The sequence below is a fragment of the Rhododendron vialii genome, chromosome 7a, assembly GCF_030253575.1.
Source record: "Rhododendron vialii isolate Sample 1 chromosome 7a, ASM3025357v1".
Lineage (NCBI taxonomy): Eukaryota > Viridiplantae > Streptophyta > Magnoliopsida > Ericales > Ericaceae > Rhododendron > Rhododendron vialii.
In genome coordinates this window covers 38,763,131-38,905,116 of record NC_080563.1, presented here as the reverse complement: position 1 = coordinate 38,905,116, position 141,986 = coordinate 38,763,131, and the positions used below count along the sequence as shown (strand labels likewise).

Below are 141,986 nucleotides of genomic sequence, written 5' to 3'. Positions count from 1 at the left end.
AAGGGGCACAAAATGTTAAAGAAAACAGAAAATTCTCATATGAATGCATATTATGCATTTCACAGGAAAGAGTATTAAAACTAACGATTGCGAGGACGAGCGTAGAGCCATTCTTGCAAGCGCGAGCGAAAGGTCCTACTGAAAGATTACGTGACTAATAAGAACTGACCACACCCATAAACTCACCATCAGATTCGAGCCCCGCCATTGTTTCCGGTGGGAGGCAAACCTCCAAATCCATGCTTCCGCCGCCTTCATGCCCTGGATACGACGTCACTTTCCCGTCGAACTTATTTGCGTACCCACTCCGAACCGCCACCGCTCTCCCCATCCCAAACTCATTCCCGTACATCTCAAACCGCGGCGAGCTCCCCATCATCAAACTAAACGGGTCGAAAAACTGCGCAAACTGGTATATAAATGGGTCCTTAACCCAATTACCCACCCACTCCCTTACTGCCGCGTCGCAATGGCCCGTCACCGCCTCGTGCAACCGCCACGCTGCCCACCCGAACCCGTGCCCGAGCAGTTCCCCTGCCGAGGCTTTTCCCCTAACTATTTGAATTGAATTCCCGAAGTACTCGGTCGGCAACGGCGGGTCCATCCGGGCTCGGTTATTCGCAACCATTCTGCAGCTTGTTTCTTGGTCGTGCGGGAGGCGGCGGGCGCGCGTAACGCACCTCCAAACGAGTGCGGATACGGCCTGGAACGAGGAAATCTCGTTGGTTTTGGACTCGGAATTGGCCTTGGATTTGAGTTTGGCTATGGATACTGATGACAGGTGGAAGATTCTCTCTTTAAGCGGGGGTGGTTTGAATCTGCTTATGAACTGATCGTGGTGAGAGAAAGGGAGGTTGAGAACAGGGCCATACCCCTCGGGAAACCAGCGGGTAAGAACTGGGGGCCGGGGAATCTCGGGATTCTCTTCTCGTGCACGGAAGGCGTGGGACAGCATTTCAAAGAAATGCCAGTAAGATGTTCCGTCAACCACCATGTGGTTTATCGAGCAACCGATGAAAACCCCATCGGTTAACTCCGTGACTTGAATTGACAGCAGCGACATCGAATGTCCATCGTGATTAACCGCCCTGTCGTGGTCAAAGAAGGACTGAACAACCATGGGAACATCAACGGGCGAAAGTATGTCAGAAACAGTTAAGTCAGCAGTTGCGTAGATAAATTTTGCTCCGGGACTATTGTTACAATCAATGTAAATAGAGTAAGAAGGCGGATTTTCTTGTTTCAGGGTTGCGAGTCGACCGGAGAGGGGGTAGAAATGAACGAGGGTGCGGGAGAGGGAGTCCTTGAGCCTGTTTAGGAGAGATTCGACTGGGTTTTCTTGATGATTTGTTGTTGTTTGGGGCTTAATGAACAGGAGACCCTTTTGGATGTAATGCACAGAGAGCATGGCTATGTCCCATGAGGCCAAGTGGATTGGAGGCTTCACCTCTTCTGCTGGATATTGTGGTTTGATGAAGCACTCCGAGATGGTTTGAACAATTGGAGGGTTCATGGTTAGCGGGATATTGTGGTTTTATGAAGCTCTTAGTTGAAAATCAGTTGTGTTTTAATATGGAAGCTAGCTTATGTAGTTATGTAGGAGATCGAAAATTTGAAGGTACCCAACAATAATTCATGTGAACAAATTGTCCTGGTAGGTTACGATAAAAAAAAAAAAAAAATGTGGGCTCCTTTTCTTAGTCACCATTCATCAACTACTGCTACGATAAAGAAAAATTGTGGGCTCCTTTTTTTACGATAAAAAATTGTCTTGGTAATACTGACAGCTGTGGATATTTTATACTAGTTGAGAACATTCTGAGTACATACCTAGACTTTGTGGTAATTCGTTCTTAGAAGGTCCTAGTTCTGAGAATGTTCTTAATTTTGAAAACGTTTTCAACTCTGACAATATTCCCAGCACATATCTGGACTTTATAGTAATTGAAAAGAGTGTTGCACCTTAATAAGAATTAAGGAACAATTTTCTGTATCTGATCTGGCTCCTTTTCTTAGTCACCATTCATCAACTACTGCTACCTAATGGCTAATGCTTAATTAATTTATAAATAAGTCGATACTTTGGTTCGTAAGCACATCTTTTACTATATTTGAACGAATCTCACAATGGCAACGCTTTTACTTCTTGATCAGATTGTGGTCCTGTTTCGCGTGTGTTTCCTTATTTCATCTATCCCTCCAATGCTGACTTAGTCTATGCTTTTACTCCTTGATCAATTGGGCTGTCAACATGGCAGGAAAGGACAAAAAACACAATTTTCTAATGTGTTAAACAACCTTCAAAAGTGTATCGAAATTATAATTTTATAAACTATGCGATTAAGCTTTCAACCAAGGGTTAAGATGTGCTCTACGTCAACTTTTACTATTCTTGGCTCTTTTTCATAGTCACCAACTATTGTTGGAAAAAATACAATATGATCGATGAATTCCAGAGTACACATTTCATTAACAATAAATTCGAATTACAGATTACAAGTTACATAGACAGAATACCAAATGGACTGAAATACATAAACTGAATCGACCCCTGAATTAGTCTCCTTAAAATAGATTTACCGCCGTATCGTTGAGAGTGAAAAGTTGACCGGTGTCTGTCTCCGAGGATAGAATAGCTAGACTACGGCTAGCGGAAAACTACTAGAAAGCCGTCTTGGGGCAAACTTAATGAACATCTGCCTCTCTCTCACAAAAGAATAATATCGGACTGGACAGTGTATATTTCGTAGAACTTATGATGAGATGAAGAATGAGATGCCCAATATATACACCTCAGGTGACCCTTGATTTGCTGCGAGAAATTGATTTCGTGGCCTTGAATACACAACCATGAATAGGGGGCAGTTACGATTGGGGATGGTGCAGGATGTTGTGGCGACGGTGACGATCGGTTGTGATGGTGTCGGCGTTCATCTTTCTTGGCGGTCTCTTGACCACCGGATTGTCTTCTTCAAGTAGTACAAACCAGGATAATTGGACTATTGCTAGTAAATTTGTCCTCCTTTACAATAACGATGAACAAATGTTGATAATTTTCCTTCAGCAATATCCATATAGGCCATCCATAAACTCACCATCAGATTCAAGCGCCGCCATTGTTTCTGGCGGGAGGTTAACCTCCAAATCCATGCTTTCCCCGCCTTCATACCCAGGGTAAAACATCACTTTCCCGTCGAACATATTCCCGTACCCGCTCCGAATCGCTACGGCTTTTCCCATTCCAAACTCATTCTCGTACATCCTAAACCGCGGGGAGCCCGCCAATAGTAACCCATACGGGTTATGCCCACACGTGTATAAAGCTGGATCCTCCATCCACTTCTCCACCCACTGTTGCACCGCCTTACCGGTGTGGGCCTCCACCGCCTCGTGCAATCGCCACGCCGCCCACCCCAATCCGTGATCAAGCAGTTCGCCAACGGAGGCTTTTCCCGTCAATCTGCTCACCAAATTCCCGAAGTACTCATTCGGCAATGGCGGGTCCATTCTGCTTCGGCTACTTGCAGTCATGGTGCAAGTGGTTTCTGGATCGTGTGCAAGACGGCGGGCCCGGACCACGCACCTCCAGACAAGCGCGGATACAGATTGGAACGAGGAAATCTTGGTTGATTTTCTTTCAGAATTAGCCTTTGCTTTCAGTTTGGCTATGGATCCCGACGAGAAATGGAAAATTCTCTCTCTCAGCGGGGGCGTTTCAAATCTCCCAATAAACTGCTCACGGTGAGAGAAAGGCAGGTTGTGGATAGGACCGTGCCCGTTGGGGAACCAGCGTTTAAGAAATGGGGGTCGAGAAATTCCAGGATTATTATCCTCTGCACTGAACGACAAAATCTCGAAGAAATGCCAATAAGATGTTCCGTCAATAACCGCGTGGTTGGCCGAGCAACCGATAAAAATCCCATCGATTAACTCTGTGACTTGAATCGACAGCAGCGACATCGAATGCCCGTCGTGATTAATCGCTCTGTCGTGATCGAAGAAGGATTGGACGACTACAGGAACATCAACAGGCGAAAGAATATCAGCGACAGTTAAATCCGTAGTTGCATAGATAAATTTTGCTCCAGGACTATTGTTGCAATCGATACACACAGAGTAAGAAGGCGGGTTTTCTTGTTTTAGGGTCGCGAGTCGACCGGTGAGGGGACAGAAATGAACAAGGGTGAGAGAGAGGGAATCCTTGAGCCTATTTAGGAGGGATTTTACTGGATTTTCTTGATCAGTTGTTGTTTGAGGCTTAATGAACAGAAGACCCTTTTGGATGTGATTCGCTGAGAGCATGAATGTGTCCCATGAGGCCAAGTGGATTGGAAGCTTTACCTCTTCTACTGGATATTGGGGTTTGATGAAGCACTCTGAGATGGTTTGAACAATTGGAGGGCTCATTTTAATGGGATATTGTGGAGAATTTTCTTTTCAGTGCTTGATGAAGCTAAACCTTCACCTTGGTTTAATTGAAGATTAGCTATGTTGTATTGAGTTTTAAGCCAAGCCTGTGGAGTTAAAAGTTCTGAGCTACCAAGGAAAGAGATTCGCTTGACCCAGAAATTCCGCTAATAGGATTTTCCCAAGCAATTTCGGGGAAAGGGAGGATGAGTGGGTAGTTGACGAATGGTCGATTTGACAAATTTATAAATATGTATTCCATATTGAGAATTGATATCTATTTGTTACTAGTAAAATTTTAACATATTTGAGATTTAGATATTTCAAGTCTATCAGAAATCGTCACGTGTTGTAAGGCTTAATAGATGAGAAACGGTATTTGCCGATTAAATCTCGTCAAGTTATGTGACCAATTAAGCGGTACCATGTGTCAAAATTATGCAATTATTAGTTTATCTGATTTGGTGAATCAAATTTACCCATAATGTGATATAAAAATTATATTTCTTGTACCGCTTTCAATAAAATCACTATTTTTTTAATCAGCTTAGTAAAATCAGTAGTTAACCTACATTTATACGCGTATAGGCCCCTTTCTTAAATATATATATGTTATGGAAATGTCAAGGGTAGGGTTAATGCCACAACTTCATTTCTTGGTGCCATGACCATTACATTTATTTTTCGTTTTAGTTGCTAGCCTTCTTTTTCTCTCCGAGTGTAACTACGGGGGTGTCCCCGTGAAACCTCCTCCAGTGAGTTCGTATTGTACATTGTTTTGCCACTGCCTACATAGACCTCAAACGCATTTAAAATTTTAAGCATTGTTTGGACTCTCGAGCAGCTGATTGGAGCTGGGATAGGTGCCAACCTCGTTGGAATGTGTCATTTGTGCTTGTGATGCTATTTTTGTTTGGTTTGTTCTTGGTTTTCCCTCTTGTACTCTTCTCTCTCTCTTTTAATAAAAATCTTCTTTGTTGTTCAAAAAAAAGTGATGGACTCACTCCTAAACTTAAAAAATTTTAAGTTGGTTTTCTCCTTATTTAATTTTTTTTCGCATTTGTTAGTTTTGCGTCACATTTTTGTGAATTATTGATTCGTCTCGACGAAAGGAATCGAAAAAGTAATTTTATTTATTTTTACCAAAGTATTTTGGGAAATAACCACTTTTTAGAAAAACAAGTCAACTTATTTCACTTATTCTGCTAAAAAATGGTTATTTCTCAAAATACTTGGATAAAATTAAAAAAAATTTCACTTTTCCTATTCCCCTCGTCGAGACGAATTCATAATACACAAAAGTTAGGGGCAAAACTAACAATTACAAAAAAAATTCAAATAAGGACAAAATAACTTTTTTTTTTTTTTTTTTTAAGTTTAGGAGAACTCAACTAATAAAGCAATTTTTTGCAAAATGTCAAATCATATATACGAAAGCATCTCTACTATCCAATTATTTTACTCTCTTTTTTTTTTTTTAAAGATTGTAGCCGGCAGATCATTTGAAAAATGAGATACACAAAATATTAGCTTACTGTAATAAATTTACCCCCTTTTGTCTCTTTACTCCTTGTGAGCCATCTTTCTTGCAAATTCTATACTATACAAGAAGTTAATGGATTGGTTTCCCAGTATGCAGTAACTCATCTTTCTGCTATATAGGAAACTCCTGCCTACCTACACTTGCAACTTCACTTTGATTGGGCCGTACGCATCTGTAGCATTTGTTGGTTTAATTTAATATTTTACTTTAATTTAATTTTAATCACGTGGGTTTTGTAAAGGAGGTAGTAATATATACAGTTAGAGATAAAGGAGTGGGAATACTTTTGAATTGGTCTCCTTGTTTTTCTCCTAATTATTAGTAGCATATTGTTGAGTAAACCCAATTTAGCTTGATTATCTCCTATTTCTTCTCCTACATATCAGAAAAGTTGATTGCTTAAACTGTATATAAATCTAATCCCTCTTTTCGGCTGAAACACACTGGTGAAAAACTCTTATCAATATCTCTGTCTCTATCCTGCTTTAAAAACATACAGAATGATTATCACATATTTCCTACGTACTGCTTTTGTTCTGATTAAATACATTCAGCCATCATTTTCCGATCGATATAGATTATATTTGCTACAACATTTTATTTGGATTTCGAGTGTCGGGAAACTATATGGTTCGTGAGTTCAATTCACTGCACAGAAGAGAACTTGAAGGTCAATATATCTTGAGGAAGGAGTACCATTCAACCTTGTGCAATAGGAGGCCTATCGCATATATTTTCTCCAACTGCATTAACATCGAATAGTATTTGAGAAAAAGTTTTGTCCGGATCAACCGACAATCCATATTTATCCGTAGGGCTGCTTCAAAAATCCGTTGAACCGTTGTGAGCAAGAGTAAATTGAGGAGAGAGAAACATGGAGACGTGAGGAGAGAAACATAGGGAGGAAAGACTGAACGCGAGTAAATTGGGGAGAGAGATATGTGGAGATGTGGGGAGGAGATGTGAATATGGAGTATAAATTATCCTTGCTGGTAACGGCCTTTTCACCAGTTCCCCGTGTAGGACTTCTTTTTGGAGGGAGCACGCTATAGTTTCCTCCTCCTATCATTCTACCGATAAAAAAAATAAAAAAACAAAATACAAAAAATCAAGTCTCTTGTGCGCCATTCTCCAGTCCTCTTCTTAAGGTACGTACAGACGTTCTGGCCAATTCCTTTGTTTCATGCTCCTAAATCATTCCATATATCCTGTAAATTTATTTCTCATTAATATAAAACAGGTGTGGTATAATATATACGCACGTATTGTGTGTTGGTCTTCTATTATTTGATTCCAATTTATTTCGCATGTATGTGATTCAGCCTTCTAGTCTTTCTAAGATTGAATAATGATCGAGCAATAAAAATGCATGATTTTCTTGAAAATGTCTTCGTGAACGAATATTGATTGATTTTCGCTCGCATATTTTATGAAACTATGAGGCGCAATATAGCATTTATGAACATGATTGGATGTTTCATTCAAATTGAAAGAAGCATAAAACATACACAAAACTTGATCCTTAGATCCAACCAAATAGAGCCGTGGAAACCTATCTCCATTTTAATTTGCAAAATAAAACCGGAACCAACAAATACAGATACACGAACTGATTCGAGCCAAGCAGTTGCTTGAATTTTATTGAGCTTTCAGATGGAGTATTAAAGTTTTCCTAACCCAATAAGTGTATAAACCAGGGGTCAAGAAATCGAACAAGCTTCCCAGTAGTTTAGATTTTGAAGTTTGGCTAAAAAAATAAAAGATCGGAAGTTACAGATAACGAAAGAGCAGCTATTAGCAGTTTGCATCCTCGTCGTCGTCGTTGTCATTCCCAAGCAAAGAGAAGGCAAAAGAACAATTAGGGTGAAAAAAAACTCCGTTCGTGTAAAATAGAAAACAACGGCCAAAAACAAAAATGATGAAATTGACGGAGTTTTGATTACGACTCATTAGGTAAGACTATCAACACTCTAATAAATTTTGTTGCCTATAAAAAATAAAAAATAAATAAAAAACTCATTTATTTACAGGACCCTATATATTTTCTGCTTTCACCTCAAACAACTGCCAAAGCCGACGCATCAGCTGTTGCTTCTGTCAATGAAAACCGCAGGCTCCAACCGTGTTTGTGAGATCCTTGAATTTCTTATAAACCCATTTGTAAAAATTTTTGTTGATAGTGGAATTAGACTCCGATCCCGTAGATGTACCTCAAATTTGGGAGAATCACGTAAAATTGCTTGTGTCTCACTCTCTTGTGGCCGGTTTTGTGCATTTCGATGAAGTTTTTTCATGCCTTCGTGGTTTATACTTGTGGGAATTCGGCTTATTATTCCTGACACTTTATTGGTTTTTTTATTTTGTAGATTAAAAACAGATATAGGTTTCGACGGACTCTATTTGGTTGGATCTAAGGATCAAGTTTTGTGTATGTTTTATGCTTCTCTCAGTTTGAATGAAACATCTAAACATGTTAATAAATGCTATATTGCACCTCATAACTTCATAAAATATGCGAGGCGACATCAATCAATATTCGATCATGAAGACATTTTGCATGAAAATCATGCATTTTTATTGCTCGATCATTATTCAACCTTATAAAGACTAAAAGGCTGAATCACATACATGCGAAATAAATTGGAATCAAATAAAAGAAGTCCAATACACAATATGTGTGTATGTATTATACCACAGCTGTTATATATTAATGAGAAATAAATTTATAGGATATACATGAACAAAAATATATGCAATGATTTAGGAGCACGAAACAAAAGAATTGGCCGGAACGCCTGTATGTACCTTAAGAAGAGGGCTGAAGAATGGTGCACAAGAGACTGAATTTTTTGTTTTTTGTTTTTTTGATCGGTAAAATGATATGAGGTGGAAACTACAGCTTGCCAACCCTCCAAAAAGAAGCTCCACACGGGGAACCGGTGAAAAGACCATTACTTGCTAGGATGATTTATAGTCCATATTCACACCTCCTCCCCACGTCTCCACGTTTCTCACTCCCCAATTTACTCTCGTTCAGTCTTTCCTCCCCATGTTTCTCTCTCTCTCTCTCTCTCTCTCTCTCTATCTCCCCCCCCCCCCCCCCCCACGTTTCTCTCTCCCCAATTTACTCTCCTTCGGTCATTTGGAAAAGATGGCTCACAGTGTACAATCAAAAACAGATAATCAAAAGTAGACACATCAGTTTTTGATTATTCATTTAAGAGATTTTTAAGTTTAACACTATTGAGGACCTGAGGTCCACAATAATCACTTCTAATCCATAACCAAAATAAGGTGTCCATTACAATTTCACACACACTCTCTCTCTCTCTCTCTCTCTCTCTCTCTCTCTCTCTCTCTCCCCCTCTATTTTCCGTCATTCACGTCCCTCTATTATAAATATATCAAACATATGGTGTTCTTCCTAGTGTTCTCTATCAAAATAACACCGAAACTTTTTTTCCCCTATTCCTGAAGCCTATCTAACCAAACTAATATCACAAATTCATCACTCTTTTAATCTACCAAAAACAATCATATGTGTTCTTAAATTTGGAAAAGAATGCAAGATTCTTCATGTACTCAACCCCAGGGGGAAGAACGGAAAATGAATAAAATAGAAATAAGAAAGAATAGTGAAATATCGCAATCCGGCAATGATGAGTTAAATTGTAGATGATCGAGAGATATGAGTTTCACTTTTGGAGAAAAAGAAAGAGAAATAATTTGTGAATAAAGTGAAGAATATAGAGAAGGTGAAGAAGAAAATACTAGTTGAAACATGCATGTACACAAATTTTGGAACCAATTAACTTATAAGGTGTGGAGTTCACAAATTTTGATTATTAAAAAAGATTGCTAGTTTTGGTTATTCAAGCTCAAAATTTGATTATTTCTAAGGGTGTTGCTAAGTTTGATTATACCATTGTGAGCAATCTTTTGTAGCAATAATTTATTAACTTTAATACAATTGACTTTTGATTATATCATTGTGGATGGCCTCAAATACAAAACTTTTTTCCCTCCATTTTACAAATTGCCTTTTCTGATCAAAGAAAAACATGGGTTGTTATGCATGGTTCCTAGCAGAGACACAGAGAAAAGGATCATCAAATGTCTTCCTCAAAAGCATGGGTTCGTATACTTTCGGAGTAAGTTTTCTTTGTACCTAGCATTCCCCGTTTGTATATCATTGGAGTTGATGGACTCTCTTCCATAATTTTGGGGTTTCTTATTTGAATAATTTTTGGAGCACTGTGGTTCAGATCAGGGCCAACCGCTTGGAAATTATAGTAGTATTAAGTTAAGAATTAACTTTTACATATTTATCCGATATGAGACTTAACATTCACACATGTCCTAACAAATATCCATTCAGATGTGAACCGTACTTTTGGGCTCCAATTCACATTGATTTTTTTTTATTTTTCAGTAATGATATTGATTCCGACTAATATCATACCGACGGCCGTGCTGGGCAGTCTCCGGTCATCAGACGGTTAATCCGAGCCGTCCAAAAATTCTTTAAAAAAAACCGAGTAGGCCCTCGTGGGAATGAACGGCATCTGATGTGTGTAGAGTGTTTGATCCAAACACCATATTTTTTGTATATACATACACGGAAAATATGGTGTTTGGATCAAACACCCTACACACATCAGATGCCATTAATTCCTATGCAATTCCTCTTGCTTTTTTTTTTAAGAATTTTTGGACGGCTCGGATCGGCCGTCCGGTGGCCGGAGCTGGCTCGGGGCGACCATCGGTACAGTTTCGGTATGAAGACCGTTGGTCCCTATAGCACTACTATTTATTTTTTTAATAAGTCATTCACGTTGCATTTTGGTTCCATTGAATCCAAACTCTCTTGATATTTTATTGTCTTCGAGCTAGGCTTATTCACGAACACACACCACAATTGGATAGCATTGAGAGAGAGAACGAGTGGCAATGACTTTTTTAAGAGATTTCAAATCAAAATTCAAGTGATACAAAAATATGAACCAAACCAAACCAATCCAAATCCTGCCTTGTGTCACAATTAATAGCGTTCGGCTACATAAATTTTATTTTTCTAAGTGTTGATAATGTGCTTTCAGCACATACCATTGAGGCCATCCATAAACTCCTCATCAGATTCAAGCGCCGCCATTGTTTCCGGCGGGAGGTTAACCTCCAAATCCATGCTCCCGCCGCCTTCGTACCCAGGGTAAAACATCACTTTCCCGTCCATTTTATTGGCATAACCGCTCCGAATCGCCACCGCTTTCCCCATCCCAAACTCATTCTCGTACATCCTAAACCGCGGCGAGCTCGATTCCAATACACCGTACGGGTTATACAGAGCAGGCCCACGTGTGCTTATAACTGGATCCTCTATCCACTTCTCCACCCACTGTTGCACCGCCGCATCGGTGTGGGCCTCCACCGCCTCGTGCAACCCCCACGCCGCCCACCCCAATCCGTGATCAAGCAATTCGCCAACGGTGGCTTGTGCCGTCAACACGTTCACCGAGTTCCCGAAATACTCGTTCGGCAACGGTGGGTTTATTCGGCTCCGGTTATTTACAGTGCACCTGAAAGTGGTTTCCGGGTCGCGTGGAAGACGACGGGCCCGGATCACACACCTCCAGACAAGCGCGGATACAGATTGGAACGAGGAAATCTTGGTTGATTTGCTTTCAGAATTAGCCTTTGCTTTGAGTTTGGCTACGGATTCCGACGAGAAGTGGAAGAATCTCTCTCTTAGCGGGGGTGGTTCAAATCTCCTAATAAACTGATCATGGTGAGAGAAAGGGAGGTTGTGCATAGGACTGTGCCCGTTAGGGAACCAGCGTTCAAGAATTGGAGGTCGAGAAATTCCAGGATTCTTTTCTTGTGCACTGAAGGTTTGAGATAAACTGTTGAAGAACTGCCAATAAGATGTCCCATCAACAACCGCGTGGTTGGCTGAACAACCGATGAATATCCCATCGATTAACTCCGTGACTTGAATCGACAGCAACGACATCGAGTGCCCATCATGATTGATCGCCCTGTCGTGATCAAAGAAGGATTGAACAACCACAGGAACATCAACAGGCGAAAGAATGTCCGCAATAGTTAAATCTGCAGTTGCATAGATAAATTTTGCTCCAGGACTGTTGTTGAAATCGATGTATACGGAGTACGAAGGCGGGTTTTCTTGTTTCAGGGTCGCGAGTCGACCAGCGAGGGGATAGAAATGAACAAGGGTGAGAGAGAGGGAATCCTTGAGCCTATCTAGGAGGGATTTGACTAGGTTTTCTTGATCATTTGTTGTTGTTTGGGGCTTAATGAACAGAAGACCCTTTTGGATGTAATTGAGTGAGAGCATGGTTATGTCCCATGCGGCCAAAAAGATCGGAGGCTTTGCCTCTTCTACTGGATATTGTGGCTTTATGAAACACTCTGAGATGGTTTGAACAATTGGAGGATTCATTGTAAAATGGGATTGTGGAGACTATTGTTTTTCTGTGCTTGCTGAAGCTAACCCTTCACTTTGGTTCAACTGAAATTTAGCTGTTTTGCATTGAGTTTTATGCACAGAAGCGGCCAAAAGCCAACGGAAAAAACCAAAAAAAAAACCTACATCAGCACATTTCTCGAGAAATTTCGGAGAAGGGAGGATGAGCGTGCAATTGAGGACCAATTTGACAAATCAGTTGCTATATACTCCCACCGTTTCATAATGTTTGTCCCATTCGCAAAATAAAGATGTAAAAATAATACAATTTTTTCAAGAAAATTTTAAATTTTTTTCAACAATTTATCAGATATCGATGAGTTCTTTAAATTATGAAAAGTTTAAATTTTTTCTTAAAAAAAATGCATTATTTTTGAGTTTTTATTCTCCAAACTGGATAAACATTTTGGAATGAAGATAGTATATATATTTATATATTTTATTTAGAGTGGACAGGTGAGGGGTCTATCTATTGATATTTTAAACCGTCTTTATCATCTAGAGTTTTATTCAACTACGCAAGTGTTTTTATATGTTAATACATTGATTTGTCCCTTCACCAAGTGGAGTAGTTAGTAGAGAGTTTCGATTCAACCTCCCCTCATAGTATGGTTAACATTAAATCTAGGGTTAAAATTCAACATAAAAAAAATTAGCATCATAAGGGTTGCTATCCCTACCAATAGTTTCCGATTCACGAGACTCATATATCGTGAAGACTATCTCAACATAGCAGAACAACCCCTCTCAAAGTGTATTGTTTAACGGCACGATCCGTCTAATGTTGTATAGTCCATCTCACAGACTATCCGAAAGCATTGAAAACTATCGTATCAGAGTACTGGATATCATGAATACGAACACGAAAGATAGATCGAAAGAATGAATACTTAATAACCACTACTCCATGAATCGTTACACTAAAAATCAATACAATAATACTATTCAGAGAAGCATCCTCGTTACCCTAGCCGGAGAGTTTAGCCGCTCATGATGGAGTTGATCATCGCGGAGTAGATGGTGGAAACCATTGTTCTTTGATCCATTCTCTCCGTCTTCTTTGTTTTTCTTTCTTCTCTAGCCTCTCTGTATCTCAAAAAATATTTCAGAACCATAAACAAAGAGCTAAGGTTTTATTTGTATAGTTTACGACTATAGCTTAGTAATAAAATATAAGAGAATGGGCCCGAGTCACCCGACCTTCAGGACCGGCCATGACCACCATCAGCATATGTCCAGGAGTCTGGCTAGCTGGTGGCAGTGATCGATCTGGACGGACATCACTCCAATCCGGACAAGATGCGCAAAACTCACCCGTTTTGCTTGTCTTTAAGCCTGTGTAGCTTGTGACAGTACTTGATTTAAAAACTTATCGAGTTCAACAAATCTGTTTACACTTGGTTTGCTCAAGCAATTGATTTCAAACAAATTATTAAGACTTTCAAAACATTGAGTATATATATCTCCAGTACTTTTTATGATATCCTCCTTGGAGTAGTCCTGGCCGGGCTCCTAGCTTCTTTTTTTCAAATCACCAACTAGTGCTCCTACCTAAATTGCTTACCGGATTCGTTTTTGCTGCAGTTACTGTTAGTAAATATGGGGTCGATCGCTTCCGGTCGCGATACCAAATCGCAACAAAGTCCCATAAATTTCTCAGTACTTTTACTAGCCCTGGAGCATCCTAATCAAGCTACTTAAATACTGACAAAAGTCCCATAAACTGCTTTGCACTAGACTTGACCCAAAGTTGTACATAATCTACACTAACTCGTCAAAGGAGACGATCAACGGTTCACTCACTTCTCCTTATTCTGTAATTTTTTAATCAATTTCTCTCTCCCACGCTTTCTGTGACATGGTTTGGCGCCAAAATGAAAGGCACTCCTTCACCTCTATCTTCCTTCTCTTGCAAAATGTTTTTTGAAATATCCAAGATAAAACCCAAAATTATAACCTTCATCCATGTCCAAACAAATCTCCACTCAAATGTGAACCATACTTTTGGGCACCATTCACATTCACATTGACATTGAATTTTGGTTTCATTGAATCCAAACTCCCTCTTGATATTGATCTATAATTGTCTAGTATTATTCACTTCGTTTGGTTCTCCTTTTAGAAATATTCTCTTCAAAACTTTTGACTGTTTCATCATCCGTGTTTTTTCGTCTTTAATGATTTTTTGTAAAAAAATTTACTTATTTTATACTTTTTGGATATACATAGCGTACTTTTATTCAAAAAGTAAAAGAATTTGTTAAAATGTTAAAAAAATTTACTAAAACCGAAAAAATACGCAAATCTATAAAAAAAAAAATTATCTCAAAATTACAAACGAAACGTAGTGATTTTCTCCGAGCTAAGGCTATTCACAAACCCACACCACAATAGCAGAGCATTGAGAAAGAGAACGAGAGAGTGAGTGGCTCTGACTTTTTTAAGAGATTACAAACCAAAATTCAAGTGACACAAAAAGATGAACCAAACCAAATCGAGTCTCAATTAATTGCAATCGGCGACATTAATTCCACTTTTCTAAATGTTGATACTGTGTCCGTCAGCACTTACCATTGAGGCCATCCATAAACTCCTCGTCCGATTCAAGCGCCGCCATTGTTTCCGGCGGGAGGTTCACCTCCAAATCCATGCTCCCACCGCCTTCATACCCAGGGTAAAACATCACTTTACCGTCCCTCTTATTTGCATAACCACTCCGAATCGCCACCGCTTTCCCCATCCCAAACTCATTCTCGTAAATCCTAAACCGAGGCGAGCTCGCTACCAATACACCATACGGGTTATACAGTGCAGGCTCATGACGTGTGTTTATAAGTGGATTCTCTATCCACTTCTCCACCCACTGTTGCACCGCTGCATCGGTGTGGGCCTCCACCGCCTCGTGCAACCGCCATGCCGCCCACCAAAAACTGTGATCAAGCAATTCGCCAACAGTGGCTTTTCCCGTCAATACACTCACCGAATTCCCGAAATACTCATTCGGCAACGGCGGGTTTATTCGGCTTCGGTTATTTACAATCATGCTCAAAGTGGTTTCTGGGTCGTGTGGAAGACGACGGGCCCGGATCACACTCCTCCAGACAAGCGCGGATACAGATTGGAAAGAGGAAATCTTGGTTGATTTGCTCTCAGAATTAGCCTTTCCTTTGAGTTTGGCTATGGATTCCGACGAGAAGTGGAAGATTCTCTCTCTTAGCGGGGGTGGTTCAAATCTCCTAATAAACTGATCATGGTGAGAGAAAGGGAGGTTGTGCATAGGACCGTGCCCCTTAGGGAACCAACGTTTAAGAATTGGGGCTTGAGAAATTCCAGGATTCTTTTCTTGTCCACGGAAGGTTTGTGATAAACTGTTGAAGAAGTGCCAATAAGATGTTCCGTCAACAACCGCGTGGTTGACTGAACAACCGATGAATATCCCATCGATTAACTCCGTGACTTGAATCGACAGCAGCGACATCGAATGCCCGTCGTGATTAATCGCCCTGTCGTGATCAAAAAAGGATTGAACAACTACAGGAACATCAACTGGCAAAAGAATGTCCGCGATAGTTAAATCCGCAGTTGCATGGATAAATTTTGCTCCGGGACTATTGTTGCAATCAATGTACACTGAGTAAGAAGGCGGGTTTTCTTGTTTCAGGGTCGCAAGACGACCGGCGAGGGGATAGAACTGTACAAGGGTGACAGAGAGGGAATCGTTGAGGATATGTAGGAGGGATTTGACTGGGTTTTCTTGGTCATTTGTTGTTGATTGGGGCTTAATGAACAGTAGACCCTTTTGGATGTAATTGAGTGAGAGCATGGTTATGTCCCATGCGGCCAAGAAGATTGGAGGCTTAATCTCTTCTACTGGATAATGTGGTTTTATGAAGCACTCTGAGATGGTTTGAACAATTGGAGGGTTCATTGTAGCAAATGGAGACTACTGTTTTCAGTGCTTGATGAAGCTAACACTTCACTTTAGTTGGTTAAACTGAAATTTAGCTGTTTTGTATTTAGTTGTAGGTACAGAAGAAGCCAAAAGCCAAACGGAAAAAACAAAGAAAACAACATCAGCACATTTCTCTCATAATTTGGCAAATCAATTGATAATCATTTTTCTGTTTGGATTGGGTAAGGTGAGGGGTCTATTTATTGATTTTTTAAATCGTATTATCATCTAGAGTTTTATTCAACTACCCAAATATTTTTTTTATCTGTTAAGGTGCTTGTAATGTACGTTGATTTGTCACTTCACTAGTAGTTCTACGGAATCTACACTAATTGAGTCCAATACAAAGTACATAAACTCAGAACAATTTAAAAACTTAAAGTTGTAAAAACGATGAACTATCCAATTTTTTATAAGAAGCCCCAACTTTTTATTATGTTATCCTTCGTGAAATCTAACACTCACATATGTCCTAACAAATCTCCTCTCACATGGGAACTGTACTTTGGGATTCATTCATTGAGCTAGCTTTAATACCCTTGCATCCAATCAAGTTCTAATTTAATTCTAGGGGAGTAAAAAACTAAGTCAATGTATCCTTAATCAAGCTCTAATTTAATACGGAAAATGAATGAAAGTTTGGATTTTAATTGATTAAGCTAAGATTTACTAGAAGGCTGTAAGGGTTTTGAAAGAGAGAAGGGACTGGAGTTTCGATTCAACCTCCCCCAATAGTATGATTGTGGTTCAACCTAGGGTTAATATTCAACATAAAGAAAGATCACCATAAGGTTGCGATCCCCACCAAAAGTTGCCAAAAAGATTCATAAGACTCATACTTCATAAAGAGTACTATCTCAACATAGCTGATCGTCTCATTGGTATGGCCCCTCTTCAAGTGCATTGTTCAACGTCATGATCCATCTAATGTCGTATAGTCTATCTCATAGACTATCCTAATGCATTGAAAATGTACTTGACAGGGTAAATATAACTGAGACCCCCCAAAGTTTCCCTTAAGTATAGATTCTCCCTCTAGGTTTGGAAAATGACTTTTAACCCTTCAGATTTAGTGATGCATTTCACTTACACTTATTCGTTTGAAATGCTTACATTTTTTTTTTTTTTGTCAAACAAAAATGCTTTCATTGAATTGTGGTGGACTCATTTTAGAGTCCCACACAAATAATCAGAGCACAATAGATCGTGTGAATAACCTTGTTCTAACGTTAATGGCTTGCTTTAAACTTTACCGGAAAAGAATATTGTTGAGATGTGGCTAAATAACCCAAGTACCTCATGGAACAACAAAAAAGAGAGGAGCATAATAGGACCATTGGGGGTAAATTTGTCCTCCTATACCATAAAGATGAACAAACGTTGATAATAAAAAGTTTACAAGCACAACTTCATGTCCGAACTATTCGATGCATGTGAATTTATGTGCATTGAATAATTTCATGCACGGTTTTAAAGTTGTGTTGGTAGCTATCCTCTTCATAATGTGTCCTTCAGCACTTAGAGTTAAGGCAATCCATGAACTCCTCGTCAGATTCAAGCGCCGCCATTGTTTCCGGCGGGAGGTTAACCTCCAAATCCATGCTTCCGCCGCCTTCATACCCCGGGTACAGCATCACTTTCCCGTCGAACTTATTCGCATACCCACTCCGAATCGCCACCGCTTTTCCCATCCCAAATTCATTCGCATATATCCCAAACCGCAGCAAGCTCCCCATCAATAAACCATACGGGTTATATAGTCCTGGCTCACGTGTGTAGATGACTGGATCCTCCATCCACTTCTCCACCCACTCCCGCACCGCTGCATCGGAGTGGCCCTCCACGGCCTCGTGCAACTGCGACGCCGCCCACCCTAACCCGTGATCGAGCAGGTCTCCGACGGAGGCTTTTCCCATCAATCTGAGCACCGAATTCCCAAAATACTCGTTCGGCAATGGCGGGTCCATTCGGCTTCGGTTATTTGCAGTGATGATGCAAGTTGTTTCCGGGTCACGCGGAAGACAACGGGCCCGGATCACGCACCTCCAGACCAGCGCGGATACCGATTGGAACGAGGAGATCTTGCTTGATTTGCTTTCAGAATTGGCCTTTCCTTTCAGTTTGGCTATGGATTCCGACGAGAAGTGAAATATTCTCTCTCTAAGCGGGGGCGCTTCAAATCTACTAAGAAACTGATCGTGGTGAGAGAAAGGGAGGCTGTGCATAGGACCGTGCCCGTTAGGAAACCAACGTTTAAGAATTGGAGGTCGAGGAATTCCAGGATTCTTTTCCTCTGCACAGAAGGTGTGCGACAAAATTTCCAGGAAATGCCAATAAGATGTTCCATCAATAACCGCGTGGTTGGCTGAACAACCGATGAATATCCCATCCTTTAACTCCGTGACTTGAATTGACAGCAACGACATCGAATGCCCATCGTGATTAATCGCCCTGTCGTGATCAAAGAAGGATTGGACAACTACAGGAACATCAACAGGCGAAAGAATGTCGGCGATGGTTAAATCCGCACTTGCATAGATAAATTTTGCTCCGGGACTATTGTTGCAATCGATGTACACAGAGTAAGAAGGAGGGTTTTCTTGTTTTAGGGTTGCGAGTTGACCGGCTAGCGGGTAGAAGTGAACAAGGGTGAGAGAGAGGGAATCCTTGAGCCTATTTAGGAGGGATTCGACTGGGTTTTCTTGGTCATTTGTTGTTGTTTGGGGCTTAATGAACAGAAGACCCTTTTGGATGTAATGCACTGAGAGCATGGCTAAGTCCCATGCGGCCAAGTGGATTGGAGGCTTTACCTCTTCCACTGAATATGGTGGTTTGATAAAGCACTCTGAGATGGTTTGAACAGTTGGAGTGTTCATTGTGGAGAATATTGGTTTCTTGCTTAATTGAATGTTAATTGAAACTTAGCTGTATTGTATTGAGATTTATTCCAAGCTTGCGTAGTTAAAATTTGGAAGGGACCAAGAAAAGAGATCACTTGATCCAAAAATCTGCCAATTTGATTTTTTTTTTTCCCAAGCAATTTCGGGGAAGGGAGGATGAGTGGGAAGGTGAGTAGACAAAGTTCAAGAGCCATTAATTTCATACATGGAATCCAAGTATATCCCCTTTGAATATGCGACCATTCAGCCCAACTGAGAAGACAAAAGGAACTTCTCCTTCTCTTTCTTCTTCCCTTGTCTGTCAATCGAAAAGTATTTAATTGGGCATGTCATCACATGTAAATGCGTGGCCTTTAATAGGGTGGTGAGAGAGTTGTGGTTGGTGGTTGCGTCCTAACAGTGGCGAAGCCATTGTCGGCCCACCGGAGCTAGACATGGCCCCCACTGCATTTTGTTTTTACTTGAATCGAATTAGCTATTGCTTTGTATATAGTTCAATCAACTCATCCAAATGTGCACACATAAATGATATTCTGTTTAATAACTCAATAATAGGATGAACAAGAAAACATTATCTACTTTATTTAGGATTCGGAATAGGTAAAGAACAAAATACTGCTCCAAAATCTAAAAACTCTCATTTGTTTCTAGTGATTGAACACTCAAGCCAACGTCGTATTACCAAAAAATATCAAGTCATTAGTTGATGGGATGTGCAAGATTTGGAATCTCTAGAATTTTTTATTTCATAGTGCTCCCACTTGTGCATATTTTTTGCTACGCCACTACATCCTAACATGAGTGATTTCCATGTTGTTCCCTTCAGCGCTTGCCATTGACAGCATCCATAAACTCCCCATCGGATTCAAGTTCCCTCATTGCCTCCGGCAACAAGCACACCTCCACATCCATGCTTCCGCCGCCTTCGATCCCGGGGTAAAACGTCACTTTCCCGTCAAACCTCGTGTCATAACCACTCCGAATCGCCACCGCTCTTCCCATCCCAAACTCACACTCATACATTGCAAACCGAGTCGACCACGCCATCACCAAACTGAACTGGTCCGAAAACTTCCCATTAACGTACATAATCGGATGCTCCATCCACTTCTCTACATACTCTCGCACCGCCGCGGCGCAGTGGCCTGCCACCGCCTCGTGCAGCCGCCGCGCCGCCCACCCGAACCCGTGCTGGACGAGTTCACCGGCGGAGGCTTTTCCTTTCACCAGCTGAACTGAGTTGCCGAAATACTCGTCTGGCAACGGCGGGTCCATTCGGGTCCGGTTATTCGCAGCCATGCTGCAGCTGGTTTCCTGGTCGCGTGGAACACTGCGTGCTCGTGTGACGCACCTCCAGATGAGCGCGGATATGGCTTGGAACGAAGAGATATCGAGGGTTTTACACTCCGAGTTGGCCTTACGCTTGAGTTCGGCCACAGATTCCGACGAGAAGTGGAAGATTCTCGCTCTATGTGGGGGCGCCTGGACTCGTCCGATGAATTCATCGTGGTGAGAGAAAGGGAGGTCGATAATCGGGCCGTACCCATCGGGAAACCAGCGATGAAGGACTGGGGGACGAGAAATTTCGAAACTCTTTTCTCCTGCACGGAAGGCATTCGACAAACCGTCGAAGAACTGCCAATACGATGTTCCGTCAGCAACCACGTGGTTGATCGAGCAACCAACGAAGATCCCATCGATTAGCTCCGTCACTTGAATCGACAGCAATGACATCGCGTGCCCATCGTGATTAACCGCCCTGCCATGCTCAAAGAACGATTGAACGACCACAGGGACATCAACGGGCGAAAGAATGTCAGCGACGGTTAAATCCGCTGTTGCGTGGATAAGTTTTGCTCCGGGGCTGTCGTTGCAATCGATGCACACGAAATAAGAACGCGGGTTTTCTTGTTTGTGGGTCGCAAGCCGACCGGCGAGGGGATAGAACTGGGCTAGGGTGAGAGACATGGACTCCTTGAGCTTCTCTAGCAGAGTTTGGACAGGGTTTTCTCGGTCATTTGTTGGGGTGGGTTTGATGAAGAGAAGACCCTTCTGTATGTATTGCATTGATAGCATGGCTAGGTCGAATGGGGCCAAGTAGACTGGTGGATGGCTTGGTTTTTCTAATGCATATTGTGGTTTGATGAAGCACTCTGAGATGGTTCGAACAATTGGAGGGTTCATTGTCAATTGAATAATGAGAAAATTGTTTTCTGTTTGAAACTCAACTGGGTTGTTCTATGGAGCTTTATCACAGAGCTTATGATAGTGTTGAAATGGGGAAAGTACCAGGAAGGAGTGGGATCCCACAAGGGAAAAATTAGTATATGGCTTGTCTGCGATTCAAATGATTGGAACCATCGGTCATCGTTTTCAATAATTTGTTTTGAATCTTTAACCGGTAATAATATATTTTTACCAGTAAAAAAATTCACGAACCAATAATTGTCAATATGAACGGTCCATATTTGACTGTACACCCTACAGTTGACTACAGAATGGCCAGATCCAAAAATTATTGTTCCTACCCTCGCAAAAACTCCTTGTTCTCTATGCTATTTGAAAAGAATTTTTCAAAAAATTTCCCCTAGATTTCTCCTACTTCTAACATTTCTCTCTCTATCTCTTTTCACTTATTACCCTTACTATTTTTTAAAAAAAATTTCAAAACACAAACCAAACACAGCAAAAATGGACTCCAGCTCTTAAAACATACGGCTAATATGAGTTCCGTGCACTATTGTATTTGTATGATGGTGAAAAAGTACCCGTGGCCCGAAAAATTGAGATAAAAGAGATGGATAGCCCGATTATCCATCTCTTTAGGTAGTGGTTTTCCTGTACCAAGAGTATTTCTGTTTAAACCACATGAATAATTCGATTATCGTGGATTTGTTCTTATTGATGAGCTCCAATTTGGGGTTTGTAGTCCTTTGAGCGAATTTTGAGTAATCAAAATTAACTGAGTTTGTTAAAAAAAAAAAAAGGAGATGGATCTCTTTCCAATGTTGGATTGCACACCAAAATAACCGACAATTAATTCAGGTGACAGATATGAGTGGTAAATATTGAAAAAATGAACATTATTTTCTCCGTCCTAAATGATAGTTTCAGCATGGACTATTCATGAGGACGGAGGGAGTATTATTCATACATACGTACACAAATATTCTACCATGAATGAACTTGATCAGATCATCCACACACAGCTTCCATAAACTCGTCATCGGATTCAATCCCCCTCATCGCCTCCGGCGAGAAGCAAACCTCCAAATCTATGCTACCGCCGCCTTCGTACCCAGGGTACGATGTCACTTTCCCGTCAAACTTATTCGCATATCCACTCCGAATCGCCACCGCTTTTCCCATCCCAAACTCATTCCCGTACATCCCAAACCGTGGCGAGCTCCCCATCATAACGCTAAACGGGTCAAAAAACTGCCCCATGTTGCATTTGAACGGATCCTCCGTCCACCTCCCCACCCACTCCCGCACCTCCGCGTCAGAGTGGCCTGACACCGCCTCATGCACCCGCCACGTTGCCCAGCCAAATCCGTGCTCGAGCAGTTTCCCTGCTGCAGCTTTTGCATTCACTATTTGCATTGAATTCCCGAAATACTCACTCGGCAAGGGCGGGACCATTCGCCCTCTCAGTTATTTGCAGCCATTCTGCAATTGGTTTCTTGGTCACGAGGAAGACCACGAGCACGCGTAGCGCACCTCCAGACGAGCGCTGATACAGCTTGGAACGAAGAAATCCTGGTTGTGTTGCACTCCGAATTGGCTTTCGGTTTGAGTTTTGCAATGGATTTCGACGATAAATGGAAGATTCTCTCTCTCTCTAAGTGGGGGAGCTTCAAATCTGTTGATGAACTGAACGTGGTGAGTGAAAGGGAGGTTGAGAACAGGGCGTGCCCGTTAGGAAACCACCGAGAAAGAATTGGAGGACAAGAAATATCATGACTCTTTTCTTGTACACGAAAGTTGTTGGACAAAATGTCTAAGAAATGCCAATGCGACGTTCCTCCAACCACCACGTGGCTTATCGAACTACCAATGAAAATCCCATCTGTTAACTCCGTGACTTGAATTGACAGCAATGACATTGTATGACCATCGTTATTAACCGCCCTGTTGTGATCGAAGAAGGATTGAAACATGAACGACTAAAGGAGCATAACGGGCGAAAGAATGTCAGAGATGATTAAATCCGCAGTTGCATAGATAAATTTTGCTCTGGGGCTATTGTTGCAATCGATACACAAGGAGTAAGAATGCGGGTTCTCTTATTTCTGGGTTGCGAGTCAACCGGCGAGGGGATAGAAATGAACAAGGGTGAGAGACACAGACTCCTTGAGGTTCTCTAGCAGAGATTGGACAGGGTTTTCTTGGTTAGCTGTAGTGGTGGGCTTGTTGAAGAGAAGGCCCTTTTGGATGTAATGAGTTGAGAGCATGGCTAGGTCCCATGAGGCCAACTGGCCAAGTGGATTGGTGGATGGTTTGACTCGAGTTGAGAGCATGGCTAGGTCCCATGAGGCCAACTGGCCAAGTGGATTGGTTGATGGTTTGGCTCATCTTGTGATGGATATTGTGGTTTGATGAAGCATTATGAGATGGTTTAAACAATTGGAGAGTTCATTGTCCATTGGGGATTTTGTGGAGAATAGAGAGAAGATTGTTTTCAGTGGATCTCTAACTGTTTACCTTGTGCTGTTTGGAGCATTACAATGGCAAAGACTATAAAGATGGAAAGTACCAACACAAGGGGAGGGGAGGAGTTCGGCCAAGCAATAAGAAATTCAAATTGCTTAGACAGGGTTTAGATTTCGAGTTAAATACTCAGGTATGTTTCCCTTATTGTATAGACTGATTAAACGGGCTGAAATCCAGAAAACAGAAATTTCGAGACGGGTCATTTTGCTCACAAACATGAACTAAAAGTCTATTGAACGGAAACAACTTTTCTAACGTCTTTAAGCTACCGACAAACTTTTTAATAGAAACCCACCCTCACTCCTGGTCATGGCTGGGTACGAAGAATTTACAATCCTATTCATCCATGTCTTTGCCTTCTGAGAATTGAGAACGATCTCCTACCTCAGCTAGACAAGCTAATACGTAGTACATGAACAAGTCGTCAGTTCTAACGTAATCCAATCTTATACTAAATCCCATCGAATCTCAAAAGTACGAGAAAATGAAATTTTGTAAGGCTGGCGCTAATGCCACGATAGTTCTTTCTAATGCCACGAAATTTAATTTGGTTTCATAAATGGTGTCGTCGGTGACCCTGTGGTGGACAATAGAAAGTGGTGAGGGAAAGAAAGAGAGATACAAACTTGAGGGTAAAAGAGTCATATAGGCATGATTGTCGTGGCACTAAACAAACCTATCGCGGCGTTAGCAATTACCTTTTGTCATCAGAGATTTGAATGCCCTTTCACAAACCCAGAGGCCGATGTCACAAAACCAACAGCACCACTGACGATTCATTCTATGTACAAAAATATAATTCAACCAAAACAACTACCACTTGCAATGGGAAACCCCATAAATCTGAAAATAGCTCAGTTAAATAGCAAATAAATGCATCTGACATTTGGGATGAGTAGATCCCAGGAATGGTTGGAATGGTTGTGTTTACTACAAAATGAACAATGCTCGGAACACATCTAATTCTAATTTCATTCTCGTTACAAAGTTATCACACCTCAGTTACATATCTCACCCTAAATTTGTCACAATGACATCAAAACACAACATACGAAATTATAAACATAAAATGAGTTTCCCATAGGATTTCCCAGTAACATTAAGATATATTTTTACGTAAATGTTTACTAACTGCTTACTGATATCACGATTCTAGGCATATATGACAAAGACCACCCAGTAGCTATTAGTAACACAAGCCGATTATATGAAGTACAAACACCGGTCAACACAGTAAACCCTAACCAGCGCCAGGTGTCCTCTATACCCTAACCCCTATAATGTATCCTCAAATACCCCTAAATGGGGCGGGGCAGGTAATACGGCACTTCATTGCCATCACTAGTTGATTGATTCATCCAAATGTAAAATGGAAGAAGTCCATCTGAAGAACCAGTTCAGCACCCATAGATTCAATGCCATACAAAACATCATACGCAATTTAAAGTGTACCAAGGGCAATCTCACCACAAAATAGTGTATCTAACAGTGACAGCATCACTCAACACTTACGCATACATCTAGCAAAACTCATTTGTCAACCAGGTCAATTAGAAGCCCCCACAAATGTCATGTCCATTAAAATGGAAACAGATCTGATACCACCAACAAAAAATCCAAACAAAAAACCTACTCATACCACACAGATATCTACAAGAAAATGAATAAAACCAAGGTTTGGCAGAATATCTTCCAGAGAAATCAATTCAAAGCTATCATATTAAGGTTAGCTAAACTGGCAGCAGTTTCCGAATGCGAAATGCGTGCAAAAATCAAATCCGGAAAAAGTAAAAACACTAGCAAAGGCAGGAAAAACACACACCACAAGCAATCTGCAAGCATGCCTATTGAAATCTTCTGAGACATCACCTTAACATAGAATTCCAAATATCCTAGAAATCATCAGAATATTATGTAAGACAAAGGTAGAGAAGGAAATTGTTCAAAACTCTAAAATCCTACACACAAGTTGAATACAAAATCCTAAATGGAAAAAGAAAAGTGCACTCACCAATAAAGAAACTTTGCTTTAAATTGTACCCAAACCACAGTCACTAATCTTAATCAACCTACCACATTTAGGAAACAAGGTTGTCATTGAGGGACAAAGATGCCAGGTGGTCAGCTGGACTGTTGGCCTGCTGCTGAGCAGAGACATTCCTCAGGACATCCATTGCCTCTGCAACTTTTGCTTTCAAGGCCTCTGGCGATTCCAGCAAATGCAAAACCTCAGTCTGGTCCATCTCCAGAAGCATGCCTGTAACCTTGGCTGCATGTTCGTGCTCCAGCTGATCCACGAGTGGATACAGATTCTCACCCAACATCTATACCACCCACCCAGAAAAAAAGAGGAAACAAATGTCAATCACATTCTGAAGTACGGTAAATAATATCTGAGTGCTTAACATTAGGCAAAAGGATGACAGCAGGGGTGAGACCAGAAAGCAGGGGTGAAAAAAAATTAATAGACAAAAATGCAACATCTTTTACATTCTTTGCTTGGTAACCAAATCACCCAGGTACTTATAGTACTTATATGTTGTTATTGTTGTCTTTTCCATTTGGGTCTGTCAGAAACTCACTTTATTCCTCTGTTAATAACACTTTATATGTTCTATATAGGGAGTTGGGAAATTTTTCAACAGAATAGAAATCCCATTATTTCTACATCAACTATATCATTCAATGAAGACAAAATCAATTAGAAACAAATTTCAATAGCAAGGTAAAATTTGCTAAATAGAATACCAAATACTAGGTTGAAACTAAGAATGAGATAAGAATGACTACCATTTGTTGAAATCTTAAGATTAATCTATTTTATTTAAACCTAAGAATGACATAAGCAAGAACATCATGCATTACACACAATTTAAGACCAAGCACCCATCAGCTTCAAGTTCAAGAATGACATGTTTGGATACATATAAATTATGAAGACTAATTGGAAATAGCTTGAAAAAATGTTACAGAAAATGGCATACCGTTCTCTGCTGATCAGGCGGTGCATTTGCAAGGGCAGTAGCCAACGCCGGAACTGGCATAGGCTGTCCAAAAGCAGCATCGCGCGGAAGCATTCCACCCATGTCATATGGAACAGAAAGCATGCCCCCAGCAAGTCCAGGCATGGGAACATCTCCCATATTGCGACCAGGTGGGTAGCGATAGACACGTCCTCTAGGAAGCATCTGAAACAAAGATTGCCCAGAATTAATAATCTTGTCCTAGGTGGAATGACCAATGGTATGAAAGACAAGAATATGGCGTGAACCATTCAAAGGATCAAATTTTCATTTAGGTGGTGTCTCAAAAACCGTAGAACTTGAATCAAATCGGAAACTTGTTGAAATCAACAAGAGGAAACTTGAAACAATAAATAATTAGAAACATGGCTTAAATCAATCTAAGTGCATGCAAGCCAAATTTGTAATAAATGATGCTCAAACATATTTCAGCTTATAGACTGATTCACAGATTCGGAAAAAGGAACAAGCAAATGACATTACGGAGCGAACATGGTTTAGTAAATTAGATTTCAACTCCGTTACTTTGTTGTCTTTCTGTCTTTCATTGCTAAAGCTGGAATTTCGTTATATCATTAGCTATCCGTTTCAGTCGATCAGGAACAAAACATAATGGAAAATTTGAGCCTTGGAGCTGACCTGCTGCTGCATCAACTGCATAGGCTGCTGGGCTTGTTGCATAGGACCTGCTCCCCGTCTGCCACCAGGACGCTGGCCCTGCTGACCCTGCTGAACCATCGGTAAAAAGAAATTCGGCATAGGGGCCCCACCTGGCCTCATTCCAGGAACAAGTTGCTGCTGGTAACCAAATCCAGCCTAAAAAACAAAAAAAAAAACAGAAGTCTAATGAGAGAACATGCAAAGCTGCTGAAACCTTTTAAAAAATATATATATAAAGTATGAATTTTGTCAAGACAACAAACACTAGAGACAAGTTAAAAACCATCACTGAAAGGAAAAGCTCGATGGAGAATAAGACAACCAAAACTTGAAATACGCAACTGGTAGCCTTGGAATTTTTGATCTCATGGTTACCAATAAAATGACGCACCTGATCCATGTAAAATATGTGTTGTACTTGTGCTTAAATAATTTTCACATCTATGTTAATCATGTAAGACCCACTACATTTCGAGCAAATCTATGCTGTAATATATATCCGAATTATTTCATAATCCCAAATGAATAGTGCATTTCTCGCAAGATTGATAGAAGCACTATTTGGAAAAAAAGTATCTCTCTCGTGTTGTAGGACAAGATTCGAGAAATTGTCCTTTTAAGAGTTTGAGAATGTCTTGTAAAATTCTATTGTTTAGTACTTTGTAATTAAGCTTTGAGAAGTCTAATACTTAGGTTCTTTGTATGAAGTCTTAGGAGCCTAAGAGGTCTTTTCTTGTATTAATTATGATGTTGGAAAGTCCAGGAGTCTTGTGTAGGGAAGACTAAAAGTTGGGTCTAGGTTTAGCTATTAGCTAGTATAAATAGGGTTGTCAGCCTAAGGGCAAATCAACTTTTTTTTCAAAACAATATTAATTCAAGAGTTTCCATCTCTTTTCCCAGTGGATTTCAAGGGCTACTCGTGGATTCAAGTAATATCTTGTCTGCTAGAACGACATCTAGGCTTCATGTATTTTCCGTTTGCACGAAGATAGGGATGGCAACAGGGTCATTTGGTCTGGGTCTTGTGGTTATCAACCCAAAGAATTTACTGGTACTCAAACCCTAACCAATGCCAAAACATACAAGATCCTAATGTTTTACCCCAACCCCACCTTACCACGACAATTGTAATTTTATTAACCATAGAGGAAGAGAAAATAGGAAAAGAAAAACGCACGCTAAAAATTCAATAAATCAACCAACCTTAAGTGTTACTCGTAATCATTCAACATAGTCATTAGAACTATTTATAAGGATTATTTTCACAAGGTGTTTTACCCTACACCACATTGGGTATGTGCATATATAGAGGAAGTGTTTGTAGCTTAGTTGCAGGAAACGCCATTAAGGCTGATGTTTCTCAGCAGGACACGCGGTTCTGCGTTTTAGAGGAAGGCACACTAAGGAAACGCGTTCCAATCACAACAAGAACGCGTTCCTAACCTAGACGGGGACTTGCACCCAAATTCGAAACCAAACCAGATCGATCGGAGCAATCCACATAAACAAAAGGTGTTCTCCGGTGATGGCGATTTCCGGTGACGTTGATTTATCAATTTAACCATCTCTCTCTATCTTCACTCAACAATGGCTGTCGGGGTAGCGTAGCCCCTGGTAAGGTGAATCAACCAACCCAAAGGAAGAGCTCATGGCTGGAGTCATTGACAGGGAGTGTGGCCAGAGTCGTGAAGACTGAAGAGGGAGAGCTGGGCCGGTGTATTCCTTCTCTCTCTATTCGTTGTATAACTTTCGTATGTATATCAATATAAATGAAATTCTCTCTGTTTCCTTGTATATCTTTTTTATGTTTATGGACATAAATGAAACAACCAACCCAAAGGAAACAGTTGATGAAATCATTTTAAATAAAAACTGCAGTGATGAATTACCGTGAATGGTATTTTTCAGGCTTAATTAAATTCTTGGGAATATGTGAAAATCTCATAACTGAACAAGAGCTCTACAATGAAGAAAATGATGGAGAGACATGATAGTTTTATATTTAGCAATACAATTTACAAAACCACACGTTCACAAAAAAACAAGGGTAAATGTGTATGGTAAACAAGACATTACAAAAGAGGTGTAAGAAGAAATTATAGCATTCACAGTAGTTTGAGCTTTAACCCATTAAGGTAGTAATAAAGACATCCTGTATGGTCACGGGCGATGAAGCAAAAATAGAAAAGCCATATGGAGCAAACAGAGCAGTGCACTATGACAAGACCAGCAAATCTCAAAAAATCTATAAGAATCAACCTTGCTCTAAGAGACATCAACTAGACCAATTAAAGACATTCAAATCAGATTTAATGTGTAACCAGTAGAAATTTTCCATTAGGTAAAAGCACTTTTTGGAGAAAACCATGAACATGCATAGGCAACAAAGGGACATCCATTTTGAATAGTAAATCAACTAGATCAGTAGGACACGATAAGGAAAACTGTGAACCGAGCATAAAAACAAAGAAAAAGAGATAAACAAATAAAAGTTTGCGAATAGTAAGTACCGGTGGAGGAATTATAGCAGGAGGTGCTTGCCCATAAAATAATTGTTGTCCAAGGCCTGGAGCACCTGGGGGATACATTGGCATACGAGGAGCAAGAGTCGGTGCCATTGCTACCGGACGCATTTGGGAAAACTGTGCCTGCATTAAACTTATATATACATTCAACATGGAAGGCACAAGGCCAAGCACAACAATATAGATGTCTAATTCATGCAAAAAACGTGACAATCTAGACATAGTCCTATATAAAAACTATAAAGTCAGCAGTGACTGATGGAGAGAGAGGATTGTAATGGTCATGGAGGAGGTGGGGATGGGAAAAGAAAACGGACGTTGAACCAAATTTCAACTTTCACTACTCAGCATTAGCACCGCAATTGAAACAGGCCACAGGATTAACCAAGTCCAATGAAGGTACAAGTCTTTGCAACTGTAATCCTGCACCACTTACAATGTATTGCCTCAAATCCTGATCCAAAAATGATGTCTGAAGGAAATAAGAGCTTTTGTCAAGCTCCAATTATTCCAACTGACACCCAATCTCGGCATTGGACTCCCACCAAAAAATCCACCTCCGCCTAGATGCCTACATTTTCGACATCATTTATGTGCTTCTGGAGTTAATGTGATGTTACTTCTAAGTCGGGAACAATGGCCCAAAGACCAATAAAACACAAAAACCTACCATCAGGGGAAATCAACTGCAGTTCCTACTAACAAAGATATATATAATAGGCACAGAAAAAGGTGAAGCCAATAAAAAAAAGTGTCCATTCAAGTAGAATGTTATTGTCACCACAAGTTTCACCCAGATTAGGTGAAGCAAAACAATTCATGAAAAGAACATAGCATGCCATTTAAGTGTAGATTACTACTACGTAACTGTTATAGTCGTCCATGTTGAATCAAGGAAATTTTCTACTGCAGTTACCTGCAACTTTGCTCTTCTCTCTTCCTTCCGTTGGGCAAGAGCAACGTAGAGCGGTTTGCTAACAACTATTTTACCATTCATCTCTGCAAGCTGTAGATTGAAGAGGTAGAATCAACAAGTGCATAGAGAAAAATACTCATTATACACGCAAATATCGACTTACTGCACGAGATGCTTCTTCAGGAGTAGAGAAGGCAACAAATCCTGAACCTCTACTAACTCCACTGGGATCACGCATAACCTACAAATGCACCCAAAATAGTGAAAATGGGAAAAGGGATGCATCTATCATACCAAGAGCTGCAAAAACACCAGAGGAGAGTTTTGTTTTTCTTTCCTTTCCTTTCTTTTTATTGTTCTTCTGTATCAATATAGCTATAAGTCAGCAAGAATTATTCATCATACCTTGCAGGAAGTAATTGTTCCGAATTCCAAGAACAATTCTTTAAGTTTATCATCATCAATGCTGTCATCCAAGTTCTTGACGTACAAATTCAGCCCTTGAAATTTGTCTACTGCTTCCTTAGCAGTCTGCTCGAACTGACTCTTCAGTTCAAGTTCTCTTTCAGATTTCTTTTGGGCTTTCCCAACGTACCACTCCTTCTCATCAACTTTCTTACCATTCAGAGCCTCCACAGCATTAGCAGCATCATCAGCATTTTCAAAGTTGACAAAGCCAAAACACTTGGACTTACCATTTCCATCTCTCATCACTACCACACTAGTTAATGTACCATATTCGCCAAATATTTTCTCCAGATCTTCTTCAGTGGTTGACTCTGCAAGATTTTTAACGTATATATTATTGAATTTTGTTCTGCTTATGGCAGTTTCTCTTTCTTGCTTCCTAAGAAATTGACCCACATAAACTTGCTTGTCATTGATGAGCATGCCATTCAATTTATCGATTGCATTCTGAGCAGATTCATCATTGTCGAATTGTACGAAACCGTAGCCTTTAGACTGGCCAGAAGGATCAGTAGCTATCTTGCAAGACAGAATGTTTCCAAAGGTGGAAAAAGTATCGTGGAGTGCTTTATTGTCAATTGCCTTATCCAAATTCTGCACACAAGTTATAAACAAATAGTTGAATCAATGCATGCATAATAAAACAAAATTAACCCTATTGAAAGTAAAAGTACAAAACGAGAACAGCAACTCATTATACTGTCTACCTTTATAGATATCGGTAACGATTCATTTCTAATGTGAAATTTATTACAGATGGAGGATCTGGATAATTACAACCATCGGCTACATGTGTCTTCATCACAGTAAAGCATGCAAAGGATCCCAAACCAACCAAAGCAAAAGAGAACCGATAGCAATTAAACCTAGACATATAAACTGTCTAGGAATTAGCTCTCGTCTAGCCTCAGTAACTGTTCTCCCTACATCAAGTCAGTGCAAGTGCAATATATACGCATGACCATCATTAAGATAAACATCTACTTCAATCATTATAAGCAATATTTCTCCAACTGGTACACGAAAAACCAAACTACAGCCATTGCAGATGGCTGTTAATCTGTACTCAAGGAGGCAGTAGAAGTACAAAACGTGTGGGCCAGCCAAAAAAGTAGAGGAAAATGACGGTTTATACCTTGATAAATATATTTGCAGCACCACTCTTGCGAACACTCGGGTCACGATGCGAATACATAACCCTGATAGTTTTGCCATTAAGCAGACTGAAGTTCAGTTCTTCCATTGCCCTTGCCGCTGTGATAACATTTAACCAACAACGTCAATATATTGAAACAGATATGTTAATGTGCCCACAAGCACAGGTGTGAGAGAGCAGATCCTTTAGAAAGAAAAGAAACAAGCTACTGGTAACTAATGGAATCTGGAACCCGGGCAGCCAATATAAAGTTCACCTACCTGAACCTAATATCAGAACTGGAAATATGAATCTACTATGTCTATATGTAATATTGCCGTACATTGTTCGGTATCTGAACATGGAAATCCAAAGCGACTTTTCTTTCCAACTCTATATCTCAATGGTCATGTAATGGTTCGTTCTTGCAAACTAGGATGGATTTAGTAGATACTTTTAATCAGAATCGTGAGTTCTTTTATTATTTCAAATATATATCAAATCCATTGTGTTTTGACCCTTCAATTGCATTAATTTATGTCTTTGCATAGCACTTATGGGGGGAAATAATCTTAATCTTCACATTATCAAAATTTAGTTATGACATTTATCTTTTTAACTAACTCTTTTACTGATACAGCAATGTCAAAGTCTTCAATTTCTTGAACAAACTGCACAAATAGTTTATATTACATACTCGATAGCATTGCTTTAGCCATATGTATGGAATAGGATTATCAAAATTTAGTTCTCACATTTATCTTTTTAACCAACTCTTTTACTGATACAGCAATGTCGAAGTCTTCAATTTCTTGAACAAACTGCACAAATAGTTTATATTACATACTCGATAGCATTGCTTTAGCCATACATTTGGAATAGGTTTAAATTGTTTTGGTCATGCATTCAGGCTTTCTGCGCTGCTCACTACTGCTCAAAACTATTTATATTCACTTAGTCAGAGACCAAGGCATAAGCAGCTAGTAAAGGGCATGCAAATGACAAAAACGTAAAATACAGACAACCACCACTGCCGAAAGCAAGAAAATAAATGGCATGCACATAATTGTGAAACTAGGGGAGCTAAGTTAACTCAAATCCATATGGTAAATCATTAAGGCAAAGATAAAACTAAATACCTGATAAAATAATACAATATACCATGGTTCCAAGATTCAACTCATATTCCATGACTTCCCTTTAATCGCATACAAGTTACACAAAAACATGCCAACAGCTTTTTCAAAATAATGCTTAGAATTGGCTCCAAAATTACATTTGAAGACTGCGGCTGCCAACAACAGACACTTGACACATTAATCATACTTTAGCCAAGCAAATGTGACCACAATTGCCTTTCATAGTTCAAAGACAAAAACAATGTACGGTTTTGCAGTTGAAGTTGCCAACCAACAGACTGAATCTGCTATTACCAATAAGAGCATCTCCAAACGCTCATTAGAAAGGCCTATAGGAGAAACAACTAGCCGCATTTAATTTTCGCAAGACCAACAAGATTTGCAAAAGGCTAAGCACATTAGCCTCTTCCTAATATAGCTGACATTTAGATTGACTTTAGAGGTGATAGTTTAAAGTTTAAACAGACCTAGGTTTCTTGGATATCACGGAACACATTGCCCTCGACAAAGCTCAATGGAGAAAAAGCACTGAAGTAGGCGACCTCAATTGATTGGGACTTGAGCTCCGTTTGGTTTGGTTCAATGAAAAGTAACTCATCATAGGCCACCTCATTAGCTTTATACTGAGAATTAATTTTTGTGTATCCGGGCTCGGGGAGATGCCAAGTAGTGTTGGAGCACAAACACAACAAAGTGACAAAAGCAAAGATTGTTCTATTTTCGGGTACTTTTCTCTAAGAGGCTACATTACCAATATTAATAAGCCATTGATTCACTACCAATTCCACTAATGTGCCCCCAATGATACTATTCAATTCATCATAATTTCTTCTTTTTTTCCTTTTTTGGTTTGGGGTGTTCGGGCCAGCTGACCCGCTCCTCCGCTAATCCCCTCCCCGGTCCGGTCAAAGGCAAGCCATCCACGCCGAAACTGGGGAATTCACAAGAAATTTCTGTCTGCCAGGACAGGGGAATTCACAAGAAATTTCTTTCTTGCGGCAAAATCTAGAATTAATCCAATTTACCAAATAAGGAAACATAAATGCAGTAAAATTTGGTTCACATCAGTCACCATCACAACGACATTATTCCATAACGCCCAATCAAATCACTACAACTAGAAAACAATAGTTCCACAGCACATACCATCCTGAGGGTTGCTGTAGTTGACATATCCATACCCCAGAGATCGACGGGTGCTCAAGTCCCTACAAACCCTAACCGACACGACCTGGCCCACCTGGTTGAAATAATCATACAACTGCGAATCGGTCACGTTGGAGTCCAAGTCCCCGACGTAAAGCGACGTCGCCACGAACTGGTTCGCAACGCCGCCCGCGGCCGCCGCCGCCGCGCCGCTCGGCCCCGCCACGTGAGTCTGATGCTGAACCTGAATCTGCGCCATCACGAGGAAGAAAAAAAAAAACCTCTCTTTTTTCTTTTTCTCCTTTTTTTTCACCTTTTTTTTTTTCAGGTTTCTTTCCCTCTCCTCTAGGTAATGTAATGAAACCCTAAACCTAGAGAGTGAAACAAAGAGAAGGGGGGGACAAAAATCAGAAACACGACTAATACTCGGTGATTTTATTTTTTTCGGCGATTTTTTGGGTTTGGTTTTTGGGGGATAGGAGAGGAGAGGGAAGGGTAGAACGGGGATAAACGTCGGAGATCCGAGCGCCGACGAGGAGAGAGAGAGAGAGAGAGAGAGAGAGAGAGAGAGGGATGTATATGGAGGGCAGGCCGAACTGCTCCGCACCGTCTGTGATGGGACGGCGTGGTATATATACTCTGGAGTCTGGAGTCTAGGAAGCCCTAATTTGCTACGTGGATGAATCTGAGACGTTGGATGGCTTCGCGCGCGAAGTCTGGTCGTTTATTTTTGGCGTGGGATCGTGGGAATGATCTGATGCGTCGCAGTGAGAACGAAGGCATCTTTTGACAAGGATTCTGTGGTGACGTGCGAGCAATCTATTGCGTGATCGGTCGGGATTCTAAACGGCGTGTGTTTACTGTTTTGACGGTTGAACTCTGAAACTTGAAACCGTTTCTTAGCACGTGTGAGTTGGGAGATTCTGTATTTCTATATGCACGAAAACAATAATTCTAGCACCACACCTAAATACACACTCATACTCACAATAGGATGGGTCCCATACAAATTGAGTGTGTCGTGTGTACGGGGCTTCATTCCTATTGTGAGTGTAGGTGTGATGGTAGAATGATTGATGCACAAAAATGCTAGTGGTACCGACGCGGGGTGTACGTATAATGTATCGATGACATATGGGGCTCACTTTTGAGTCTCACGCGATTAATACAAACCGTTCATTAATTATTTTAAATAATTTTTCAAGTAATCTTGCAAAAAATCAGCTCGTTTGAATATATTTTAGGTAGTTGATTTAATTTCTATGTTTCGATTCAAATTTCAAGATCATAAACTCTGAATGAAAAGTTAAAAGATTGGATCAACCATTTATATATATTCAATTGAGCTGATTTTTGAAAGCCTACTCAAGTTGTTTCACTAATACTTTTATATCTTTTAGAAAAAGTGCACGTTTTGTCCTTATTCATTTTTTTTTGTGTTTGTTAATTTTGCGCCAAACTTTTATGAATTGTTGATTCGTACTAGACAAATCGGAAAAGTAAAAAAAGAATTTACTATTACCCAAATATTTTTAGAAATAACCTCTTTTAAGCAAAAATAAAAAATAAATTGACTCTTTTTTGGGCTTGAAAAAATAACTCCCTCCGTACCAATTCTTTTGTAATTTTTTGGAGTTTGTGCAATTTTTTAATTGATTATATCTTGCAATCTATAATATTTTCAGATGATTTTGAAAACTTTGTTTAAAATAGCTCATTGACAATATCCATATTGCGTATGAAAAATATTACCAATTGCTGTATAATTTATAGTCAATTTTATATCCGATTAGGATAGAACGATAGACAAAAGAATGAGAACGGAAGGAGTAACTGGGTGTTAGTGAGCCGGAATAACTATGGTACACTTGCAGCATTCATATTAGCATTCAAACCTGATAGAACGATGGACAAAAGAACGAGAACGGAAGGAGTAACTAGGTGTTAGTGAGCCGAAATAACTATGGTACACTTGCAGCATTCATATCAGCATTCATATTTGTTTCTTGACTGGCTTCCAACAATACATTGCCAGAAACTGTCTCTCTCTTTTTTTGATCTTCGAAACATTAAATTGTCTATTCTAGCCCATCCCAATCAAATATACCAGTTGGGCTCGGCTTAAAGAGCCCATATGGAACATTAAACGACTACGGAGTACTTTGCCTGGTTTAGCTCCAAGTAGTAAGGCCCATTTTCGCTTAATAAGTCAAATGACTTTTTTTTTATTCAATTTTTTTATTTTGTATTTGTTAGTTTTTTTTATTTTTTATGAATTATTGTTTCGTCATGAAGAGAAGAATCAAACGAGTAAAAAATTACGACTGTAACCCAAATTTTTTTGAATAAAGACAAAATAAGCCAATTTTTTTCGTCTCTATTTAAAAAAATTTGGGTTCCCATCATAATTTTTTACTTTTTAGATTCTTCTCAATATGACAAAGCAATAATCCACAAAGAATCGACGAAAAACTAACAAATGTGAAAGGCCGAGTACTAGACCAAGGTCGTACGTAAGCCACGTAAAGTGCATGAGTAGGATCAAAGGTACGTACGATCTTTTTTAAAAATCTCGAAGTACTAAATTCTTCAGAGCAATGATTGATTGAAAACGAGAGCTAGAGCGAAGATTGAGAGTAGAAGCGAAGAGTCTTATTGGAGGATTATTCATGTGACCTAGGTCCAAAACTCTATTTTTTTGTACTCACACTTTTAACCTAATTCCAAAGTTGATTTGTTTCAATAGTTAAAATTCTTTCCACCACAGCTCATTATGGGTCTCATCAAGCATTTTTTGTTATAATCTAAATCGTTCATCTTGTAGAGCCAACATAATAGTATATGCACGCAAAAAAATGAGCTTGGTTGGACATCAATAGGTATATTAAAATTTGAATTTCGGTTTAAGAAATGGACTGCCATCAACAATTTAATTTCAAAATCTATGATCTTCCATTCTGTAAATCAAAATTCAAGTTTTGATATACCTATCGATATCCAATCAAGCTAATTTTTTTTCCATAGATATACTACTCTATGTGTTTTACAAGATGAACGGTTCAGATTGTAACAAAAAAAGTCTTGTAGGGCCCACATGCGGTGGTGGAAGCCCATGGTTTCCACCTATGGCGGATAGAATTTAGACTCTTGTTTCAATTATTCCTTAAAAGTTACATTTGTTGCACACTTGCCCCTTGTTGAATTTCGGGTTCCATAATTCATTGAAAATGCTCTTTATGTTACTTCGTGAAGGTATAAACAAGGCTCAAGAAAATGTCGCTAAGTGGTTGGTCACTTAGAATTGGTTCGACGATCAAGTACTTGAGTTTCTCGCTCAAGACTTTGGGTTCAAATCTCAATAGTTGTTTGGTGGAGTTAAACATACTTTTTACCGCCGGTAGCACACGATCAAATTTTAGCTTCGATTGTCACCAATTTAGATGCAACCGGGTTCTCTACAGATGGCTAATGTAGTATTGAGAGCAAAACTAGCTAGTTATAATTAAATATGCGCACTCCATTTGCAAGTACTATATATATATATATATATATATACACACACAATTGTTGTTGCATGAAGGAGAGGGAGTGATTATTGTTCAGTGCTCTAAGAGCATCGTCACTTGGCTTTTAATTACCGTTACACGTTCACAAGGAGTCCACATATATAGTCATGAGCTCCGCGTATATGTGTGCATGGTAGAGACCCTTGAAACACCATGTTCACGAGCTCCGAGTATGTAGAGGTCCTTGAAACACCACGTAGCGGTGCTTCACAAGAACTCAATAAATTTTCCAAGGAGTGGGAATATGCTTGGACTTCAGTGTCCTTATATATACAGCTTTCACCACTTTTAACCAAAAAGCTTTGGTTTCAAGTCCAAACAAGCAGTGTCACTGTAGTCAAAAGGCCAAGATCTCACCCCACCATCCACCAGAAAATCAAATAAAGATCCAAGTACGTACTACAACACCATTTTCCAAGAGAAACAACAAAGCACTTTGGTTTCCATGCCAAGAATAATACAAGAAGGGATATATCAGGCAGAGGGGTACACAAAGATAAATATAGTACAACTTTCCTTTTTCTTTTCTTTTCTTTTCTCTTTCCCCAAACAAAGAAAAGAAAAGAAAAAGAGCACAGAAAACCAGAGAGTGATCGAGATGAGAATTTTTCCAACCCCCCTTTCATCTGCCTTCTGGGTGCAATGGGAAAAGCTCTAGAGTCTTGTCTCCTTCCTCTTTACAGTGTCTCTTGTCCTCTTCCAAGCATTCAGGCATCCAAGTCCTGCACTTTCTCTTTTTTGGACTGTCCTCTTCTCTCTCCTCATGTCCCTAGAAAAATTTCCACTACCATGTAAGAATAATATTGATAAAAAAAAAAAAGGTTATCAAAAATCTCATATCGTTGGGGTGGGCCCTACAATTTCGGAGGTGCTGGAGCAGGTGAGAGTTTCTTGTGGTGTTTTGGAGCCAATTACATTTTAAAGTCTGGATCGTCGATTCTGAATTTATGAATTATAATTAGAATATGTAACGGTGTTTATGTAAGAATTTCGTATGTGAAAGAGTAATGAGAATCCAAAAAAATAGCACCTCCAGATGGACTGGGGCCAGCCTTCCACTGATCTATTATGCATTTTTTTTGAATTCTGCATTATCCAATTCATTTTTTATAATGCATTTTGATAGAACATATTCACAAATCCGCGACCAAACAATCAAAATGAGAGAATAAAAAGTAAAAAATGCAGTAATGAGGTGGCCAAACGCTTCTTTAATCTAGTTTGGAAGTTATCTTTGTAAATGGAGTTTTGAGAAATCTCTTCTCTAAGATATGAGATACTCCATGCCTCCCATTATTTAAATGATTTTCTTTAACATGATTTTCTTTAATATCATTTTCCCTATAAAAAAATAAGTGGAACATCTAAGAGAAACGTACACAAGTATAGTAAAAAAAAAATCATATCCGCAAGATGAGAACTTAAATAGATTATATTTCAAAAATATATATTTCAAAAAAATTCAAACATTTTTTAAAAAATTTGAAGAACTCGTTGAAATCTCAAAAAAATTTAACCAAGATGCATTTTATAAGTTTTCGTTTTGCAGAGCAGACAATTTTTTGGAACAGAGGGAGCAACTGAATTCTGTGGACACAGAAGTACTGGTGATTTAGAAACGAGCCGTACCCTAATTGTGTCCGCGGTTATAGTGGCAATGGTGGCGGTGTAAGTCCTCGGACAATGGCCGAGGCCAAGACTATTGCGCTTCTGCTTCTGCCTCTCGCGTGCCTTGTGGTTTTGAAACCAGTAAAACACGTTCTTGCCTTCAATCTTCCCGTACTTTTCGAGCTGAGCGGTGATTTGTTCTATCTGTTGTGCATTTGGAGTGCGCATTCCACCTCTATAAAGCATCTCCAGTAGCCCTATCTGCTCTTGCGTCGGGTTCCACCTCGTCCCTCCCGGAAGCGTCTCTACCTGCACAAAATTATCACTGAGCTACTAAGGAACAACGATAGCTTACGTTGACTCTTAAGTAAACGACCAGGCAAACTACCAGCGACCCAAAGATTTTTTTTGCTGGTGATAAGAGTGGAAACTAGAAATTAATTGCGAATTTAGCGTCCAAGCACCTTTCTTACTGCCATGCTCCCACTCGATCAACAGGTTAACTATGTAAAGATTATTGTGTGAAACCTAGTTTACTTCATTATATACAAGTTACACTAATGAGTGGTCTGGTTGGATAATCTAGTGGATCACCTGAGTTGTTTCTGGCTTATGGTCTGATTTTCTGGGACCGCTTTCGGGTCTAATGTAGCTCTTGAGATCAAAAGCAGCAGTACTGGCGGCAGCCGCAGTGGCGGTGTGTGGGAGCTTGGGAGCGAGAGGGCGTAAGCGGTTGCAGCAACCGAGTGTGAGGGAGCTGAGGGGTTCGTGCTCCCATAGCAGCCCACGTGCGAACTGATTGTGCACCTTCATGCTTGACGATCCCATGTGTGTGTTTATGATCTGATAAAATGATAGAAATGCAATTTATATATAGAAGTCGTTTGGAAGGGGGAGGAAAAAATGAGAAAGGAAGAAAGAAAAATGGTGGGACTCTAGTGGGAATTGAGTTGGTTACCAAAAGAACCAAGACCAAATGATGAGGTGAGGTTGACTTGATGATTTTCCATATTCAAAAGAAGAAAAAAGGAGGGGTAGAATTACACTGTAGTTTTGCACTTTCACGAAATATCACTTGGCACCCTTAGTTCTAATAGTGTACAGTGTAGTCAACCTCGCATAGATATGTTATTGGCTCAAGAGATATATACATATATATATATATATATATTGTAGCCATTTATTGCATTTTGCGTTCCATTAAAGAGATTGAAAGAGATTTCTGATGTGGCTCCACAGAAAGAGGTCAGGAGGCCTTTGATTAATTAAACAATCGAAGAGAGAATAGGCATGTCAATACATGATACATCATTGTTTGCATCATCCATGTAGCTTTTTAAGTATATGTACCTTATCTTTATTCTTGCCATGGTTAATTAGCAAACTTCCAACGTCTAAGTCATTGATCGAAGCAGGGTACTGATGAAGAGATTTTGGGCACCGAAGTAGTCCAACCAAAACCTCTTCAATTACTAAGTGAATCCGTATGTTAGGTGGAAGGTGTAGAAAGTACTCAAGCAATAGTTTTATTAGGAAGGGAAGAGTTTCTTAACCAATGAATATTGAAGGAGTGCTTAACTATACATTAGAATTATGTGTCTCTTATATTTATGGATATTGTTAAGGTTGGTACTTGGTGTGGCCAATAGCTTTAGCAGCTTCCCACATTCCCTCAGGAGTGATATATATTCCGACTAGCATTGGGACTCTGTTAGATATATCCCTTGAGACTCTACGGCAAATTCGGCAATCTACGATGAGTTCTTCCACACATGTAGGAGCTTCTTAAGTGGGTTGGCTACCTACCTGGTCCTCGGCTAAGAGATGTTCAAAAAGATATTTGTATTTGAACATAGTAGGTCGGGTTAGTCACTGCAGGTTCTAGCCCTATTGGTACTTTTGGAGATTATTTTGTTTTGGACACCAAAGACCCTCACAGATCAAACATATGCACCAAACTTAGCGACTAAATTTCAATGTTTGGTGCGGGAAAGTTGCATTACCGATTGTTGGATTTGTCGTAGTGTGACATCACATGTAGGGTATTAACTAATACAATTACAAATTAAGGGTGTAGAGTGAGATTTTAAAGATCTAGCATATGAGTGAAAAAAAGGTGTGTAAATTTACCAAGAACTTGAGAGACAGAAATGCACCATGCATAATTGATATTTTAAGGGAGAGAGAGAGAGAGAAAGATGAACGTGTGGGTGGTGAGTGCGTATGCGTATGCGTGTGCGTTGGCCAGTCTAATCAGTTCCATTTTTTTCTTGCTTTCATGATAAGGTTTCAATGCTTTTCGGTGGCCTTTGGCTCTCTCTCTCTCACTTCCTAGCTTTAATCCATAAAGTGAAAAGAGGAAGAAGAGAGGGAATGGAAAGAGAGATTCCCCCAATCCCCAAAACTTGAAAATTGGAACTCTTTTGTTGGCTTTTTTAGATACGGACATTTGTATATTGGCTGAGAGAAGAATTGAAGAAGAACTGAATGCTGTTTTTTAGTGGCAGAAAGATGTTGACAAAAACAAACCATAACCAAATCTATCTATCTGATAGCCATATCTCTTTCATTCCTTTTTCTTTGGGAACTGTATGCAGCACCAATTCCCCAAATAGTTTAATTTAAGACACACCACCGCTAGTTCTTCTTTGTTTGAATGCAAATTGTCTCGGTTCGCTTACGCACACCTAAAACTAATCACTATAATTCCTTTCATATGCATTTCACACGCTTGCGAGTGGACGTGACATGGGCCCCGAAGAATTGTTAGCATGGAGAAAACTCCTATATATATAGCCTAGCCAAGACCATTTCGCCAATCCCGGGTTCCACCGCTACCTTCTCCCCCTCCTTTTCATCCCATTTTTATATCCCATGATCTTGATTCTAATCACTCGGCACCAATTGTGGTCGTATTAATTGATTGATGATTATGTAGGTATAGCTTCTTCTTTTTGATCATTATATATGTAGGTATATATAGCTCATGCATGTACTATTGGTAAGCCAATTATTTTGGGCTTAAAAGTGACCATATGTGCTAAATGATCAATACATGGTACTATAAAAGATACTTCTTCTTTACAAGAATATATACAAATCAAGTAAACTATTGCCTCGTGAGGTGAAGGCAATGAATTATCGCAATATATATGTCCGTGTGTATTCAAGTGTCGCCATGGACTTACTAGAATTGTCTGCTAGTACTTTTTTAATTCTGATCAATTAGGTTTAAAATCTTCTTGGTGTTATCAGCTTTCATGGGATCTATCCATACAAACTTTTCTCTACTTTAAATAGGCTATCCTCTGACGAATCCCGTAATAACACTACAACAAAAAACACCAATGGTGACACTTTTTGACACCTTTTGGTGACAAAAAAATGGTGTTGACACGGAATATACTCAACGGTGACAAACAATTTGACTACTTGTCACTAAAAACCTTTGAGTAACCAAGTCCTGGGGCGCCAAATAATGAGGGGATTTGGTGACAGAAATTTTGTCACTGAAGACAAGTTTCGGTGACAAGCGTAAAGTTGTCACTGAAAGGTCTAAAAATTTGTCACCGAAGACAAGTTTCAGTGACAAGGGTAAGGTTGTCACTGAAAGATCCAAATTTCCTGGTAAGAACTTGTCGCGCTTATAAAAAGTTAAATAAATTTTTTTTCATTCAAAACGACGCCAATTTTTCTTATCACAAAAACAAGCAACCATGCTACTTGTACAGATGTTTTTCACATATTAGGCGCATATATTTTTGTGAGGCCCATATCGGGGTCCCACAAAATGATCTGAATCGCTAATCTTTTTGAAAATATTTTTAGGAGGGTTTGTATAAGAAATCAGCTTCAACAGATATCGGTGAGGGCTTTCTCAAAAATCGTAAGACGAATCATTTTGATTTGTCCTATGATTTCTGAGAAAGCCTTTACCGATATTTTTTGGAGTTGATTTTTTACAAGAACCTTCCAAAAAATATTTTAAAAAAATGAAAGGTTCGGATTATTTTGTGGGAGGCCAATATGGGTCCTACAAAAATATATGTGCATGATATGTACAAAAACACTTGTGTGGAATCATTACTGAAAAGCCAGCCCTAATTTTACTCCAACTTTACTCTCTCCACTTACTCTATGTCTCTCCACAACCGGCATTATTAAAAAAAATACCGTTTTTAATCTGATTATGCACGTAAATAATTTCAGAAACACCTGCGAAATTTCAACCCTCCTAAAACGACGTCGCCTCTTTGTGTACCCAAAATCTTCTCCTTATCTCCCTCCTATTTTTTCCCTTTCGTTTGAACTAAGCTCATAATTTTTTAACCTCAGCCCCCAAACGAAAACTTCTCAAACGAAAAGCCCCAAGTCCTGATTTCTTTCTGATCGTCATTGATCTCTCACTGGCATCTTCACTGATCGTCGATCTCTCTCTCCGGCGTCGCAGGTACGCACGATTTCTTCCTGATCGACCTTTCTGTTTGGTTGTCACCCGATTTGGATCACACACAGGCACAGAGTTTGGTTTAGATCAAGTTTTGGGTTTCGATCTCTCTGAACCTCAAATCCCCTCTCTATTTAAGGGTTTTGACATTTCGCTGGGAAGATTTCGAATATTCTGGATTCGGCTTCGTTGGTATATTCGTCCGTGTATACAATATAGAAGCAAGCTATGCTCTAGGGTTTTCAATTGGGCAGATCGGGGTTTCAAATATTTGGGGAAGGTTTCTTAAGCTTCGATTTCATGGCGCACCAATTGCTTTGCCTATAAGTGATTTCGATTCTCTGATTTCTATGTAAGGTTTTTAATTTTTCGTTAACTTTATTGTGTATTGGGTCTTATATTTTGTTGCGTTTTATATGAGTATGCAAACTGATGCGAGTGATTGAGAGAATTTGATTTACAAAATTGGTAACTATGATTTTACCTTCTTTAGTGTATTACTCTCTTTTGTTTCAGCTTGATTTCTCTAAATTTCTCAGTTCCCTCATAGACCTAGCGCTGACCCACAGTGGCAGAGTTGAAGATTTGATAGGCTTGATTTCATTTTGGAGTCTTCTCAAGAACCCTTGGGTTAGCAAATTCAGAATCATAATTGGGTATTCTCTCTCGTATCTCTTTGGGAATAAATTTGTTTTTTTTTTTTTTGAAATGGCAGGAGTATCAATTTGTTATGAAGAACTAAAATTTGAATCTGCACACGTTGGAACCACACTTTTATGTGTTTGTGTTTTGTCTACTGCTTACATTATATTTGGTACTTAGAATATGGACTTATACTGTTCTTGCATTGCTTATTTAGTTGTTCAAATATCCTAACATCCTTATCTATAGTATTAAGTGCAGAGTTTTTAAAGAAATGGCAATATGTTCTCTATGTGCAGGTCAAATTTGGCTCTTCTATAATTAGGATAGGATCATCAAACTCTCAAGGATGTCCTGCCCAAGGCAAGTACCCACTTCTAAAAGTTTCGGAAATTTTACCAGTTCAAGTCATACATGGCAAGTTTATGTTAAGCATTGTTTGTGATCTTAAAATGTTCAGGATTCCAAGGCATTGTTGGTGGGACAAAGTTTTGATTTATTATTAGATAGATAAAGAACTTTAGGAGATAAGAATTTATGCATATACTACATCAACCATTGGATTCTCTTGCAAGGTCCTAAATGGTACAAGTACAATATAGTATATACCCATTAATGCCATGTGAACTGTACCAATGGTTTTATGCATTGTGAAATGAACTCTTCCATTCCTCCAAATACCTGTGTATAGGATTGGATAAGGCCATGGATATGTGATATTGTCTAACACTGTAACCAAATTAGACACTTGGAGTTGGAACATCCACTTTTAATGATTGCCCAGGTACAAGAAGCTCACAATTGATAGTAAAGAATATATTATGACCTCTCATGTAGATGGGAGATTGTAATCCCAATAATTTATAGACTTCTGGAAAAAAAGTAGTTCTAATACTGAAAGTTGAATGCTTCATGCTTTGGCTGTAACACGAATGTGTTTTGTCTGGTGTGTTGTCGGGTGCTTGGGACACTTTGGAGACCTATAGATGGAGATATCTATTGGTGCCAACGGATTCGCTCTTTTCTGCCCTTCCATGAAACCAAAAATAGCAAGTTTGCTGCTAATAAAAAATTGGAACTTAGAGCCGTATTGCAGGAACTAGAGCTATTTTAAGCTATATTCCTTACAGTAATTGTAATTTCAATTTCTGTACAGTAATTGTAGATTTTGTTTTTGTACTACTGGTTTGTTTCACTTTGGCTACCAATTTACCAAGCTCTTACATTTGGTCTTTGGCTGGTTTTTGTCGTTGGGTACACAATATGTGGTCTATGTGCTTTCAAATTTAGTGTCATAGCATTCCTTCATGACAATTGCCACCGTTTTGGCGTTTTTCATAGATTAAAGCTCCAAGGATGTTGCAGTCTATATTCGCTGCAGTTGGTTATCTTTACCTGTACAAGCTCTCTCATGTACTCATTGGTGGCCATGCCGTGCAATGCGCAGTAGTATCCTTCTAGTTTTGTGTTTTGCCACTGCCCACTGCTAAGGTTAGGGAACTTGTGGCACTTCTATGGTTCAAGAGGATATCATTGAGGTTGACGTGGCAAAAACTAGCTGCTATTTTCTAATTTGACTGTATGACTTCTTGTGTTATGGCTCGTTAAGCCATATTGATCACCTCTCATACCTCCTCCTTGCCTTATGATGTTTTTAATTTACTTTGGGAAAAAGAAATACGTAAATAGAACATAGCATTCGTGCATGAAAAGAAGTGATTTATGTGGTTTAATTGAATTTGTTTTTTACGTACAATCTAATTATCGTGCTTTTTCAGGCTTTAAAAGTGTGATAAAGCTTGAATTAATGTTGTTCATGTGTCGGACACGTGTCTCAAGTGTGTCCGGAGCGTGTCCATGTGTCGGACATTGTTACATATATAATTACTTCTTCTTTTTTTTCCAATTTTGCACAGGTAAATAAGGAGATGCAGTTGCTTTTTGGAAGTTAACCAAGATGGAGTTGAAGACTTTTTGGTAGTTATTTTTGGAAGCTAACCAAGATGGAGTAAATGGAACACTTGTTTTGAGTTCTTTTTGGATATGAATGTTTTGTAGTTTCGGTAATGCTAAGTTTGAAGTGATTATTGTTAGAGGATGAATTTTTTGAAACGTTTTGAAGTTGGATGATGAATGTTGACTTAATGGATATTTGATATGAATTATATTTGGCTTCTTCGCAATTTAAATTTTGCTAAGTTGAATTATAAAATACAAAAAAATCTGAAATTTAATTTGTAAGCAGGTGAAAACAATATATGGAATAAATTGTATTGCTACTAAAGTCCTCTTTTTGGTGACAAAAGAGATTGTCACTGTTGTGTGTCTACTACAACAAAAGGTTATTGGTGACACACAATTGGCTGTCATGGTCGGTACTTTTAGTGACAATTTTTTGTCACAGAATAATCTCTCTTCCGTGACAACATGGTGTTGTCATTGTTACTATCTGTGACATAATTACTTTTGTCACAGAAAATCTGTCTTTCGTGACACCATATTGTTGTCATTGTTACTTTCGGTGACAACTATGTCACGGAAAATTTGTCTTCGGTGACACCAAATTTTTGTCACCGTTGACAACATTCCGTGACACCTACACAATTTTGTCACCCTTGACTTTCAGTGTCATGGATACAATGACACCTCTTCTTGTGTCACCAAAGATAATAGGTGACAAAATTTGGACATTTAGTGACATTTTTACATGTCACCGAATGTGTTTTTTGTTGTAGTAATGTGGTTGATTCTTCAAAAACTAGTCAAAGTGCATGCACATCAGGTTTAAATAGATACTAAAAACGAGGTTCTCTCTACTTATAGCCCACATCTTCTTAGTCCTGAGCTACTAATAAGATAAGAAAGTGAAAAAAAAAAAAAAAACACTTTAATACACTTTTCATTACACTTTCACATAATCGAATACATTTTATTGAAGTTTTACAATAGCCCACAGTTTATCGAGCCGATCATTGCAACATTTTCCTAAAGAGAAAGTAAAGCTTTGCGGCTTCATGCGACCATGAACGGGTACTACGCTGGGATAACGTGCTGATGGCTACCAGTACTACCAGCTAGCAACTGATCATGCTGATAACATCATGATGCATGGCTACAAAGTTATTCCACCCTCGACGTGGGGAATTCTAATGATGCCATTGTTGACAAAATTGAGCTCTTCTCCAATATAGTATTACTCCATTGTACGTTGTAAGGAATTAGAGTCCTTTTTTCCTTTGGCCGAATGTAATCAGATCAAAACAGCTCAGAGCACCCCCCAACCCATCAATCACGACCAAACAATTCTCCTTGTCCCTAACTCCATTTCTAAGCCTAGCTAGTATCATAGGTGCCTACATTTTTGTATCTATATATAAGCATGTAGTGCAGTCCGACTACAGGTGCAGATTTTGTACCAATTTGGTGTGTATGGCTCAAATTAACATCCGGAAACGTTTGATCAGAGTCCGTGTAGTTAGACTTTTTATTTTTAGTTCAAAACTCGCAGTTCACAATTTTGGTAAAAAAAAGCAGACGAATTTGATCAATCTTTTAAAGGTAATAATTGATTGAACGGATCGATTTTTTTTGTACAAAAGATTAAAAATTTATTCTCTACAAAAATGAACGTCTCATGTCATCTCCGTGAGACATGACGGGATCTGCATGCACACATGATCATTACCTTAGTTTACACACCCCATTGGTACCGATAGAAATATTGGCCTGTAGTGCGGATCACTAATTCGGAATCAAATTGTCAAAAAAATACAAAAAGTTTGTTAGGTTGATTTAATTTCAAAACTATGCTTAGTCTCCAAACCTCGCCTTCGAATAAGGTTGAAACACCTCAAACGTAGGGCTAGGTCGTTGATAGCATAATAACCGAAAAATTCGAGATCGTACCCACAAAGAATCAAAAATAGCTTAATCGGATTGTAGTTTGTAAAGATTTCGGCGTTTAAGACGGCCAACTTGGTTTTGCTTTGAAAGTGGAAATACTAAGGAAAAAGACTAGAAAAGAGCTTTATGAACTAAAAGAAGCAAGCCTAAGGATCATTCATCCCTTGACAAAGGCCGTTATCGGTTCTCAATTATAACTCAAACGAGAGTCACGACCGCGTGCTCACACCCAGAAGATTTAACTTTAACTTTAACGACTACGTTTATCCAAAAATGTGATTAAACGAAATTAAATCAACCTATTTTTCTAATGTATCTAACACGTAGGAGACCACAAACCCTCGGCATGTCGCTTGCCAAGACCGTTTGACTAAACGACATACTAAGGAGTTAACACCCCTCGCTTAGACCGAAATGGCTAGGTTAGCTTAATTCCGAAAATTATGATTTTAAGCCCGAAGGTTTAAGAACCAAATAACCACCAAAGTCATTGGGAAAGATTAGCCCAAGACTTAGCCAAAAGACTACTCAACCATAGCAAAAAGACTAGAAATCATGCTAGAAATGATAAACATATTTAACCAACGAAAGCGAAAATAAACTTGATACTAAGGAGAATCTAGTCCGTACAAGCAACTTTAATAAACGATAAATTAACAAACAAGAAAGATTTACGAGTGTTCTTGAAAGATTTAACTAAAAAGCTTGGAAGACATTAATGGAGTTCTCCTAGAGAGCAAGAAAGACAGGCCTAAATCTAACTAATGGCCATACATTCTATAAAAGGCATACAAGCCTATTTATAGGGCTTGCAAAATATTCCTTATGAAAGACCAAAAGGTCCTTAAAATATCTCAAAAACATTCTACAAGTGGAAACTTTCCATAAATGGAAGGTTAAAAAAGATTACAAAAATCTGCAGATTTTTCCAGGCTGTACCGGTACTGGAATGCCTCAATACCGGTACAAGGCCTTCAAACGGCTGAAAAAATTGAACTCTGGACACCATGTACCGGTACTGGGAGTTGGCCAGTACCGGTACAAGCTTGACAGATGTTTTGGGCAACTTCGCGGGCTCGCTCCGGACACTCCCGAACTCGGATTTAGGTGTTCTTTGGACCGTTAGAAAGCTTGTCGAGTCTACTTTCTAACCCAAGTGGTTTGGATCAAAAGTAGTTTGTACATCAAAAGTTATGACGATTCTACTCTCAGCTGATTGGAAGATGAATGGACTTAAGCACCAATTTTATGCATTATTGGGTGCTTATCAAACTACTTTTCTAAAAAAAATTCTTCGAAAGAACCCATTTTGAGGTGATAAAAAAAAGGAGTTAAGGAAAATAGTTTAATTTGCACTCCACTCTTTTTTCCAAAATTTGCTTTTTATTGCTCGTCTTATGTAAAATTGAAGAACAAAAGAACAATTTTAAAATACATTTAAGAAAGTCCAGTGCAAAAATCATTACCCTAAAAAAAAATTAAAAGAAATGTGAATCATTAAAATAAGCCATCATAATTATTTTGTGGTGCTTTATTGATCTTATTCATATATTCGAGAAAAGCGGCAGTGATTCAGGTGGTTGGAATTTTACTTTGGATTGCAGCCATACGAGCGAAAAAAGTATTCAAATTTGTAATAATTAGTAGGTTAAATGTATAGTAGTATGTCCTAGCATGTTGTCATAATTTTTTTTAAGGAAGTTCAATAGGTAGAGGCCACGTTTCATGGTCAAAAGATATTATTCTGTTGAACACTTCGACTCACCCAACACCCATTTGCATTCTGCTTGCTCAATTGGTGACATGACTTTAGGCGTGTGAGACTGGCAATAGGAATTAGTTTGAGGTATGCGCAAGTTGGCCCAGAACATCTTATATCAACAAAAAAAATTGTAATAATAAAATTGGTGACATGACTTATCTTCCTTTGGCATGTAAGAATGTTGAGGGAAGTCCATTTAGATTGTCAGACGGGTGATATATGAGTTTAACGAGCCAAGCAAGTGATTGACTAAATTCAGTTTGAAATCTTAATGAGTGTCAATAGTATATTCGAATTTAGCTTGTTTTTAGCCTATTCCAAATGAATTTTAATCAAGCCAAATATTTCTGGTCATTTTTAGTTCTAATTTGGCACAAAAGGTAACTTTGGTCTATTAATTTTCGGCATTATTCAAGCCAATTATTTGCATAAAATACAAAATCATGAATTAATCTATTAATCTAATAATCTGAATTAAGACCAACTTTCAGCGCTTTTTTTCCTTTCACAGTTTTTCCTTCCACAATTTTGTGGAAGTTTGTTTATCACATTTTTTAGTTCTGCTCAAGGGGGAAAAAAAAGAGTTGAAAAAGATTAATGGAAATCTAGAAGCTCTATTTTATGATTTCATCCCATTCAACTTGTAAGAGTAAGTCTGCCTATTGCGAGAAATTTTTGGGTGCCGGGTGGGCACCACGTGGTGTCTGCTCGACACATCCGGGCCGTCCATTTCGATTTTGGATGGCTCAGATTTAAAGAGAGAAAAATGAGAGAGAAAGAGGAGAGTGTTAGGGTGAGAACAGAGAGAGAATTTCAATTTGAACCGTCCAACACATTTTTGAACCGTATGGATGGACTGCTCGGACACCATGCAGGCACAGCCATGTGGTACCCACCTGGTACTCAATAATTTCTCGCCGCCCTTGCACATATTCACCGATATTGAATACACAATGCACATTCGTATGGCTCCTTAGCATTTTTTTTTAGGAAAAATTACTAAAATCACCCCAAGATTTCTATAAATAATAAATTACCCCCTTATGTTTTTGAAATTATAAAATATCCCTCTCATAACAAGTTAATCTTTTATATATCGCAATGTAACTGCTAGAAAATTCGATAGTCTTTTTGAATTTATCAAACCATAATTACGATGGACTACATTATTTGTTTGTAGCTTGTGAAAGGTTGTAAAGGCATGAAAATAGCCTTTCACAGGCAAAAAAAGGCAGGTTGATCCATTGTAACTAGGATTTGATTACTTCATATTTCCGTCAAATTTTCTAGCAACCATATTTCCGTCAAATATTCTAGCAACTACAGCACGACAAACGAGTAATTTGTTGTGAGATAGGGGGTGTTTACAATTTTCCAAACGTGGAGGCAATTTGTAATTTTGAAACCTTGGAGGTGATTTTGGTAATTCACCCCTTTTTTTTGTTTGAATTTAGAGATTGGGTTATGTTAAGTAGTCGGGAGTGGAACCCACACAATGGAAAAAACGGTGGGAATCATCATTAGGGATAGACAATGCCATCATTTGCACGTGTTCATATTGTCCCACAAATTCACTCCATCAGCAAAATTGCTCTGTGTATTAGTTGTCTCGAGTGACGTTCATGTGCTCATGTGGAAGCGCAAGCGCAAACATTGTTATATCTTTGAATTACAGCCCAAGCTATTGAAATTTGTAAGAGCGAACATTGAGAGTGTAGGTGCAAACTGTGCAATACGAGTATTGATTAGAGTGGAAGCACAAAATTAACGTTTTAAAGAATTATACGATTAAGGATCAATTCGTTCTTACTATCTCATGCACCTATATATGAATGTGATAATCACAAATGTATGCTACTAGTCTAGAAGTGAGTTCAAATATATTGTACTCAAAAATCTTTTGTACTGTAGATTCTTTCCCCCCTATTTTGGTATATTTTCGGTTATATTCAATAGATTATGGACAAAATTAACAAGGAAAATAATATTGGCACTCTAAAAAATTGATAGAGACACTCCAAATAACAAAGGAAAGTGACTTTGCAATTACATTGATTTTAAAATATCTGCATCAATTTTTGAAATGTCAATATCATTTTCTAATTAACAATACAAAAGAGTATCCATGTAGAGAGAGGAGAAGTCAGTCATCTTCACCCACTTAGGAGGTGTTTCTCAACTTCAAAAAAAGAAGGTTTTGAAAAAAGGAAGGTAATTTTAAGTCCAAAAATCATATGTTTATGCAAATAATTTTTCTATCAATATAGAACTTGTTTGATAGATTTCATTGAGATTTTTTATACGGTGCAAAAAAAATTAAAAAATTATTTTTCATTTTTATTATATTTGAGTTTGAAAATTGAAGAAAAAGAACTTTTTAAAAAGAAAGGTTAGTTGGAACACCACTCTATTGCAAAAGACTTTTTAAAATTGTCTAACCTAGATTTTCGGTGTTCTTGGAGACCTTTTTAGATTGGGAATTGATGAAAAAGGGGATTGTGCATGCATAGTGCTAGTATAAGCCAAAGAAAGTGAATGTGGGTAGCCATCATTACGTTGATTGAAAACTTATTCCAACTAGATATACTAAGATTAAGATGGACATCTTTATACGTATTTAGTTCATGAGACTATGTTCTAAAGTGCAACTCTTTCTTCCTCTACCCCTTTTTTTTTTTTTATCTTCAAAAAGGGTGGGAGCGGGGCGATTACTAGCACAGCAAGAATGTCCGGTTCGAACTATAGCTACCATCCAGGGGGACGAGTCGTCACCATGGCACCACCTGGTGCACAATTGGCATTAGCTCTCCCCCTCAATAATCCAAAGACGACTCATCCGCAGACATGAGGTCAAACCACCTGCCGGGACTCGCACGAACCCACATCTCCGTTGAGGAGGGTAGTGAACCTTGCCAACTCGACTACCATCTCAATGGTTTCTTCCTCTATCCGTTAGTTAGCGCCTTAAATATTTCCCTTTTGGAGAAAGATAGTGTGGATGGATGGAGACACCATCGATCTGGTTTAAATGATTTATTTTTGCATCTCTTTTTGCCCTTTTTGTATCCAATATTTTAAAATCATTTATTGAACTTAACTGGTGAAAAAATAATAAAATAATAAAATCATTAAAAAGCTTAAAAAGTTCATTAAAGATTAAATAAGTTAAAATTAAAACAGACAGAATTTGACTTTTTTAAAGAACAAATTAAAAGTTATGTTCATATTAATTCTGTTTCATTTAATCTAGTCGAAATGGATCTAAAAGAATAGCTCATTAATAATTAAAATAACCCCACTTAAAAAGAAAATAAGTTAAAATGATCTAAATTAACTCTCAACCGAAGAAGATGATTATCAACTATCAAAGCAAGAAAGTTGTCATATCATGTAAGGGAAAGAGGGGGCAAATGAGGTGGAAAAGTGATTTGAATTTGTGGGTAAATGGATGACAGTCCAAAAACAATCAATTTGGTGAATTGATTGCACTATAAAGATCCTCCCAATGCAAACTTTTCTCTTTTCCTTTCATCTTATTCTTTCTTTTGGTTCTTCCATGCTTGTAATATCATTAATTAATCATGCTCTTCAAATTTAATCGAGGTGCGTAAACTGTTCCGAACATCTGAGTTATCGGGAAAAAAAATATCATTAACAATGTTAGTGGGGTTTTGCACAAACTTAAAAGAGTTAATTAAATCTTGACTCTTCTTAAAGTCTAAAATTAATCTCCCGTCCCTTTCCTTTCGCTTCCCACTAACCATTTTCTCACAGGTGCATGAATGAAAAAGCCTGAAAGGGATTGTCGTCGAATTATCAAATTATGTTAAGAACAGATTCATGTGCTCCACCATCCATTTATTTTACTTCTAACGACCTTCTTTTTTTCGTAAAGACAAATTTTACGGTTTCTTTTTATCGGCAAAAGTAGTAATATTTTATTAAAAACTTGAGTGCGACCCCAAAGAAGTTTATATCTAGATTTTAAGCGACGATCATCATAATTTTGAAGATACTACGACAGCGTTTTCAAAAAGCTTGAAGATCCCTTCACGCCTAATGGGTAGCCTCTCTTTTTTTTTTTGCTTGTCATCGTGCAATTCTCCGTAGGATCTGTCATGGAATGACTTCCGCTTATTGAAACTTTAAATCCACCCCAAATTAGGTGGAGAATTTTAACATTATATAAAGCGACCACTCACAAATACGGAAGCAAAAAAATTATTCGTTAACCAAATGTGGTCGCTTCGCGAGTTCAAATTTTCTTCCAAATTGGCTAATCCGTTGCTGTTTCAAGCAGGTAGAATTTCAATATATTCATCGGATTCGTAAAGCGAACGTGCACTTCTGCATGGCCTGATCCGTTCTTTAACTCTTGGCTCTTGTTCAATTCTTCTGACTAAAGGGATGGCAAATTTTCACATTTTTACGATGGTTGTGGGACAGTGGAGTAGAGGTTTTGATAAGGTGGAATTTTTAATCGATTACTATTTAATTCGTCGGTAACAGTTATTTAAAAGTAGTTGTAAAAAACAAATTTTTGGAGTGTCACTTGAGGAAATTATTTTTGTGACGGAGGTTCAAAAGTTGTTCATAACGGCATCTCCCTTTATATACTAGACTAGACTACAAAACACTAGAAGTAGTTCATAATAAAGAGAAAACCAGATGTATGAGAAAAAGATCAAGAATCCTCTGTACGTAGGCCGGGAGGAGGGATTACTAACATTAACCGAAATAATAAACTAGTATGCCCAAAAACTTAGCGCGTTCCACTCAAGGTTTTAAAGAGTAGTAGCGGGGGTATTTTTTTTTGCTCGGCCTGTAGTAGCGGGGGTATTGAATAATACGTAGCAGGAATATGGTGTGGTGGTTGTTAAGGTTTTCAAATAATTTTTGATGCTAGAGCACTTGAAACAACCTCAGCGGTTAAGTATGATCAGCTGTAGGTAGCAACCGTGAAGAGGATGAAAAATCGAATATATAGGAAAATTTATTGGGAATTAATTAGCCCATATGGATGTGCATTTTATATAGCACCAATGTATCGAGGTCTAGGGGTATTTGATGGCAAAAAAAAGCCTGTACATATTGGTCGACACGCTACGTAGTGGCCAATAAGAAATCATAGAATGAAAGAGAGCCCTAGAAATGAAAGGAATAAGCCAATTAAGAAGTTGGACCGAGACCTACACAGTGGCAGAAATGGCATAATTTACCAGCCTAAAATTGTGCCAAAACAAGTAGGGTTGACAATGAAGTCTCTCAGCAAAGTCATTGGGAAATTTCTGTATTTTTCCAATAAGTACTAGTCCTTTTATTTAAGCCCAACCAAAAACCAACAACTGCACTCCTTCTAGGAGAATTACAAGGCTCAGGCGTTAGGCCTATACACAAAACATTGAGCCCAGTTTGATAAAACTCTTAGCTCTTGGGATTGGATTGCCAATTCTAAGGGACTATCAAGCCCTTGTTTGATAACCAAAAAATGTCCGGACTATTACTCCCATGTAATGAACAAGCCAACCCATAGGGGTATTAGCAATACCCTTTGGGACTTGGTATTCATAATTCAATCACAACTTCTTCTTATTATCAATTTCTTCTATTCATTATCAATCTATTCTCATTAACAATCCCTTCTCATTACCAATCACAATCCTAATCTCATCTCCTTATGAATCCCGTCCATCTATCACTGTTATCAAACGAGGCCATATACCTATCAACGGACTTGGGGACAACAGCATTTGACAACAGTTAATCTTACCGTTCAAAAGTGTTTTGGACAATCCGAATTTTAAACAAATTTTCCAGGGAAGAGTTATACTCTTCTTTTGAAGAGTTCTTCTAAAATTTGAATCATTGATTATCGAGATGGACGATGGGATTAAGCGTTGCTGAATGCTGCTGCCCCTAAGGGACATGCAGCAGCTCCCCAAAGTCCACCTATCAACAATCCACACAAAAAAGAACAAATCAACACTCAACTCAAAGAATAGCAATTGCCATTATCTACGGTCATCCTCGGATTATTTGCTGAAGAACATAATGGTCCGCAAGCCCCCAATTCGCACACGAAACTCTGTTTTCCGTGGATGGTTTAACCCTCCTTATAGAGCTTAGAAAGTCTCTCACTGAGCTTATAGCAGTCGCAGTTCGAAAAAAAAGAAAAGAGAGAGCTTACAGCAATCTGCGCAATTTGATCACTTGCCATGGATTTTTGTTGAAGATTCCTCTCCCAGCAAATGAAATACACGAATCGACTGCTGCCGAAGAAAACTTCAAAATTCTGCTCTTGCCATCCCGGCCCGTTCACATTTTGAGTGAACCAATCCAAGTTGAAGGTCCAGATGGAAGGGATTTGAGCATAAGGTGCCATGCATGGGCCCAACCAAACGAGTCCACCCAGGATCATTGGGCTAGCTGTTTCAATCTAACATATAAAAATAACTATGGTTTTGCCTTCTGGACCTCAAAACACTCCTAGAATCGAAATAAGCTAACCGACTTCTTCTAGCTTAGTTAAAACATGGGGCAAGTCCATATACACGAGGCTTTGCACCGGTTTTCATCGCGGCCGGCCCCTGCCTGGTAATCAACTTCTGATAGTTTTGCTACATTTTGTTTCAATGTATGGGGAGTGTTGTTAGCCGTACCAACCAAAGCCCACCGAAATCGTACCGACGGCCACTGTCGGGCCGTCTCCGGCCATCGGACGGCCGATCCGAGCCGTCCAAAAATTCTATAAAAGAAAATCGAGGGGGCTTACGCGAGAATCAACGGCATCCAATGTGTGTAGGATGGTTGGATCAAGCACCATATTTTTCATGTATTCGTGTGTGTATATATACACACACAAAATTAGGTGTTTGATCTAACCACCATACACACATCGGATGCCGTTGATTTCCGCGTTCAGCCCCTCGGGTTTTTTTTATAGAATTTTTGGATGGCTCGGATCGACAGTCCGGTGGCCGGAGATGGCCCGACGGTGGCCGTCGGTACGATTTCGGTGGGCTTTGATCGGTCCTCGTAGGATTTCTGTTGAACAATATCTCAGTTGTGTCATATTCTACTGTGTTATTTTGAGAATCAGTCGTACGATTCTATGAATATCTTTTGTCATAGCAAGAGGCTATTTACAATTAGCCAAGTATGATCCCTAAGATGTACCAGGAGTTTGTTAAATATCCAAGAGAATAAATATCCAGGAGTTTATTAAATGTCCTGTCTCAAGTAGCCATATTTATCTTGCCGGGCATAAATATCCAAGAGAATAATCTCTGTGTTTTCAATGATTTTTTTAAAATTATTTCTTGGATGGAGGAAGTGGAGAAGTAAACGGACTCGAGTAATATACTGCGTGCACACTGTCTTCATTATACCCCGTGCACCTTTTGTAATTGCCAGATGTCATATTTCCTTTGTTTAATTCAATACGCTATTTTCTCTCTCTTATTTCTTTCATTTTTTTGGCCGTCTTTGCTCATTGATTATCTGAAGTTAAATTTCATTCAAAAATATCCGCATCAGTCGTAACGACTAAGCTTTTATGCAGGATTTTATTAAACCGGCTATATCTATGTCCAAGTCATTTTGTTCAGCCGACCACGTATTTGTTTAATTTCCCCAGCGAAAAGGTACTGCTCGTCCCCTCTTGCATCTCACCCTGACATGTAGGGTCATTCACAGAATTGATTTCAATTGACATCAGCCAACTAAATGGATTATTTTCGTTTTATATATATAGTATAACACAGGTATCTAACTAGCTTACTCGCACATCGATTAATTATATGAGACGAATCTCAACAGCCTCTAGAGAGAGATCCAATTAAAATTATAGCAAAATTCTATTTGTATTAATCCCGAAAGAATTAATACTTGACTTATCTATAAATCTCAGACTTTGACCATTAGACCAACTCTTGAGTTAGCCGACCAAAGGGATTAGATAATCCTAATGGTCAGAAGAATCTCTGCTGTATCTTGAAAATGGAATGGCAATTACTTTATTGTATCACAGGGAAATCCAACCGCAATTGTTAATGAATAGAGTATCTTGGGAATTCATTTTTACATAGTCCATGGCAAAGAACAAGTCAAATTTTTACTAGTCGTACAAGCGTCCAATTTGGCAAAAAATACGGCAACATGGGCGATGTCATGCATGCATATTAAGAATGGAGCCGTCTATTTGGGATTTTGCTCCTCTCCGGTCCATCAGATGCGAGATACTACCTTTCCTTCTTTACCGCGGTTTCACATTGTAATGATAGTAAACCCGGGGAAAAATATATTTGGCAAATTCTCCCCGTTTGGATAGGGCTGTAAGTAGTCTCCCGTGCAATCCATAAAACGCCTATGACCGTTTGTGACCCGCGCGACCGGACTGTTGGCAAATACTCTGGAACTAGGGCTGCAAACGAGTCAAGCACTGAACAAGCCGAGTTTAGTTATTTATTAAACGAGTCTTTTTAATCGAGCCGAGCTTCTCTTAACAAGCCAAGCTTTTGTCGAACGAGTCGAGCTCCACTCGGCTCGTTTACTTAACGAACCGAAAACTCAAGCTCGCAAGCTGCTCGGTTCATTAATTTACAGCCAAGGGCGGAACTTGGAATTGATTCTGTCCATAACAAAATTCGGTAGACAAAACTGTGTATATGATAATATGCATATGTACCGCGCATATTGCTAGCACCATCATACTCTCGACCTTGCATATTGTAATGTCTAGATTATAACGAGTGAAAACATCAGAGATCTATTTCTTTAAGAATTAATGCAGTTGTGTCTTAAAGATGCACAATATAAAGAAAGAGAAAAAAATGCTCCCGTAAAAAACCTTTGGACATCAACAAATCCCAAATCAAATATCAAAAAAGCGCTCTAAATTTTTTATTTTTTTTTTGCAGTTCCATAATTTATCCAAATTTAAATCTAAAGAGTAAAATTGGAAGAGAAAGCACTCTGGCTGAAGGAGTGAGAGAGAGTCTTGTGGTTCTGGAACAGAGAGGGCTGGGCTGGGCCCAAATGGGTTGGTGAGAGAAGTTGGGCAAAAAGAAAAGGGAAAATGACGGCTCAGAACGTGTTTGATAATTAATACGAGTATCTTTTAAAGATATTTTCAGCATTAACAAATATTATTAGTTTGTTCTTAGCAGGTATTAATTATTAAAACACGTCATTGGCCGTCATTTTCCCAAAAGAAAAGGAAAAAACAAATTGGGCCAAAATTATTTGGGCCAAATTTTTACATATATATACATTTTTTTTAAGAGAAATGCTAGGGACGCATCAATGTGTTACACTCCAACCACACCTCGCTCATGTGTATGTGTGCAAATTTCACAATAAATACTAGGGACTCACATGTATATAAAAGATGTATGGTTGAGATGTGACAAATTAATATGCCCTTTCCATCTTTATTTTTGTAAAGATTTTTCTAAAAGGACCTGGGCTATAGCCTACCATAGCTCTTGAGTGCTTCCACCCCTTATTTACAGCCCTACCAGGGACCCAATAATTGGGTAGCAAGTCCCAACTGGAACAAAAGTAGATATGGCTGAAAAGACCGGACTCCATAGGTAAGAAGTTCTTTTTTTTTAATGAGAATTTCTTCCGACGCCGGCAGAAATTATGAGTTTTACACCACCATCATGTTGGGCCTTACAATGCGTTAATTTTTAATTTGAACCGTTTATTTTGTATGGCTCGTAAAGTAGTATTTTCATTCAAAAAATTAACTTCACTGGACATCGATAGGTATATCAAAATTTAAATTTTGCTTAATAAAATGGATGGTTATAGACAACTTAACTTAACATGATCAGACCGTCCATTTTATAAACTAAAATTCAACTTTTAATTTATCTATTGATATCCAATCGAACTGATTTTTTGCATGAATATATTATACAATAGATCTTATATGATGAACGGTTCAGATTATAACAATAAATACATTGAGGTCGACAATGGGGGGGGGGCGCAGAAAGGAAAGAATTTAATTTCTTTTTTATATTTGATGGAATAAAAAGTTCATATCAGTACAATTAGTACAGTAAATTTCCACCGACTTTTCACCTATAGGTGTTATGTTAGTAGAGCGACGCAAATATCTTCTTCTTCTACTTTTTGGAACAGAGGGACGCAAATATCTAGGTCGTTTTTATCTTGTTTTTGGTGGTAAGAGATTGTGTATGGACTACGACACATGTCTCGTAGACAAGACAAAATACAACACGTGTAAGCTAAAGTCTGAATGGGAATATGAAAACGTCTTCAAAATTATAATAATCCACTAAAATTTGTGAGAGCAAGAATACATAGCAAAAATGTAAAGCAAAAATTAAAAGTAGAAATGGAGATTAGTATAAAAAAAAAAAAAACTAATATGTACCGTATTGCTTGGTTTTGGGTTCGAAAACTTCTCTCTCCACAATCTAGTACATCAGTATGGTTTTCAAAATCTTTATTTTCGGTTACCATTCTTATTTTTCTAACTCCTTTCACTGGTTACTCCTAAAACCTCTCTTTAAAATCGGTTCCCAATGAAAAATATTTGAGTGTCGAGCGGGTGCCACGTGATGTCCGCTCACGCATTCAAACCGTTCATGTCATTTTTGAACGGCTCACATTTTAGAGAGAGAAAATGTTTGAGTGAGAAGAGAGAGAGGGTTTTAATCTAAGCCGTCTAAAAATATATCGGACGGCTCAAATGCGCCGAACGGATACCACGTGAGATATACCCGCTCGACACTTAAAAATCTCTCGTTGCCAACTAACGAAGACCTAGCTACCAGCCTATCAGCCTATATGAAGTCCATGGAGAAAAAACCAGCAAAAAGGCTCACCACCGACTTCCCCTTCATGCACCACCCAATAGCGAACAACCGCTTTCGATAGCTTCGATTCCCACCGTCTTATGACGGTGCCAAACTCTACTCTCTCTCTCTCTCTCTCTCTCTCTCTCTCTCTGGTTTGGCAACCGATTGCAGACCCATGCCTCTTTTCTTTCATGGCACCTCTTTGCTTCCTCCGATTACACAATTCTAACACAAACAAATCCTTATCAACTAGTACAACCAGAAAAGACAAACGTACATAGAATTGAACGCAGATATTACAGAGGCGTGGACCACCCAAGTTATCAAAACAAAAGATACAAATATCAAGTCGAGTTGTCGTAATTAACAACATAAAGGTTTAACAGAGCTATTGGCCTTTAGACATGAACATGGCACTAATCCGTACAAAAAGATGCTTCACCAAACTCTTAACATAGTCCCTTTGGATCAATACAATTACAACCTCCATACTATAACGTATACGCCGATACCGATCAAATAATATTGACCTCCTTCACATATCAAAATATACGATAGTACTGTCTGATATCTGCCGATATAGCTAGATACAAACCGTATCAACTTTTGCACGTATTGATATCGATTGCCATTCAAAACACCGGAACATCATCGGAAGACTCATGAAAACAATATGAAAGACTATTTCTATCTCTTTCCACTTGTTACTCATAAAGCCTCTCCTTAAAACAGGTTCCCAACAAACATGAGACCCTAGCTAGGGCCAATATGAAGTACATGTGGGGCAAAAACCAGCAAAAAGACTCACCACCGACTTCCCCCTCATGCACCACCCACTAGCGAACAACTCTTTCGATAGCTTCCCATCATCTTATGAAGGTGCCAAATACACACTCTTTCTCTCTCCACTTGTTATTCATAAAGCCTCTCCTTAAAACCGGTTCCCAACAAACATGAGACCCTAGCTAGGGCCAATATGAAGTACATGGGGGCAAAAACCAGCAAAAAGACTCACCACCGACTTCCCCCTCATGCGCCACCCACTAGCGAACGACCTCTTTCGATAGCTTCCCACCGTCTTATGACGGTGGCAAACACTCTCTCTCTCTCTCTCTAAACCAGCAAAAAACTCACCACCGACTTCCCCCTCATGCGCCACCCACTAGCGAACAACCTCTTTCGATAGCTCCCCACTGTCTTATGACGGTGCTAAACACTCTCTCCCTCCTGGTCTGTCAACCGATTGCGGACCCATCACTCTTCCTTCTATATATGGCAACTCTTTGCTTCCTCCAATTAAACAATCCTAACACAAACAAATCATGATCAACTATAAACAGAAAAGAAAAACAGGATTGAACCCAGATAATACGTACAGAGGCCTGGACAGTGGACAACCGCCTGTTATCAAAGCAAAAGATACAAATATTAAGTGTAGTTGTAGCAACTAACAATACAAAGGCTTAACGGAGATATTGGCTTTTAGACATGAACATGGATACTCAGGACAAAAAGATCCTTCACTAAACCTATTATAATCCCTTCGGATCGATACAACCTCTATACATAACGTATCCGCCGATGATACCCATCAAAATATTGACCTCCTTCACATATCAAAATATATATACGATAGTACTGTCTTATATCCGCCGATATAGCCAGATACATACCGTATCAGCATCTATGCTTATCGATATTCGATATCGATTGCTATTCAAAACACCAGAACATCATCGGAAGACTCTTGAAAAAAATCCACTCTTGTAGTCTCTCACTCTTCGCCGTTTTCGGGTTCCGGGTATTTGTTCAAGTCTGGCTTATTCAAGACCCGGCTGGAACTGGGTTCCGACGACGCGGATACACGGTGGAGGGCAGTTTCGATAGCATCAACCCTAGCACCGACTTCGGTTGCCCTCTTCCGTATTGAGGCGGCCGACACGTCACGAACCTCCGCTTCTCCGTCCACGTACTCGGGGAAGTTCAGCCTGGCCGCGGGCCCCCGGAGGTAGAACACGGCGGTGTCGTAGGCCCGGGCGGCGGCCACGGGGGAGGAGTAAGACCCGAGCCAAATCCTGGACCGCTTGTTGGGCTCTCGAACCTCGGCCACCCATTTACCCCACTTCCTCATCCTTATCCCCCTGTATGGCTTTTCCTCTTGGCCCAGCTTCTGTTGCTTCCTTTTCTCTGTTTTTCTTGTGCTCGAACGAAACTCTGTTTCCATTAGAGATCGAACTGCTCTTGTGATTTCTGAAAAAGTGATGTTTTTGTTGTAAAACCAACGCACGGAAAGGAGAATATTCTTCTCAACCTGGTTTCTGGGAAACGCTTTTGCCTCAACCCCCGCTGTTCTATTTATATGCCCGCATGGGTAAATGGGGAAAAAAAAAATCAGTGCCGGCTGGGGACCACAAGGTGTCCATTCGGCGTATTTGAGTCATCTATTGCATTTTTTAACGGCTCAAATTTTGAAAGAAAAAAGAGAGAAAGAGAGAGTGTTGGGATGAGAGGAAAGAGAGAGTTTCCATCCAAGCCATCCAAAAATGTATTAAACGGCTCAGATGTGTTGAACGAGTACCACGTGGGATATACCCGCCTGGAATCAAAAATTTCTCATAAATATGTGATGACATCAATGAGCACATTAAACTGATTAAAGTAACGGGGTTAAAAACCTGGCGGCCAAAGAATTTACGCGTTTGTATCTATCTATTCTAATACCTCCGTTCCACAATAACAGTCCCATTTTTTTTCCTATCTCTTTTCAAATTAAAAAGTTAACTACTTCCGTGCATAATTTTTCAAATTTTTTCGCACCATATTAAATATCTCAATTAGTACTTTAATTTGGTGCAAAAAAAATTCAAAAAATTATATACAGAAGTAGTTAATTTTTTTATTTGATAAATGGCACAACTTTTCATGGTGGACTCTCAACATGAAATTAAGGGAGTAATATATAAAGGGGAAGCACCAGTTTGGTTTCTCCCTGTCATGTACTCCCTCTGTCTCAAATTCTTTGTCCGGTCCTCAAAACGAAGTATTAAAAATAATACAATTTTTTCAAGAAAAAATTTAAACTTTTTCACAAATTAAAAATACTCATTGATAATCTAGTAAGTTTCAACAAGTTACAAAGGATGGAGTTTTCAGCTAAACGTGTTGATCAAACCTATAGCTTAATTAACCATTCATACTGTAGCGTTGAGTGTCCTCTAGTGGTTCCGTTTGGCTCAAACCCCCCAATATTGAGTCACACAACCTCTGGCTTTGAGAGAGTATTTTATTTTCCCATAAATACCCTCCTAAGGGGGAAAAAAAAAAAGTAATACAATTGTGTGGATATATTGGACATTTTAACACAAAAAAAAAAAACCACCTAAAAACAATTATATCACCCCGCTACGTGTACAATTTTCTGTGCTCTCCTCCCCAATTGCTACCAAAAGTTTTCCTCCACTACGTCTCCTCTCCAACTCCACCAAATACCTTTCTCTTTTTTTGGAACAGGAATACCTTTCTCTTTCTCTGTTCTTCAACCTTTTCCCCCCGAAATTTACCTTATACTCCACTTTCATACCTGCAAAATCCGTGAACTTCTCTTTTACTCAGGTATACAAAACAGTCCATTTTTGGTACTTTCTTTTACTTTATTCACGTCAATTGGTCTAATTTAATTCTATTGGGTGTAGGTGATTCCACTACTAATTCACCTCCCACTGCCATCAAAACCGTCTAATTTAGCATACAAACCACATGTTGCAAAGGTACTTTAGTTTTCTACAGTACTTTATATAGGATCTCATTGTTTCTTATATTCAGTTTACTACATTACGAACACTGCCCACGGAATTTCACGTTTCTTGGTTAGTCTACAATTCTTTAATTCTACTATTCCGTGTTTGTTTTCCTACAAATTAATGTCTACTTTCTCTTTTTATTTCCTTCTTAATTTTTTCCCTTCTTTTATGGGTAATTGAAGTACAGAAGTTGGGATGAAAAAAAAAACCCTTGAAATTTCTTCAAAGTGCCCTCATTATCGAATCGAACAATAAAAAAATACATGAAATTCCTTCTGCCTGCTTTAATTTCAAACTAAAGGCCAGGACAGACGCGATGCGGGTGCAAATTGGATTTTGTTTATGAAAATTTGATCAAGCATCAAACGGGAAGCTATTGTGCAAATTTTCACAAAATCAGACTTGCGCACGCATCGCGTGTGTCCTGACCTCTAGTACTTTTAAAGCCTAAGGTTATGAAACTTCTCTGTTTTATAAACTCTTTTAGCCTTTTGGGTCAGTTCATACCGAATTTTGCTCTATTAATTTGGATCCCCTGAAATTCACGGTGGGATTGGTCTCTCTAGATTAGTATTGGTCTCTGAAGATTAGTCAAATTACGCGTAAGTGGGCCCGAGTACCTAAATTATCAAAAATAAAAATAACACAGTCATGGTTGTTCTGCCTAATAAGCCAAATAACTTATTTTTTTGTCGTTATTCAATTTTTTTTCGCATTAGGATTTTTTCGTCAACTTTTTGTGGATTATTGCATCTTCATGACAAGAGAAATCTAAAAATTAAAAAATTACTATCAATACCTAATTTTTTTGAATAAAGACAAAAATAAGCTAATTTTTTCATCTTTATTCAAAAAAATTGGGTTACGATCATAATTTTGTACTTTTTAAATTCCTCTCATCACAAAGAAGCAATAATTCACAAAAAATTTACAAAAAACTAATAAATATGAAATAAAATTAAATAAAAACAAAAAATAAGCCGTTTGACTTATTAGGCTGACAGTTACACCTGGTGAGTTGTTGGGCCTACTGTAGAGACTCTATTTGAGTCAGATTATTTTGTATGTTATTATTATTATTTATTTGATTTTATATTGTTTATTTGAATGACTCATCGGAAAGGAAAAAAAATAAGAGAATACTGATACTACAGCTTACTTGGAGGTCTTTTTAAATTCTACGGTTTGAATCATCAAAATGAGATTCAATACTAAATCCTCACAAGTTTCAATTATTTCTCCAATAATTTAGGGTACGGGTTAACCTACGCGTACACTGATTATTGGCGGTCATATTGATTTTCATTGAAAGAGAAAAGCCAAATTAAATTGCATGACATAATTTATGGGTCCCATCTCTCTCTCCTCTTTGAACCATCGAGCTTGTATTATCTTTCTATAATACGAGTATTTGGAAAAAATTCTACCCAAATAATTTTTTTCTGAAAATGGATTATAATTTACTACTAAACTTACATCTAATGAAATTATGCACTTCCAAGGGTTGTAAAAAATAACCTCGTGATTACGTACGTAGAATATCGATCAGAACAGAAGCGATAAATGGACAAAATCTATATAGCAAGCGTAATCCACCAAGAGGTACCGACAGGAATTGTATGCACTAGTATTTGTCCGTGCCTACGGTACTGCTCACCCTTTGATGGCATTTTTGTAATATATTTGAAAGAGTGTGGTTACATTATTAAGAGTATAAGAACACACATCAACCATTGAATCAAATGAATCTCAATCCTTGGATCAATTTGTATTTGTCTGTGGTTTACACCCTTATATTTTATTAGATAGAAGATGTATGTTCCGATGGCTTGGAGAGAGAGAGAGAGATTGTAACATACAACGGATACAAATGAGAATACATTTGAATTTGAATATCTAACAATTATTATCTCAGCACTGAATAATTGTCTCAACAATCATTATCTCAACACAGACAGAGAGAGAGAGAGAGAGAGAGGAATAACTAGAACCAACCAGATAATTTTCCCTCATAAACCTTCTAGAGAGAAAGAGAGAGAGAGAGAGAGGAATAACTAGAACTAGAACCAACCAGATAATTTTCCCTCATAAACCTTCTATAGAGAGAGAGAGAGAGAGAGAGAGAGAGAGAGAGAGAGAGAGAGGAATAACTAGAACCAACCAGCTAATTTTCCCTCGTAAACCTTCTCACATTATAACGCACGCTAACTAATTTCACAACTAACTCCTAAAGAGCATCCACATCTCTCTCTACTTCTCCTTTAAAGCTATAATAAAGAGCAAAATTACATATTTCTCCCCTGCATCAGCCTCAATTGCTTGCTCGTTACTTTCAACAAGTTGAAGAAGTGCTACAGTGCCTCGTTTGATAGAGCGAGGCACTATTCATCACACTACACAATGTTTTACTATTTAAAATGATTACGAAAGCCTAGTTAAATTAATTATGAGACCTTATAGACCATAAATTTGATTATGAGAGCCCTAAAGACAAAAATTAAATATGACCTTTTAGGATAAATTGATCAAAAAAATAATATCTTTGCTCTGGTTCAAACGGATTGAAAATTAGAGCACTTAATTTTGAGTCTGTTTATATATTAAAAAAATTAAAAAATTAAGTGCTTCAATTTTTAATTCGTTTAAATCAATGCGAAAATCTTATTTTTTTAATCATGTTATTCTAAAGTGTCATAATTAATTTTTGGCTCTAGGGCTGAGAGCCCTAAGAGAGTCATAAAACCAAATAAATAGCAGATACTAAAATATGAGAGCCCTAGAGACAAATTTTAATTATGACCTTTTATAAAAATATGATTAAAGATATAAAATTTTAGCATTGAATCAACAAATTAAAAATTAGAGCACTTAATTTTTTTAATAAACCGCTCTAGAGTATTACATTTGAGAAAAAATTAAAAAAATAACATTTCAAAATTATTTTGTAAGAAGAAGGAAATAATATATTAATAGCCTATAAGTTGGAATAGAGAGACTGATGCAATATATATTTTTAAAATGAGTAGCTAAAATAATAAAGTAGCTTTTTGAAGTGTTATTTGGTCCAAAATATAAAGAGCCTAATGCGGATTCTCTAAGCAATGCTCTAAGCAATTCACTTAATTAAACTCCTCCAATCATTTCCGAATAACATGGCCACCACAACTTCAATCATTCCACATCCCTTAGAGCATCCGCACCAGGCTCTTTATATTTTGGACCAATTTACATCTTAAAAAGTCACTTTATTACTTTAGCTATCCAGTTTTAAAATATCTGCTGCATCAGACTCTCCATATAAAAACTATCCCATTAAAATATTATTTTTTATTCTAAAAAGAAAAGACTAAAAAAAAAAGTGAAAACCATTTTTTTTTTCCTGGTCAAACGGGAAGGAAAGTGGACAAATCCATTTTCACCAACCAAACCAGCAAACAATTCTCCCCCCCCCCTCTCTCTCTCTCTCTAACCCAAAAAATTCTGCAAACAAAACCCAGCCCTGGTTCTTCTCATCGAAGGCAGGTGTTCAAAGCCAGAATCAAAGGCGTTCTTCTCATCAAAGTAATCAGACCAATCAAGCCCAGAAGGATCAAATACCCCTCGATCGTTGGGCTCCAACTCCCCCAATACCAGATCTAAGAAGAAGGTCAAACTGAACCGCCGTGGATTACTTCGAACCTCTCTCTCTCTCTCTGAGTCGAAACTGTTGAGAGTTTGCATATATTACAGTATTTTATTGGCAAACGGGTGAACAGTTCCTCGTGTATTTCAACGAGGAACTGTAGCTCTTCTACTTCTTCGGTGACTTCCACGAGCCTGATAACGCAGGGTTTTGGGGGATTTTCTTGGAGATAGCTCGTTACTTTAATTTAGAAGAGAGAGTACAGAGAGAGGATGCGGATGCCCTTAAAAGGCCTTGTCCTCGAGGCCAATTTTAAGCCAGAATTACCAATTGGTGAAAAACACTAAGCTGCAATATCAAATGTATCTTGTCAAAAAAGAAAAATATCAAATGTTGCTTACCAATGATGCAAAACACTGAGCTGCAACATCAAATGAAGCTGAGCTTATGTTCACTGCGATTTATTAAGCTTTCAAAGTTTTATTGTCCACTTCAATGGTTTTCGAATCCAGTTAAGAGCTGCATCATCACCAATCCAGGCATCTAAATGGGTTAATCTCATGCTCCATGGCAGTTCTTATAGCTTGCCGATTAAGTGCATAGACCCAACAAACTGCATGCAGATGGAACACAGTACTAGAGAAGCAGTTTCACAATGTGTGCGTGAATATCCAATGCAGTTTCCATTGATTTTGCCCTCATCCCATTTGCTACAGGACGACAATATCCAACACCAGGCGTAAAGTCTGTCCGGTGCTTAGAATCAATTCCATCAGGATCCCACCTCGCGTAGAGACAAACACCCGTAATCACATCTTTGACTTTGTCGCCTGACAATTTTTTTGCTCTTCTACCCTTTAATGTGCCTTCATTCAATCCTTCACGGCTGCCACAAGACGCAATCTGTCAAACATCGGGGCAATGGCTTCTAAGGCTTGTGCAAGGAAGTAAAAAGAATTACTGGAACAAAGTGGAGTTTTTCTATTTCAAGAATAATTTCTGAAAACATTGAAGTTTCATTCATCTTACCTAGGAATTTCTTTGTTGGGGTAGCAACCTGGGAGGTTGCATCGAAGGCAATATGCAGAAAATTTCCCCAGGATCCCACAGTTTGTCCACTAGAAACCAGAAAATGGAAAAGAAGACGTCTTGTTTGCTTACAAAGGCAATCAAACCTGAAGGTCTTGCAGACAAGCACCATACCAACTGTTAGACTTGTCTTACGTCGCTCATTTAAATCATCTAAGTTTGGTTAATATATTCTAGAGGCTATTCGACCTATTGCCAATTCGTTTTAGGTTGAAACCCTCCAAAAAATCTAACACCAACTCTGAAGATCCAGTTCCAGATGAATGAAGTTTTCCAAAACAAACTAAACCACAGAGCACTCCCTGTTTCCCCGCCGAATTGTTGGGCTCTACCTTTGTGGCCTTCTCAAACCCCTACTGTTTTTCGCCTCTAGTTTGTTCATTCTCAAACCCAGGTTCTTGAAGACGCATTTTCTTAACTGACAATTCAAGGTAATCAGGACTACTTATCAAAAAACAAAAAACAAAAAAAAAAAAAAAAGTTTTGCCTTGATTGAACTCTCCATTGTTTTCAATGAGCTTTGACTATAAGCATTCATTTGGTGGCGCATCATTCGACTATAAGCATTCATTTGACTATAAGCATTCATTCGCCTAGGGCCACTTCACCAACATCCGCCACTGAGGGGGCCAAGTTATGTTTAAGAAAACCTCCTCTTCCATTGGTCTCAGATACGAGGAATTTTTGGGTGCAAATAGCGTATTGCTGACGTGGTACTCATGCAGCGCATCCAGGCGGTTCAAAAATGCAACCGATGGTCCGGATACAAAGGTTCAGAACGGATTTAAAAAAAAGAAATGAAAATGAAAATGAAAAGGCTGTTTTGATCCGAACCGTCTATTACTCGGCTTGGAGGGCTTGGATGAGTTGCGCAGATACCACATCTGCAATACCCGATTTGCAACCAAAAAAATTTCTCAACCCATGTCTCCACTCTCAGTTGCAGAGAATCTTTCATCCATTACATAAGAGATGCCAATGACGGACCCAAGAATCTACATTAGTGAGGGCACATATTGTTTACAGGATAAAAAAGACTTTCATAAAGGAAACGATAGTGAATTTTATCCATCAGTTTCTATTTAGGATGTTATTCTTTCTTTAAAGTGAACGTACAAAACAAATTCCGTGTTTAATGCTTTACAACAAATTGATAAGGGAAGACATATTTCATTCACTTCATAATAGCCAAAATGAGAGTGCCGTGGCAACCAACAATGCTATATACACACCTACCAACCACGTCCTCTCACAGAGTACACATACGAGAGGGGTGTGGTTGGTGGGTGTGTTCCTAGACTTATTGGGTGGCAAAGCTTGTGTAAAGTTTACTAAATAATCTAAAAAGAAGCTTAAAATACCTACATACAAAAAAAAATAATCTATATTGAGTATGTAATCTTTCTTTTTTTTTACCAAGTGTAGCACGTCTGTATAGGAATAGAGTATCAGGAGTCTCATAATCATATCTTGAGAGTGAGTGAATTGAATAACCAAAGGCAACATCTTCAAAGATCAGACCAATCGGTTTTAAAGGAGATCAATCAGCTCATCAATTGGTACCTGCTGACTTGGGACTAGGTAGATCAACCGACCGATCGACCAAGCAATCAATCGGTTTTTGAGAACTACATTAAGACACATTTTCTTCACTTCTAGGCTAACTATAGTAGCACTTAAAAATAAGAACCATAACGGGACAAAGTCTAAGCATCTTGTTCTGTCTTTAAGTTTTTTTTTTTTGTTGGTAAGTTTGTTCTGTCTAATGCTACATTTGGATGAGTTTTTCAGAAATTTTTTATGAGAATATTGATTAGAAGTAGGGGTAATGAGTGGAGAGAGAAAAATGAGAACAATGATTGGAGATAGAGGTAATGAGTGGAGAATAATGATTGGAAATACAGAGTATTTTTTGAAAAAAACTTTTCAAAAGGTGAAATGAACAAGGCATTAAGCATTCATAATAATATAACCATTTCGTTTATCTAATGCGCCATTGAATAATTGGGTCCCAATCTTCCAACTAAAAATGGGGATACAATTGAGGATTTATACATCCATCGTTTATCTCAGTTTAATATCACCCTCTGTGCCACACTTGGTCACAAATGAGTCAAGTTACTCTCATCCACCCTCAAAACGAAATGACCCAAGTGAGTTTCAGCCACCCTTGAAACATCAAAAAAAAAAGAAAAAAGAACGAACTCTACACACAATTACATCAACTCTGATCACATGGAATGTGTGATGAGGGTCACACATATGGTTTGTGTATTGGTAGCAAAATTTGTTGAAATAGGCATATTGACCAGGGACACCACCATACATGACAATGTGCTACGTTGCATCCAATATTTACTCGGCTTAGGACGTCTCAACAACCGGGCCATGACATTCACCCTCCTCCACAACAACTACCTCTTTAATTTCCTGAATCATCTTCAACACTTGCCACATCGTCGGCCTCTGCTCAGGTGATGCCACGCTACAAGCTATAGCCACCTCCGCAAGCATTCCCAACCGCTTGTGATCTTCGTATCCTCCGTTACCATCGCCACCAACAACTTCCCTAGTTGACCTAACCCAACTGTTCATATCATTAGGCCTCACACTCGGGTGCTCAAACGGAGGCTTTCCCGTTAGAAGCTCAATCATAAGAACCCCAAAGGAGTAGACATCGGACTTGGGGGTTGCTTGGTGAGTAGAATTTTGAGTCTCCGGGGCTCTGTGATTGTTGGTGTTGGGATCAGAGGTGGAGGTGGGGGTGGGGAGGGCGGCAAGGCAGTAGTCAGTTAGACAAGCCTCGAAGTCGGAGCCCAGGAGGACGTTAGAGGATTTGAGATTGCCGTGGACAAGCCGCCACGCTTGGTGGATGTAGGAGAGGCCTTGGGCTACGTCCTCTGCTATTTTCAAGCATGATGTCCAGTGAAGTGGCTTTGCTCTAGTTGATTTTGAACCTGCCCATATTGGCAACATTAGGTGAACACCCATATTTCACACCAGGCAACAAAAATAAAGACCAGATCCATTCGAAAGAAAACAAAAAACCAAAAAAAGCAAAGCCATCGAACTTAAAAATCAGTAACATTGTTCGATTCCAGAGGATTCAAGGAGATGACTGAATTCCTTTTACTATATGTCCACCTCATATTATATATCACTAATGCTTGAAATACCATATTTTGATATCGTTGATTTGTATCAACATCGTAAATTATTAATAGAGTTTCGAAAACAGGAGTCACATCTACCGATGTATTAGTTCTACAGATTGTATCCAAGATGGCATTCATATGTAAAAGTATGATCATCGTAGCATTGCTCATTCAATACACACAACTCATGCCTTTTGTTTACGTGGAGCCCAGAGCAAATGGTGCCCATGCAATGCAATGCGTGAGAATTCATATTTATCAAATAATAGCGGTTCATGCTCAAATTATGGTATCTAAACCGTCGTTGCAAGTGGCAAACTAAATTGGAAAACAACTAAACTTTGGAATGCTTAGGTCACTAACTGGATTTGTTGGGAAGTGATTAAATTTGAATTTGTACCGTAAGAGAGGATTGAGTAGATTTTAGTGTCGTGGTTACCTAAACTGGTTCAAAGTTCAAACTATATTCTAACTAATTTTTTAGCCTTTTTTGACATTTGTATGAGAGTGACTTCGTTCCCTGCTCTACAGTGGTTCTTGACTTTAGCAAGATATAATCCTCTTCACTAACTAGTACAGTAAATGTGAATCTAAACTACCAAGAGTGATGTGAAAGATGTCCGTGATTTATGGATCATTACTGAGTTAACCCACAAATAATTTGCATGCCTCACAAATAAACGAGTCACAACTTTAGTCACATAATTTGCTGGGCGAGAGCAGGTGAGAGCAGTTGTGACTCTTTTATTTGTGGGGAATGCAAATTATTTGTCGGTTAAATCAAGTGACTCTGGGTGTCCACAGGTATTGCTATGTTTAATCACATAATATGCATGCTTGAGCACGAACAGAGCAATTGCGCGAGCGTGAAAGTGACTATAGAAAACATCATATACTGGATTATGAGAACAAGATAGTACTATAATTTATAAGAGCAATAATTGAGAATGGAAGCGAAAATTCGTACTACATGACTCACCGTGGATGAGGGAGAAGAGGCTGCCATTGGGCTGGTAATCGTATACGAGAAGCCTTTCCTCTTTAGCCTGAAAGTAAGCCCTGAGTGGGACCAGATTCGGGTGGCGTAATCCGCCAACTGATTCCATGTGCCGCTCGAACACCTCTTTGGTTACTCCAGCCAGTTTAACGGCATCGAGGCGCTTCACGCTGACAATCAGACGGTTATCAAGCACTGCCTTGTAAGTGGTCCCCATCGTCCCCTTCCCCAGCATCTCCGCCGAACCCCTCATCAGCTGGTCCATCGTGTAAACCTGCGCCTCACCCGCACAGAATACCAGACTCCCGCTCTTCACAACTTGCATCCCTTCTTGCACTCTCTTTACCTTTAACCAGCAATCGACCAATTATTGAACACAATTTTATCCAAAAAGCAATAAACAAAGACAAAATATTAAAAACACTACACTCAAGAGTCAAGACAAGAACAAATTGGAAAAGAAAAATTATTTTTACTAAGCTTTTAACATACTTAGCCCAATTTTACTTTATTGGAAAAGAAGGAAATTGATTTTTATACCACGTCAATTGATGCAAACACTCATTTTTTTTGTCTTTTTGTGGGGGAATTTACAGAACAGTTTCCCAAAATTTGTAAAAAAATGTATACATGCAGGGGCAGTTTTGAAAATTCACTCCCTAAAAGATGAAAAAAGAAGTTTATGCAGGAGAGTGTAGAAATCAATTTCCGAAAGAAATCATAAAAAACATGAGATTGGCCCTGGTATGGGGCCCCTGCACAACCCCAATTATTTGCACTATATGCGAAAACTTACGTTCAGGGATTCTTGGAGTCAATTTAACATTAAGTCTTGTATATGGGTACCCCAGTAGTTTAAAATATACTTTTAAAAACATGAGATTGGGCCCGGCAAATCACTTAAAGGCCTCGTTTTGCTAAGATTTTTATTTTTTATTTTATAAGACAGATCATTCACTCATAATATATCACTTTTAATTCAAAAAATTAAATACTTATCTGAAAAATAAATAAATAGTTATTTTAATTAGAGGAATGCACTTAAATTAAAATTCTTGAAATTCCCATGGGAAAAATTCCCTAACATACACCAAGTTATCAACATTTTTTTAGTCGCACGCGTAAGATTAAATGGCGTTTATGCATGTACTCAAAATTTCGTGTCTTCGTCAAGACTAAGCAATTGACAAAATATAGTACTTAATACTCCTATACAACATACTTTTCGTTCTAACATATATGTTCGGGCCCTGCTAAATGCAACTTTTGCGTTCGTCACTGATAACAGAGAGAATTTTTTTTTAAAAAAACCTCCATTATTTTTTTACATCTAAAAAATGCTTCGCTTGCGTTTATAGTTCAAAAAAATACTACTATTATGTTTTGAAGAGGAAAAATCTTTTTTATTCTAAAAATTCAGAAACTATGCGCTTTAAAATTGAAAGTGCAATGCCGTTCAAAAATAAAATAAAATTGGAAGTGCAAATTAAATCAACTACTGTACTACCTTCTCCTCCAACTCGTGATCTTCCTCCATTCTCCTCACGGCCGCGACAGCCGCGGGATCGGCGGCCTCCGTCGGCAAAAAGACATCTTTGCCCTTCTTCCCTCTCTGTTTCCTCACCCCAAATGCAAAGCACAGGATTACAGCCACAATAACAAAAACCCCAGACGAAAACCCGACAACAACGCCCGTTCTCCTCCAGTGCTTCTTCTGACTCGGCCGGGTCAACTCAACCCCTTGCAACTGCTCGTTCTGCCCAATCCCCGCAGCAGCAGCCGGCGGAGGCGGCGCCGCCTTATCCGGCGCACCGAAAAACGGCATCCCTGAACTGCATTCTCTGTCCACAATCTTCCCACAGAGTCCAGGGTTCCACGAAAACGACGACGTTGTGAACCGGAGCAGAGTCGGGGTCACCGGCACGGCCCCAGTTAAACCATTCTTCGAGACGTTGAAGATCTTGAGACTAGATTGGTTCAGCGGAGGAACGGAGCCGTTGAGCCGGTTCGAATCGAGCCGCAAGTAGTACAACCGGTCGAGGTTCGTTACGGAATCTGGTATGGGACCGGTGAGGTTGTTGTACGACAAGTCTAGGGTTAGGAGACGGTGGAGGGTCGAGATCGAATTAGGAATATTTCCAGTGTACGAGTTGTGGTCCAAGAAGAGGGATTTTAGGTTGGAGAGAGGGGAGAGATCGGGCAGGGGACCGGTGAGCGAGTTGAGGCGGAGGCTCAGGACTCGGAGCTGGTCGAGACGAGTCAATGTGTTTGGGGCGAACACGCCGGTTAGACTCAGAGATTCGAGGACGACTCGGACGGCCCTGCCGTTGGCGCACTGGATTCCCGGCCATTGGCAGAAGGTGAGGGTGGTGTTGGGGTTGAAGGGGAGGGTGTTGTTTAAGTCGGCTTTGGATTTGAATGATAGGAGAGCTGAGGCGTCGTGTGGGAGGAGGGGGTTCGACGGAGTGGTGGTAGTGGCGGCGGTGGCGGAGGTGCAGAGAGAGAGGAAGAGAAGAGCGCTGTGGAGGAATTCGGTTGTGGTCATTGCAGCGAAAGTGAAGTGGAAGAAAAAGGAGTTGTCAAATGTGATAGGAAAGAAGGTAGATAGGAGAAGTCTTTTTTCTTTTCTTTTTTTCTAGTGATAATATCAAAATTGGTTTTGTTAGTTCTAAAATTGTTTTGCATAAAAGTTTTGTATATTATATATGATACAAATTTTTTGTGCATTAAAGTTTTGGCACCAACAAAAACAGTTTTGACATTTTTTTTTCACCCGAACTGGTTAAAAGAGTGGCATAGTCAGAAATTTGGCTCGGTAGGAGCACCATTAAACATGGTCTTAGAACCGAACTCAAAGCATAAAATTTGAAAGAAAATACAAGTAGATAACGAGTTTTTATGAAAAACAAATGCGTTAAAAAAATTATTTTGAAAATTTGACAAAAATACTAGGGATATAGTAGTAAATGTCATAATAGAGAAAATGAGTAGAATTTTTGAATACAAAAATTGTTATGGCCTTTATAATTTGGCAGTTCATTCATGATGAAACTAGAAGATTCACAAGAAATAAATTTCTTGTTGTTTGACCTCAAGAAAAGAATCCTGATCAATTATGTAAGGAGCAAGCCTTTAACCCCTCGTACGCAGGCTGGGGCCGAGCTCCAGTAGACGTCAAGCAAGGTGGTCTGATAACGAGTTACACATTGTTCGTTGTTTGCAAAGTTCAATGTTATATATAATAAATCATGACCATATATTGTACAATGCTTTTAAAGCTGTTGAATCGTCAAAACTTATTGGAATTTTGTAACAATGCTGCAATGGGTGATGTAGGACAAATATTGAACTAGGCAAGAGCATGTCATTACAAAACCCACCAAACACTCGGACCTACTTCTTGTGGTTGCATTTTGGTATTTTGGTTTTGAACCAATTTTTTTGGTGCTCCTGTACCATGTGTATTGTGTTTGTTTTGGCAACCGGACTAAAATTGACCCGTCGACGTGATTCTAGGGTTTGGGTTTTTGATTGGAAGGGTGTTTGGGTACTGGACAATTGGGTACAGGAGTGAATGAGAGGGAGGAGTACGTGACAAAAGCATGTATGGAGTGGCAGAGGCTACTGTCAGGGGGAATGACAGAGGCACTGACAGAAATCACGTGAAAGCCAGGTGGAAAGAAAGAGCCCGTAGGGCTGCCCGGCGGACAGTTTTAGGCGACAACCGAACCGCCGCTCGCTACGGTTTGTTGTTTTCTTTGAGGGCCCGCTTAGATGCGGCTAAAAATTGGAGGTAAAAAATATGAAGGGAGATAAGATGATAAAGGGTATTAATTCTGATAGGTTAGCTCACGTCGATTTGATATTTATGGAGGAAAAATAAAATATTAATCCGTATGTGGTTTGGATGGGTATTAAAAGGGGGATAAAATTTTGTTTGGATGATTTATAAAATGGGAAGATAAGAAGGTATGGATGATAGAAAAAGCTATAAAATGAATATTTTGCCAATGTGCAGTTTTAAATTTAATTATGTATTAAAATAAGTATATAAATTTCAAAATCAATACATTTAATCAATTTTGGACAATTGAAAGTATAAAAAATAAATTAATTAAAAAATGTCTATTCTAAAAAATTTATATTAAAAAACGTTTTTTAACTATACTCCAATTTTTACATATAAATGGTGTAAAAAAAATATGTGTTTCAATTTTCAATCAATTTGAACCGGTGTGAAGATTTTATTTTTCTGATTATTTTTATCTTAAATGGTCATAATGGATTTTTGGCTCTAAGACCTTTCAATGAGCACCATAAGAGAGCCTTGAAACTAAATAATGAGTCTTCGGGTGTTCGTTGAAAGGCCGTAGAGCCAAAAATTCATTAATCTAAGATAAAATGATCAGAAAAATAAGATCTTCGCACCGGTTCAAAAGGATTGAAAGTTGGAACACTTATTTTTTTACACCATTTATATATTAAAAAGTATAGTTAAAAAATTAAGTGTCCGATTTTCAATCCGTATGAACCGATGCGAAGATCTTATTTTTCTTATCATTTTATCTTAAATGATCATAATGGATTTTGGCTCTAACGCCTTTCAATAAGCACCCTAAGAGAGTCCTGAAATTAAATAAGGAGTTTTCGGGTTGGGAAAAGAAGATAAACAGGGGTGATTTCGTCCAAATTTCACCCCTCTACAACCGGATAAAATTTGGGTAACCCTAGGGCCGCCCAAAAGTTTAACGGCTGAAACCCATGATAGCATCAAAATGAAGAACGGAGGAAAAGAAAAGAAGGGAACGAATGGTGCATCCAAGCAGCGGCAACAGCTTCGGCCCCACCCATTTACCCCCTCCTATTATTTCACTCCTCTTTTGACTCCAGCCAAGCAGGGCCTGAATCGCAACCGAATGGGATAGTTTGAGTGGTTAGAGCGGTTCATATATTAGCAAAATTCATACTCCTTCTGTCCCAATTTACCCCCCGTATTATTTCACTCCTCTTTTGACTCCAGCCAAGCAGAGCCTGAATCGCAACCGAATTGGACAGTTTGAGTGGTTAGAGCGGTTCATATATTAGCAAAATTCATACTCCTTCTGTCCCAATTTATTTAATGCAACCGAACCGCCACTCGCAACGGTAATTTAATGTAAATGTACAATTTCTGCTTCCATAGAATTAGAAAAAGACTACACTACACCCTCTTATTTAAGAAAGTCTGTAGCATTTTTCTTTCTGTTGGTTCACGGTCCCCCCAGTAGCCCAAAATTACGGGTCCGTAGGGGCTCGTCCCCTCCATCACTTTTGCTCCGTGTTTTTTCTTCATCTTTTTGTTCATCTTTACACATGTTTGCATGGGTTACAGGTTTAGATGGTTGGGCGGTTGATTTGACGAATTGTTATTGAGGTCTACTACTTTATCCGGGAAAGAAAGTCAATTGATTAGTGGAGTTTTTTTGGGTGCTGCCCGAGCAGCGCATCCGGACCATCAAAAAGTGTCTTGAACGGTTCAGATTAAAATCATTTCTCTCCTTTCACCCCATCACTCTCTCTCTTCAAATCCGAGCCGTTCAAAACCGAAATAGATAGCCTGGATGCACTGCTCAAGCACCACGTGGTATCCGCTCGGCACCCAAAAATTTCGCTTTTTGCTAGTACAATTTGCAGTCTCAGATTTTTTTTTTGATTCAAGTGTTTAAACCAACTTGCACACATATCGATTGATTCTTAAGAACCAATTTAAATGAAAATTTGTTGTCTAATATGTACATTTTGGAATTTTGTATCTATCTTTCGTATTTTATTAGCACTCTCTACATCAATAAATGCTTATGTTTATTCAGTTTTTTAAAATTTTCTTTCACGTTTCCATAAAATTTCTTTCTTTCTTTTTTCTGGGTGGAATAAAAGTTGTTTAATTAGCTTTCACAGCCACAAATGACCGTGCACACATGCTGTTTGTGGTTTTTTAGTTTACGCTATTCACGGAAGTATTTGTCATGGAAAACTTCAAGCCGAACTTCAATTAATTATGCATCGAAAGTGCCTTTTGGGGAGAAGTAATTTACGTGCAGGGAGATTATTTACGAGGCAAAGTTTGAAGGGTTTTCCATTGGAAGGGGGAAGAACATTAATGCTTGACGTGTTTTTTTTTTCGAATTAGAAAGTGTCGCGTTTCATACACGTACTTAGTAGTAGTAAATAATACTTATCATGGTCTTTCCCGTCGTGACCAATTCATGGTCATATTTGACAATAGGTATTAGACGTATTTGGGGTGCCTCCAATCCGGGCCGTCCATGCTTAACAATGGACGGCTTGGATTGCCTAAGGGACAACACGAACAGCGAGTTCGTATTAGACATTTGTTGCATAAACAAACCAAACAACTGCCTATAAAATCAAAAAAACAAAATCATACAACTTTTTGTTTCTAACAATTAGCTATAATCGGAGGTTTTGTTTTTCTCTTAACTAATAATCGGAGTTCTTGGCGTCAGTTTACATAGTTCCTCGATGTAGCTAAAGGAGCAAATCCAGTGACCAATACACCATTCGAAGCTGAGGTAGCTAGCATGAACGGAGGAGGAGGGAGCTGTCAGCTGAGATCGAGGACGAAGCCGGCACAAGCAGCTTAGATAATCCTTTTTTTTTAAGGCTATATAAAACTGTAGAAAAAACATGAGAATAGTTTGAACGTACCTAAACCTTTCACGTACATGAATAATTTGTTGTATCCAAAGAAGGTCATTAGAGCATCCGCAATGTAATAATTAAAAGTGAATAATCAAAACTTGCCACGTCAGCTTTTGATTATTCATTTAGAGGGTTGCTAAAGTTAGCAATGTGAATTCCCACATTGTTATTTTTAATTATTCAAATGTCCAAATTTGATTATTGGTTAGCAGGTCGCTAACTTTGATTATTACAATGTGAGTACTTTTTTAAACAGACATTGCTAATTTTAGCAATCTTTTGATTTTGATTATTACATTGTGGATGCTCTTAGAATTAATGCTAGGGCCAAGATAGATATATTGATGATAGAGACCAAACTTGCATTCTGAGATGCATTTGGGCCTCACGTACACTGCTGTCTTCCTCCCCTTGTCTTTATTTGTTGGGCTCAAATTACTGTCTTTCACTTCACCCAACCGACAAAGCAGAAGACCAATAGGGTTTTTTTTGTTGGTACATCAAGGAGAATAGGATTGAAATTGAATTTAAATAAGGAAATTAATTTTCGCACTTCTCAAATTGATAACCACACTTCGCATGGGAGCCAAAATCATTACCCTTTCAGTTTGACAGTATGCCGATTTAAAGCCGTCAAGAGACCCGCACAAAATTGCACACACATTCCCATATTACTAGAGGTATCAAACGGCCGTGTCGGCTGGCCCGTTTAGCTCCGTGTCAACTGTGTTTTGTGTCGTGCTGTGTCGGCCCGTTTACTAAACCGTGTAGTATCGTGCCGACTTGTTTACTTAATTGTGTCGTGCTGTGCCCATGTCGGCACATCTCCAATCAAGTTTTGTTAGAAAGAAGAAAAAAAAACTCCAAAAAGTGTAAAAAAGATTATCAAGACAAGACGTGTAAAATGTTATGTAACAAATAAAATAAGAAATTAATATTTTTTTATATTAAAATTAGTATTTGGTGTGCCATGTCTGTGTCACGCCGTGTCGTATATGTCTAAGACCGTGTCATGCCGTGCCCGTCTAAAACCATGCCCGTGCCACATTTAGACGTGTCATGCTTGTCTAAACCGTGCCCGTGCCCGTGCCACATTTAGACGTGTCGTGCTTGTCTAAAATCACGCCCGTGTGGCCGTGCCACATTTAAACCTGCCGAGCCTATCTAAAACCGTGCCCGTGCCGTGCCACATTTTAACCTACCATGCCGTGCCAACCCGACCCGACCCGTTTGACACCTCAACATATTAGATGAGGTTCCACAAATACAAATGCATGTACACTCACACGGACACGGGTGTAATGTGTGTTCGAGTAATCTGTAATCAAACAAGCAAAATGTAATGCGAAATGAAAAATCATACTCGGCTATAGCTGCCACAAATTCACCTACTAGTCTTTAATTTTCTCCCCGACATATAAGTGAGAATCTGCACTTTTGGATTGGGGTTGATTTTTTGGCACTGCATCTCCAAAATTACTTTTTCCTGTGTCGGAGTCTAAAACTTCATTACACGGAAAGTCTATGCCCACCATTTACTTTTTACCGTTTCTTCTATTGCTCTCATTTTTATTGTTCAAAGAACTTTTTTTAAATTCAGATCATTAATTACCGAAACGGATAGTAAAATGCTGAGCGATAAAACAGAGCGGTGGATGTAGCACCGCTGATTCATTCAGTCTACTTTAGTCTCTTTAACCCACAGTATCCCCAATGATCAATTAGGAGGGCGGCTACTTTTATAAATGGGGCCATGTAAATTTTGGTCTTGTCCCCCTCTCATCTTCTGTTTTCCCATGATTTACTGCAACATTACTTTTGTATCATTTTCTTTTTCATAAAGCAGCGTGTCTCGGCCCTCGGGTCAAATGCATTTCGGGTTAATTCCTGCATCTAGTTCCTTCCATAACCGTTTTCCACACTTACGCGTGTGCCGTGTGATGAGGTGGCCGTAAAAATTACCGCCAAAGAGAATCGAATCTGAAATGTTAGGAGGGAGCCCCTTGGAGTTGAACGGATGAGATTGATTGTATTATTTTCCCCTGCTAGAAATTGAGAGCGATTTGCCGCGAAAGATCAGCCTAAAAACTTTTAGAAACCAAAACTATTAAGGATGATAGTGTATTTATACCTCTAGCTCTTCGGGACAAACTTTTTATCGGTTTTTCCTTTTGCATGTGGCCCGACAATTTCCAATGTCAAAGGCCATGACCCCAATTGCCCTGAAACACCCGATCCAGCCGAACCCTTCCAAATCGATACCGGTCTCTGATCTCTCAATATATACGGACGGATTCGGTATGTAGTTTTATCCACCTCGAAGTGATTGATTCAGTGATACGTATGAGAAAACCGATCGAGCCTGAACTGATTACACCTGAATATACAGTGGAGTTCATGAAGAACTAACAATCGACAGCTCTAGCATACCTGTAATGGAACCCAGAACCTGGCCGAAAGATATCATGGAATGGAATTGGAACCCAGTGGCGAAATTGAAAGCAAAAGCTGGTAAAAAGCATTACTAGCATAAATAAAACGTCATCTTCGTTCCTTTATTAATGATGCCAAAGACATGTCCCAGTACTGTGCCCACCACCATATATATATAATGGGGCTTTAAACTTATGTTTGGTTGCCCTTTCCCTAGTGTCGGAATTCAATTATTATTGGATGATACTAGCTAGTTTGTGTACATGTTTGTAGTGGATGATGAGTGCACCTCTGGCTTCTCTGCACTTTCCCGGCTTTGTAACTTAATTTCAATTGTGAAACTATTACGGGTCTGATTAATATTAATCAGACCCGTGAGATCAGACACGTAATAATCATCTTGCACAGAGTCACTTCAATTCATCGAGAGAAACGTGAATCATGCATTTTTCTGCCTTGATAAATTATATATGCATATGCGCGTATGCATCTATACATGCAGATAGGTGGCTGGGCAATAGGAGAACTTGAGCTACTCTTTTGTATAAACGGGTATTTTAGTATAGTTTAAGTGCACCTCAATAATTCCAGAACACTAAAGCTTAAAACTGGAGTTACAACCAGACAAACCCTAACGGAGAGGGAATTTTGATGTTGATTAACCTCAATCAGTACCGGGACCCTACGAATTTTTTGTCGTCGGTTGACATAGAACTTGCAAATTTGAAATATTGCTGTCATGCTCACACTCAACCAGCCGAAGAGAACTTGAGCTATTTGAGATTCCAAAAAGAGGGAAAAGTTATTTGACTTTTATAAGCACTTTATTCCAATGGAATGCTTTTAAATTCTATATCAAAGATGTCACAGCAGTTTTTATTGAAAACACTCGTGAGATATAGCACAATTGTAGTAGTAACCTTATCATCAATTTTCTCTCTCTAGTGATACCGATTGATAAGTACTTCTTGTTTCCCATCTTTTCCTTTCTCATAACAGAACACAATGAGCAGTTACATGTCCATTGAAATTCTACTCCCTTATTTCTTCATCCTTCTTTCTTTGTTTTTCTCACTACCGTCACCGGCCTCGCCGAAATCACTGCTACCGCTACCGCTACCGCTACCGCCACTAATTTTCGCAGACCAACGTCTGGCTGCGGTCTACCCAATAATTCAAAATTTCAAGAAAATTATAGCCTCGGACCCCCTAAACATCACAAAAACATGGGTGGGTGCGGACGTATGCAAATACAGGGGATTCTTCTGCGACCACCCTCCCGATAACGAGACCGCGATCGCCCTCGCCTCGGTCGACTTCAATGGGTTCCGACTCATCGCTCCAACGCTCGACGGGTTCCTCGATAGTCTCCCTGATATCGCTCTCTTCCATGCCAACTCCAACTTCTTTTCTGGCTCCATCCCGCCGAAAATCGCCAACCTCCCATACCTCTACGAGCTCGACATAAGCAACAACTTGTTCACCGGATCATTTCCCGATTCAATTCTAGGCATGAAAACCCTGTCTTTCTTGGACATACGGTACAATCTGTTCTCGGGAGCAGTCCCGCCTCAGTTATTCACCGATGAAACCCTAGACGCGTTGTTCCTCAACAACAACAATTTCATGCAAAGACTCCCAGATTATTTGGGAAACAACCGGCTACTCTATCTCACCTTAGCCAACAACAAGTTCTTCGGTCCGATCCCTCGTTCCATCGCGAAAACCCTGTCCTCTCTAACAGAGGTTCTGTTTCTGAACAACATGTTGAGCGGATGCCTTCCGTATGAACTCGGGTTACTCAAAAAGGCCGTGGTTCTGGATGCCGGAAACAATCGTTTAACGGGACAGATACCCTTTTCGTTGGGATGCTTGGAAAATGTGGAGGTGCTGAATTTCGCGGGTAACCTTTTCTATGGCATGGTACCGGAAGTTGTGTGCGCGCTGGGAAATTTGGCGAATTTATCGCTTTCCGACAACTATTTCACGCTTCTAGGGCCGATTTGTCAGAGTTTGATCATGAAAGGAGTGATTGATGTGGGGAACAACTGCATTCCCAACGCTCCGTTTCAAAGACCGGTCGAGGAATGCGCGGATTTCTTTGCGCAACCGAGGTACTGTCCGTATATCGCGACGTATAGTTACATTCCTTGTTTGCTTCCCGATTCTAGTTTTCCGCCGTTCGTTCAACCTGCGCCTCAGCCTTCTTGAATTTTGTTTCTGATTTGGGTGTTTGTAAGTTTCGGTTTTTGTTGATCAATATGTTCACTTATATGTGTTTGTAATGAAAGATTAAGATTTTCACTTGCCAGTAGGTTCGAGACTTTGGAGTTTGGATAGTAAACTTCGTGTCAAAAGGATGACCTAAATGGCAATATTGCGCCCGGGAACAATTTGATGATGGTGTGAAAACATAGTACTCCAAAGTAAAAAGAGCGACAAGCTTCAATACACACCTCTTGTCTGGAATGTATGCTACGACTTTATTGGCTCGTGACGCAAGTTTTTGTAGTTTGAGATATGATTTCTATCGGAAAATCGTTTTCTGGTCCAATACATGAATATGCATGGTTCAAGAAATACATTTTTTTGGCTCGTGCGTATAATTAGAGTTTATAGTCTAACATAAAAACCCAAATGAATTTCTTTGATTCAACCTACGGATTTTGAGTTCGAAAAAGTTGGCGCAGAAGTGAAAATCCGCTCTAGAATATGAACTTTTGTGGCCCAATATATTCTTGTTGTTGGTTATAAATTTTTTGGAATCCAAGATACAAATTTATGGTACTGGATAGTGAGATTTGGGTGAGATAGAAAATTTAAAGGAAAGTGTTTTGTATCCTTGATTCCTATCCGATGAGGCAGATTTTTGTCGGATTTTTGGATACTGGATTGTGTTCCGGGGCTCGATCAGTTATTTTGAGATGACAGTACCCTATCCCATTGCCCGCCTTGAAATGTACTTACATTATAAAATTTTACCTTGATATTTTTCCGTTATACTAAAAAAAAATGGTGTTTTTTACCGTTCTAATCTTCACCGTTATACTTAAAAGAAGTTTATTGTTTTATCCTTGTATTTTTTTTAATGTTATACTAAAAAACCACCTTCTATATATTTCCTCCCGATCCAAGTATGGGGCGTGTTCGGGTGGCACTTTTAATTTTAAGGTCGAGGTCGAAGTACAGCAAAATTTATCTTACCCCATTCCATTGTCATCCCTAATCGTAATTTGTCAGATATACAAGTTGACGTACAACGTATGGTTCTGACAGTCTCCACGATCCACAATATAAGTTGATCTACAACTTGTCATTAAAAATGTGTTATTTATCAATTTAAGAAATTTGGCCAAATAAACATGAGAAATTTAAAATAAATAAATGATTTGTTCATCAAAAGGTAGCATATACGAATCTTACGAAGGTAAAACAATTCAAACCTTGAGGCTACTAGAGTTTTTCCCGACCGTTAACTTTAGAGCCCGAAAATCAGTCGAGATGCGCGTAAACCAGCACAGACATCCGGTTATTAAAAGACGTGTTACTTATTAAAAGCAGGTCTTGTCACCAGTCACAGTGCTAATGGGGAGCAGCTAGGAAGAAAGTTGAAGGCCTTCTTTAACCTTGGAATAGACCAAGAGAAAATGACACTGCGGATCAATGTAGTCCACCGGTACTATTCTTCTCTCATCTGCCAAATAAAGAATCCCCGTTCACCTAAGATTTTCCACTCGCAAAAAAGGCTAGTTATTTTTTTTTTTTTTTTTTTTCAGACCTTTTAGCAACATTCTAGGTAGAAATCATGGGCAACTTGTCCTCGCCTTATTGGACCTGGAACATTCAAATAATTAATCATCATGAATATCACAAAATGGGAAATAGAAATGATGAGTAAATTCCAATGCAATCTCAATAGGTATACATTACAGCGGCTTGTTTGACCCGATTAAGAAAATGCGTGCTTCCACTAACACATCGATTTTGGGTCGATATATATATATTTTTTTCCGAATAGTTTCGCCGACAGATTGCTGACGTAAAGATTTTTCTCGGAAAAAGTTTTTGCCAACGTTTCTAGATTTTGTTGACATTTTCTTTTGCAACGACCATGATGTGTTTTGCTGTAGTGTCTAATGTACTATATGTATGATATCATTCTGTTTGATCAACATTTGATTATTTTTCAAAGCCTAACTTTTTTTTGAGATTGTTTTCTGTTAACAAAATGTTTTGGTTCTTATTTCGCTAAGGAAAAATAAATTTCAAATAAGTATTTATTTTTTGAATAAAAGGTGATGTATTATGAAAAAATAACATATCTTCTAAAATAAAAAAATTAACGCAACGGGGCCTAGGTGACACAAGACGGGAGTCATCCCATCTCTCGCGCCGTTGGGGTTTTTTAATTAAAATCAGGAGACAGTTTTCCACAGATTAACGCACTAGGTCATGGATTACAAAAGTTGTCGCGACCAATAATATTGGGTGTAAAGGTAATACTTTGGCCATCTTTTTAATAACCCTATGTACAGGCAGGTTGTGCACACTGTGCAACACGACTAATTTCGGAGCTTTGAAATTAACGACCGGACAAATTTCCATTAGCCTCCTAAGATTTGAAATATTTGACCCCCGTAAAATTCGAACATGCGATCTCATAGAGAACAAGCATATTATTTTCTCATACCCACTCAACCAAATCTCTAGGGGTTAATAAATTCTTGGCTTTCGTGAAGCAGATTTGAGAAACTCCAAATGAGACAAATGGAGAACACTGGGTTGAGTAATCTCAACCCACTTTAGACTTCGTAATATTAGTGGGCGCACTAATAGCCCCATTATAAGGTGATGATTTGAAAATGAGGGATGCTACGGCCACCGACCAAAGGGGAGACCGATCGGCTGCCGACGGCGCTCCGGGATCACTCCGACCACCGGATGGTTAATCCGAGTCATCTAAAAATTCTATAAAAAAATGAGTGGGCCCACACAAGAATCAACGGATCAACCCATTTTTTTGTATCGAATCAACCGTCCGGGTGGCTAGAGTGGTCCCGGTAGCCGGTCGGTGTCCTTAGTTTTCTCTACCATGTGGTAGAAAATACAAGGTTTTTTTTTTCAATCGATAGAAGAGATCATTTTTACATGAGATATGAAGTACAGAGTACAAACTCGGGACACATCAATTATGAGAAGGTACTATGTAGCTCCTAGGTGGGTGTCAATATACCACATGAGGCTTTAGCTCTCAAACCCCCAAATCTGGGGTATTACAAACCAAGCCTTAACAACTCAACCGATACAATTAATAAATAAACCCATTAAAGGGTAGAAACAAAGAAAGAAAGGAAAATCACTCTAAGGGAAGAACACTCACACGCAGGTGGAGAGATTTGAACTCCTGACCTCCTATTAAGATGCAAGAGTCATGACCAACCGAGCTAGCCTCAGTTGATTTTAAAAAAAAATACGAGGTTGGTGGGCACTAAAATGTAGTAGTATGAATCATATGAATTTCTTTGGCTTTGAGGGAAACACACTTTGCACGCGTAAACAAAAATAATATCCCTGCTAGATTCTGTTAGTTTTCGTAAGGGGAAAATATCATTCAGTAAAACTAGAGTCAAAATGATTTCATTATTGTGAAAACTGGAAAGGAGATCGATATCGAAATCATTGAAACCTATAAAGATGGTTGTGTTATCTCAACCCATTTATAACCTTCCTATTATTAATGGGTAGCACAATTAATGAAAGATGGTGCAGGAGTGCAGTACTACATAAGTATAATGCACAATTCGAACCGTCTATTTCGGCTATTAATAGATGGATGGTCCAAATTGTGCACTGTCGGAATCCAAGTTCTGGTGCAATAGTCCTATTATTATAGGTTGAAGATTGGAAAATTATCATGTGCTAATTAATACTATAAGGTTAAAAATCTGTTTCCGTGGGCAATGAATGTAGTATGGTTTCTTTAGATTTTTTATTTTATTTTATGTTTTGGGATGTAATTTTGGCACTCCATTTTAGCCGATGGCACTCTACTTTTTGTTTTACAATTTTACACGATCAAGGCACGAAGTGGAGTATCAATAGCTAAAACTAGAGTGCCAAAATCTTTTTTCTTATGTTTTTTCGTTTATGTTGGGTGGCTTATAAGCTACAAATTAAGGAACTTAACGAGAGGTTATAGTGCTCTAGAAGCAGTGCTTTAACAAGCCACAGTGCTTCAACAAGCCACACGTAATTTTATCTCGTAATTAATCAACTAAAAAAACACGGATCGCGCGTCCCGCATTATTAATTACCAAGGGTTTGCACAAAGAGCAAATAATGGTTTTTGACTATTTAGTCTATTTCCTTTTGAGAAATCTAAAAACGTTTATCCAACATCTCAGTTTTTATTTTTGTAGAACAAAAAAATTGACCTTTTGGTGTGAGAGAAAGAATGTACTATAATATTTCATATAAAAATCTCACCGGTAAAGAGCATTACGGTCTCATTGCAAAAAGTATGAACGTCCAAATCATTTTTCGGGTATAAAATCGGGTTCACTAAGCATCGACAACAGAGCATATTTGTCTTTCGAATAAATGATCAACTAATATCTATTGATCAACATGATTTCTAACGATTTAGCTTTGATGATTTATGCATAATTCATCATTTTAATTCTGATGATGATTTAATTTCTCTCATGACCAACATAATTTCACGAGGTACTAGTTGATGCTCAACCAAGGGTGAACGGATCAAAAAAAAAACTAAGGGTGAGTTCTTCTAAACTTATTTTTTCGCATTTGTTAGTTTTGCACCAAATTTTTTGTCGATTATTGATTCGTCTCGATGAGAGGAATCAGAAAAGTAATTTTATTTTTTTTAATTTTACCAAGTTTTTTGAGAAATAACAACTTTTTAGCAGAAAAAGTGAAATAAGTTAGACTGTAAAAAGTCCAACCCACCATTCTAATTTTCGTGTAATTCATCACTGTAATATTTAACTAGTCCAAATCATCAAATCGTTTCATACACAATACATAATCATCAATTTGATATACGATCTCTTCATCCCATATTGTTTGAATCGTTTATGTTGTAAGTCTCGATTTGTACACCATTTCTATAAAATAAAAAAATAAAAAATCTTGCTGTTAATTTGAAGGAACATATTGATTCCCTGCAATCAAATCTAACCATTCATTTTTATTACGACAAGCATGATCCGATCAAGTATCTTACAATGTCCGACAAACTTTATGAGCAATTTACAGGAGGAGGTTTACAGAGAAAAACGGATCGAAACATCAAATGATATATCGCGACTAGCTAGTCCTACCTTACGCCACAAAAGAAAGTCAACGGGAAAGAGACGGTTGGCAAAGCCGCGGCGTTGACTATTTGGCAGCGTGGTCTTCAGTCACATCTAGCTATTGGGGCTGCTGCGATTACTGATTAGGTTGTGTTCCTTTCCAAGTTCTAGAAACTTGGTTGGACCGTCGGATGATGATCAGAATGAATAGAAACGTGAGCCGCGGTGGATATTGAGCCACCGGTGCCGGTGCAGGAGTGGTTGTGTTCGTTCTCGTACGTGATTATCAGCATCGTTGGATCGTCCAATGCTCTCTCAACGTGCTTGTGCGCCGGGCATCCCTTCACGCTGCTGCACCTGTAGTATCCCCTGATGGAAAATTGCACCCACCAAGCTCATCAAAACCTTTATTACAAATTTACAACCAAATCATCAACAATGCTAGGAACGAGGCCGGATACTCTGATCTTGTGACAATCCTGATCAGGTGATCATCCTTTCATGTGACCACGAAGTGACCCTCTAAACTTGAAACCTCACACTTTTAGCAAATCGAAGTTCAAGATTGCTCTTTCATCAAAAGGTTCCAAAACTACGTCGTTTTGGATACATACTAGCCGTCAAGACCCCAAAATTAGTAGTATCTCAAAATCCCTGATAATTTCTTTTTGGGGAGGAGTAGAACTATTAAAAACACAGAGTTTAGTCATTTAGGTTTGTAATTGACTTTTCAAAAACAACTTGAATATTGGAATTTGGGGTTGAGAGTCCTAAAACTTATTTCTAATTTTCGAAAAATGACATTTGTGCCAAATATCTAGTGCATAAAAGCCTTGTACCTTGCACATGGTACAAATGTTTAAGATTAACAAAAAAAAAAAACTGTAATTAAAGAAATCAAAGGCGTGGGCTGACCGAGATTGAAGAAAGAATATTCGCAAAGTATTTTGAGTAATTAATAAGGTAGTATAGTATGACCAAATAAAACTAATAATGTGTAATAATAATAATAATAACTTTTTGAACATGTCACATTGATAATAATAATAATAACTGACACTATATAAAACAGTGCAACGGGTCCTATTTTGGGGGTGTTTCTTTTCTTTTCGTTTTGTCATCACTTTATATTTTTAAATAAAATTAGATCTCAACAATTAGTTTTTTGAAAATGCAAGAAGTCAACCATATGGAATCACACGAGAGGATCACAGGAGGATTGTCACATGAGGTCAGGATTTGATTGCACATACACATTGCGTGTGGCCAATTTGGTCGTTGTGTGTGCAAATATTTGTGAATTATCGTACATGTCTCTAACATTTTTGGTCAACTTGTTATCAAAAGTCAACGATTCATAACATGTACTCCTTCGGTTTTAAAAAATCGTCTCTATGTTTGAAATTATAAAATGTTTTTATATGCAATGTAGATTTATTTTGATAAATCTTTACTAATTTCATTAGTCAAAAGTTTCAAAATACGTGAAATATTTTGGATTGAAAAATATAAGCTATGACACCTATATCGACATTGGACAAATCGGGACGGCGGAGTACCTTGGATGCGGGGAGCCTTTGATGGCCTTTTGACCATACTTTCTCCAAGAGAAATCATCCTGTGGTATATCAGCCAATTTCATGCTTACAGCCGGGACCCTCACCACCCTCTTCACCTTTGATTTCCTGTTCATAAATCAACACAACCAATCACCTCAATAATCCCATGGAATGAAACACACCACTACCATGGTAATCCGACCCGAGCTTTGCAGTACTCTAGCTTGGCTCGTTTTTACTAAACGAGCCTAAATACCTAAGTTCGAGCTTGGCTCGTCCTTTACTCGTTTAATTCGATTCATTTACTAAATAAAACGAGTTTATAGCCGATATGAAAAATAAAAATTAAAAAAAAAAAAGCAAAAAAAAAAAACAAGACGAGCTTAGACAAACTGTTTATTATACGAGCCTACATCTTGTACTCGAGCTCAACTTAATTATTAAACGAATCAAGCTGAGCATCGAGGCCATGTAAGTTGTACCGAGGTATTTGCTGCCGCCTATCGCGATGCCATGTAACGATATTTGCTCACCTTTTCTTGGGGCAATGGCAATTTTCACTGGACCCACCACACTTTGACGACGTTGACTTCAAATTGAGCGGTTCGTCCGTCGAGGCGCACTTCCTTTTCAACGCCTGCGAAGACACCGGTTGCCGACTCGCCGACGTCACCGTCGACGGATTGGTAATCTGAAACCCCGGCGACATCGTCACCGACGAAATGAAGGAATTCGTCTCCGAGAAATCGATCGTCGCCGTCGATTCTTTCCACTCGACCGCCCCCTGTTTCAGGACCGAATATTGGTTCTGAGGCACCGGAGGTAAGGAATGGAGCGGCGTCGGACAGGAGACCGTCGAAATCGAATCCAGTTCAATCCTCCCACTCAGTTCTGTTTCGCGTGTTTTTGGCAGGGGGCCCTTTCTGAAACGGGCGTGACCCGTTCGGGTTCGGTCGAGGGACGAGACGATCTTCTTGAACTCGGTCACGGCCGAATCCGTGATCAACGCGTGATCATCGATTCCGCCGTGGGGATAGGGACTTTGGTGTTGGGTTTGGTGAGAGAAAATCGCGATGAGTTTCTCGACGGTCTGAAGCCCGCAGTTCGCTGCCTCTTGTGCCGCATTCGAACCGTTGCTTCTGTAACTCATGATCTCAACGGCCATCTCTCGAATTACAGCATTCGAGATATCGATCGAGAGATCGAGAGGAGTATCAAGTTTGAGGGAAAATTTTGACGAAAGCAAAGAGTTGAAAATTTTGAAGGAAGGTGGGATGACATAAATGGGGAAGTCAAAGGGGTTAATTATTCTTCTACCCTTGGGTTTGGGGTAAATTAGCTGGACAACCACTTTAATCTATTGAAATGGTAGTAGAATTCCTCCGATTCTTTGAAATGCCATTGGCATCCCAAGAGGCAGGTAACTAGGTCTTAATGCAGCGGTGAATCCGCCATAATAACCTCGTTAATCGATTGATTTTAGAATTGATAGTGGAATAGGAATTGAGGAAAGGAGTGGAAATTGAGAAAAAGCATAAAAAGGAAAGACAAAGGCCACGCTTGGTTCGTCCACTAAATTATTTTATAAAATGAAATTTAAATTAGTACTTATTTAAGTAATGTAATTTACAGTAATACACGCTAAATTTAATATTTTCAAAGACTATTCCTTTTCCTCACAAAAGTAGAATTGTGTTGAATTCGTGAAAAAAAAAAAACTGCTTTGAAACATTGAAAGGAGCTAATTTTGAAAAAAAAAATTCAACTATTTTTTTAAGAGTGGATTTGAAAATTCTAACAAAAAATTAAGCAAACATAGTCAAAGTGATTGCAACGTAAGGGAGTATTGACATTTGACCAGCAAATGAGAGGAACTTGCGGCATTTTTTGTGTTGAGAAATCGGCATTTCAAAGAATATAGAGGGTAAAATCGAACAATTTTGCTCTCTCTCTCTCTCTCTAGGAGCTCTCTCCTTTCTCTCTCTACTTTACTAGTTAGGGTTTTTCTGGGGGGGTGGGGCTGCCGCCCCTTGCCCCACCTCCTCCCCTCCTCCTTTGCCGGCCACCCCTTCTCACCTCACCGCCCGTCGAATCCCTTCCCTAACCAGATCCGATTTCTTCTCGCCTCTACCATCTCCTCCTCCTCCACCGCCAGTTCCTCTCCGTCTTCTCTCCGCCTCCTCTGCCGCCTCCCTTTGGTTTGGTGTTTTTGGGATAGCTCTGACGGAGAGATGAAATAGGGTGGCTCGGCTCCCTCCGGCAATAAGTTTTCAGCTTACAGGGTGGCGTTTCGCTGGTGATAGCTCCATGGCCGGAGGTTTCAGTACCGGCTGTCTTTGGCTTGGTTTCTCCCGGCCGGTCTCCCCGGTCCGGTGACTGTACCGGTCAGGTTTTCCAGATCCGGTGGGCGTGGTAGGTGGGCGAATAAGTTTTTCAGTCTGTTTAGTTTTTTTGTTTTGTTTTGGTGTTGATTTCATCCATGCTTTTGGCTATGTTTGAATTGGGTGTCCCTTTGAGCTCTACTACAAAAATCGGAGACGGGTTCATTGCCCTGCATTTATATATGGTCTGCCTTCGGCAGTATGTGCTTAGAAGACTCCTAGTGGATGTGCTTCGTGTCTAAGTTTTAGTAGTTTTGGTTCATTCCTGTATTCCTTGATGAAATTGTTGTAACCTTCGGGCTTTTACCTTCGGGTATCGTGCAATGAACTGATTGACTTATCAAAAAAAAAAAGAATATAGAGGGTGAAAATGTGAATTTGAACTAGTAGGAGGGGTTTTCTTGTAATTTACTCCGTGCCCCTTAGGGCCCCTACGGCCTACACCAGCCATATTTGTCGCTACATGTCCGAAGTCAGACCCATAATTTTTTCTTCGAAGGTCAACCGTTTTGGGTGCATCGCCATTTGAGAGCGTTTATTCAGTGCGGAGGAGCATCGCCACCTGGCTCTCTTGAACTCGGGGACTCTGACGTTCCTGACTATTCTAAGGGGCAACATCCATGTTATTCCCATTTGAATCGTTGTCCATATCCGCAATAGATGGCTCAAATTTCTTCTCAATTGAACAAATCTCATTCGTCCATTCGTTTATTGTCAAGATAAAATTTGAGTCATTAATTTTCGAAATTGGACGACCCGAATGAGGACAACAGGGCCCCTGGGTTAGGTTCTCTTCCACCGCTACACATCACGCGGAGCTGGCTACCACAACAACGCATTCACGTGGGTTGATACATTTTGTGTTGGCCTACGCTTGATGGGTAGTGGCGGACGTTATTGGAGCACCTCGTAAGAGCACTGAATAATCACTCCTTTAATGGTGAATGATTAACTAGGAATATGAAAAAAGAAAAGTCAAAAGGACGTCCTGAGCCGTTGGATTAAAAGATTAGGAAGGGTGAGGCCAGTTGTGTGGAGTTGACTTTTAAAAAGTATTACTATTAAAAAGTCTTCTGTGGGAACCATCGGCCCTCATCTTTCGCCACCAGAAGGGGTATTTGGTCGGAATGATTATTCGGTGCTTGAGGCAAGGGTCACCTGCCGCCCCCACCTCTTCTTCTCACCATATTACGGTTGTGTTTCGCTAAGAATTTTTAAAAAATATTCTAAGTATTTATATTTGAAATTTTCAAATTTATAAAAAGTGAACTTACTAGCAAATGTATTTCGTAAGAACAAAACTATCATGCAAATTTCCCAAATTTTAAGGAGTTGGGAACCACTACAAAAAATAAAAATAAATGTTAATTAGAAGAAATGTGATAACTTCATAATGACATTTGAAAAACTTCGATTCTTGCTATGTTTGTTCTTCGATCTGTGCACAGAATGTAAATTGCTTGTAAAGAATTAACAACGAAGTAAAATATTTTTTATTTTTATCTTTTGTTTGATTTTTGGTCTAGCAAAATTGTGGGACAGAGGTGTTGACGCGCGTGTAAGTGTGTAACCTAATGACATCTCCTCACCTCCTCCACGTGGAAGGCGAGAGTTCGATTCTCGCTAGGAGCGCGAGTATTTGGTGTGGTGGTTGATGCCCTTTGCCGTTTAGCGTTACTCCTTCCCCATCCTCTTACCGTAGGCTAGACATCTATCGAGTGACAAAAAAAAAATTGTGGGACAAAGGTGTACTTTTTTTTTTAAAACAGGAAATATTCTCATTGTTTCATTGCACCTAGGAAAAAAAATTCGAGTTATAGTGCTATGTTTCAATTTGGAGAAGGGTTCACCGGATTAAGTGGGCCGTAATGAAAGCCCATAAAACGTAAGTCGGCCTTTTTCTGCTGAATGGCCTCAAGGCTCTTCACACCCATTGGGCCGTAAATGGCTTTCCTCCCTTGTTCTAACATGGAAATAAGGCATCACGATTTCTTCTCAAGATTCTCAACATCCAAATTGAGGGGTTAACCTAGTTGTCTTGGCATGAGACTTAGGGACGTTTTGCTTAAATGCTAAGTCTCGGGTTTAATTTTCTTTGTCAATAACTCCTGAGACTACCTCATCCACACTCATAAGCTACTGAAACTTTGTGTTTTAATATGTTGATAATTCTTTCGATAAGTCCTTGATCTAAACAAAGCACAAGCTTTTCAAAAAAGGAAATTAAAAAAAAAAAAAAAAGCATAAGCAAACCTAATGCAAGAAGCTTCACATGCATAAATCTTCACACGATCAATTGAAAATATCTTTTACATCCCCATCTACTGAGCCAAAAAAAATCAAGGCTAAACCCACCAAACAGACCAGAGACTTTGTTGTTCCAAAACACCAATCCATATTTTACCTCCAAGCATAAAATATATGTTTGTTGATTGTATCTAGCTTTGAAGTTTGACCCATATTACAAAAGGGGGAGAGAAAAAAAAACACCTTTATGGAGGCGGATTCTCTACAGTTGGACTGCAGAGAGTTCCTGCAGTCCAATCATAGTCGTTCATCTTTGCATCCAACAGTCCAAATTTTAAAAAAAATTCCGAAGAAAAATTAATTTTCCCCGAAGAAGTTTTTTTAGATCTCAACCGTTAAAAACACCATCCGACGGTTGTGAACACTTCAAATGTGGACCGGAGACAAACCTTATTCAAACTTTATAAAGAAAAAAGAGTGGAAGTGCTTGATGTGATTTCTAAATAGAGAGAATCTACAACAAGGATATGGAGTGTATGAACCTTGTGCAGTTGATGGTTGTTATCAATTGCCTTCACAAATTTGTCCATTATTAATAAATAATTGAATCCATTTAGATTCCATTTTGTTTCCCCCCCCCCCCCCCCCCCCCCATACATATATATCAAATCTTACATTAGTCTAGCACTCTAGCTAGCTCTAAGGGGTATGGGGTGGGGACGGTGAGAGTCGAACTCGCCACCTAATAGATGGAGGAGCTCCATGGAGAGCAAACTACCATGCACTGAACTGTGCCTCGACGTCTATTTTTCATTCTAGTTGACCACCTCTTTGTTGTTAGTATTTCAATTGTGTTGTTTAATGGATCTGGTCTTTGTTTAGGCTACCAAAATTTTGGTTCTTTTGTGTCAAATGGGAAGTTATTAAAATGATGGTTAGGTAAACTTGTTTTTCTACTTTATATGTTAGTAGAGAAAACGTTAAATAGAAGTTTTAAAAAGAAACATATCATTGTTAATAATCTAACTTTATTTTATTTTATTTTTTTTGAGAGTTTTAATAAGCTAACTTGTGGATCGTGCCATGAGTCCATGATTTAGGATTCCTAAAATAAAACAAACTTTTAGATATGAAATAGTATTTTTGTATGAAATTAAGTTGATTGAATCACGATAATTGCACTTTCGGATTTTTTGTATGGGAAAAAGAAAAGAAAAGATGTATTTAAATCATATTGTACTAATTATTGTAATCATGCCCCAAACATGCATGACCTAAAAGGTGAATCATTATTAAGAGAGTAAAGAATTTACCCAATTCCGTTAGTTTTGGAATTTTGAATTTGGATTTGTAGGTAATGAAATGTAGAGAGAAATAGAATAATGATTGAAATAAGGATAATGATTAAAGAGAGATCGAGAAAAAAAATGAAAGTAATGATTGGAAAGCAGTAGGATAATAATTAGAATCTAAAATTCAAAACCCAAAAACGAACGGAGGTTCAATGAAACACATGAAACTTGGAATTTAAATTAAAGTTTGATTAATGGATTTTGTATGGTAGTTGATTATGGTTTTGACCTTTCCATCATATTAGGGCATGTACACAAGAGTAGCCAAATGAACACTTTTAGGTATTTTACCTAATTTAGGACACAAAAATAGGCTGCACCAGCTTCGGCAAACTGGTAGCCATTTTTTCTTCACAAAAAATGCTTGGTGTATATAACGAGCCACTGTTCACAATGTATCTATTATAATATTATTTGTTTCTCTCACCTCCCTCCCACTCTCTTATTCTCAATGGTTTCCTTTCTCTATTATAATATTATAATAATATTTGTATCTATTATAATATTTTTTGCCAGTTTGAAATGGGGTAAAGTAGAGAGGCTGCTGCAAGTGGGATAGAATTTTCGATGAGAATGAATAAGTAAAATGTACTGTTCATAGTCATTTTTGCTCACAATTAATGTACATGCTCTTAATATCTTGTTGTCACCGTCAATGTTGCTTGGGAATTATTAACTCAGTGGCCCTACCAAGTGGAAAATATAAAATGTGGGACAACATTATTATTTTTGTCCTTTCTAAATAATTACGTGTTTGGAAAAGGAAATTGAATTATACACTCCCTTTTTATCACATACACTTTTTTTTTTGTCTTTATTTGGTATGAATTTACTCTATTGCACCTTAATATGGGGAAAAGTGAACTTATGAAAGAGCAAAAAGATAAATTCACATGAATAAGAACAAAAAAGAGAATGTATGTGGTGAAAAGGGGAGTGTAGAAATTAATTTTCTTAGAAAAAAGAAAAGTACGTATTAGAGAAGGCGTTAAACAAGCAAAGTTTTCTACTCTCTCTCCCACTTAATTTCTTTTTTTTTTGTTTGACAAAAGTGAGAAGATTGTATTGATAAACGCCCAGCGACACTTACAAAACGGAGATCATTACAAAAAAACTTGGACAAAACCAAACTAATCGTCTAACAAATAGAATACAAGTAAATCACAAGACAATCGATGTCTTTTCATCCTAACCCAGACATGACCTGACGCAATAGTAACACTTTTAAACTGCCTAACAACTAATTAGGAGTTTCAAACGAGAAAAAGTGCAAAGTTAATGACAAAAGGCACCAAATACCCAGATGATCAGATGCACTCCAGCCAAGTATGAACGTACTAATGAACTTTCAAGAACTACAAATCTGCCAAGCCGCCACGGGTTGCCTCGTCAAATACATCATGTAGGGATATAATGTTGAAATATAGATATCGTTGTGAAACAACCTCGATTGAGAGAACCTAATCTGTAGACAAAATTCGTCCGAAAACGAAACTAATAACTATCGTTGAACGAGAGACAAAACTATCGTAGAATGAGAGACAAAACTCTCACAGATCAGACGACAAGTTGTAGACCTGGAGAGATAGAATGAAAAAAAAAAAAAAACAAAGAAATGGAGTCGGTAGTACCATGGCCTCCCCCTCCCGCCGCCGCACACGGGTATGTAACCCAGGGGGGAGGGAAAGGGAGAAGATCGAGAAGATGTGGTGGCTAGGGTTGAGAGAGAAAGGAAGACAGAGATAGGGTTGAGAGCAAAGTTAAAGGAACAAAAAGAGCTCAATTCCCACTTATTTCTTCACTTTGTAATTTTTACATGTTTCAATTTTTTTTTTTCTAAATTTTCAGTTTACTTTTGGAAGTCTATGTAAGAACCTCTCTCTTTTATTCCAAGGGTTTGATCAAGTAGGCATGACAAAAGCAATAAATATATTCGAATTCTACGGAGGTTAAAAATTTCAAACCTTGGGACCACTAGAGGGTTCCTCCGGTTGTTAACTTCAGAATCATAGAATCAATCGTGGTACGTGAAGCCTGGCTCAGACATTCGATTATAAAAAATAAAAATAAAAAACACCCTCTCTCTTTTAAAAATTACCATCCAAAAATATCTTGACAAAAATTATTGCATTAACGAAAATATTGTATCATCACCAATGCCAAATAAAAGTGGGATACTTTAGATAATTCATAACTTTTAACAGTAACCCTTGTCTCTCTTTAGAAAAAAAATTCTTAAAATTAGACAAAAAGAATTGAGACATGGGCCACAAGGAGTACCTTTTATTTTCGAAGAAATTCGCAACTTGCAAGGTTTACAAGGGCCAATTTGCTGGACATCCGGTTATAAAAAAAAATATTTTATTATTTTAAAAGACAAACGCAAGTGAATGATAGTTGATGGAAAAGGTTGGGACCACTAGGGTTATGTCAGTTGTTATGTTTAAGATTTGGAAATTAATTGACGTGCGCTCAAATTGGCTCGGAGATACGGTTATTAAAAAGTTTGATGAAAGAGAGGTTGCGTGTCCATACAAGAAAGGGACCACGCCAACCATTTATGTGTCCCGCCAAATACTAGAAGCGAATTCGGAGTGTCCTACTGATAAAGCTCACCAATGGAAACGAGCAACGTGGCTCACCCAGATTCCATACACAAGGCTGTCGTCCAATTTTCTCAAAAAGTATAGATTTTAACTGGAAATGATTATGGACAATTTATGTTTTTTCAATAAGTATATTTGAAATTAATTTAATTTAGGTAATACAAAAAAGTAAAATGAAGTATTGGTACAAAAAAATATACTCAAAGTAAAAGTTATAGTGCGTATTTATAAACAAAGCAATGCTTGAAATATTAAAGAAGTATATAATGTTTAAAGTGTATTTTCCTTAATCAAAAATAGAAAAAAAAGAAGAAGATGTGGGTCAAATTTAATATGCGTGTGACCTATAAAACATCACAGTTAAAGTTTTATCATGCATTATATTATCTGAACACTTGGATAATTATTTCTCAATTTCTAGCATTTTTGCGTGTGACCTATAAAACATCACAACTAAAGTTTAATCATGCATTGTATTATCCGAACACTTGGATATTTATTTCTCAATTTCTAGCATTTTTGCATATAAAAATCCTGAACAAGTTTACTCGTTGCTACCTTGGCTGTCAAAGTCATAATTTGACAGATTATTTATTTATTTTGACGAAATTCATGTCCATTGACGAATTAAATTTACTGTCAGAAAATGACAATACACCTTTAGTGTCAAATTTGACATTAATTTTGATTTTACAAGATCTGCCACATCACATAGAGATTGCATTCGAAAATGAAATTCGCTTAACTCAATGGACTAGATTTGATACCAATATCATTTCTGATTTGATATTGTGACCAAGTTGTACCAAACTCGCGCATTAGAATTGCTACTAGCTGTTGATAGACATTGTGATACTATAACAAAATAAAAATAATAACTTTGAAAATTATGTAATGGTTGTGTTCGGTTCTTAGTTTAGTTTAATTTTAATTTAGTTTTTCAATCATTACCTTACTTTTTTTTTCCAATCATTACCCTATTTATCTAATTATTACTTTTTCATCTCTCTCAAATCATTACTCATCTCTTCAATTATTACTCTATTTCTCTTTTTACCCACTACTAAAATTAAACTAAACTAAACTCTCAACCAAACAAAAATCAACAACGGCTTACCATACTTGGTTTAAAGACGGTAAAAATAAGGCCGTTTTACCCGTCTTTACCTCTTTGATTTGTCAATGGGTTTGAGCGGAGAAATGCATGTTATCCTTATAAAAAAAAGAGAGAAAATATCAGCAATTTGTTCGTCTATTAACAAATTTCCTATTTCAAAGGGCAAATGTTTGGAACTCTTTTATTAAGGCACCGTTCCATAACACCACATAAATATTTTTTAAGAAGATAATTTCAAGCTAAAAAAAAAAGATTTATTAAAATCTAAAAATATGAAATATGGATCTTGTTTGAAAGATTTCATTGAGATCTTTAATATGGTGCAAAAAAAAATTGAAAAAAAATTATTTTTCATTCACATTATTTTTGAATTTTAAAATGTGAAATAAATATTTATTTTGTAAAAAGTGTTCTGAAACGGGCTTTAATTACTATCTATTATTTTTAATCTGAGAGTTGCGTCTCTCTTTCTCTCTCTCTACTTGCACAACCGTTGTATTGGTTGTGTGCATAATTCTGGCCGTCTAGATGTATTTGGACGGTCTAGATTTTTAAAAAACTCTTCCAAGGAAAAGTCTAACTTTTATGAGAAAGAATTTGAGTGAATCCTAGTCATTTATTACAACAATGGACGGTTAGAGATTGATTGTGTATTGTGTTTTACACAACCGTTGTGTTTTACACGACTGTTATGTGTACTACTTTTGCTTCTCTCCTTTGATTGGATATTTCTCCGCCAGCCTATCCCCAATCCATTGATTCCACTCCACATGGGTCTCGTTTGGACTCTCCTGAATAATGACATTTATTTGTTACAGACAGGTAAGACGATGCGGACAATAATTGGGTAATTACTACTATACAAAGAAAGAAAGCTTCACTTCCCCATTCCTTTTTGGAGTCTCTGGAAACACCAAAATATTTCTTAGCGTTTTTTCATTTTTCTGGCTCTCTCAATTTTTAATGAGTAATTATTTCATATCCTTAAGTACTATGTGTCGGTGTCCCAAATTCTTTGTTTGAACTCCACACACGTTATGGTGGGACCATACAAATGTGTAGTGAATGAAGAGTATGAGGCACAGCGTGACGTTTCTCCAGGGGAGTGGAAACAATTTTACTTTTATTGTTCGTCTTAAAAACATAGAAAATTTAGATATACCAATAATATTATTTTATAAAAGCATAAGAAAAGCAAGGGTAGTGATTTTTATATTTCATTTTTTGATAAATGTAATACATATTTTGTCCTCTAGTGAAACTTTAATGTGCAATTTTTCATTGAAAGACAAGAAATTAATTGAGTACATTTATCAAAAAAGAGAGAGTAAAAATAATTTCCCAAAAACAATCATTTTATTTATTCAAGTAAAAATTTTCAAATTTGATGAAATTTCGAATATTTTCAATTTCACAAAAGGTTAAAGATTTCAAATACTATAACTACTACCGCCGTTTTTTAATGCCTTGTTCCTTTTACAATTTAAGAAGAAATTTTCAAAAAATTTCTCTTAAATTTCCTCTACTTTCAATATTTCTCTCTATTTCTTTCCACTTATCATTTCTATTATTTTTTTAAAAAAAATTCAAACATTGGATTGAACACCCAAACGAACCTTTGCCTTTACTATAAGAAGGTCACCCACTCCCCCCAGCTCACTATTCTCACACACTCTCTCTCTCCAAAAACAAAGGAACAAGAGAGAGAGAGAGAGAGAGAGACATGGCTTCACCCAAATCCTTCATCCCAGTCCTCGTCCTCCTACTCCTAACGCTCTTTGTCCTGTCATCGGCGCTGGACATGTCGATCATCACCGCCACCTCGGCCGGAAAATCAGACCGGAGAACCGAAACAGAGGTGAGGGCCATGTACGAGTCGTGGCTAGCAAAGCACGGGAAATCGTACAATGCGCTGGGCGAGAAGGAGAGGAGGTTCGAGATATTCAAGGACAATCTCAGGTTCGTCGACGAGCATAACAGCGTCGAGGGCCGGAGTTACAAGGTGGGTCTGAACCGGTTCGCTGACCTGACCAACGAGGAGTACCGGTCCACGTACTTGGGGGTCAAGGCCGGGTCGAGGAGGAGGGTTCAGAAGCCGAGGAGGAGTGATCGGTACGCTACCCTGGTCGGGGAGGAGTTGCCGGATTCTGTTGATTGGAGAGAGAAAGGGGCTGTCGTTGGGGTTAAAGACCAGGGTAGCTGTGGTATGTTTAACTCTCTCTCTCTCTCTCTCTCTCTAAAAGTTGGCCCTTAGTAATGTTCTGTTTTACGCAGAAAAAGTTTGATACAACGATTATTTGTGATGATCCTCTCATGTGTATCTGTTTTATTTTTTATTTTTCTGCTTCATGCGGTGTTTTGGTTTAGATATCGAAAGAGCAGTGTTAGAACATCTCCAGCAGTCTCAGACTGTTTCTAGCCATTTTGCTTAGGAAAGGTGCAATTTTTTATTATGGCTTGCCAAAAAATATGTGAACTTCCCAACAGCCTATCAACACCCTGGCCATTTAGAATAAAATAGGAAAATAAATCTCCAATCAAAAAATACTTCCTCTGTCGGAAAACAAACCCAATCGGAAAATACTTCTCTGTCCGAAAACAAACCCACAAATTGAACCCAATCTAGCCACAAACCCAGGTGAAAAACAAACCCACAAATTGAAACGGTCACATATCGCCGGAAAGTTCGAGAAACCCACTGATCAAACTTGCCAGAAAACTCAAAAAACTCACCGGAGGAAGTCAAGCTCTAACGGAGACAATCGAACGGCGACACCGGCGAGATTTGACTTAGCCGGATGAAGTGGCGGTTGACCGTCTGGTTGACTAGTCTTCCATCCGAAGCAAAGAAATAGGGCCGATGACGATGATGACCATTCGAGGGGCCGGATCCGGTGAAGCAAGGAGAAAGAAATAGGGCCGATGACGATGATGACCGTTCGAGGGGCCGGATCCGGTGAAGCAAGGAGAGAGAGAGACGGCCAGATCCGTGACAAATATCCCGTTGCCGAGGGGCTGGAGCGAAGCGAGCCTTCCGTACTCGTTGGACGAGGCGAGGGGCTGGAGCGAGGGGAGGAATTGGCGAGCGGCTGCTGGAAACCGTAAATGGGGAGTTTTCTCGCCAATTAGACCTCGCCGGAGCTCCAGGCGAGGCTGATGGAGATGCTCTTACGGGCACATAGATGTCCTAATAGGCATACGTATCTCTAAATATTCGGAATCGTTGGATATCCGTGTCTTGTATAAGACCCAAACACATATGTATGAATCACCCACATCGGACGGTTACCGACACATCTATGTCCAGCTCAGTGTATACAAATCATTTTATACCGTAGATCGGAAGATCTGAGGGCAGATATGTCTAGTTTTTTTCATTTGCTTTAATTATCCAAGGATTTGATTCCACCGATGACGTGTATTTGTGGAAGCATGTATCTAGGATTAATTTGGACGAACTTTGGACATCATTCTTGAAAAAGAAATTTTGCTGCAGGTTGGAGTATTTTCATTTTGTAAGGGTATTTTTCGGGTCTCCATAAGTTTGATCTTATATGGTACTTTGTGTCCTGATCACAAAAATAGAAAAAAGAAAAAAAAAAAGAGCATGGATAATCTCTAATGTTTGTTTGATTGAGATTTAGCTTACATGAGCTTCTGATTAGATTATAAATAAATAATGGACTTAGGTCCCGTTCCGCTAAGAAAAGTACTTATTTTTCTTAGCGGAATAAGGCCTTAATATCCTGTCCTGTACTTGCTTATGGTTCGGAACTGGTCATTGGATGAATTGGCCGCCGGTGGTAAATAAACATCATACGAGAGGTGTGTGGTGTTATTAATCTCATCACTATCAGTCCGACGGGTAACACATCCATTCGCGGTTAGTTGATCAAATAAACAGGTCCTCAAGGTGAGACTGAATTCTGGTTGAGATATCTATGGTTGAGGTGTGATGGCAGTTGGTGGCTTCTACAATGATCGGCCTGTCATTTTCCTGATTGTCTCCTCGGTTTTCATTTTTTATAATCGACATGAAACATGCTTTTAGAATCCGGGAAAGTATATAATCTATATGTGAAGTATTGTACAACAGTTCAATGCTATATGTATTGATCGATCGATTGATTGGAAATGAAGGGAGTTGCTGGGCTTTTTCCACCATTGCTGCCGTGGAAGGGATCAACAAGATAGTGACCGGAGACTTGATCTCGTTATCGGAACAAGAACTGGTGGATTGCGATACGTCCTACAATGAAGGGTGCAATGGCGGTCTCATGGATTACGCCTTTGAGTTCATCATCAACAACGGCGGTATTGATTCCGAGGAAGATTACCCCTATAAAGCTCGAGATAGCAGATGCGATCAGTACAGGGTCAGTACTGAGTTCTTCTCCAAATGACCGATGCATACACGTAAACATGTGAGCTGTGTTTGTGTGTGGTGAAGAGATGAAGTATTCATCTAATTCTTTTGGTGATTTGTGTTTGTGCAGAAAAATGCAAAGGTGGTTGCGATTGATGATTACGAAGATGTTCCTGAAAACGACGAGAAGGCGTTGCTGAAGGCGGTGGCGAATCAACCCGTGGCTGTTGCCATTGAAGGCAGTAGCATGTCTTTCCAATTATACGATTCGGTAAGATTACATAACTTGGCTTTCTGTTGCCATTGAAAGTTTTGTTTTGACAAAACAGATGCTGAAAACAACCACCAAACAGGGAAAATTCTTCCTCAAAAGTTCAAACACAGTCTAGACTGTATTGCCACTAAGTTGTTGGAAAATGAAGAAAATACATCAGTAATCTGAATCCTTCTTTAATTATCATCTCTTCAGGGTGTATTCACCGGAAGCTGTGGGACAGCATTAGACCATGGTGTGACTGCAGTTGGATACGGCACAGAAGACGGTGTCGATTATTGGATCGTGAAAAACTCATGGGGTGCAGACTGGGGAGAGGGTGGCTACATCAGGATGGAGCGCAACGTGCCTCACGGGGGCAAATGTGGGATCGCAATGGAAGCATCTTACCCCATCAAGAAGGGCGAAAATCCCCCCAACCCCGGCCCATCTCCTCCGTCCCCGATAAAGCCTCCTGCAGTTTGCGACGATTACTACATGTGTCCTGAGAGCACCACCTGCTGCTGCGTCTACGAATATGCAAATTACTGCTTTTCTTGGGGATGTTGCCCGCTCGAGGGTGCCACCTGCTGCGAAGACCATTACAGTTGCTGCCCCTTTGATTACCCCATATGCAATGTGTACTCTGGAACCTGCTTAATGGTAAGAACTAGACTTGTTTCACAACACTTGCTTTATGGCGATTTTTCCATCATTAGAAAACTTTTTTCGTCTTTGGATAGAGGAATCAAAAGGATCATAATTGGGAAAAGAAACACTAATAAGTGACAACAGTTTGATGTATTTTTATCATAGTCACCTTTCATATTTCTATGGTCATTCACAGTTTTCTTTGGAAGATTTGAGTTTTTTTTGCTTACTCTCTTCTCATGAAACAGAGCAAGGACAACCCGTTGGGAGTGAAGGCGATGAAGCGCATCCATGCTATGCCTCAATGGGCTTACGCGACTGGAAAGAGTAGCAGCGCGTAAGAATGCTTTGGAGCTTCTGAGCGACAGATTTGAGGAAAGAAGATGGAGGTAGAAGGAGTTATAGCATACTTGATGGTCTTCTACTTGGTATACGCTAATTCTAAACGCCTCTTTTCCGCTGGAGGGAGGTTTAATCGATGCTCAAACGATGCGTTGTTATGTATATATATTATCATTTGTGTTGCTGTTGTATCCGAACAACAAAACAGGTTTTTATCTTTCAGTTTGCAGTTTATGCTCGTAATGTATATACTGCTTTAAATTCCTGTACTTTTAAGGGTGGCTGGCGATTAGTCTATCCTTCCAAATTCTAATGCCTGCCTATGTACTTCATGAATTTGTAATAGCATTGTATGATTTGTATTCTCCTAAAGAAACAACAAATGTTTACGAACCATTCTCGTTATTGCCTTTCTTCAAGTCATATTAAGGCTGTAAACGAACTGAGTTGCTTGCATGTAGCTTGGGGCTCGGCTTCTTGGGGTTCGGTTCGTTTAGTAATCGAGCCGAGCTCGAGCTCGAGCTCAAGTTTTATGCTGATTTAGTAAATAAACCGAACTCAACCCTTTAAAGCTCAGCTCAGCCTATAAAAAGTTCAGCTCGTTTGTGTAGGTTCGGGCTTGTTTGCAGAGGCTCGTATAGTAAATAAACTTGGCTCGGTTCGTTTGCACCTCTACATCAAATTTACAAGTGATAGTAGTCCTGAACTATTAGGACTCTGTTGAATATGATGATATGGATAAGTCATTCTTTATTTCGATATGGGTTTTTGGTTTTTGGCTCCATTGGTTTAATTGTAAATCTAAGGATTGATATCCAGAAAGGGAGGTCAGTGATGATCTTTATATTGTTCTGATATTGGTAAACATTTATCTTCAGAAAAATTGAGATCGGGATAGTGCAGATTTTTTGAGATACGACTAAAAATAAGAGGCAAGTCACGTCATAGTCAAAAAGCAGGGCCATAGTGCCCCAAACAACATAGCAACTCTCATTTTTTTTATTCGACGGTCAATTGGGTTTGGGTTAGCTTTTTCGCACATTGACTAATTCTCTCCTCGGTCCAGGGCAAAGGTAGACCATCTATGCCGGAGCTAGAAATTCAAAAGATATTACTTTATTGCGGCTTGACCCAATAATCAAATTATGGTTAATTGTATGGGGAGCAAACTCACCAACCAACCGGACTAACGATTGGGCACAATTTTCAGAAACTTGATGCACTCCCGAACCATAACATGAAGTTAAGATTTGGGGGCCATGTCTTTCAGATTGCAAACTTATGTACAATTGCTCAATGTAAATATCATCCCCATCCTAAGATTGCGAATCACTCGATATCGTTTCTGCCGAAGTTACTCGGGTTTTCTCGCATGGTACGAGTATTGATGGCTAGTTTGACGTTTCTTCTAGTTTTGATGGCTAGGTTTACGTTTCTTGTACGGTACAAATTTCCATCCAATTCTACCGGTAAAAAATTTTGCTCTTTTGAAAATATCATGGACTGATTTTCACTGTTGTCATAGAACGAAACAGAGCAGAAGAGAATGGAAATTCGCAACAGAAGAGCCCATAGTGACCTCCATTGCCAATGTTCCCCTAGTCACGACTTCGCTTTTAGGGTGATCATTGGTGATATTGTTGATGCAAGAGGATGCAGCAAGCTTCGCCGATTTTGTAGATTGACGAGGAGTTGCGATTGCATTGAGTGATCATGCACCAGTAGTCACTGAACAAGAGAGCAACAATCACAGTACCATGGGGTTCTTTATGGTTCTTCAAATGCTGAAAAGGTGACAGAATTAGTGGAGATTCACATGAAATTGTCGATGATTTATAGCTAAAAGCAAAGCTTTTTCATTAAAGGAGAGTATGTCTGAGCAATCTTTTTAAGTAACACTAGTCTAATACCCACTTTCCTTGAGTGATGTAGACATTGTTGCAAAAATTGTCCAGAATGAATTTGTCTTGGCAACAATCATCCTGATTTTCAGAAGGTAAAAGGAGGAGGAGGAGGTTTGTTTGGTCGTTAACTCCAAGGTCCCGGAATCAGTCGAGGTGCGCGCAACCTGACCCAGACATTTGGTGATCAAAACAAAATCTATTTGGAGCTTGTTAGAGTTGAGAAGAGCCACCGGGATGATCATCACATCTCAGAGCTATTGTTTGCTGAAAAAATTGCTGAAAGGGTGTAATGAAACCGACTGAAAATGTGTTTGTGCCTCTGAGGCCATATGCTCCACAAAGAACAAAATATGTTGATGAAAAAACTCTTCTTCTCCAGGCTCTTATGCTGAAAGTGATTATTCCACCACCCAAACCAATATGAAATACTAGAAGTGGAAGAACATAGACAGTTAGACACCCTAATCGGGGATCGAAAAAAGATTGGTCTCCCAAGTCCACATTGGAGAAGAATTCACAATGGTTTTCTCCACAAAAAAAGAAGTGCAGATTAGAGTCTCCTTTCCGGCCTTGCATTGCAATACTGCAAAATAGAGTACCTCAATAGTAGGGTAAAGCGACCCAATCAGGCTGAAGTTGGCTCCATATAATTTCAAGTTGAATGGTCATTCAAAGAATTGAGTCCACCAAATATCACCGCATTCTTTTCTCTTTCGCAGTGGAGGGAGTGAGGGCAGATATTGGCTTGCTCAAGTGAACAAAGGACAATCTAACATTGAACATCATCCTAATTCATTCCATTGCACAAGTTAAACAGTTGATGCCAAGAGAGTTTCAATATTCTATACCTATCCAAGTGAACAATAATTGATAAAACGCAGTTCCTTCGAAGTCATGAACATAAAGTCCAGGGCAGTTCAAAATCTAGAGATGCCAAAATTAACAATATAGATACATGAATGGCAGCCAAATTCAACCTTCTATAAGAAAGGCAAATGATGAAAAAGGAAGGTAGAATCCAACAGAGAAAAATTTTAATTTGCATTAAGGATTCATTTACAGTAAGCCAGAATGAGCATCTTTTTTGCCAGTCCAAAGGGCAAAGGAGTTACCACGCATCAAGACGAGTAAACACATTTTATCATCCCTATATGACCCAACGAGAGTTTTTCAAATAAAACTGGAAGTTGTCATAGATGCATCGCAAATAAAGCCGGAAATTGCTTCTGTGCATTCTCAGAAACCCTCTGGACAGGAAAAGCGTAGTCCTTTAAGCAAAGGCATAACCTAAACTTGTTCCAGCATTAAGTGGTTCAATCTACCTGAAGTCCTATGCTGATACAATGTCCTTATCATCAGTCAAAGCTACTTTCTTTCCGGTGTAGCGCTATGAAAAAGACAAAGGAAAAAAAGGATCAACTTAGATCATGAGTCTCAATGAGACAATTTCTCTCATAAAAAATAATCAATAATCTAGGGAAGAATGTGATACATACCTGCTTTCCAAAGGAAAATGGGACATATTTATATTTGACCATGTGCATTATTTGCCTCTTCATTGTTGAAACAAACAGCACGATCCAATAGAACAATAGAATTGGCCAAAATACGGGCACATCAAATGCACTGAAGAATGTCAGCACAAAAGCAAAGCAGAAGCCTTTTGTGATGGAATGCCTGCCACAGATAGGTAAAAGTTGGAAACCCATGGATGTCACAAGCTCTATATAAGAACTTAGAAGAAAAATAATTTATAGCAGAAAGCGGCGATCATTTGCCAATCACGGAGGACAACGTGAAGAGCAACTTCCTTCAACGTGAAATAAGAATCGACAAAAAGGTAAGAATTTAGAATGCAAAAAAAAAAAACAGATATGGAAATCTATCATCGTTCAACAACACTGAACATGAAAAGTTACTCTATATATACTCTCTCTTTTCTTTTCTTTTTTTGGCACATTAGGAGGGTGTAACCTAGGGTACAGGAGATCTTGGCAAGACTTGAAACTTTGACCTCCTAGAGGAACAAGATGATGGCCAGCTGACAAGCCCCAGTTTGTTGGCACCTATGAAGCACCGACACCTCTAAAGGTCGAAGTATCGCAGTGTTAGGACACGGGGACACGGGGACACCGCGGGACACCTTGGAGATACGTACGGGACACGCCACGTGGCGTGTCCCATATTTTAATATTAAATTTTGAGGGGGACCCGGCGGGACACCGCTGGGGACACGGCGGGGACACCAATGGGGACACGGCAGGGGTCAAACTGCAATTTTAAAAAAAAATTTGGGAGCCAAACTGTAATTTTTGAAAAATTTGGGGGTCAAACTGTAATTTTTTTTTAAAAAATTTGGGGCCAAATTATATTTTTTAAAATTTCTGGGCTAAACTATAATTATTTATTTATTTATACATATAAATAAATAAATAAATATACACGTGGCGTGTCCCCCGCCGTGTCCGTGTCCCCATTTTTTTAAAATTCCCGTGTCCCGGTGTCGGTTTCGGTGTCCGTGTCCGTGTCCGTGTCCGTGTCCGTGCATCATAGGTTGGCACTCTGCAGTACTACAATAAAACAGTCAGAATTAGTGATGTCACTGGTTAGGGTGGGGAGGGAAGGGAAAAGAAAGGTGGGAAGCAGCCACCAAGGGAAAGGGAGGGAAGAAAGAAGTGGTTTTAAGAAATCTTCCCTGAACAAATAAACCTGCATCATCCAAACATGGAGGACAAAAGAAAACTAACACGTGTGAAAATCCAGTTCAATTTTACTCAATCCTCCCCCTCTCTCCACATCCCCAACCTTCAAGAAAGAAAGCTTCCCTTCTCTCATTCCTACCAAAATGAAAAAACCCTTCTCTCGCTTTTCCCTTTTCACCCCGCCAAACCAAACAAAACCACACTGAGCCTTGTGTCCCACCCCGTCAAACATACTCTCAGAAATTCAGAATACATATCACACAATTCTACAAGTTAGTAGTTAGGTCATGCAGATGCTCAGCCACAGTTGAGGATCAACTATAGAGAAGTGAGAACCTTTATTTAAGAAGAATGAATAAGTGGGGTGAAGCAATGAGAAAACAAATTGGTCACCCCATAGAAACTTATGAGCAACTATGAACCTAAAAAGGGATAGCCCACTTAACAATTGACTGTCAGCAATCAGCATTCCGCAATGTTTAATACAAAATTGCAAACATGACGTTAAATTCCTGTCTTACCCTCTATTTACCTTATTAATCCTCAAGCAGATACTGTCCAAATCTGGAATTTGCTATATTTGAATCCTAATCCTAATCTGATTCTGAATAATCAATGATAACAAGTTGAGTCTTCTTGTTCCCAATTGTGGTCAGTCTCGCTCCCTCTGTTGCAGCTTCTCCTGGTTCCGCAGTTACGGCTGAAAACTAGAGTCTCCATTTCGCTTCCTTATGATCAACTATGTTACATGGACTCGGGTGCGAGTATCGGATGCGGGTGCAAGTCCAAGCGTCGGCCCTTCCTAAACTTAAATCTTAGGATACGTGGATATGTGTTCCCAACTTGGGTACGGGTACAGGGACGCGTCTTGAACTCTTATCTGAATTATATATTGCATAATGTTCAAAGATTATGTACCATAAACTATGTTTACAAATGTATTTAAACAAGAAAGGGTTAAGAAAATTATGTTTTTGCTCTTTCCCTATTTCTTGTCTATGTGAAATACTCGAAATATCACTTTTTCTAGCTAATTTGATATTCCTTTTCTATAAGTATCTTAAGTATCTTAACAAGTAGAGGATCCGAGTGTCCAAAAGGATATGGGTGTTGGACACATCGACATGGGTACTTGAGCCAAAATGAAGGATTCATGTAACATAGATGATCAAAGAGATTTTTTAGTCCAATTGTGGGTGAAGGATACAGTGAACTATAATTGCGAAAAGGTTGGAAGACCTGGCCAAAGAAGGTGATATCCTAAATTAATTTAGATATGTGCCAATCCAGGTTTGAATTCTCGTGCAATTACGAAAAATTTAACTGTATTAGAAAAACAACATCTTTCAACTGAAGATTATCCTAACCCTGGAGAATCCAACCGCAAAAAAAGGTTTCACAGACACTTCCTCAAGATGCCGAAATTTCTCACTTACTGTTTCCGATACCTTTGGAAGAAGGAAGCGTTTACACGAATCCAATCTTACATTCACAGTAATGTTGTCAAAGGTCTTGTATAAGAGGTAGGTATGACATGGCTGGTCTTACCTGAGATAGGCATTTTTAGATCTATCCTTTGTTGACCACCAATAATGGTTAGAGACTTTCACTCTAATAGAATCACGCCACCACTCGAGAAGCAAAACAAAAGATAGTTAATAGTAATGCATATTCACAAAAACCAGCATACACGTTAGGTCTCGGTAACCACAGCTCCCTGGGCGATGTATAATACGTATATAACACCAAATGTGTAAGAATTCTGATACACATCTCATCCATACCAATAAACGTGCATGGATATTAATACACATTTTCCAAATATGATATGCCTTTTCCACATCATCCATCACCCATAAGGGTGTGGTTAGCATCATCATCGCCCTAATATGTATATAATACAAAATACGTAAGAATTTCGATACACATCTCATGGATATCAATAAACGTGCACGGATATTAATTCACGTTTCTCACATCATCCACCGCTTTTAGGGCGGAGGTCAACATTTTCCTATACATTTTTTCTTTGTTGTTGTTGTGAAAACTGCATTCCTTTTGCGATAGTGGCACCTCCCATGCCCATTGACTAATCAAAGAGGTGAGGACGAGCACAGCGGTCCACGCACAAATTACAAGCGAGAGAGAGAGAGAGAGAGAGAGAGAGAGAGAGAGAGACGACACGCACCAGAACTTGAACTCTGGGAGGCGGCGGACGAAGGGGCGGAACTCGTCGGATCCGCGGGTGGGGAGCGTGGGCCCGTCCTGGATCTCGGGATCGACCTGAGGAGAGAGAAACAGGATGAAGAGCTGGAGGATGTAGATGCCAAGGCCGTAGGTGATGATGTAGTACCCCTGGACGAGGTACACGCGCACGGCGTAGACGAACGCGATCAGCGAGAAGCCGATCCAACGGCGGAGGACATGCGGGGTCGATTTGTCGAGGAGGTGCTGGTAGCGACGGGACAGGGCGTGGGTCCATTGGTTTACGGCGGAGGACGGGGATAAGACGGTGCCGGAACCACCACCAGCTCCGCCGCCGAGATTCATTTTTACGGTTTTGTTTTTTTCTTTCTTTCTCTCTCTCTCTCTCTCTCTCTCTCTCTCTCCGAGGCCTCTGGTTTTTTTTTTTTGGTTGTATTGTGAGAGAGGCTGGTTTTGGAACGGCGGTTGTTAGTTGGAAAGGCCAATGGGCTGCTTCTCTGGGGGTCTATTAGGCCCAATATGGAGGACTGGGCTTCTTTTGTTTCAAGGGGAAACCCAGTTACAGCCCATAGGATCCTTTTAAACACAATCGGCATAGGAGATTAGTTACATAATCTTTCAAAATGCCCTTGGTACCCGCTTTTAATTCTCACACTCACGAATTGTAATGGGTTGTGATGTTTTTGAAAGAAGCTTTTATGCTCACGCTCTCACACCGACACCCGTGCGCTGATTTTGTGACTTAGTGCTAGAGTCTGACATCAATATATGATGGATAAGACCCTTAAAACATTATGTCTGTGCTTCAGGAGAAATTAATAACTTCCTCTGAGTTAATATGTGAAAAATGTTGAAATCCTAAAGTTCTTGGCAATATAGTATTAACCAACGTGGATATGATTGTGGTTAGCAAGATCCAAATGGCATTAGAAAACAGCTCAACAACTCTTTGTATCTTTGTTACCAATTTTTGCCCAACAAAAAATCCCACATGATCGGCACGTGTGTATTTTTCGAGGGATGATAAACCAACCAAACGAGTTAAACATTAGCATATTTGAACTTGATTTGAAAACTCGACGAGCTTAGCTTGCTATTGTGATCTAAAATGAGCTCCAATCAAGCCGATCTCGAAAAATTTAAATTTTAATACATATATGCCAAACGAGTCAAGTAATGACTTGTTTGAATTCTGTCGGGTGAGATTCAATAAAAAAAATATTCGGGCTTGATTTTTAAATTTAACTGAACCAATATTGAACGCGATTTTAACCAACGAATATGAGCTCAAATTTGAGCCAGTAGTTTGGCTCGTTTATCACCCTCACCCCACAATCGAAGGTTAACACCGTCCCAACAACTAACCGATGGGGACCAAATGGAAGCAAAGAATAAAGTTCAAGAACTACTAATGTAGTTTCTTCTTCTGTTCTCGTTAGTTTATCCCTCTCTCTGATCTGGGAAAGTCTTCCATCCTCTCCGCTCCCCCATGTCCTTTTGTATAATTCATTACTAATTTGTATCTCTCAGCTTTTGTATCGACCTTAAATGGGTGTTGAGATGAAGTTTCTAGGGATGGATTTCAGCTGTGCGTTTGGATCTCTCAGCGACGGACAATTCCCAGAAAAAGACTGTTTACTTCCACTGATTTCGAAGCTCCTTGGCTACTGCATCGTCGCCGCTTCCACCACCGTCAAACTCCCTCAGGTAATGCCTAATCCTCACCCAAAACCCACCGCCGTAGATAAAATTCCCATCTTTTATGGTGCAACACGCAGGCGGTATTGTGTTTGAAAAGCATGGGATTTTGTTGTTAGTTTATTGGTATGAAGGGTGTAGGATAACGAAATTATCACCATAGGTTGCTGGGTTTTTTTTGCCAATCGATTGGAGAGATCATTTACATCATGCAAACCCGGGATACTTTATCAATTGTGAGTGTGCAATGAGATAACCAAGCTCCAACAACTCAATCAATACAAGAAAACAAATAAAGAAAGGAAAAGCCCCTATAAGGGAAGAACACCCACACGCAGGTGGAGAGATTTGAACCTCCTAGTGAGCTAGCCCCAGTTGGTTACCATAGGTTGCGGTTAGGTTATGAAGGTTTTGGGTTTCAGATATAACTTTGTGGTGACAGATGCCATGAGGTTTTGTGGCGGATTTGTTATGGTCTTCTGTGGTGTTAGTTTTGAAGGATTGAGATGTAGGCATGAATCATTGTGAGTGGGGGGTAAAGGAAGAACTTTTTATGAGTGTGTATTGTAGAATTTTCCGTTTTTATGTTTTGTGTTAGAGCACGGGTCAACGCTTGGGATTCTTAATTAATTGTTTCTGTTCTCTTCTTTGAGTTTTCCTTGTTTTGTGGTTCAATAGTTCAAGAAATAGTGAATGTTATTTGATTTTGGGTTTGAGTCACCCTTTTGCACTGAAACTTATGTGTGGTAATCTTATTGGTTGTTGCGTTCTCAATTGCATCTTCTCTCTCAGAAAATTTGTTGTAAATATTGCTGTAAGGTTTCTGTATATCCTCTCCATTGTAGGGGATTTTGACTATTTGATGCCATAAAATCATACAATTTGCATTCTGTATATCCTCTCCTTTGTGGATTATATCACAGCTTATTCATCTTTTAAGGCGGGCAAGGAACCTCAACATATTGTAACAAGCTTCCACTATGCTAACCATGAACAAATATGGTGTAGAAAATATGGGAGTCAGAGATCATGAAATTTTGATACATGAGGAGCTTTCTAAGATACAAGTTTCAGTACCCAAGCATATGGATATGTGGTTCGTTTCCGAAGTTTCAGCACCTTTGATAGTTATACCGAATCACCGATAGAGTACATCTGCCTCCAGTTATCTGACCTATCATTATGCAGTGGCAATTATCTAGCATTTGGAGAGATGGTAGAACTACTGTAGAGTGTAGACCACATCCAACAAGGGAGAGCTAGAGAGAGCCTTAATGTCTTAAGCAATAAGCATCGTAGTCCTCCTTCATGTTGTGAATAGTGGCCATATTTGTACGAAGAGCCTCAATGTAATTACTAGATTATGTTTGCTGAAGGTATAAAATATAAAGTTTCCCTCTCTCTAATAGCTTGAGCTTTTAGATGAGTTGGCGGTTAACAATCTAATCTGGTATCAGAGTTAGGTTTTCGGAGGCTTTTTCCCTTTGTTTGTGCCATAGTTGCACTTTGTTACATTGTGATCCATATGTTCCGGATCCTTTGTTGACCTCTCGACGTGCAAGTCAGGGGTCGTACGTGCAGGGAGTGTTGGAATTTGTCTCATATCGATTAATCATCACCTCGAGCTCGAAAACTAGTATGTGAGCCTAGGCGGCCTCTGCCATCATTGCCAATTGGTTTCAGGTTGGAACCCTCCAAGAAATCTAACACGGTATCAAAGTTAGGTATTGGGTGGTCTCACTTCACGTGGTCGAGTCTTCGTTGCTCGAGTCAAATCTCCTAATCTCCTAAATTCGTACATCCATGTGCATTAGGGCTGCACGTGAGGGGGAGTGTTAGACTTTATACCACATCCCTTGTCTAAGCCATCCAAGCTTGGTTAATATATTCTAGAGGCTACTCTACCTATTGTCAATTGGTTTTGAGTTGGATGCTTTAACTTGGTATTAGTAGATCATGTGTTCGAACTTTATGGCCTACCTAATGTCAAAATATTTACACGCGTTTAGCCCGCTTATGGAGGAGAGCCTGGCTACACGTGAGGGGGCGTGTTGAAGGTATAAATAATAAAGTTGCCCTCTCTCTAATAGCTTAATCTTTTAGATAAGTTGGTGGTTAACAATCTAATAATGTCTTTGCTAGTAGCCTTTGTCTCAAGGAATTTGCTTCTTGCACCTAGAACATGAGAGGTTTTCTTTTGAATCTCTTGGTTGCGTGTTCTATTGTATCTCTCATTTGATGCTTCTCTCATTCATTTGCAGATATTAAAGATTTTGAAGCACCAAAGTGTCAGAGGGCTTAGTGTTATGGCCTTTGAGCTTGAATTAGTTGGCTACACCATTGCTTTGGCTTATTGTCTTCATAAAGGGCTCCCATTCTCAGCTTACGGGGAGTTGGCATTTCTTTTGATTCAAGGTTTTTTTTTCTTTCTTTCTAACATTGTGCTTATATTCTTTCCTGTTCTAATGTTCAATGTTGATGTGATATGCACTGGTATGTCGGCGAAGCCTCCCATTTAGTTCATTTTGCTTCCAGCTCTTTGTTTTCAATTATTGATCCATTTTAGCAGGGATTACATTGGAGACTATATAATAGTTCGCATTCAACTTCACAATAAGTGATTGTTTCGGATATCAGAAATGATTTGGTTTAAGAAAAAAATCAGTACTGGCCCATTACAAATACAACTCTCATTTCCAATATGTGTGCTTAGCGAAACAAAGGAGCTTGTTTTTTGTCCAACTAGCTTTCAGAAATAAAGTATTGCCATCGAACTCCTGTTTTTCTCTTTTGTGATGCAGAAATACTAATCTTGACATGATAATATCAAATGATCTGATCTAAGTCTCTCATCTTTTGCCTTCTCTGTTGCAGCTATAATTTTACTTGCAATTATCTACTATTATTCTCAGCCTCTGGGAACCAAGACGTGGATGAAGGCATTGCTGTATCCTACTTTCTTTACGGAGATGATTGCTCTTTGGCATTGTTTTGAAATTGACTATGTAGTAATAAGTTATAACTACCATATCTTACAAGGAAGTTCTCTCTATGCCGGAATAAGAAATGTCATGTCTTCCCCTCAGTAATGGTATTGCAGATATTGTGGTGTGGCACCCACCATCTTGGCTGGTCAAATTGATCCCATTCTCTTTGAAGCTCTATATGTGAGTCACTGTATTTAATTACCAAAGTGCAATTCAGCTTCTAAGAGCTGCTTATCATTTAAGCAAATAAGGAAGTCTGAGCCTTCGCGTAGCCCTCCTATAGCTTATGTGCCGAAAATAGCTCAAAAGAATTGATTTTACCCAGAAGCAGGGGAAGTGATACTTTTGGCTTCTGCTTACATTGTATCTACTTTCAGCTTTAAGTGAGCTCCAACAAATAGGCCCATTGTCACTCGTTTCCTTTAACATCTTGTTCTCCTTAGTTTTGTGTCTTATTCTATAATAGTGTAATACAATCACATTTGAACTTTCAAGCAATTTATTTCTGCCATAAACCAGAATTTTATGCATGTCTAACACCATTCTGTTGTGGATACATTGCAGGCATCTCAACATGCAATTTTTTTCTGCGCTAGGGTCCCACAAATTTGGCAGAACTATAGTGTAAGTTGACTTCTTTGGTTCTTTTCCGGTCCTCCCATTAATCAGCAACCCCACCCTCCCCTAAGACACAGATCTGCGGGGCTGGACATAAGTTGGCCACTTGCGAACATGCATCCGGGAGGGGCAGAGGGCACACTCAAAGAAAACAAACACCCTCCGAATGACCATTACACACATCCACTGATCCACACCCTACTTGTTGATCTTCCAAAGTGCCACTGTATAAACATCTGTCACCATGATCCATAATCTGTAGTCTATTTTGTTTTTATGTTACCTTTATCACCTCAAAAACGGTGGAAATGTTCAGTTTCATTTTCTCAGTTTAGAATTAGGTATATCTCTTTACTATTTTTATATCAACCCTTAAAGATTAATTTGTGGTATTGCTTCAAAGTTTTCATGCATTAATTGGCGACGTCCATGTGGCTGTTCTTTGCGCAGAATAAAAGCACCGGGGAACTCAGCTTTTTAACCTGTTTAATGAACTCTGCAGGTTCACTGGGTGAGTACACTTTTTGACACCAGCATAGCACAGTTATTATGTTGAGGGAAATGTACTGAACTGACTTGCATGTTTTCTGCAGTGCGAGTTTTCACCAGTCTCCAGGAAAAAGCTCCAACAAGTGGTATCCTTGCCTCTTGCTTATGACCATTACTTATTTTTGGTTGATCATGTCTCTAGCAGTTCTAACTGGATGATGAGAACTATCATCATACTTGTTTGGTACAAATAAAAGAGAATTACCATATTGATATTGTATAGTGTATATGGAGTACTGGAACCAGACCACTTGTTTTGGCAAGCAGAGGCACATCATTCTTATCATACATTTTTTCTAGGTCACGAAGGTGGTTCTTACCATTTTACTTATTTCTTTAAGGCCCTTCATTGCACAATGCTAATTTTTAAAAACATATATCATTTGCAGATCTCAGGTTTAAGGTCTTACTAGGCTGCAATTTATTGAAATTAGTTTTGGAAAACACTTTTAAAAAAATATGTTCTAAACAAAAAACTCATGCTTTTCATAACCTATCCTTGGATTAGACAAAACACTTTCCGAATGAAACATCTTTTGTATTGTCTAGAAGTAGGTTTTCTTTTTCAATGAGCTCCTGAAATGCTCCAGCATGTTTTCAAACCGTCAACTAAACAAGTTTGGACTCTGGATATCCCAATTCCGGCAGAATCGGCAGAAACCTGGATGCCAAGCAGCCAAGACCAACCCAAACAAGGCCATAGAGTTTCATGGACAATAAACTTAGCTATCTATGCTTTTCTTTTGCTGAAGTTCTTCTTGTTGTCCATTATTTTTATCCTTTTTTTGTTCAGAAATGTTGATCCTGTTCTAACATGAAAATGCTGGAGCTTTTTTACCCCTTCACCTAACAATGCCCCTTTCGATATTTATCGCATCTTTGCAACAGAAAAGTTAACGAGTATGTTTGGATTGAATTTGTTTAGGGAAATGAACAAATGTGAAATGAAAGTACTTGTCGATTCACTTTCTTATGATTATCAAACAAAAGGATGGTTTGCCACCTCAACCATTCAAGAGCACGGAATTAAGATTCTCTGATTCATTTCCATTCGTTTTCTTTCTTTGAGAAATCAGAGAACCAAATAGAGTGTTGGGTTAGGCTTTTTATATTGAACTTCTTGTATTACACCGGCAAGGCGGCAACCAGCCCTGACCTACTCTATGTGGCTTCATTCATGTGTTACTCTATGTGGCTTCATTCATGTGTTTTCTTGCCATTTTCCATGTCTCTATCCAGGCTTTATAATTTATTGCTTGCTTTTGCTTCCAATTATCCATTTGTTGGGTCCTTGATGTTTCGAAGTGGTTCTGGGCTCTGTCATTGGTATTGTGTTGAATGGTACCATCTTGAGCCAGATAATCATGTACCAGAAACCATCACAAGGGAAGAAAGAAAAGAAAAAAGATTAGAAGAATGAGGCTGGGCCCCAGGAGCTTTTCTCTCAAGGTGTCATGGTGTTCTCAAGTTGGACTTGATTCCCTAATTATTGATACCCGAAGGTCAGGTAGCATTTTTTCTTTTCTTTTCTGTATTCGTGATTTTCCGAGATAGAAGTTCATGCTTCCATGTTGAATCAAATACAGTGTTTCTTCTCTGAACCAAAATCCTTTACGTAGATTGCTCCGTTATGTAGAATGGTAGAATTGAGATAAGCTCCGTTATGCAACTTACATTGTTGGCCATACTATTATCAGCTTTAACAATTAAGTGGGACAATGCCACCCAATCTCCTTTATATGTTTTTGCCGAAATTTCTCATTTTGTTTGGAATTGTGAAGGACTTGTAAGACCCCCATTCGCCTGCAGGAAAATCTACCTAATTTAGTTTCTGGGTAATGCAACTGTTCCTCGGGCAAGATTCCTTTTACACCCCCGTGGTTTATCCCAATATACTCCACCGCCCAGCCATTCACGAATACGCGAAAGGTCCTCGTGTTGTTTGGGGACAAAAGCTATACGGTTAGAGATCCGATGGGAACTAACGGTAGTTATACAACTTATACTATAATGGCATGCGCCTTATCTGAGTGTGCATGGAAAAAAAGACAAGCGTTTCCCTTTGTCCTTCTGTTTTACGCCTAATATAAGACCAGTCCCGATCCAATCATGAAGCCCGTGGTAGATCCCATTTCGCAGGTTGTGAATTGGGTCTCAGATCCGCCGTATGGGTTTCGCTCATGTGCAGATCAACCGGCTATCCTTTGGCAGTGGCCCACCATCACCCCCCATTATCATTTGTCAATGGAGTAGGTAATGGTTGACCTACTCCAATTTTGTTCAGACTCGCCTCAAATACTGGATGGTACTGTCAATACCGGTCACTATAATAGGGGTGGTAAACGGGTGAGTTTGGACAAAATTGGATAAGTTGTAGGTGGATTGGGTTTTTAATGAGTCATTGACCCATTTAAAACCCATTAGTTATGAGCTCAATTACCCATATTCAACCCGACCCATTTATTTAAAATTAAATCCGACCCGCCCATTAACCCAATTACATATATATTTAAATTTTAAAATGAATAAAATATTTATGTACACTGAAATGGCCATATTACCCATATACATCAAATTATCTAAATGACTAAAATACCCATGCACACTAAAATTACCATATTATCCTCTCTCTCTTTTTAACATGATACTGTAACATATAATATTATCCTCCTTTTTTTGGTACATATTTTTCTTGTTTTCCCTCTCATTCACTTTGGATATTCTGTTAGTTTAAATGTATAAAACTTGAGTGAAATATGAGAAGAGCAGGTTGTGTGGTCGAATGTGAGACCAATGACTGAATAATCGCTTGGTCGACGCATATATTGAAAAGGAAGTATATGACGCTATCGACTTAGAATCATGCAATGATTCCAAAATATGAAATCGCATCGAATGCAATAGTAGAAGTTGTAGAAGTTTATGTAGGTTTTTTTTGTTGAGAATTGAAAAGAAAGGCCATTAGTATATGCATTTTGATATCCGTTGTGTACTAGTTGAAACGCTTGTCGAGCTTTAAATGTAATTTTTGTTGGAAGTAGGTTTTTAATTGCCCTTATTATGTTATATTTTTTTCGGTTTTACAATTGGCAAAAGTATTAACGTTTATGTATATTAACCCCATGCTTCGGAATTCTCGGAGTCGCCACTGGGTTTGGTCAAGTGAACATGAGAAATCTAATATGTGTTTTTTCTCAATGAGATCGCACGTCTGAATCCAGCCAAACATTTCAAATCTTTGGAGCCACCGGAGAGTTGTTTGCCTATTTGTTAACTTCAGGATTTGGATTAGTCGAGGTGCACGAAAGTTAGCCCGAACATCCAATTATAAAAATAAATAAATAAAAAATTGGTACGTGAGATTTTTCCTGGTAGAGTGGACTCGGAAAATGGATCATTCACTTTGGTTTTGACACTTACAGAGTAAAGAAGCCCTAAAGACAATGCCAATTGTCTTAACTTAGAAAAATGGGCAAGACCAAAGTATGCGATCAAGCGGCTACAGACTTATGATCGACTGAGAAGGGTTCTTTTAGTTGGGTCATATTCATGATTTATTAGGTCATTTAAGTTGATCAAATTAAGATTCATTAGATGGGTTAGACCCATTCTAACCCAATTAATAAATGGGCTAGGTTGGGTCTATTTTCTACTGGCTGGATTTGGGTTGATTAATGGGTTTGGATTCAATTTGCCATCCCTAATCACCAGTGAACAACTTTTAAATTTATTTTGCTTTGTAATAAATGTTTATGCTATACTAAATTATTGGATATGGGAAAATAACACTAATAACCGTAAACTTGAATTGTACATGATATCTTATCGATACCAATAGGTATTATGCTAGTAAGAAAACTGGTACTCTAGCCGAACCTTTGTTCGTAGCCATTACTCCAGCCCGATTTCCCTCCCCTTACCGCAAAAGAAGACGGGACGCCCTGAGTGAGTAATCTTTTTCCTTACGCAGTGCTTTAAGTGTGAAAGTTTTGGCAGTGTTTTGCGACCAATTGAATTTATTGTCATCCGGACGAGTCAAAAGAGTCAAGCTTTGCATTTTCTGCTGTCCAGTTGGGTTAGCTTGTTCACAGCCTATTGATAGGTCAGAGACTCAAAGTGGGGGAGAACTATCATTGGCCCACAGAGGGAATTCTCCATAACCGGATTATCTTCTTGAATGCAAAAACTTCGTTTAAATTTAAAAAATTGCATTACAAAGCAACAACCTACTGCAGCTAACGACGAGATCACTAATCTGATCGATTGCATATGAAATATACTTGTCCAATGTGTGAAAGTATGAAAACCATTGCCGCCTCCATAAACATTTTTTGTTCATGAGAAATGTGAAATCATTGGGTTCCCTTTCGATACAATACACGCACTGAAAGGAGTGTATGAGAAAGGGACCCGGGGATGTTGCCGACGAGCGAGTCCAGATTGGCAGATCCGGCTGTTCATCTCGGCACGGATGACTCGGATCTAATCTGCAAGCATACAAATCTAAAGCATCCATTGTTCAGTTAAGATCCGAACCGTCGATTGTCGAAGTGCTTGGCAGCATTTTCCCATTCCATGAGAGAGATTTGGTCGTCATTGAAGAGGTCATTAATAACCCTGCAAGTAGTTACCCATCAACAATGAAGAACTAAAATGTGGGCTAGGGCTATAATTACAAGACAAACACTATCATTTGAGTGTTCAGACTATACCTATTTTATAGGCGGTCCCTTAAACTCTAGGACAAGGAACTCCACCGTCCACGTACGTTCATTGTACGTACGGATATAGGCATGCATGCATGCATAAGATGGTGATTATTGGTGAGTCCCTAGATATAAGAGAATAGGCTTTTCGTATGCCCCTTTGTGGTACTCTATCTGTTTACCAGCATGAACATGTGCACAATGCATAATTGAAAGAAAAAAAGTTGAATTTCCGTTTGACCCAAAAAAAGAAAAAAAGAAAAAAGTCAAATAGGAAAAAGAAAGAAAAGAAGTCGGGATATATAGATAGATAAATATAAAATAATTAATAGCAACTATTTTGTTAAAGCCGAAACCGTGTCATCGACTACCATCATTGATTCCAATCTCACATGCTTTCACCTCTCTGCTCAAGATTCTCTCATGTGATGATTTTTTACGTGTCCTACAATAGAATCCATCATGGTTCCCTTGGATGACTGAAGCTTTTTTTTGTTTTTGTTTTTGTATCATAATGTGTAAATCATCGTTATAAGAAAAGAAGATCATTTACTGATTAAAGCTTAGTCGAATTATGTTCATAGCTAGTCCTCAAGAGAAATTTCGTTCTGTTCAATATATAATTTATTTGATTTTTTAAATGAATGAAGTAAAATATCATGACCAGCATAATGAGCCGTCGGCATCCTAAAATAAAGTCTTTCTGGATTCCTTTATGGAAAAGTGATTTTGGCACTCCATATTCAGGCATCAACACTTTATTTTTTTGTCTTTATCCTATGTGAAATTATCAAATTATCCTTTAATTTGTTAATGTTCATCCACTTTAAAAGATATTATTGTAATTTCAAATATTAAGAGAGAAAAAAAACCAAAAATAAAGTTTCTATGGCTAAAAATACAGTGCGAAAATCAATTTCCATTCTTTTTCATGTTAAGTAATCATATGAGGAATGCATGGGTACTGATCCTATCTCTCTCTAGCTCCCAGTCCTGGGAGATTGAGCCCAAGGAAAAGAAACCAAAGAAAGCAACATATCACAGCAGCAGCCCTACACGCCATTCTGCAACATATCACACACTAGTACGGGTATTTTTCAATGCGGAGTAATTTCATCATGCCATGCACTTTGCCTTTCATGTTTTCTCATGATGAAAAGGATACTGAATTATGAAACAAGGGGACTCTGTTTTTTGGTTTTTGTTTTCGGTCAAACGGGAAATATGCACATTTCTTATCTGTAAAAGAAGAAACAAGCTTAGTTGAAACATTCGTAGCTTGAAGATATGCGCATTTGTTATCTATATATACTTTCTCATCACATGCTTAACCGGAGGTTACCGAGCTGTTTGTAGAAGGAACCTGCAATCGGTAGAAGACCATTAATTAAGATGGTGGAACTCCGTCGTAGTAGATTGGAGAAGATGTGGAATGGTAGTTGCATCCACTTCTATTTCCACATTGTTGAAAACATTATCAAGAGTTGAAGGCCAACGCGAAAGACCCATATTTTTGTCGCACCGAGCTTGCGACAAAAACCCATTATCCTAATCACCATTTGAGTTACGGGTAAGATCACCAACTAGGGCTCTCCCATTCGCCTACCCACTCAAACCATACACGTTGAGCTTGAGCCAGCGGCAAGTTAATATTTGGTACATAAAACATTAAATTTAGTGACTTTCTTTTGCGCACTATAAAAGGCGGAGGAGGCAATCAGGCGATAGCAACCCTTCTTCTGGATGTGATTATACTCTAGACCAGCAACGGCTCTCGAAAAGGACAAAAGAACTATAGGCGGTGAACTAAAGGCTAGGAACAAGAGACGTCGTTTAACATGACTCATGTCTACGATCTCAAAAGCAGAGATTTATAGAAGTACCAAAAAAAAAAATTTTTGAATTTTCTCGAAAAAAAAATAAAGTGCTCTGTAAATATCAATGCGTGCAGTGCAGAGATTTATAGAAGCAAAATTCGCATTGGGAAGTGAATTTTCTCGAAAAAATTATTACTCCTGCTGGGTTGTACTGTGGAAGGGCTTTCAAGGAGAGGCAGAAAAATTAACAGAGAAAGGAATGGTATTTACATCCCCTCCATTGATATATAATTGTCCAAAATCTTCTTTGGGCTTCGGGTTGTCTCCCCGAAAGCTCTGGGCAGTGTTTATGCATGCAGTGAATCTTTTGTCTGCTTTTTCTGCTCAAACACTCTTGAGACTGAGAGCTACAGTAGTTTTTGGTGGACTATCTACACGTAAAGAGATCGATCCAACTATTCATTTTGACAATTAATAGTTGAAATCTTAACCGAATAATGGATGGTTCAAATTCAATATGAGCCGCCCGTCCCGAAATAAATAACCGGATCGGCCGCTCTGCATCCACTCTATAAGGAGCTGTTTGATAGCATCCCCGAAACAATTTTTGGTAAAGTAGAAACATTTTATCCAAGTGCAGTGAAACGAATGTGAAGCAATGAACCAAATTTGTGTGGTTTCAAAGCTTTCCAAATTGGGGAGATTATTGGCATGGCTTGATTCTTTAATTTTTGAAATGAAGTTCCTATTGGACCCTTTTTTTTTTCTTCTCAATTGAAAGCTTTGGGAATCAAAGTGCGAAAATTAAAAGACAGCCAAAACTGCTAGTACTAAGAGCATCTCCTACCTCACTCTCCATAACTTCAAAATTTCCTCAATTTCTCCATTTTGGAGGAAAATATCACTCCTACCCACCCTCCATATTTTCCTCCATTTTGGAGAATTGAGTTTAATCCTCCATATATAGAGTATGAAAAAAAAGTTTTGGAGAATCCTTCAAAACTACTTTTTGAATATAAAATGCAAAAAGTATTAAATTTTGAGTGAGTTGGAATAATGATGAGAGGAAAAGTGAGGAAGTATTTGAAATAGAGTGTGAATATAGAGATATAAAGGGTTGTGATTTGAGTTCATGTGCATAGTATAATCCTCTATATTTACTTTTTGATTAAATAATGTTAGTTTGATCCTCTAAAATGAAGAAATAGAGGATGTTTGATTGAATATGCTCTAAACAACGAAAATGAGATCAACGTGCACTTATAGTTTTAGAATCTATTGGCATAGATAATTAACTAAGACTAATTTAATTGGCCATCCTTTGAAATTCTTTATTGTGAGATCCACGGGGTCATATCTTGTCGAAAGAACGAATTGAATCCTAACTCTTCTCTATATGAGTTCTTCGTTAGCTTATTTACTTAACTGTTTAATATGGGGGGGGGGGGGGGGGGGGGGGGGGGGGGTGGGGGGGTGGGGAAGTGATTAATCAGCTTAGCGAACCCAGCAGTACGTAGGAGTATTTCCAAGCTGTGCGTCAATGTAATGTACAAACATTCTACAAGATTAATTTTTGTAAATAGCTCATAAATATTTGGAGATTACTTCCCAAAAAGAGAGGAGAAGGAGAGAGAAAGGATGTCAAGTGAAACCCACGGATTGATCTGGTGGTCAAGATTTGAATCTAAGAGATTTGTTCTCTTCTAAGATTTCAGATTCTAGAGATGACAATTTTACTATTACCCATGTGTTACCTAGTCAAAGGGAGAATTTGTGTTGATTTTGTAAAGTCTGCTAGAGTGCGCTCTACTAACTTCTCCTTCAATTAAAAAAAAAAGTAGCAAAATAAAATTAACTTTTGTAAATTTTGCCCGAGATGCTCCAAAGCCTCTAATGATATTACTACTAACTATAGTCTTGTGATTCAGATGCTGTGTGGAGGACGCTTGGTCCGTTCTAGCACTTTTGTGAGGTTGTGATGACGGGCTCGCCTTTCTATACAGTAGCTATGATTCAAACCGAATATTCCACAGCGAATAAAACTTTCCATGGTAACGTACTAACGTTCTAAAGGAGTTACTACGCTGATTGTTCTTTCCATCCTTTTCGGCTCAGGGAAAAGAAAAAAAAACTATACTACCTAAAAGGAAAGAAAAATCTTGATATCCAATTAGCCAGAAGTAGTTTTTCTAAGCGATTGATCTCGATTCGAAAATGCCATAGATTCACACAACATCATGTGACGCGCGACTATATATCCCCGATGTGATGCAAATTGCCATAGAAAAATCGTGGCACTGCCAATCAAACAGCCCAAGATAGATACGATCCAGCTAATTCCATTGGGTAGGCCCAGCATCATCAAATGCAAAGGGTACAAATGTCACGTGATCCACGATTCAGCTCTGCGACACGCTCAGAAAACCCAAATACCCCCCCATATAAAAACAACAAAAAGCACAGAGCCGAAGGAAATTAACCCCACAAAATAAGATCAAGAACGCCCATTTGTTGTGCGTACTGCTCCCAAACCAGTCCCTTCACCTCCCAGGCTCCCACTCCCTAGAGAGAGAGAGAGAGAGAGAGAGAGATGACTATGTCTGTGTTTTCGGGATAATGAGCCAAGACCCAGATTTCTTCTTCTCAGAAGAAGATGGCCCAGAAAGACCTTCCATTTCTTTTGGATTCTTTGTACTGTGAAGAAGAGCAACATTGGGAAGAAGAAGATGAAGGGAGGAATTACAAGAACATTGTTACCCCTCATCCAAAACAGTTACTTGAACAAGATATGTTGTGGGAAGAGGAAGAGTTATCCTCTTTGCTCTCTAAGGAGCAAGAGAATCAGTCCCCAATGTACGAAGCTCTTGAACGAAATCCGTCTCTGGCTGGGGCTAGAAACGACGCCGTGGAGTGGATTCTGAAAGTCAATGCCTACTTCTCTTTCTCTGCTCTTACTGCGGTTCTTGCTGTGAACTACTTTGATAGATTCTTCTCGAGATTCCATTTTCAGAGAGAGAAGCCATGGATGAGCCAACTAGCTGCCGTGGCCTGTCTCTCTCTTGCTGCCAAAGTGGAAGAGACTCAAGTACCCCTCCTATTAGACCTCCAAGTATGATGTTTACATAATCTTTTTATTTTTTTTATTTTTTTTGTGTGTGTGTCTATATCGATTATACCCATGTTGTGTTTATCAAATCTTAATGTGGGCTCGGTGTTTTTTCCAATTTTTAATTTTTCGTTTGGGTGAATGAATTGGGGGGTTCTTTGATGTTTGTACGTACAAATATAAATTCACATATCTATGGAGTATAAAAAGTAGCAAACCCAGGTTTTGTTTCTTAAATTTCGACATGGGTTTTTTTGTTTGATTTGGATGTATCTCGTGAATTTATCGACCATACCCATGTTCTGTTTGTGTGATTCGAAAGTTGGTTTCTTCTTTCTTCACAGATTTACGAATTTAGAGATCAGAGACTGTACCCATTTTTATTTATACGAATTGAAATATGGGTTTCTTTGATCTATGTAAAAAAAAAAAAAACACATTCCTACGTATACGGAAAATACCATTTAGTCCATTTAGATAAAGGAAATTAGTTGTCTCGAACTAGGTATCGGGAATACTGTTTAGTCAGTCAATAGCGTGAACTCACCCGGAGTGCACCCAGGTTTTGTTTCCGAAATTTCGAAGTGGGTTTCTTTGATTTGTTTGTAAAACTAAAAATGTGGGGTTTTAGTTTTCATTTATATTTACCATTACAGAGACCATGCCCTTGTCTATTTATCAAATTCCAATATGGGTTTCTTCAATTTGTTTAGGTGGAAGAGACTAGGTATGTTTTTGAGGCCAAAACAATTCAAAGAATGGAGATTCTAGTACTGTCTACTCTTCAATGGAGGATGAATCCAGTGACCCCACTCTCCTTTGTTGATTACATTCTAAGGAGGCTAGGTTTAATGAACCACCCCTGTTGGGAATTCCTCTTTAGGTGCGAGTCCCTCATTCTCTGCATAATTTCTGGTAAGCATTAAAAATTTTCACACCCAACTTATTAAAGTTTCTCTTTCTGGGTTTCTACTAACTTCACTTTACTGTGCAAATTCCATTGCAGATTTCAGGTTCACGAATTATCTCCCATCTGTATTGGCCACTGCCATAATGCTGCACGTTATCAATACTGTGGAGCCCTGTTTGGCAGTGGATTACCATAACCAGATTTTGGCTACTCTTGGAATTGATAAGGTTGGTTATCTTTCATACTTCACTAATTGCCTTTCGCAATTGTTCAATCTTTTTGGTTCATTTGTTTAACCGGATATGAGTACCCGTTGAGCTAAGGTGACTAAACATCTTGTGTTTTGCCAAAATATTTATGACCCGGTCTACGTATGCCTCATGTATGTAATGTCACAGTGTAATATATTATGCTATCGAGGTACTAATCCGGTGAGATTTTGTAATCATCATTATTAATCCCCCTCAAACAATCAGTTTTCTTGAATCTTGAATGTGGTTTAACCTATATGACATTGAACAGGACAAAGTAGAGGAGTGTTACAAGCAAATCGTGAAATCGACATCAGAGCTTTGCTACCAGGCCAGAAAGAGAAAGCTCCGGTCGATTCCCGGGAGCCCAAATGGAGTGATGGATGCCTGTTTCAGCTCCGACAGCTCGAATGACTCGTGGGCTGCGGTGGCATCGGTCTCTTCCTCGCCGGAGCAGCTGTCGAAGAGGAGTAAAGGAGCTCCAGACCACCAACATTGCTAGACACCACCCTCCACTGCTTTTCCTTGTTTACTACTAGTTCCCTCATGGACCCAGTCTTCATTTTTGTGCTGAATATTGTTATACTAGTATGTTCTTTAGGTTCATGTTAAATTGCCTACCATCTCTTCATACTTTTCTATCCAAAAAAACCCAAATCAGAGAAAACACAAATAGAACCCATGGCTTCATTTGCTTGTCTCTGAGAATGATGGGTTTTGAAGTAGAGATGGTATGCATTTTATCCCGAGAAAGTAAAGACCATTAGTATCATTGAAGAGTATTTCCACTATTACTTCTCTTTTCTCTGAATTCCCTTTTTAAGTATAAAGCCATTGGCAGATCAAAAAAAAAAAAGTATAAAGCCATTGTTCTCTTTGTATTAGATTATATATATATTCAACCTCGATTTTGTTTGTATTGTATGTGGGTGGAAAATTGCCTCACCGTTGAGTCCTCTCGTTTTTCAACGAAGGATTGAGTAGTGTGTTCCGGGGCTGATTTCAGACACATCTATGTGTCCAGGAGGGGATGCTGCCGAGCGGCATCCCTCCAAAGCGGTGCCAAGTGGTCGATTCTGCTGTTCATCTCGGCACGGACGATTCGGATTGACTCTGAGCAGCATACAAATTTGAGCCATCGATTGTCTAGATATTCGGCCTGATCGGTTGCTCTGCACTTGTTTTGTTTTCAGGGGATGCTTGGCAGCATACCCCATTAGCATCGCTCTTTGCTTATTTGCGAGGTTGGACAAGGCTTCAAAATGCCACCCTCAAAATTTACAGTGATTTTGAAAACTGCGTCTGCCTAAATTAAGGCGTGTGTTCACAATCGAAGGCACTTTTGATTAGGGGAAAAGACAGCAGAAATGGACTAAATGATCTCAGAACAAAATGTTTTTCGTGGGATAGTGCAAAAGTGAATCACGATAAACTAATTTTCCAGTGAATCTCATCACGAGTGTGAGGACTATTTTGACCCGGCAGAGGTGCGAGACAACTTTTCTCGAAACAGTTTATGTAGAATATGTTGAGATCACGGATACTAAAATTTATGGATAACTCAACTCCATAATTGATAATTCTATTCGCAGAACAAACATGCCATATATTTCTTTATTTTATGACCGGATGACCATGTCAGTTAACGATCGGACATACAAATATAAAATGTCATTAAATTTTCCGGAAAAGAAAGATAAGTTAATTGCATGTCATTAAGCTTTCCTTACATACTGATTCAAAAAAAAAAAAAAAAAGAAGCTTTCCTTACATAGCAAATGATACGGTACGGAGGGAGTGTAGTGATCTCCAAAATCAAGCACATGCGCGCGAGAGAGAACCATCGACCCTTGCAGATGTGAGTAGTCATCCATTACCGACATGAAATTGGAACCATTGATTAGCAAGATGAAATCTAAACCATTGATTATCGAAACGGACGGTTCGAATCGCGTATTACACCTCTAGCATTACAGAATTTCCAAAACTAATTAAGGTTGCATGTGAAGAGAGAGGGAGGGCCAAGTTGTCGGCCACTGGCAATCTCTTGGTTAGATATGCTATGCTATGCTAGTAGTCGTAGTAGTAGTAATATACTAGTAGTATCTTGTGGTGGTTTTGACCTGATAGACGAATAAAGCCGGCCATTTCGGTTATTGCAAAAAGTTTTTCACGGATTACACACGCAAACGATACAGGGCTCAATGCCAAAATCTTTTCACTCCAGACTCCAGTTAGTACTATCTACCTACTACCCATGAGCTGTCTTTCACAGAGCAACTATACTTTTTTTTTCTTCTTCTGGTAACGTAAGGTGTCTCGGGACAGCATGTGCACATCTCGAAATAATCTCTACTGCCCTTTTCATATGTTTACGAGTGGGGCGAGGTCATTGAGATGGTCCCGAGAGTTATTGACAAGAGAAATCATGCCTGAGACTTTAAGTGAGAACAAATACCAAAGTCTCGGGCCAATACCACCGGGCCCAACAGCTATTGTTCTGATTTTCAGCAAAAATAGTTCTTCAACATTGGGACATACAGAATTTGACCTTGGAGTGCTCTACTATCAGTTAGGAAGTTGGCGCTTTGCCAAAATAATGGAGGAGGACCAGTCCCAAAATGCCAAGCAATTAGTTAATTACGCTTTGTACCCTGGACTCTTACGAAAAATTTCTTCGGCCCCTTTCACAATCAAGTTTGAAGGAAATTAAAATGAAAATGACTTGAAATGCTCCTTTTAGAAATGTAGTTGAAGATTTCCCAAAATTACAATATCGAGTTTGAGAGTTCTATCATTGGAACAAGTTCACCCGCTACCACATTGGTGACCAAAGCCTTTATACTCTTTAATGGTAAAATTCATGTCTATCGGTGAGTAAAAATTGGTGTAAATCAATAACAAAGCCATTTTGGTGTCAAATTCGACAGCATGTTTGGTTTTGTTAAATCTTCCATATCGTTCAAGTCAACTGATGTTACATTGAAAGTGAGATGATTTTAATTCAATGGACTAGATTTAATATTGTGCCAAAATGGCACCAAAAAGGTACATTAGTATTGTTGTCATTTGACTTTTGACACTTTGGGATGTTAGCTCTTATGAATTCAAAGTACGTACTTATTTAATAAAAGTGGTTTGTAATTTTTTTTATACTAATAATTATAGTCTTATACTATATTCCCGACGTACTTTCCTACGTGCACTTTAGTTTCACAAATACCCTTTCATGTATGTCCTCTCTTTGTGTTTTTTTTTTGTTCCATTGGACGTCAAATTGATTTGGAATTTCACTTTGATTTTATATGAATCCTCCTCTTACGCTAGTGAATGACAGGATAGAAAATTAATCAAGGTATGCAAAAGCGTCCAAATGCCCTTACGAATAAACCATCTATTCAAAGAGATAATTGGAGAAGGCGACCGAAAGGAAAAGACAGGATTAAGCAGCATTAGAGCCACTAGAGAAGATTTCAGATGCAATTAGATTCACAAAATTCGCACCCAAACAAAAAGGAAGAAAAGGTTAAAGGAATGGGGGGAAATGGAGTGCAGAAATTGGGGGACAGTATCTTTAGATTTTGTTTGAATCGTCTTTGTTTGGCCCTTTTGACAGTAGCTATAGACTTTAGTATATTTCAACTCAAAAAAGGCGAAAAGAAAAAAAGAAAGATCTATAGAGAGGCAATGATAAGAAATGGATTACTAATCATGTGACATGTGTATGTGAGAGGGACAAGGGGATCCAGGCTGCTTTACAGGACAGTCGATCCGACCGTTTCATTCGGCAATAGACGAGTTGGAGCAATAGGAATATAGATTAAATTTGAGTTGGCGGCGTCAAAATGGACGACCGGATTACCGCCCTACATCTTGCATTATAAGATTTCCAAATTTGTGTGTGTGAGAGAGAGAGGGAGAGAGAGAGAAAGAGAGAGTTGGTTCCAGTTAACACATCCTCTTCTTTTGTGGACACTGCTATCTTCAACTCCCAACCCATTGGTCATCTTTTTGACCTAGTGAACATCTATGTCTTTCTTTATTTGATTTCAATATTATTCTCACAGATCCGAGCATTAATGTCCACAGTAAAAAGAAATAAAGAAAAATTAATAATTTTACAAAATGAAAAATTAATCAAAATGGGGGGTGAGAATTACATTTTGAGGTTGAGGTTTGGGATGTACAAGCGCATCAAATATCTGATGTGCTAATGTAAGTCTCTGTGTTGGCATTCGATGTATGAAATAGGAGTATTCAAGAAAATAATTTTGTACTTTATTTTTTTTTCAGAAAAATGTACTTTAAAATTGTCGTTTAGTGCTTCAAATACATCTTTTTTATCAAAGTGCCTCAAATTATGCACAATTTAATTTTTGATATACATTAAAAATAAATTTCGGAGTATATATTTATAGTAAGGTAGAGCTAGCGTCAAAAACATTTTGCAAGTCCAATGGTGCTAATATAAGCATCATCAGATAAATCCTCTAGAAATTTTCGGAGCTTCGAAAGTAATTGAATTACACGTAAACTGTTTGGACTCTAAAAAAGTACTCCACTAGCATACAATAACATCCTACTCCTCCAAAAGCAAAAAGAAGAAGAGGTCCAAGTCTTCCTAAAAAAAAAAAATACTCCTATGACCCTTCCCCAAACGAACTAAGGGCCCTGCTTTTACTTGGGGCACAATAGGCTGTTGTGCTTTCGGTTTGGGTCTTGTCCCGAGTTCGAAAATGTAATCTGAACCATTTATTTCTTTATAAATAGACGCGAACAAAGATCAATTGCGTTGGAATTCGTAAGCTTACCAATTGAACAAAATAATCTTGCTGTATATTTTTAGATTTACAGTTATTATGTTGAACAAAAACGCTACGTATTTGTTTACTAGGTTAACGTTGTTCGATTGACCTGATTTTTCTCAAGATTATGATTTGCTATTCACGTCTAACTCTAGATAGTAAATAGATCAAATTATGTTTTCAATTTCGAGACGTCCGAACTCAAGGCAAGCGGGCACAACAAGGTTCCTGATTCCTTTCCAAACATTTGGGGTAGGGGCCTGGATTCAAAGTTTTGTTGTATTTTATTTGTTGTTTTCTGTATTTTCGGACCAGTAGTGTCCACTTTTATTGCATTGTGTTTTTTCTTCTCTTATGTATAAATATCTTGAATGATCTGGTTTGTCGAAACTAATGAAACATCGAATCAAAGTCATAATTCCTTGCCAAATCCTTATTCTCTCAAGATTAGAAAATCATCGAAAGGTGGACCCAATGCACACGTAGCTCAGTATGTATAGACAGTGCTTCCAAAGGACACATTGAAATTTGTGGTTTCCACTATATTATTGACCTAAAAAATCACTTATTTCCAGTTTTTTTAAATAAAAATGAAGAAGATTATAATAATAATAGTTCAGCGGCATTTGCATAAAAGAGTTCATTACATATATCTTGGACAAAGCCAAACTAATCATCTAACTATTGTAAAACTAGAAAAACACAAGGTAGTCGATGTCATTCACCCCGACCCAGACGTTAAGCCTGACGCAAATAGCAGCACTCTCAATCTATCGTACATTCATACCTAAAATCAGTAGTCTCAAAAGAGATAACGTGCTAGACAAAGATAAAGACAACAAGGTGTGAAACCCTATGCTCTTCCCGACAAGTCGTTGAACTAGCTGAAGAGACAGAATGAAAACAAAACTATATATACCATGGCCTTTTCTTTCCACCGTCGTACAAGGGCGTGAAACCCTATGAAGGAGGGTAAGGGAGAACAAAGATATTTGTGACGGGGAGAGAGAGAGAGAGAGAGAGAGAGAGAGAGGGGGTTATTTCCAGTTCAGTTCCACTCATTTGTTGATCTATAGAATTAAGGACATAAGTACTCCACCTACCTCACCCAAACTTGCGGCCAAATAACTCATTAGCAGAAAGTCAGTTTTGTCCATAGACTTGCTAGTGAAAATAGGCTTGCTTCGACTCTATTACCTAACCCTTAAATTTAAAAAAAAAAAAAATGATTCTTGGGAAATTTATGCAAAGTAAGAAGTCAATATCGGTTCTTAAATCCTGATCCCCTCAAAAGACTTTTCGATACGAAATTCTCCGCCTCGCCTTAATAGGTGCCCTAACTGACTTGAAATGCTTTTGATTTTTCATATCATAATTGACAAAAGAGAGTAGATGAAATATGTTACAATTCAATAGGATGTGTAATAGCTATGTGTGATTAATCAATCAGAAGGCTCAATCAAAACCCTTAAACATGCATATAGGTCATCAATGTGATTGTGTGTGAGACTAAGGCCGCGTGACCTAGAAGAACTCATAATAGAGTGGCTCGAAAGGTTAACATCGAGCTATACAGTAGCTGCTCGCATTGGTTAATATATTGCCTCCATGCATTTCATTTTCTTTGCTCAACGTGGGACAATTCCCAATGTATTCTCACTTTTTTTTTGGGTCTAAAGTGTCGTTTTATATGAACTTTTTTCAACATCGGTCCATGTTTTTATACTTTTCTGATTCCTCTCGTCGAGCCGAATGATTAATCCCAAAAATTATGATAAAAAACTCAACAAAAAATTGCGAGTAGTAAAAAATACCAAAAATAGTTTTAGGCAATCTTTTTTTACAAGAATGGAGCCTTCAAATGCGAATCTTGAGTCTTAGGCCATATATATCAATCATGGACCCATATCTTATACACAGGATAGTGAAGCTCTTGATCCAAATATATGCCAGGGAATACACATTCCATGCGTGACTAACATAAATTCAAGGGATACCCTTCTTCTATCCTGATCCAAATTAAATTGAGATGTTATTTCCCCCCAGGTTTTGTTGCAGACCCATCAGCTTATATCCACCACAGTGTCAGCATCCAATGATTCCGTATGAGCCGAGCAGTTAATTGTTTGAGTTTAGTTTGAAAATTTAATGAGCTTTAGGAGTAGGTTTGAACTTATCTTGTTTTTGAGGCGTGCTAATCTCAAACAGTGTTAATTGAGCCGACCACGAAACGAAATCTAATAGTTTGAATCTTTTCATACATCATATGCCGAACGAGCCGGGCACTAGCTTGTTCGAGCAATTGGTTTGACAACTTAAAGGGATTCAAGAAAATGTTCAAACTTGACTTATTTGTGTTTGAAATTGAATTCGAACAAGTTTTTAACGAGCGAACACAAACTCGAATTTGAATGGCCCGTTGCATTACTCGGCCTGGGTGAGGTGGGGATAGAGGCCGCTATGAGGTGTCACAATCTCAGGTAATGCCAAACATAACACTCATCAAACATGCTATTGCTCGCGGATCAAAAAAAAAACATGCTATTGCTCTAGGTAATGAAGACAGCCTCAACATTTAGTTTGATGGATGATAGATTTGTCCTGTGGTAGGTGGGCATGGTGGCCTGGTGGGGAACATATCCAGTCCGTGAAACAAGCCCTTTTATTTCTGACAAAATCCACCAATACCCAGTAGAGTACATAGGGCCTAATTTCCTGTGGTCCAAAGATCATGGAAAACCTTACCCTGCATTATAGATACACACCGGAAGCTTAAACCTAATAAGTCACGTATAGTGTGAATCTGTGAGTGTAAGCGAAAGCGAGAGCACGAGCATAGAAGCTTATTTCAAAAACTATCTCGAAACTGAAATTCACAAAAAAGGATGGATTGAGAGCGGAGGCGAATGGTCCAATTAGAAAATTATGTAACCCAGGCTTATTAATGAGGGTATGGGACAAAGGCGGAGCCAAAAATTTCGAGTCATGGGAGTCCGAACTGGTTGACAAATTGTCATTCGGTTTTCTAATACTCTTCTATTAATACGGGTTCTGTGTAATAGTAGAATACATTGCATATTGAGATATTTTTTGCCCAATGCAGTAATATTCGTGTGACTAAAAACACTTGTGTACTTGTTTCTTGTTTAAATGAGTGATGTTAAAAAACAGGTAATCGAGAAAATTTTCTACGGCGAAAATTGAAGTTCAATCCTTAGGCTTCAAGGGACAACAGCTATGGGGTTTTGTCCCTTCAGGAACATCCGATAAAATTGGAATGATGCAGAAAAGATATAGGGTTTTAGACTTCACGGTACAATTCAAATTCTTTTGGCATCGTCTGGGTTAGCCCACTAAACCATCAAGAATTGGGCCTAAGCAATCCTTAACTGGTGGACCCAACTACTCAGCCTAGGTTGAAGCTGTACGCAGATCTGGATTATTACTATTTTTCCTATTTCATTGGGCCAGTCCAATTTCAAAAACCTCTTGACGTTGGCCCAATACAAAGTCAGCCAAGACAGGCTCAACCCGGACCATTTTTTTTTTTTTTTGTTGGAGCTCGACGGGCTTGGGACAGGCTAGCCTTAGCCCGATCATAAGGCCCGATCATTTATGGGCCGGGCCAAATTTGTAACCCCAACCGTCGGCCTAGTAGTTTGTTTGTTTGTTTTATTTACCTTGAAATAACACCAGAATCATTCAATCTCATCCATCTTCGCAACATGAAGTACAATCCAATTTTTGGGAATCTAAGAAATAACTATTCTCTTTAGGCCCTGTTTAGTTGCAGAGAAAGGATGAGAAATGATTGAAAAATCAAATTTTCAATAAGTTTTTTGTGTTCAGTTGTAATGTATTTTAAAAAATGTACTTTAAAATTGTGGTTTAGTGCTTCAAAGACCACTTCTATTTTTTTTTTATCAAAGTGCCTCAAATTGTGAACAATCAAAATACATTAAGGCTCCATTTATTTGGGCGTAAAATATTTTTCGGTAAAATATGAAACATCGAATCAAGGAGTAATTCCTTGCCAAATCCTTATTCCCTCAAGATTAAAAAATCATGGAAATGTGGACCAAATGCACATGTAGCTCAGTATGTATAGATAGTACTTCCAAAGGACACATTGAAATCTGTGGTTTTCACTGTAGTAGTGCCCTAAAAAATCACTTATTTCTAGTTTTGTTTATTTACAAAATGGAGAAGATTATATTCATAATAGTTCAACGGCACTTACATAATAGAGTTTATTATGAATATCTTGTACGAAGCCAAACTAATTATGTAGGATAAAAGCACTGTTGACACTAATATCATTACGAAGCAACATCGTCTTTGAAAAAATCCAATCTATAGACCAAATATTTATCCAAAGACAAAAGTAACAACCCTCGAAATGACGAGAGACAAAACTCTCATAGATCACGACATGGCGGACAAGTTGTTGATCTTCTGAAGAGAAGGCAAAAACAAAACAAACACAATATTATACCCTGGCCTTCCCTCCCACCACCGTGCAATAGTGTGAAACCCTAGGGCGAGGTGGAGGGACTAGGGAGACCAAAGATATTTGTGGAGAGGGAGAGAGAGAGTTATTTCCAAAAAAAAGAAGAGTTATTTCCAGTTCAGTTCCACTCATTTGTTCTATAGAATTAAAAGGTGCCCTAACTGACTTGAACTGCTTTTGATTTTTCATATTATAATTGACAAAAGATAGTAGATGAAATATGTTACGATTTAATAGGAAGTGTGAGAGCTATGTGTGATTAATCAAGTCGAAGGCTCAATCCAAACCCTTAACCGTGCATATAGGTGATCATCGATGTGATCGTGTTACGTGCATATAGGTCATCAATGTGGTTGTGTTATATTATGACAAAAAGCTCAACAAAAAAATGTGAGAAGTAAAAATACCAGAAAAAAAAATTAGACAAAAAAATTTACAACGGAGCCTTCAAATCGCGAATCTTGCATCTAATGGGCCCGTATCAATTACGTAATGGACTCATATCTTACACACAGGATAGTAACTTTTTGGACTCCAAGACTAGGGGATAGTAAAGGTGATCAAGATCTGACTATATGGAGTATCCACTAGCCAGGGAATACACATTCCATGCGTGACTAACATAAATTCAAGGGATGCCCTTCTTCTATCCTGATCCAAATTAAATTGAGATGTTATTGTCTCCCAGGTTTTGTTGCAAACCCATCAGCTTATATCCAACACAGTGTCAGCATCCAATGATCTCGATCGAGCCGAGCAGTTCATTGTTCGAGTTTAGTTTGAAAGTTTAATGAGCTTTAGGAGTAGGTTTGAACTTATCTTGTTTTCGAGGCGTGCCGATCTCAAACAATGTTAATTGAGCCGACCACGAAAACGAAATCTAGTAGTTTGAATCTTTTCATACATCATATGCCGAACGAGCCGGGTACTGACTTGTTCGAGCAATTGGTTTGACAACTTAAAGGGATTCAAGAAGATGTTCAAACTTGACGTATTTGCTTTTGAAAACCGGGTTCAAATGAGTTCTTAGTGAGTGAACATGAACTCGAATTCGATTAGCCCATTGCGTTACTCGGCCTAGGTGAGGTGGGGGTGGGGGCAGCCATGAGTTGTCACAATCCCAGGTAATGCCAAACATAACACTCATCAAACATGCTATTGCTAGGTAATGAAGACAGCCTCTGCATTTAGTTTGATGGATGATAGATTTGTCCTATGGTGGGTGGGCATGGTGGGGAACATATCCAGTGAAACAAGCCCCATTATTTCTGGCAAAGTTCACCAATACCCAGTAGAGTACATAGGGCCTAATTTCCAGTGGTCCAAAGGTTAAGAAAATCCAAAACCACATAGGTTCACGGAAGCTTAAATTCAAGTCGCGCTTGCGCAAGTGTGAGAGAACGCGAGAGGACGATTATGAAACCGTCTTTCAAATTAAATCTTGCTTATGAGGTCA

The 141,986-nt window shown here is 38.8% G+C and overlaps 16 protein-coding genes and 1 pseudogene across 20 annotated transcripts in view; 4 read left to right on the top strand and 13 right to left on the bottom strand.

Moving 5' to 3' along the window:
* LOC131334657 (uncharacterized acetyltransferase At3g50280-like) overlaps positions 1 to 1,552 on the bottom strand; it is a 1,856-nt gene extending 304 nt beyond the window's left edge. The window contains exon 1 of the mRNA XM_058369789.1: positions 1 to 1,552. This exon is cut by the window's left edge and continues 304 nt beyond it. Coding sequence (XP_058225772.1) covers positions 155 to 1,513 — 1,359 coding nt within the window. The 5' untranslated portion in view covers positions 1,514 to 1,552 and the 3' untranslated portion in view covers positions 1 to 154.
* Positions 1,553 to 2,439: 887 nt separating this feature from the next.
* On the bottom strand, positions 2,440 to 4,653 carry LOC131334660 (uncharacterized acetyltransferase At3g50280-like). The gene has a single exon (XM_058369792.1). It carries the CDS (start codon positions 4,405 to 4,407, stop codon positions 3,061 to 3,063), a length of 1,347 nt encoding a protein of 448 aa, XP_058225775.1. The 5' UTR covers positions 4,408 to 4,653; the 3' UTR covers positions 2,440 to 3,060.
* Positions 4,654 to 10,878: 6,225 nt separating this feature from the next.
* LOC131334654 (uncharacterized acetyltransferase At3g50280-like) lies at positions 10,879 to 12,593 on the bottom strand. Its single transcript, XM_058369785.1, has one exon. The coding sequence runs from the start codon at positions 12,408 to 12,410 to the stop codon at positions 11,046 to 11,048; it is 1,365 nt and encodes a 454-aa protein (XP_058225768.1). The 5' UTR covers positions 12,411 to 12,593; the 3' UTR covers positions 10,879 to 11,045.
* Positions 12,594 to 14,914: 2,321 nt separating this feature from the next.
* On the bottom strand, positions 14,915 to 16,639 carry LOC131334652 (uncharacterized acetyltransferase At3g50280-like). Its single transcript, XM_058369784.1, has one exon. The coding sequence runs from the start codon at positions 16,360 to 16,362 to the stop codon at positions 14,995 to 14,997; it is 1,368 nt and encodes a 455-aa protein (XP_058225767.1). The 5' UTR covers positions 16,363 to 16,639; the 3' UTR covers positions 14,915 to 14,994.
* A 1,067-nt stretch (positions 16,640 to 17,706) lies between these two features.
* On the bottom strand, positions 17,707 to 19,498 carry LOC131334650 (uncharacterized acetyltransferase At3g50280-like). Its single transcript, XM_058369782.1, has one exon. It carries the CDS (start codon positions 19,260 to 19,262, stop codon positions 17,898 to 17,900), a length of 1,365 nt encoding a protein of 454 aa, XP_058225765.1. The 5' UTR covers positions 19,263 to 19,498; the 3' UTR covers positions 17,707 to 17,897.
* Positions 19,499 to 19,926: 428 nt separating this feature from the next.
* LOC131334651 (uncharacterized acetyltransferase At3g50280-like) lies at positions 19,927 to 21,539 on the bottom strand. The gene has a single exon (XM_058369783.1). It carries the CDS (start codon positions 21,468 to 21,470, stop codon positions 20,109 to 20,111), a length of 1,362 nt encoding a protein of 453 aa, XP_058225766.1. The 5' UTR covers positions 21,471 to 21,539; the 3' UTR covers positions 19,927 to 20,108.
* Positions 21,540 to 22,424: 885 nt separating this feature from the next.
* On the bottom strand, positions 22,425 to 24,476 carry LOC131333412 (uncharacterized acetyltransferase At3g50280-like; annotated as a pseudogene).
* A 1,368-nt stretch (positions 24,477 to 25,844) lies between these two features.
* On the bottom strand, positions 25,845 to 35,834 carry LOC131332060 (polyadenylate-binding protein 8-like). Its single transcript, XM_058366102.1, has 9 exons — positions 35,012 to 35,834; positions 32,727 to 32,845; positions 31,529 to 32,185; positions 31,287 to 31,364; positions 31,124 to 31,213; positions 30,193 to 30,330; positions 27,662 to 27,838; positions 26,984 to 27,187; positions 25,845 to 26,323 (listed from the first exon to the last, which is right to left on the bottom strand). Exons 1-9 carry the CDS (start codon positions 35,268 to 35,270, stop codon positions 26,078 to 26,080), a joined length of 1,968 nt encoding a protein of 655 aa, XP_058222085.1. The 5' UTR covers positions 35,271 to 35,834; the 3' UTR covers positions 25,845 to 26,077.
* Positions 35,835 to 38,987: 3,153 nt separating this feature from the next.
* On the bottom strand, positions 38,988 to 41,159 carry LOC131333077 (WUSCHEL-related homeobox 4-like). Its single transcript, XM_058367410.1, has 3 exons — positions 40,780 to 41,159; positions 40,207 to 40,494; positions 38,988 to 39,346 (listed from the first exon to the last, which is right to left on the bottom strand). Exons 1-3 carry the CDS (start codon positions 41,011 to 41,013, stop codon positions 39,200 to 39,202), a joined length of 669 nt encoding a protein of 222 aa, XP_058223393.1. The 5' UTR covers positions 41,014 to 41,159; the 3' UTR covers positions 38,988 to 39,199.
* A 21,984-nt stretch (positions 41,160 to 63,143) lies between these two features.
* On the bottom strand, positions 63,144 to 64,133 carry LOC131333069 (ethylene-responsive transcription factor ERF010-like). Its single transcript, XM_058367394.1, has one exon. It carries the CDS (start codon positions 63,996 to 63,998, stop codon positions 63,549 to 63,551), a length of 450 nt encoding a protein of 149 aa, XP_058223377.1. The 5' UTR covers positions 63,999 to 64,133; the 3' UTR covers positions 63,144 to 63,548.
* An 8,109-nt stretch (positions 64,134 to 72,242) lies between these two features.
* On the bottom strand, positions 72,243 to 77,052 carry LOC131333449 (probable inactive receptor kinase At5g67200). The gene is made up of 3 exons (XM_058367978.1): positions 75,945 to 77,052; positions 74,420 to 74,783; positions 72,243 to 73,242 (listed from the first exon to the last, which is right to left on the bottom strand). Exons 1-3 carry the CDS (start codon positions 76,980 to 76,982, stop codon positions 72,650 to 72,652), a joined length of 1,995 nt encoding a protein of 664 aa, XP_058223961.1. The 5' UTR covers positions 76,983 to 77,052; the 3' UTR covers positions 72,243 to 72,649.
* Positions 77,053 to 84,374: 7,322 nt separating this feature from the next.
* Positions 84,375 to 85,883, top strand: LOC131333950 (uncharacterized protein At4g06744-like). The gene has a single exon (XM_058368795.1). The coding sequence runs from the start codon at positions 84,578 to 84,580 to the stop codon at positions 85,781 to 85,783; it is 1,206 nt and encodes a 401-aa protein (XP_058224778.1). The 5' UTR covers positions 84,375 to 84,577; the 3' UTR covers positions 85,784 to 85,883.
* A 4,869-nt stretch (positions 85,884 to 90,752) lies between these two features.
* Positions 90,753 to 93,693, bottom strand: LOC131332529 (probable WRKY transcription factor 7). The gene is made up of 3 exons (XM_058366834.1): positions 92,981 to 93,693; positions 92,448 to 92,573; positions 90,753 to 91,257 (listed from the first exon to the last, which is right to left on the bottom strand). Exons 1-3 carry the CDS (start codon positions 93,610 to 93,612, stop codon positions 91,056 to 91,058), a joined length of 960 nt encoding a protein of 319 aa, XP_058222817.1. The 5' UTR covers positions 93,613 to 93,693; the 3' UTR covers positions 90,753 to 91,055.
* A 10,085-nt stretch (positions 93,694 to 103,778) lies between these two features.
* On the top strand, positions 103,779 to 108,158 carry LOC131334868 (cysteine proteinase mucunain-like). The gene is made up of 5 exons (XM_058370160.1): positions 103,779 to 104,354; positions 106,291 to 106,526; positions 106,647 to 106,787; positions 106,986 to 107,432; positions 107,669 to 108,158. The coding sequence occupies exons 1-5, from the start codon at positions 103,874 to 103,876 to the stop codon at positions 107,759 to 107,761; spliced, it is 1,398 nt and encodes a 465-aa protein (XP_058226143.1). The 5' UTR covers positions 103,779 to 103,873; the 3' UTR covers positions 107,762 to 108,158.
* On the bottom strand, positions 107,669 to 115,085 carry LOC131334869 (protein RER1A-like). 5 transcript variants are annotated; one of them, XM_058370163.1, is made up of 4 exons: positions 114,557 to 115,007; positions 111,163 to 111,343; positions 110,989 to 111,053; positions 107,669 to 109,546 (listed from the first exon to the last, which is right to left on the bottom strand). In XM_058370163.1, the coding sequence occupies exons 1-3, from the start codon at positions 114,916 to 114,918 to the stop codon at positions 110,997 to 110,999; spliced, it is 600 nt and encodes a 199-aa protein (XP_058226146.1). In that variant the 5' UTR covers positions 114,919 to 115,007; the 3' UTR covers positions 107,669 to 109,546; positions 110,989 to 110,996. The 5 variants fall into 5 exon arrangements, with proteins under 5 accessions (XP_058226146.1, XP_058226147.1, XP_058226148.1 ...); XM_058370164.1 differs by lacking the exon at positions 107,669 to 109,546 and adding an exon at positions 109,628 to 109,942; XM_058370165.1 differs by lacking the exon at positions 107,669 to 109,546 and adding an exon at positions 109,628 to 109,930.
* Positions 115,086 to 115,904: 819 nt separating this feature from the next.
* LOC131333612 (mannose-P-dolichol utilization defect 1 protein homolog 2) lies at positions 115,905 to 122,163 on the top strand. Its single transcript, XM_058368222.1, has 8 exons — positions 115,905 to 116,280; positions 118,533 to 118,686; positions 119,146 to 119,218; positions 119,372 to 119,438; positions 119,823 to 119,882; positions 120,327 to 120,387; positions 120,470 to 120,511; positions 121,731 to 122,163. Exons 1-8 carry the CDS (start codon positions 116,122 to 116,124, stop codon positions 121,835 to 121,837), a joined length of 723 nt encoding a protein of 240 aa, XP_058224205.1. The 5' UTR covers positions 115,905 to 116,121; the 3' UTR covers positions 121,838 to 122,163.
* A 7,197-nt stretch (positions 122,164 to 129,360) lies between these two features.
* On the top strand, positions 129,361 to 132,137 carry LOC131333933 (cyclin-D3-3-like). The gene is made up of 4 exons (XM_058368765.1): positions 129,361 to 130,057; positions 130,768 to 130,969; positions 131,061 to 131,191; positions 131,487 to 132,137. Exons 1-4 carry the CDS (start codon positions 129,602 to 129,604, stop codon positions 131,715 to 131,717), a joined length of 1,020 nt encoding a protein of 339 aa, XP_058224748.1. The 5' UTR covers positions 129,361 to 129,601; the 3' UTR covers positions 131,718 to 132,137.
* The last annotated feature ends 9,849 nt before the right edge of the window (positions 132,138 to 141,986 follow it).

Coding starts and splice junctions, on each gene's coding strand:
- LOC131334660 (XM_058369792.1), bottom strand. CDS start 4,407: ATGAGCCCTCCAATTGTTCAAACCATCTCAGAGTGCTTCATCAAACCC.
- LOC131334654 (XM_058369785.1), bottom strand. CDS start 12,410: ATGAATCCTCCAATTGTTCAAACCATCTCAGAGTGTTTCATAAAGCCA.
- LOC131334652 (XM_058369784.1), bottom strand. CDS start 16,362: ATGAACCCTCCAATTGTTCAAACCATCTCAGAGTGCTTCATAAAACCA.
- LOC131334650 (XM_058369782.1), bottom strand. CDS start 19,262: ATGAACACTCCAACTGTTCAAACCATCTCAGAGTGCTTTATCAAACCA.
- LOC131334651 (XM_058369783.1), bottom strand. CDS start 21,470: ATGAACCCTCCAATTGTTCGAACCATCTCAGAGTGCTTCATCAAACCA.
- LOC131332060 (XM_058366102.1), bottom strand. CDS start 35,270: ATGGCGCAGATTCAGGTTCAGCATCAGACTCACGTGGCGGGGCCGAGC. Junction 32,846..35,011: donor CTACAGCAACCCTCAGGATG/GTATGTGCTGTG, acceptor ATGTTATCACAG/CGGCAAGGGCAATGGAAGAA. Junction 32,186..32,726: donor CTGCAAATATATTTATCAAG/GTATAAACCGTC, acceptor ACTTGTGTGCAG/AATTTGGATAAGGCAATTGA.
- LOC131333077 (XM_058367410.1), bottom strand. CDS start 41,013: ATGGGATCGTCAAGCATGAAGGTGCACAATCAGTTCGCACGTGGGCTG. Junction 40,495..40,779: donor ATAAGCCAGAAACAACTCAG/GTGATCCACTAG, acceptor AATTTTGTGCAG/GTAGAGACGCTTCCGGGAGG. Junction 39,347..40,206: donor TAACCGCGGACACAATTAGG/GTACGGCTCGTT, acceptor AAATTTTTCTAG/GGACATGAGGAGAGAGAAGA.
- LOC131333069 (XM_058367394.1), bottom strand. CDS start 63,998: ATGGAAACAGAGTTTCGTTCGAGCACAAGAAAAACAGAGAAAAGGAAG.
- LOC131333449 (XM_058367978.1), bottom strand. CDS start 76,982: ATGACCACAACCGAATTCCTCCACAGCGCTCTTCTCTTCCTCTCTCTC. Junction 74,784..75,944: donor ATCACGAGTTGGAGGAGAAG/GTAGTACAGTAG, acceptor TGCTGGTTAAAG/GTAAAGAGAGTGCAAGAAGG. Junction 73,243..74,419: donor CCTCTTCTCCCTCATCCACG/GTGAGTCATGTA, acceptor CAATATGGGCAG/GTTCAAAATCAACTAGAGCA.
- LOC131333950 (XM_058368795.1), top strand. CDS start 84,578: ATGAGCAGTTACATGTCCATTGAAATTCTACTCCCTTATTTCTTCATC.
- LOC131332529 (XM_058366834.1), bottom strand. CDS start 93,612: ATGGCCGTTGAGATCATGAGTTACAGAAGCAACGGTTCGAATGCGGCA. Junction 92,574..92,980: donor TGCCATTGCCCCAAGAAAAG/GTGAGCAAATAT, acceptor ATTTATGAACAG/GAAATCAAAGGTGAAGAGGG. Junction 91,258..92,447: donor AAAGGCTCCCCGCATCCAAG/GTACTCCGCCGT, acceptor ATTTTCCATCAG/GGGATACTACAGGTGCAGCA.
- LOC131334868 (XM_058370160.1), top strand. CDS start 103,874: ATGGCTTCACCCAAATCCTTCATCCCAGTCCTCGTCCTCCTACTCCTA. Junction 104,355..106,290: donor TAAAGACCAGGGTAGCTGTG/GTATGTTTAACT, acceptor TTGGAAATGAAG/GGAGTTGCTGGGCTTTTTCC. Junction 106,788..106,985: donor CTTTCCAATTATACGATTCG/GTAAGATTACAT, acceptor TCATCTCTTCAG/GGTGTATTCACCGGAAGCTG.
- LOC131334869 (XM_058370161.1), bottom strand. CDS start 114,918: ATGAATCTCGGCGGCGGAGCTGGTGGTGGTTCCGGCACCGTCTTATCC. Junction 111,344..114,556: donor CTCCCAGAGTTCAAGTTCTG/GTGCGTGTCGTC, acceptor TATCTGTGGCAG/GCATTCCATCACAAAAGGCT. Junction 111,054..111,162: donor CATTTTCCTTTGGAAAGCAG/GTATGTATCACA, acceptor TCTTTTTCATAG/CGCTACACCGGAAAGAAAGT.
- LOC131333612 (XM_058368222.1), top strand. CDS start 116,122: ATGGGTGTTGAGATGAAGTTTCTAGGGATGGATTTCAGCTGTGCGTTT. Junction 116,281..118,532: donor CCACCGTCAAACTCCCTCAG/GTAATGCCTAAT, acceptor ATTCATTTGCAG/ATATTAAAGATTTTGAAGCA. Junction 118,687..119,145: donor GGCATTTCTTTTGATTCAAG/GTTTTTTTTTCT, acceptor TCTCTGTTGCAG/CTATAATTTTACTTGCAATT.
- LOC131333933 (XM_058368765.1), top strand. CDS start 129,602: ATGGCCCAGAAAGACCTTCCATTTCTTTTGGATTCTTTGTACTGTGAA. Junction 130,970..131,060: donor CATTCTCTGCATAATTTCTG/GTAAGCATTAAA, acceptor ATTCCATTGCAG/ATTTCAGGTTCACGAATTAT. Junction 131,192..131,486: donor CTACTCTTGGAATTGATAAG/GTTGGTTATCTT, acceptor GACATTGAACAG/GACAAAGTAGAGGAGTGTTA.